General features: G+C 44.0%; 7 protein-coding genes and 1 long non-coding RNA gene across 8 annotated transcripts; 4 read left to right on the top strand and 4 right to left on the bottom strand.

Moving 5' to 3' along the window:
* Positions 1 to 13,447: 13,447 nt before the first annotated feature.
* Positions 13,448 to 16,390, bottom strand: LOC124128435 (ankyrin repeat domain-containing protein 49-like). The gene is made up of 2 exons (XM_046491853.2): positions 16,205 to 16,390; positions 13,448 to 14,278 (listed from the first exon to the last, which is right to left on the bottom strand). The coding sequence occupies exon 2, from the start codon at positions 14,274 to 14,276 to the stop codon at positions 13,866 to 13,868; it is 411 nt and encodes a 136-aa protein (XP_046347809.2). The 5' UTR covers positions 14,277 to 14,278; positions 16,205 to 16,390; the 3' UTR covers positions 13,448 to 13,865.
* A 6,129-nt stretch (positions 16,391 to 22,519) lies between these two features.
* LOC125383547 lies at positions 22,520 to 24,067 on the bottom strand. The gene is made up of 3 exons (XR_007222791.1): positions 24,000 to 24,067; positions 23,473 to 23,531; positions 22,520 to 22,700 (listed from the first exon to the last, which is right to left on the bottom strand). It is a non-coding gene; the product is annotated as an uncharacterized LOC125383547 (long non-coding RNA).
* An 8,516-nt stretch (positions 24,068 to 32,583) lies between these two features.
* Positions 32,584 to 33,192, top strand: LOC124128438 (extensin-like). The gene has a single exon (XM_046491857.2). The coding sequence runs from the start codon at positions 32,584 to 32,586 to the stop codon at positions 33,190 to 33,192; it is 609 nt and encodes a 202-aa protein (XP_046347813.2).
* A 469-nt stretch (positions 33,193 to 33,661) lies between these two features.
* LOC124128439 (extensin-like) lies at positions 33,662 to 34,510 on the top strand. The gene has a single exon (XM_048401876.1). The coding sequence runs from the start codon at positions 33,662 to 33,664 to the stop codon at positions 34,508 to 34,510; it is 849 nt and encodes a 282-aa protein (XP_048257833.1).
* A 469-nt stretch (positions 34,511 to 34,979) lies between these two features.
* Positions 34,980 to 35,828, top strand: LOC125383535 (extensin-like). The gene has a single exon (XM_048401875.1). It carries the CDS (start codon positions 34,980 to 34,982, stop codon positions 35,826 to 35,828), a length of 849 nt encoding a protein of 282 aa, XP_048257832.1.
* Positions 35,829 to 36,765: 937 nt separating this feature from the next.
* On the top strand, positions 36,766 to 40,891 carry LOC125383534 (proline-rich extensin-like protein EPR1). Its single transcript, XM_048401873.1, has 3 exons — positions 36,766 to 39,083; positions 39,534 to 39,993; positions 40,160 to 40,891. The coding sequence occupies exons 1-3, from the start codon at positions 36,766 to 36,768 to the stop codon at positions 40,889 to 40,891; spliced, it is 3,510 nt and encodes a 1,169-aa protein (XP_048257830.1).
* An 8,197-nt stretch (positions 40,892 to 49,088) lies between these two features.
* Positions 49,089 to 54,967, bottom strand: LOC124128437 (alpha-(1,3)-fucosyltransferase fut-1-like). Its single transcript, XM_046491855.2, has 2 exons — positions 54,745 to 54,967; positions 49,089 to 51,440 (listed from the first exon to the last, which is right to left on the bottom strand). Exon 2 carries the CDS (start codon positions 51,429 to 51,431, stop codon positions 50,151 to 50,153), a length of 1,281 nt encoding a protein of 426 aa, XP_046347811.2. The 5' UTR covers positions 51,432 to 51,440; positions 54,745 to 54,967; the 3' UTR covers positions 49,089 to 50,150.
* A 5,715-nt stretch (positions 54,968 to 60,682) lies between these two features.
* LOC124128147 (scoloptoxin SSD14-like) lies at positions 60,683 to 117,148 on the bottom strand. Its single transcript, XM_048402142.1, has 12 exons — positions 116,723 to 117,148; positions 105,596 to 105,772; positions 80,274 to 80,396; positions 76,365 to 76,462; positions 75,625 to 75,817; positions 74,636 to 74,799; positions 73,159 to 73,308; positions 71,263 to 71,399; positions 69,272 to 69,459; positions 65,185 to 65,425; positions 63,327 to 63,440; positions 60,683 to 62,024 (listed from the first exon to the last, which is right to left on the bottom strand). Exons 1-12 carry the CDS (start codon positions 117,073 to 117,075, stop codon positions 61,878 to 61,880), a joined length of 2,085 nt encoding a protein of 694 aa, XP_048258099.1. The 5' UTR covers positions 117,076 to 117,148; the 3' UTR covers positions 60,683 to 61,877.
* Positions 117,149 to 118,732: the final 1,584 nt, after the last annotated feature.

Below are 118,732 nucleotides of genomic sequence, written 5' to 3'. Positions count from 1 at the left end.
TGTGAGTAAGTAAGTACTTGAGTGAGTGAGTGAGTGAGTGAGTGAGTGAGTGAGTGAGTGGATGAGTGTTTTAAGAAGGTCTTTGTGTAGGTAAGTGATTGTGTGAGTAAGTAAGTACTTGAGTGAGTGAGTGAGTGAGTGAGTGAGTGGATGCGTGTTTTAAGAAGGTCTTTGTGTAGGTAAGTGATTGTGTGAGTAAGTAAGTACTTGAGTGAGTGAGTGAGTGAGTGAGTGAGTGGATGCGTGTTTTAAGAAGGTCTTTGTGTAGGTAAGTGTTTGAGTGAGTGAGTGAGTGAGTGGATGCGTGTTTTAAGAAGGTCTTTGTGTAGGTAAGTGATTGTGTGAGTAAGTAAGTACTTGAGTGAGTGAGTGAGTGAGTGAGTGAGTGGATGCGTGTTTTAAGAAGGTCTTTGTGTAGGTAAGTGATTGTGTGAGTAAGTAAGTACTTGAGTGAGTGAGTGAGTGAGTGAGTGAGTGGATGCGTGTTTTAAGAAGGTCTTTGTGTAGGTAAGTGATTGTGTGAGTAAGTAAGTACTTGAGTGAGTGTTTGAGTGAGTGAGTGAGTGAGTGAGTAAGTGGATGAGTGTTTTAAGAAGGTCTTTGTGTAGGTAAGTGATTGTGTGAGTAAGTAAGTACTTGAGTGAGTGTTTGAGTGAGTGAGTGAGTGAGTGAGTAAGTGGATGAGTGTTTTAAGAAGGTCTTTGTGTAGGTAAGTGATTGTGTGAGTAAGTAAGTACTTGAGTGAGTGTTTGAGTGAGTGAGTGAGTGAGTGAGTAAGTGGATGAGTGTTTTAAGAAGGTCTTTGTGTAGGTAAGTGATTGTGTGAGTAAGTAAGTACTTGAGTGAGTGAGCGAGTGAGTGAGTGGATGCGTGTTTTAAGAAGGTCTTTGTGTAGGTAAGTGATTGTGTGAGTAAGTAAGTGCTTGAGTGTGTGTGTTTAAGTAAGTGTTTGTGTGAGTACGTGCTTGAGTGAGTGTGTGTTTGAGTGAGTGAGTGAGTGAGTGAGTGAGTGGATGAGTGTTTTAAGAAGGTCTTTGTGTAGGTAAGTGATTGTGTGAGTAAGTAAGTGCTTGAGTGTGTGAGTGAGTGAGTGAGTGGATGCGTGTTTTAAGTAGGTCTTTGTGTAGGTAAGTGATTGTGTTAGTAAGTAATTGCTTGAGTGTGTGCTTAAGTAGGTGTTTGTGTGAGTAAGTAAGTGCTTGAGAGAGGTTTTTAAGTAAATGCTTGAGTAAGTGTTTGTGTGAATGACTGGATGAGTGTTGTAAGTAAGTGTTTGTGTTAGTAAGCAAGTGCTTGAGAGAGTGCTTTAAGTAGGTGTTTGTGTAAGTAAGTGTTTGTGTGAGTACGTGCTTGAGTGAGTGTTTGAGTGAGTGCGGGGATGAGTGTTTTAAGTAGGTGTTTGTGTGAGTATGTGCTTGAGTGAGTGTTTGAGTGAGTGCGTGAGTGCGTGGATGAGTGCTTTAAGTAAGTGTTTGTGTAAGTAAGTGTCTGTGTGAGTAAGCGCTTGAGTGAGTGAGTGTTTTAGTGAGTGTGTGGATGCGTGTTTTAAGTAAGTGTTTGTGTGAGTACGTGCTTGAGTGAGTGTGTGAGTGAGTGAGTGTGTGGATGAGTGCTTTAAGTGTTTGTGTAAGTAAGTGTTTGTGCTTGAGAGTGTGTGTTTAAGTAAGTGATTGTGTGAGTAAGAAAGTGCTTGAGAGAGGTTTTTAAGTAAATGCTTGAGTGAGTGTTTGTGTGAGTGACTGGATGAGTGTTTTAAGTAAGTGTTTGTGTTAGTAAGAGCTTAAGAGAGTGCTTTAAGTAAGTGTTTGTGTAGGTAAGTGATTGTGTGAGTAAGTAAGTACATGAGTGAGTGTTTGAGTAAGTTGATGAGTGTTTTAAGAGTAGTAAGTGCTTGAGAGTGTGTGTTCAAGTAAGTGTTTGTGTGAGTACGTGCTTGAGTGAGTGAGTGAGTGAGTACGTGGATGAGTATTTCAAGTAAGTGTTTGTGTGAGTAAGCGCTTGAGTGAGTGAGTGTGTGTTTGAGTGAGTGCATGGATAAGTGTTTTAAGTAAGTCTTTGTGTAGGCAAGTGTTTGTATGATTAAGTGCTTGAGTGAGTGAGTGAGTGCTTGAGTGAGTGGATGAGTGTTTCAAGTAATTGTTTGTGTGATTTAGTGCTTGAGTGAGTGAGTGCTTGAGTGCGTGGATGAGTATTTTAAGTAAGTGTTTGTGTAGGTAAGTGTTTGTGTTAGTAATTTAGTGCTTGAGAGTGTGTTTGAGTGAGTGAGTGTTTGAGTGAGTGAGTGTTTGAGTGGATGAGTGTTTTAAGTAAGTGTTTGTGTAAGTAAGTACTTTAGTGAGTGTTTGAGTAAGTGGATGAGTGTTTTAAGTAAGTGTAGGTAAGTGATAGTGTGAGTAAGTAAGTGCATGAGATTGTGTGTTTAAGTAAGTGTTGTTGTAAGTGTTTGTGTGAGTAAGTGCTTGAGAGAGGTTTTTAAGTAAACGCTTGAGTGAGTGTTTGAGTTAGTGACTGGATGAGTGTTTTAAGTAAGTGTTTGTGCGAGTAAGCGCTTGAGTGAGTGAGTGAGTGAGGGTTTGAGTGAGTGTGTGGAGGAGTGTTTCAAGTAAGTCTTTGTGTAGGCAAGTGTGTGTGTGACTAAGTGCTTGAATAAGTGCTTGAGTGAGTGGATGAGTGTTTTAAGTAAGTGTTTGTGTGATTAAGTGCTTGAGTGCTTGAGTGAATGAGTTCTTGAGTGAGTGGATTAGTGTTTTAAGTAAGTCTTTGTGTAGGTAAGTGATTGTGTGAGTAAGTAAGTACTTGAGGGAGTGTTTCACGTGAGTTACAATGTGGGTGGCAAAAATGATTCAGTGAGTGAGTGAGTGGATGAGTGAGCAACTCAAGGTAATTAATTTAATTCAGTGACAAGCTGCTTCTTGTAATTGCAGTAGGGCATGGAGTCATCCCACATTTTATGGCCGCAACATAATAGGCCGTACATCAGACTCCTTGAGGGCTGTTGTCTTTAGGGATACAGGGTGCCCATAACTCACTTGCCTTGTGTGCATTTTGACATATTATCAGTAAATAACTAAATAGTGAGTGAGTTAATTTTTAAAGTCACATCGGCAATATTTCAGCCATATCGCAACTTGAACAAGGTATAGCATATATAAAAACTCTCGTCAAAGAACAGTACAACAACTAGCAATATATCACAGATTATAATAAGTTTTAGATCAATAAAATGATTGGATTACGACAAACGACACATTATAAAAATAGGCTATTAATCACCAAACAACTAAAGTTAGGCCACCATACTAGGGACCACGGGGTACCTTTGCTACCTACATGGTTCCCCAGCAGGATTTACACCATTCCTTTAGTCATTGGCGAATGTTGACAAGATTAGCCGAAAATTAAGATATACAAATATTCTGCGTTTAAAAACAGTGATAGATAAATTACTTTGAATAAAGTGGTCTTACATATCCTCTCAGGGGGACAATAATTTTACACTACTTTAACCCCCTTCGAGGATATAGCCACTTACAATCTCAGTTAATTATTCATACTATCAATAGTAAAAATTATTTATTTTTTTACAATACACAGTCATCAAAATTTATCAATCAATTCAATTTCTTTTAAAAAGCAAGTATAAAATGAGGACTTATCTGATTAGAAAGATCCTTAATGGATGATACTTTGAAGTACTTATCCCTTGTGATGGAAAAATCAATACAATCAAAAATAACTAAATAAGATTCAAGTCATATATATGCGGCTATTTACGACGACAATAATGTCCCTTGTGCATTTTGAATAAGTAATAACACCTTTGAACAAGAAAATAGTCATTAGAATAACCAATTGCAAGGCTCTGAAGAATACCCATGTGGCAGCTGTATATTCATCCTGATTGAAACGCAGGACGACATTTTGATGATATTGAGAAAATGACTTTAATTATTGATTGGAACATCAGATAATGTCAACATTTGGCATAGAGGTCAACAGTTGCCTCCAGTAGATGCTGCTAAAATGACAGACAGGGCAGGAGATGTCAACCCATTTGGAAAACACCAGATGTGATCACTGAATTCCATTAAACTGAATGTGTCCAGTGAAATGTTCAAAGAGTCAATGACAAATGAAGGTTATCACGACCGACACACAGACCATAAAGACTACACACACACGCCAAGCAACGCAACACGCCACGCCACGCCACGCCACGCCACGCCACGCCACGCCACGCCACACGCCACGCCACGCCACGCCACGCCACGCTACGCCTCGCATCACACACCACACACACCACACTACAGGGCAACTACAGGCAAGATATATTTAGACATACAAACTAAGACGCACTAAGACACAGACTCACACATACACACACTCACATACATATTAGCATACATAGACACACACACACGCACACTTCTTGTGTATTTCGTTTCAAGCCACCATCACACATGGGTGTATAGTTTCATTTGGCCGGTAGTTTTTATCTGCTCATGACATATAAGCTATGTAGCCATGTAGCACTCAGACACATTTCTGTTCTGAATATATATTGTACATACACACACTCCGAGACACATACACAAACACACACACACACTCCGAGACACATACACAACACATACACACACGCACGCACGCACACACACACACACACACACACACACACAGAGAATAATAAATCGCTCTACACTTCAAATTCAATAACTGAACAGGGTTTATCGAACAAATCGATTATTCCACAGAGATAAACCATGTTTATTGCATTGCTGTATATGTATGTGATGAGGAAGATTTGTTTTAATCATTTATATATTTGTTGCATGAAACTACATTTAAATGCAGTCAAATCTGCATACCCAAAACACCCATCCATCAATCAATGTCAACGTATCCCATAATTGACCAACAAAATGGTTGAAACAGTTAAGATAATTTCACAAAATTGTAGAGGCATAAATGATAAGACTAAACGGAAAGAACTATTTACTTGTCTTAAGCGAAAACGAGCACAACTATATTGTTTACAAGATGTACATTTTACTGAAGATATGGAGCAAGGTATCCGCGAAGAATGGGGCTGTAACAATTGTTATTTTAGTTCTTCTAAAGGCAACGCAAGGGGCGTGGCCATTTTCGGGTCCAAAAATCTTGATTTTCAAATTGAGAATGAAATAAGAGACCACACTGGAAACAAACTGACAATAGAAATAAAGATTGAAGAATATCGGTTAGCAATAATCACTGTGTATGGACCTAATACTGATAGTCCAACATTTATGGAAGAAATCTCGTCCACCGTTAAAACACTAAAAAGTGATCATATTGTTATTTGCGGAGACTGGAATATAATACAAAACTATACCCTCGATGCTTATAATTATTAAAAAATCAATAACCCAAATGCAAGGCAAGAACTATTAAACTTAAAAGATGAATTAGATCTAGTTGATCCGTGGAGAGAACAAAACCCATTAATAAAGCGTTTTACCTGGAGACAGCCAACACCACTAAAACAATCAAGGCTACACTATTTCCTTGTTTCACATAACATAATTCCCTCCATAACTAAAACTGAAATCGCACCAAGCTATAAATCTGACAACTCTTTGATTTCTCTTACTTTCTCTAAATTATCTGAATTGAAGCGAGGAAAAGGTTTCTGGAAATTTAATAACTCTCTGTTAAAAGACCAGGAGTATGTACAGCTAATAAAAGCAACAATAAAGGAAACAATAAATCAATATGAATGTAAAGAATCAAACTAAACTGATACCTATACTAGAAATGATCAACTTCTATTTGAAATGATGATATTAGGTTTGAGAGGCAAAACAATTGAATACTCCTCGAAGGAAAAAAGAAAACTAAAAAAACATGAAAAAGAAGTTCAAAAAGGATTAGAAACGGCAAATAAAGACTTAGATACAACGGATATGGAAGATAGGAAAAGTAAAATTCTTACTGATATAGATAAACTTGAAAAAGAATTGGAAGAGATTGTTAAACCAAAGACTCAAGGAAGTATAGTAAGGTCAAAAGCAGATTGGTTAGAACATGGAGAGAAACCAACTAAATACTTCTTAAGTTTAGAATCAAGAAATTACTTGAATATAACAATAACTCGATTGGAAGATAATCAGGGTGATATTCTTTATGAACAGGATGAAATTATTGAAAAAGTAAATACTTTCTACAAAAAGTTATTTTCAAAGCATGACGTTTCTAACATAGATCTAAATACATTACTCGAAAACTTCAATGTTCCAAAATTATCAAAGGAGGAGTCTCAAAATCTAGAGGGGGAACTTACTTATGATGAACTATTAAACGCTGTTAAACATCTAAAAAATAGTAAAAGTCTTGGGTCTGACGGATTAACAGCTGAATTTGTTAAGTTCTTTTGGTTTGATGTCGGAAAATATTTGGTTGAATCTCTCAACTATGCATATAAAAACGGTCAACTTTCAATATCTCAAAGACGAGGCATCATAACATGTATTCCAAAAGAAAACAAACCAAAACAATTCATAAAACATTGGCGACCTATTTCTCTTCTGTCTAGGCTACCCGACAGCCCCCAATTTTTTTAAGGTTACACGGGGGTGTCGTCAGGGTGATCCACTATCCCCCTATCTATTTTTATTATGTGTAGAAATTTTGGCTATACTTATCCGAAATAACAATGACATAAAAGGTATTAAATAAGGTAACGTTGAATACCTTCTTTCCCAATATGCAGGTGATACCACTTGTACACTTGATGGATCTGAAAAATGCCTCTATGCAGTACTTCAAACTCTAAATTTCTATGCTCGCTTTTTTGGTTTAAAAGTGAACACAGATCAGACCAAACTCATATGGATAGGTTCAAAGAAAAGATCAAAAATGAAACTATGTCAAGAATGGCACTTAGACTGGAAACAGGAATCTTTTAAATTGCTTGGTATCAAATTTTCTCTGGATTTGGAAGAAATGATTGAAATGAATTATGAAAGTAAGCTTAGAAAACGCGAAACATTAATGGCAATATGGTCAGGACGTAGTTTAAGCCCAATTGGTAAAAATACAATTCTCAAATCACTGATACTACCGAAACTCAATCATCTATTCTCAGTACTTCCGAATCCGCCAGATACCGTTATTGATAGGTTCCAAAAAAAATGTTTTAGTTTCATATGGGGTAACAAACCAGACCAGAAAAAAAGATCTCAAATATATGTGATAAAGAAGATGGTGGCATAAAATGTCCTAAAAAAGAGATGATTTATTCTCAGAAACTAACCATGATAAGACGCGCCTTTGCCTCGAAGTCAAAATGGCGGGACCTTTTCTTTCTAAATAACCCACTTATCATCTTTACTCATTATTTCATATACGTTGTGTTTAGTGATAAGACACATATCCTTTCCTGTATAAACAACCCGTTCTATAGAGATCTTGTACAGTGTTGGTGGATGTTCGTAGAGGGACTGAACAAAAATGTTTCACTGAACAAAGACATTACGTCTCAATCAGTTTGGGTAAACGATACCATCCAGGTGGGGCACAATACTATTTTCATGAGAAAATTGAACGACAAGGGAATAAAATTTGTTAATGATTTCATCGATGACCAAGGGCAATTTTATACACACAGAGATTTTTGTAGGATATATTCTACTGATGTTAACTTAGATGTTAACTTAGATTATTTAAGCATCAGAGAATCAATTAAGAAACACTGTCGGGAACATAATATTGTGAATAGGAACAAAATTGCCCGTCCATTGATACCGTTTAAATTATCTCACCTGTTAAAAATTCAAAAAGGATCCCAACATCTCTATCAGAAATTGATAACAAACCATAAGGATGGAAATCAACATTTCGCGAAATGAGAACACATATTTGGTCATGACATAGGTGATGGACAACGTGCTAGCTATAACCTAGTGCCTTTCAAATGCACCAATGCCACCTAATTCCAATGGTTTCAGTATCAAGTCTTACATCACACTTTACCCACAAATTCACGTCTTTATAGTGAGTGAGTATGGTTTTACGCCGCTTTTAGCAATATTCCAGCAATATCCCGGGTCTTCGGCGTGACGAGCAAACGCTTTAACCACTAGGCTACCCGACCGCCCCACGTCTTTATAAGATGGGATACGTTAGATAGTGATTTGTGCAGTAACTGTTCTAAAGAGAAAGAGTCTGTGTTTCACTTATTTTGGGGATGCTCCTGTGTTCGCCCTCTTTGGAACGAATTGAAAGTCTGGCTTTCTTCGGACGCTCAGATAAATACAAATATATCTGAGGAAATAGTTTTCCTGGGTTACACCCAAAGAAACAATTTTTCTCTAAACATAATGATAATTATATTAAAATATTACATATTTAATATAAGAATACAACATAAAAAGCCAGATTTCAAAGACATCCAACAGGAGTTTTCCGACTATTACAACTTAACTAAATATGCAGCAACTTTGAATTCGAATGTTAACATGTTTAATAAGTTTTGGTCAAGCTGTCATTTACTATCTTAGAAAATGTAGTGGCAAGTCTAATATGTATGCGCAACTTAAGTAAAATGCAACAAAAATAATTAATTATAAAATAAAAAATATAAAAAATGAAAAAAATGTTGTAAACTGATAAACTAAAAATGCAATAAACATGTTATCCTCAACGTTGGAAACTCAACAAAAATTGCAATGTCCTTACAGTGCGAAGGATTCGCCACCAATGTAAGAACTGTTATCGGTGTCTTGTACTTGCTCGAAATAGTTTCAGGCTGTCACATTGGTTTCTTGATAATAAGTTTATGAAGTATAGATATAACCATGGGTCAGCAAAGTACAAAACAGAGCTGCCCATCGGACCGTTTATGAATGGGACGTATAGTCACTTATTTTCCTATTTTAACGCACAGTCCGTGTGATGTTGTTTGTTTGTTTGTTTGTTGTTTATAACGCCGCACTCAGCAATATTCCAGCTATATGACGGCGGTCTGTAATTAATCGAGTCTGGACCAGACAATCCAGTGATTGATACCATGAGCATCGATCCGTGCAATTGGGATCGATGACATGTATCAACCAACTCACCGAGCCTGACCACCCGATCCCGTTAGTCGCCTCTTACGACAAGCATAGTCACCTTTTCAATAACTATTCAATGGTGGATATGCTGTATGTACATGGGATACAGCCATAACAGGGAAGCAGCACGGGTGGCCCAGTCGTCTAAGGCGCCGCGATTCGCTGTGCAGAGTGGCGTCCCTTTGGCACGCCAGAAACCTATGATTGTAGGTTCGAATTGGTTCGCCCCAATTATGTTTCTAGGTTTGTCTGCACCATACCCGTGCTCGTGGGTTTCACCGAAGTGGTAAACGTCTGAGACCTGCATCACTTCGGGCTTTCCTCCCACATAAAGCTGACACGCCGTGATATAACTGGAATACTGTTAAAAGCGGCGTTAAACCCAACACACTCACTCACTCACGAGTACAGTGTCCCGCGGTGATCATGGGTTAGAAAAGCCTAGCAACCTATGGATCGGGTTCTCAGGATTGGTACCGTGCTTCATTGCTTGTCATCGTACCCCAACGGTATGGTTGCTCATAATAGCAATCACTAGACTCACTGGTCCAGACTCGATGACAGGCTGATGTCATGCAACTGTAGTATTGCTGCGTGTGGTGTTTAACAACATACACACAAGAATATTGCACTATATAACCAATATTAAAATAACGCGGAGTCGTTTTCATACTAAAGATACAGTTTCAAATGTACTTATAAATAAACGAGTCGTGGTCGCGCAGCCCCGAGTGGTTTAATTATTCGCCCTGCAGTGTTTTATTGTACGATAAACAAATGCCACGAGTCGTTTATTTCTGATTAAAAAGGTTAGGTTTGGTATTTCTCGCATATTCTCACAATCCTCACGTCGATTATCTGCACCTTTTCTCCTTATAACGATTGTCATATCTCTCCTACTTTTGAATGCGATCGCTCGGTCACTGCGTCTATCTGTATAGCCCTGGGCTCTACATCTGTGGGAAACAACTTACTAGACACTTAAATTCCCTCTCAAAATTTACAAATTGTACCTATGTTTGGGATTCGAACCCGGGTCTTCGGCGTAACGAGCGAACGCTTTAACCACTAGGCTACCCGACCGCCCCGAATCTTCATGAGAGCCTGCATACCAGGGCCTCCTTGCACAGAACAATCTTAGTTACAATCGATCTTAGGCGGCTACAATCAACTTTACTATTAACATACAATTGTCCTATTCCACTTGCACAAACTCATTTTTCAATGAAAATGTGATCTGAAGAATATACTTTTGCGAACTATCATTTATTTTCGCATTATCTGGTCACATTAGTTTGAAAGAGGCCACATTGTTTTGTTCAAACAGAATGGGAAAATAATAAATGCAGAAATCTATGCTTCCTTTTGGATTAAACTTTTTATGTGGCATGTGATGTGTGATTTAAAAGTCAGTTTTGTTTCAGGACTGAACCTACATCACAAATTACAGATATCAACCCAAATGTTTACAAAACAGTGAACATGTTAAAGGGGCACTCTTGGTGGGCTGGGACGGGTAACTCGGGTCGGGTCGGTACTGAGTAGGACCCGGGTAACCACAGGACTACCCGGACCCGTGGTTAGTCACGTGATTATATAGTTTAATGGCAAATATTATCTAGCCATTTATAGTGTAACCATAGTGTTCGGTTGTTCACATTTCTTTCTGACTATATGTAAGCAACGATTGGCCTACCTTTAGAATACAGTACCACAAACTTTCAAACACGTGACAATACCCGATGACGTAATTTGTAGTATTTTGTTGCCAGTCACACCGGCGAAACAATGCCCTGTGACGTCACGGGTCATCGAGTGTGCATAAGCTCCTCCCAGTGATCTATCATCTCTACCCGAAATGTCATTGAATACGCCAAGCGGTGTGGAGAGTTTTGAAAATTTGTTTACTAAATATAGCCTGCGGCGGCGCATTTTATAGCAAGTGCTAGTTTACGAAAGCACTTTTTTAAATAAATTTTTCATTTCGTTTTTCTCGTAATTCAAGTGGCTAAAATGGGAACTAAAATACATATATTACTTTTCTGTTCATTAAGTTTCGTTATTATGCACAAGAATACAGTTTTTTAGGGATATTTTATTGGTGCTGAAATATCACTAGTGTTAGGGTAGGTTACCCAGAACTCTATCCTTAGCCTTTGGATCCCCTTTACGATCAATCATCCCTTTACGATCATTAGGGTGAGGTACCCGTTTAGAGGCTATTATAGATTCTATAGTGGCTCCTAATATCCTTCACACAAAAACGTCGAGTAAAAAGGATGAAATGGTTTTGTGTCGAATACTTTGGCTACTGGAAACTGTCCTGGAATATTCACACAAGCCACTTTCACCGGCTACATTTTTTCAGTACTGATTCAAAAGCGAACTCAACGTTGTGTCGTCACTAGCCATGCACATGCCTCCCTCATTCCTTACTATTATCCACATCATCCTTACAGTGTTCCCTACCACACTTTTCTGTTACAAAAATCACCGGCCGAGTTATTAAATACCATGTCATTCATGCGTACCCGCGAGTTCGACGTCTGACGTCTGACGCCTGGAGCCGTTTTCAGTTCGCGGCATATCAGATCATTTCTCACCACTCGTATCTTGTAGACGGAATGGGACGAGTGTGCCAAATAGCATCGGGATCATTCGTAAGTGTCCGTAGACTAAAGTTTCAAGATCCCATTCCTACCCGTAACCTTCGAAAGTGTTCGTCACCTATTCGACCCTTTTCGTTCAGTTCCGTAAAGTCGTAGGCATGACTAGGTAAATTTGCACTTAGTTTCGCACAGTGGACGTAGCTCAGTCGGTTAGCTGTCGGGCTAACAATCCGAAGGTCGCGAGTTTGCGTCCGACTGATTCCTACAATCACTGGTTGCTTGTCTTTGAGACATGTGACCTACGGCAGAGACCGTCCTCACGAGAAGTTGTGGTACTGTATTCTAAAGGTACTCCGAAACATTATTAGGGACAACTGACGACATCGATTCAGGCTATGAATGATGCAGGCTTTGAGGCCAGACAGATAATGTATATGTCGGGTCACCGAAATGAAGCGTCAATTCGAAGCTATAACAGAGAATGCTCGATTTACCAATAAAATCAATGAGCTCCACACTGTCGTGTAATGCTTCGAAAAATCCAACCGCGCCGCCTCATGCGGTAATCCCCGTCATCAGCATCCGTGGTAGGACTCAAACACACACCAAAGGTTCACAGAACGTTAATATCAAACCATTTTCAGCATCAGCCGGCTCTGGATTTCTTTCCAATGCTAACTTTTGTCTGGGTGTCATTTCAAGTGAATTACAAACGGCAGAATATGGCAGCTAAGGCAATGTCAAAGCAAGGAATGTCACTCGAAATTGAATGCTTCGGACGGATGAGGTCACGACCTTAGTTTGATGTTTAATGGATAGTTTTGTTATGATTTATGTATCTGTCAATATAAGGATTGAAGTTGTATTTGTTGACGTTCATCAGCTGATGAAGATAATGCCTCACGGGAACAAATTTACATTATGGAATTTGCTCACCTTAGGCACTTATCATTTATGTATCTGTATCTGTCAATATAAGGATTGGAGTTGTATTTGTTGACGTTCATCAGCTGAAGAAGATAGTGCCTCACGGGAACAAATTTACCATTATGGAATTTGCTCACCTGAGGCACTGTCTTCATCAGCTGATGAACGTCAACAAATACAACTTCAATCCTAAAGCACATGTGTCGTATGGATATGTCGTGTGTGCCGCCCTGATATGGCAGAGAAAACAGCTGGTCACTTTGAAGCAAGGCCTTGGCGACAATGCTGTGGCGTCATCGACAGTGTAACGTCACTGTCATTGTACGTTTGCCGCCACGTCATCTGGACGAACCTCTGCTCGGTCTGAGGTCACAGAGTGCAGCGAGATGTAAAGAAACAGTTTGTTGTATGTTTCACGATTAATTACAAACTCCTCAGACACAATAAACACGGACTAGTTATATCACGAGATGCAGTGTTCACATTTTTATCACACATCATCTCTATTTACAAGTTATATTCCTATTCAAACACAAACATTCTCAACTAATTTTGAAATATATAACATGATGGCTTGAACGGCACATCACGTCACTGTCAGCGTCCTCCCCCACCGTCTACACAAACACGACACCGACGTCACTAAGTGCCGCGGGGGCGGTCGGGTAGCCTGGTGGTTAAAGCGTTCGCTCGTCACGCCAAAGACCCGGGTTCGATTCCCGACATGGGTACAATGTGTGAAGCCCATTTCTGGTGTCCCCCGCCGTGATATTGCTGGAATATTGCTAAAAGCGGCGTAAAACCATACTCACTCACTCACTCACTAAGTGCCGCGGGACATCAGCAGGTCCACCATTAGAGGATGTCTCCAGAATCTCGCCAGGTCCACCGCTCTCTGCCACCAACTGTCAATATAAGGATTAAAGTTGTATTTGTTGACGTTCATCAGCTGAAGAAGATAGTGCCTCACGGGAACAAATTTACCATTATGAAATTTGCTCACCTGAGGCACTGTCTTCATCAGCAAATACAACTTCAATCCTAAAGCAGATGTGTCGTATGGATATGTCGTGTGTGCCGCCCTGATATGGCAGAGAAAACAGCTGGTCACTTTGAAGCAAGGCCTTGGCGACATTGCTGTGGCGTCATCGACAGTGTACCGTCACTTGAACGGCACATCACGTCACTGTCAGCGTCCTCCCCCACCGTCTACACATACACGACACCGACGTCACTAAGCACCGCGGGATATCAGCAGGTCAACCACTAGCGGATATCTCCAGAATCTCGCCAGGTCCACCGCTCTCTGCCACAAACCGTTCCTGGCGTCGATGTCCACCACGTTCAGTGCCAGCACAAACTCCACCGTCTTCATGTCTCCTCCCAGACAGGCGTTGTGGAGTAGGTTGTTACCAACACTGTCCACCAGTGACACATTAGCTCCTTTACTCATAAGGAGCTCCACCACTTCTCTGTGTCCCCCGTATGCTGCCAATATCACCGGCGTCTTCCCGTTCCCGGCTCTACAGTTGACGTCAGCCAAACCTGCTGCCAGGATCCCCGCCACAGCCCGCAGCTTCCCCTCCCTGCTGGCTTTACTGAGGTCAGAGTCTTTCTTGGTGGCACTACATCTGGGAGTCAGCATCGCTGTAACACAAAGTGAACTCTGTACACATGTCAGACATCGTTTTATGACTTGCCCGTGAAGAGATCACCCGTTTAATAAACATACAGCTGTATTACACATTGTGTAATACCAAAACGCGTGCTTATGTACTCTCGGAACACGTTTCACGAACAAATATTGAAAGCTCTCAACATTCCTTGGCTCATTCAACGACATTGCGTGTGGAGTTGATAGATCACTGAGAGGAGCTTATGCACACTCGATGACCCCAGCAACCTTGCTGCTAGGCTGACGTCACATGGCATTGTTTCGCCGATGGATCTTGCAACAACATTCCACAAATTACGTCATCGGGTATTGTGACGTATTCTAAACTTTGAGGCGCAAGGCAGTCGTTGGTCTAAGTTAAAGTATGTGAGTTGAGATAACCTTAACGCTACGCTAATTTTGTGGAACGGACGCCTGAATTCTAAAGGTGGACCGTTGTATGGTAATAAATTCATACGTTTCACCTTTTGACGTGTTTGAAGTATTACTGTGTTAAACTCAATTTGATTATGTCGTGGATTGTGTAGGTGTCAGCCTATTCACACTCAACAATATAATTCTAAAAACGTTAAAAATGGCCAGTAATAAAAAAAATACTAAACTCGCTCCAGTGTAAAACCAATTTTATGAAACGAGTGAATAGTTCTGGTATCTGACGAGCGAAAGCCTCCATGGCATAGTCCAACTGATTTTTACAGAATAATACTTAGAACACGTCAAAAGTTGAAACGTATGAATTTAATACCATACAACGGTCCACCTTTAGAATTCACAAAATTATCGTAGGGCTAAGACTATCGCAACTCACATACTTTAACTTAGACTAACGACTGTCGTTGCGCTACAATACGATCGCCTTGTGGAACGGGCCTTGCATCTCCAAGTTTACAATAACGTCACAATACCCGATGACGTAATTTGTGGAATCTCGTTGCAAGATCCATCGGCCCTGAGAGACTAATGGCAACGGATTCCAGTCCACGTCATCAGAAGACTGACGTCATCGATGAGGCGGCGTATCACAGCATGCATTGAGGCAGCTGGAGGTAATACACGCTATTGAAGGCACTCGTCTCATAAAATTGGTATTACACGGGAGTTCGTTGAATTCTATATATCTTACAGCTACATTGTTTACATCTTACAGTGAGGATATAAACCTATTCATTGGGATCGCTATTAAGTAAGAGACTTCTTTCTGTAGGCATTAAAACCTATTGTGAGGTTTTACTTTCCAGTCGGGTTAAATCTCATAAACAGGGACGTTGTAATGTCCCTGGGATTTTATATAATATCCCAGGGATTTTATATAATGTCTTGGGTATTTTATTAATATAACTTCCGTTCAGATTGTAACATGTAATGAAATGTAAAATCAAATGACAAATGTTTTCTTTATATTCCTGAGCATCGAACTTGCAACTTTCATATCTGTAGCCCAGTGAGTGTACCACGAGGCAACAGAGGTGTTAATAAGCCTCACTGGTTTTTAGAATGTGCTTTTCAAGATCCGTACGCAAGCAACAGATATTTTACGCGCGTTTCCTAAGGTTCATGGAAAGTATGTTCGAAACATAAAAATGTTGATAAATGTTGTTTTAAGTTTCTTTTTTCGGTTTATAAGCATGGAAAAACACTTTCCGTCTGTTTTGGTAGACAGAGCTTCGCCCACTTGGTTTTTCCCTCTCCCCAGGGCATGCTCTGTCTACCAAAACCTCGTGAGCGTGTTTTCTCCAATACATATAAAACACTTGCAACATGACTGACAACGTAGAGGGAATGACTAGCGCAGGTGTGTGTTTTTACAGATTTGGTATTTACATCACGAGTTCTAGCACAGTTGTGTTTATGTTGAGTGGTTTTCCGACCACGCTACATGTGACATTGTCTCCACCCACCTCGTGTGTCAGGTCCTAGGGGGGTCCAAGACCTCCGTGTTTCTTCCTCTCCGCTCGTGGCTGTGTAGACAAACAGGACGGTTAGAACAGACTGAAGCTCTACATAGGTGTTGACACATTCTTGTACACCTATATACACCCACCTCGTGTGTCAGGTCCTAGGGGGGTCCCAGACCTCCGTGTTTCTTCCTCTCCGCTCGTGGCTGTGTAGACAAACAGGACGGTTAGAACAGACTGAAGCTCTACATAGGTGTGGACACATTCTTGTACACATATATACACCCACCTCGTGTGTCAGGTCCTAGGGAGGTCCCAGACCTCCGTGTTTCTTCCTCTCCGCTCGTGGCTGTGTAGACAAACAGGACGGTTAGAACAGACTGAAGCTCTACATAGGTGTGGACACATTCTTGTACACATATATACACACAACTTGTCTGTGGTACTATGTAAAGAAAATGTTTTTGACGATTGGATATTTTCATATTAGGACAGAGCTTTCTGACAATTCTGATGACCTGACAAAATATCCATGAAACATCATGGAAACAACTACATGCAGTGGTGAAAGCACCGCCACTGTAACTAGAAGCGTACCATACGTTGGAGTAATTAGTGTTATTATTGTCAGTCATATTTTTCGAGATTACATCTTTCTGTGTGCCTCAAGGTTGCTAAATTGCTGATGCTGCAGAATCTGTGATACCCATGGTTTCAGAAGGAAAAGTAATCAGGATGTCCAGTGTCATTTGTCTCTAACAAATTCACCCATCATTACGTCACATAAATATTTCTACTGCAGTATATGTATGTTTAGTTACAAGATACATGCATGTTGTAGGGTACGTCCTCCGAGCTGGTTTTCTCCCTGGGGGTGTCCCGGCTCCATATATACTCTCTTTCAGCATTTATTTGACTGGCATTTCTTTCTATCAAAAGCTTATACGGATGAAAACCTGTTTCTGTTCGTTCATGTGAAATAAGTTTGATACCTAAGTGTTTATAGAAGTCTTTCAAGTGTGTCCAACTACATCAATCTTGACACGTATCTTTTTAAATAATACGACAAGGCCAAGGACGAAACTACCATTGTAGCAGAAAAGCAAATGCGTGTAGGTTTAAAAAAAACAAAAATGTATTTTTACAGCTAAACATCTTTTTAGAAGAAAACATCAATCACCATTTATGCAGTACATTGTTGATTTAAACTCTACAGGTCGAACATGATATTTATTGTCTAACTTGAAAATCGGAATCTGGGCACTTCATGATTTTAGTGGTAGCCTAAATGGTTTGTGACGTAAGCAAACCGCGCTCGCACAAATATTTTCAGTATAATGATAGGTCGGCTCACTTTAAAATATAAAAAGATAAATAACCATCACATATTAAGAATGAACATGTAAAAACAACTTAAAGTAATATAATCGATTATATTTTGTTCATGTTTCATTTGTCATCATATATGTTTCTTGAATGAAAGTCTACCCTGTCTGGCGCTAGGCATTAAGAGGCTTAAGCAAGGACTGGTCGGCTCGGAGTCAGTATACTGTGTCTGAGTTGGGTATTCATGTTAAACTGCGGCATGGTATCTCAGTGGGCTAGCACTGTAAATAGGCATCAGTCCGGACTAGTACCAGCAGCCACACACACACGTGCATGCTCGTCGCAAAATAAGTGCAATAATCTTGGATGCGACGTTAAACAAAATTTCACCTCACCTAGAATGAAAGTCGAAAATGTGTTGTTAAAACACGTATATAAAGTGGGTGGCAAAAGGAAGTATAGGTCGAGTTCCATGATCGATAAAAAAAATAACAAGAAGAGGTTCTGTTGTGAATTATCATATAATCTAGGGAGGGGTAACAAATGATTCATCAACCACAGTTTGAATGACATTGTGCAATCACAGGTAATGTAAGCTCAAGGTAAACAATGGTGGAGTAAGAAATTTCATTTTCCAAGGTTGTCTGAAATGTCACCAAAAAATGGTCAGACACACTACAAGTTCATTGTCGACACAGTTGCCTTCAATAGCGTGTATGACGTCCAGCTGCCTCAATGCATGCTGTGATACGCCGCCTCATCGATGACGTCAGTCTTCTAATGACGTGGACTGGAATCCGTTGCCATTCGTCTCTCGGGGCCTGCTGCAATTCTTGTCTGTTGACGGGAGGCTGATGGCGTGCTTTTATCTGTCTGTGAAGATGGTCCCACAGATGTTCAATAGGATTCATATCGGGTGAGTTGGCAGGCCAGGGCAAAACGTCAACGCTGGTTTAGAAAGTTCCGAGTCAGTCTTGCAGTATGGGGCCTGGCATTGTCGTGTTGAAACAATGTCCCCTGCTGTTGGTTTTGTAAGAACGGAAGCACAACTGGCTGCAACACTTGGTCTCTGTACTGCACAACGTTCAGGTTTCCCTGTATACTCACCAAACCAGTCTTCTGATCTCCACAAATACTGCCCAACACCATGACACCTCCCCCGCCGAATGGATGGACCTCTCGAACGTTCCCCTCTGCGTCGATACACTCGTTCTCTGCCGTCATTTCGAAACAAGTTAAACCGGCTTTCATCAGTAAACAGCACTTGACGCCAATTTCTCACTTGCCAGCGTCGAACCTGCCTCGCCCATCGCAGTCTCAGGCGTCGATGTTGAACAGTCAGTACCATTCCTCGGAAAGGACAATACGCTCGGTTTCCAGCAGCACGAAGTCGTCGTAGTACTGTACGTTGGCTAATGGGATGTACCAACGCTGTTGCTGCCGTCACCGTCGCCGTTGAATGAACCGTATCTGACCGTCTTCCAGTGGTGTTGTCACTCGGGGTCGTCCAGTTCTAGGCCTGCCCTGTGTCCTCCCTGTCTGCCTGTACTGTTGAATCAGCCTGGCTACTGTCAATGGTGTACAACCAAACCTTCTGGCTATGCGGACCTGTGTTGCCCCCATTTCGGCCATACTGATGGCTCTCTCTCTGTTCCTGTGACAGTCGTGGCATTTCTTTTGTGCGTTTTCATCACGTAGGGACAAATGCATTTATACAGCTAACATGACGTGCAGTTTATGCCATAGGCGGGACCTGTTTCACCATTTATTTGTCCCCGCACGAGCGCCGTCAAAGTGTTTTTTGGTACCTGTTCCATGGCAGTCATATTCCCAATACCCACTTTCCACTAATTATTGCTGTTTGTAGAAAAATAACAAATTGCCAACTTATACTTTACGAGCTTGCGGGCCCTCGTACAATTGGGGTTGCTTACACTATAAGCCTATATCAGCCTAGTTGCACCCCAATTCAATAATTCAATTATCTTGTACAATCACAGCATGTACCATGTACATTAGACTTTACAGCGCATCGTATCCATAAGGGGATATCCCAAATGCAACAAGGTATTGCCGTCATCGTTTTAGAAGTTATGTTGATGTTTTCAATAGTTGTATTATGTTTGTATCGCTTGTACCATCGACAACAACGGGAACCGAGCTGCCACATGTCAAACCTACCTTGACACGATTTGTTTACAATATGGCGTCGACTCACGTTAGATGTCGTGGCCACACTTTTTAAATCTCCTTCTGCGACAAAATGCCAAACGGTTAGGACAACTCATTCTCGCTGTCAGGATGTTTGAGCAATAACACATGACTCTTAGTCATTTCATATGAAAAAGGCAGCAGTTATTTGTCGAAACGGGCGAGCATGAAAGACAACTGGTAGACAAGATATCGCGGCACAGCTATGATGCGAACGTGCCCTGTCGATTACTCTGGGCTTGGTCATTCAATTATTACGTTTTGGTCATGAACCTCCTGCCCATAAATATAGACTATACCACTTTTATATTAACGATCATGGCTATATTTCCAAATATCAGAATTAAATATTTTTTGTAAATCAGCATCATAAACAGAAAGACAATCTGCGCTGCTGTTTCGTCTCTAGCCCCGTGCTAAATCGCCATGACACACGGTCGATAAAAATATGTACTACCTGAACAAAACACTTCCGTTGCGGACTAAATGTTAGTGGTCTTACGCCAATAACTGCAGTGGGGAAAAGTAAATATTTCCGACCCGTCTGATCAATTTCTTTTTCAAATTGTCTGTCTGATATTATAATAGTTACGTGTATGTGGCATGGGTGCATAATACCAAAATCGCCGTCATTCGCATGAAATTCAACATGGCAGAAAAAGGTCGAGAAGAGCGGTAACCACTTTACTAATCTCACTAATTTACTAATTTCGCAATCCGTAGCATTGTATACAATATGAGTTACACGATGTTAAAGCTGAGATGATGAGGGTGATGATGGTTATAATTTTGATTTTGCGCACTCAGTGTTTGACATCTCAATTCACAGTTGAAAAGGGACATTTTCAGGGGACCATATAAGGTCCCGTGGCCTAGTGAGGGTGTGAAAAGTGAGGGACCATATATGGTCCCCTGGCACCACGAGGGTTGGTTAAGTTCAATTCTGACATTCTTCGTCTCCAAATGCAAATTTTATGTGAAGCATTTATACTTTCCAAGGGAGAATTTTCTCACGACGTCTTATAAAAGCAAAACTCATTTTTTTCCACGCGGTTGAAGACATATAAAAGGTAATGTCATCAAACACAAATATATCATACAATAATAATATATCATATATATTTCATTTGGTAATAAGGCCAATGATCATAACCCTGGTGCCAACGTGAGATAAAGAACACCACTTACACACACTCCCGTTTTAACAGTGTAAAAAGTATAACTATCTTTATATTACAACTTATTTTCAATAAGTGTGCAAATAACTTGATGTGTGTGCAGGTACGGAAATCGCAGATGTAATTGGCTCTCCTTCGACTTTACATCTTTTAGCACCAGCTTTAGAAGGAAATGTTGGTGATTTCACTACTCAGGAAGCGTTAATCGTAAATATCCTCCTAAAACATTTTTGGTGAAGACAATTATTCAATTTCATATATTGTTCTTTTCAGATGTTAATGGTATTTAATGAACAAACATCAGTTCTCGTATTATGATATCCTTAGATTTCATGTCAAGACTTCCAGTTTGTACTGAGAAAAAGAAAAATTCATTGACAATGTGCTCACTTTGGCCTTTGGTCCTAGTGAGATGAAAATAAGACTATTTGTAACGGTACATGTACTTGTTATATCCAAAATACTAACTTCATTGAAATTTGCCTCACCCTAGTTTTATGGTACTACAGTGAGCTCTTCCTCAGTTACTGTGAATTCTTTTATTAAAAGAGCTTGAGAGTTAATTTGACACTGGAGTTGTAACCACTGCTCATATATGTGTATTCAAATAATATAACAACTATGTGCTTAATACTTCACAAATATCTCCAGAAATAGGCATTTTAGTCATAATTGCAGAAATACTTTATGAATGACCCCTTCACTATTGCCTTGGTCTTACACTTCAACCCTTCATGAGTTATCACTTTTGAGTGTGAATTTGACCTACAATATCAGTGATAAATATTTCAAAAACATTTCAAAGAACTATCCAGCACATAAACCAAATATGCAGTCCTTTGGTAGAATTCAACATAACATTGTCAATAATATGAACATAATATAACCAGTGTATGTATAAGAGTTACTAAGACTTCTGCAGAAAAGGCATTTTAGGGGAAAATGTAGTATATATAGGTCACGCACGACCTTTTTCCAACTTCGACCCCTGCCCAAAGGAAGAGTTAGACCACAAACAAACTTTTTGTCTGGTTGTGACTTTGACCTTTGACATAACAGATCAATGTGTCATCAGACGTTCTCAAAGCTAAGGAAACACGTGTTATTTATTCCTGAGATGCCCAAGCAATGCATGGTTTCATAAGATAAGTGTGACTATTAAACTGAGGCAAAATCATGAAATATCCCCATTTACACAGCTGGCAAATGAAACATAAGCAACAATCAAATTATCACTTTCTTTTATTCATATGCCTATAGTACATGTATATCGCAAATTGAACAGTGTTCACATGATGGTTCCTGATGCAGTATGCAATTTCATCCTATTCATCAATACCCATAACAGAGTGCGATAACTGTTCGCTTGACAGTACCTATGGATTATGTTCACCAGTTCAGAGAACTAACTTTCCCTCAATCCTCCTTTTCTTTCTATATTGCCATGGATGAACAGGAACCAGGATGAAGGGATACCAGTTGGACTCTATCCCTGCTGCATTGTGTAAGTAGAATTGTGAACTTTCCATTTGGTGTTGGGGTCCACATTTAAAGACAATCAGTCCAATTTATCATTCCTTTCAAGTGTTTACCACAAGACAAGAATTTCTTGAATGTCCTGGAAGGATTCCACTCCAGCTTGGCATTGGTTGGTCTTGTCACATTAGCCAGACCAGCCTTTGTGTGTCCCAGTACCAATATTTATCACTCACTGTTGCTCTTCTATGGTCTTTCTTTGCATTCATGCTGCACAGATGACTGTCTCTTTTATTCATCCGGACATTCTACAAACATAAATAGCATTCACATCACAGAAATGTCCAAACTGTACATGTTGTACATTTGATTCAAATGAAAAGACCCCAGTTGTGATTCCGACTAAGAACTGCCCTAATTATAATAATTCATGTCAAACATTCAGAGATGACATTTATCCCCATATTTAACAAATGTCAAAACAATAGTCAGGGTCATTCAACACATACATTACATAGGGAATAACTTGTTCGACAATGCAGAAAGATCCTCACCGAGGTCAATATCATTCCATGAATTATTGCTAAATTTTCTTGAAATGCAGATTAATGCAATGCAGTATTTACTTTTATTTCTATGCTTTTTGTTTGGCTTTTCCATTACATTGTTTTGACAGAGATCTAACCTTGAAATGACACTTTGTTCAGAAATGATATGAATAAGATAATACTTTATGATTCCCAAGGAAATTTGGGTTACATTGTAAAAGCACAGAAACAAGTATAAGATTCATGAGTTAAGTTAAATACACTCGTACATACACACACAAACACAACGACAAAACAACATCCAAACACTAATCAACTAATGAGTTGGGTGGTCAGACTAGGTTGTCATCATACTCTGAGGGCATGGATCTTTGCTGATAATAACAATCACTAGATTGCCTGGTCCATGTTCAATTATTTACAGGCCGCCATCACAGAGTTGGACTATTGTGAGTGTGATGTTTCACAATGCATTGAAATATACCACGATGAATACATGTAGTTTGTAATTATCACACACAAAAATACTCACTCAATACTTCGTATCCTCCCTGAGGATGTCTGTGAACCTCCCCACAAACCCTGAACATGCTGAAACAGAAAACAACTAACTTGTCGTAATCCTTTCAAAGTTTCAGTGTGAATTTGTTAAAGATTGATAAGCTGCCATTATTCATTGTAATCCATATCTCACTTTCAGGTGGTTCAGGTGGCAACACATGATTTGAATTGAATGCCACGTTTTGTATGACATGCACTTTTCCAGATTTATACCCTTGGTAACTGTCCCTTATCATCAAATCCCAGCGTTATGTTGATAATAAGGACACGACCCTTAAAAGTCCTACACCTGTAGCTCTTATGCAAGCCCAAATCCCATGTCACAACAAACACTTGATCATAATAATATCAAAAAGGTTTCCGAAAACAACAAAACTAAAAGACCCTTGACGTTTACAGTAGTAACATAGAGATCAGGAAAATATCTAAATCAATCCATTCCATAAGATCTCTGTATAAAAATCATGGAACATTATGTCTCGAAGCCCTGCTACATACCTGGCATCCGCAAGCTGCTCTTCCTTCCTGCTGCTCGGGATCCTAAACGATTTTGTAATGTTGCCTTCTGATCAATAAAAAGAAGACCACTATTAGATCTACCATTGAAAAAGGTTCCGTCCAAAAAAAAGATTAAAACATACACTCATTGCGGGATAAATTACTTTGATAGGTTGGACAGTTGATGAATTTTGGTTTCCCTTGCGCACTCATATAGAATTGTGCTAAAATTGCCTGTGATAGATAAAAGTGTCAAATCGTTTGAGACTCAAATATTTTATTACACAATGTACATACATAATTGTATTCAAACTGATGTCCACAGCACTGGCTCGATCTACCTGATGGCACATGAACAGTTTGTTGCAGAAACCCTCACTTCAGAAACATCTGAAAATACATTGAAGTTGTGAAGAAATACATACAAATGTCAATTATATGAATGCAATTTAATAAGTGTTCTACTATTAAACACTTCAAACACTGTCTCTGTCTGATGGCACATGGACAGCTTGTTGCAGAAACCCTCACTTTAGAATCTTTTGTCAGAAAAATCTGTAAATACATTGAAGCTGTGAAGAAATACATACAGATGTCAATTGTATGAATGCAATTCTCCTATCATTTAACACTTAAAACATTGTGCCGTGTCACTTTGACTTTTTTTAAATATCTTTTATATAATTCATGAAAGATTTGTGAATGATTATGGTTTACACAAAATTCGTTTTATAGAAAAAGCCAAAAAATTGCATTCTTGACGGTTGCAATATACGTCACACACACACACACACACACACACACACACACACACACACACACACACATACTTACACACACACACACACACACACACACACACACACACACACACACACACAGATAGATATATATATATAAGTAAATAAAATAAAGGGCTTGTACACATTTAAAGGGCTGATTATGAGTCATTATGTCTGTCTTAGCCAAATCATGTTACGTCAATGGAAATCAGTCCACAACAACAGCATAAATGACATAAAGGTGATCTGTCAAAGTGGTCATTGTTATTTAGTGTAAAATCACAATATACCTACTTTTGCTACTGTTGATGAACCCATCGCTGTTACACTGGAATCCCTTGTTCAACTTGGAGCTCCCCGCGCTCTTAGATTGGATTTGAACAAAATTGTCGACCAAGCTGACCGAGACATGCGAGACGAGCGGTAAATCACTTCCGGGTGTTAGCTTTGCCACCATTCGGCAAAAGCCTCGTTTTGGAATTTGACCTTGGGGTCATGCATAAATATTAAGGGAGGTCTATAACGTTCCCCATCTCTAGCGTAAATCGCTGTGAGTAGATCACGGTTGTCTTTTCTTATTCCGATGGTGACCTTGCCCTTCGCTATGAGCTGTCACTGACATGCAAGCAGGCATCAGTGTGTTAATTTTCACGTCTTCCGTATGGGGTGTATACCTTTTGCCCCCAATGGAATCTGTTTATCTGATAATTGAGACGTATTGTGTTCTTGCGTTGACGTTTTACACTTCATAATCAGTACCTACTACATAGGTTTCTGTGTAGATAGAACGTGTTGGTCTGATAGAGTACTGTCACCTTAAACAATAATAGTGTATGCAATTGCAATCAACAGCTTACAACTTAACAAAATATGTAGATCGAGATAGATCCCGGACTTATTCACAATCCCTCTCGTGGTTATGTTATTAATTTATCTTAGAGGAAACAAAGCAGTAGACACAGCATGGCCATTCCAAAATATTTCTTTAGAAAAGTATTGTTCTACGAGATTAGCAAGAAAATGAGGCTTTTCTGGTAGTCTTTCAACAATAAATACATAGGGCAGTGAAATTATTTGTAGACATACGATTGATTTAGGATGAAATCAACTTTTAGACATAAGCATATTTTACAGTGTGTTTGAAAAATAAGAAATATAAATACAGATAAATGTGTATTGATAAAAAAAAATCTCGTAAGCAGTTAAAAACATTAGTTGAAAGCTCAATATTGCACATTTCTCTGGGCGCTCATCGTCTGCACAAACAGCTTTCCCAGATCTCGTCACCAAACATCGGGAATTCAGGCTGCAGGTCTTGGATGCACAAGGCCTTGTCTGGACCTTTAAACACAAAGGAAGGGGACCAAATGTATTTATTGCCTTTATTATGTGGAGGCGGTTTATATAACAGGATTGTGAGAAAAAATGATCTGAGCCCCGTTCCACAAAGCCATCTTAGCGCTAAGGTGATCGTAACTCCCAAACTTTAACACTGGCTTACGATAGTCGTTGCGCTCAGATCGCTTTGTTGAACGGTACCCTGATGTAATAACGTAAACTCTGAACCTGGACCGGATGAGTAATCATGGCGTTCTATGATAATTGAGAAGACACCATGAAACTTATGAATTTAGATTTGATTGAGCAGCCTGTATATTTTACTTACATAAGAGTGATCCTTAAACTGTACGATGTATCCTTCCCTCTTCATAATTTTATCTGCTTCATCACTTGATAGTCGACAGGTTAAAGTTTCATAATTGTATTCGAAACTCAAACATCCGCCCTTTTCATGACATCTGACTTGGCACAATTTGATGCCGATGTTCCTGATGATGACAGAACAAGGCGGAAAGTTGTCCACCTTCGGAAGTTCACATTGTTCTGTGCTGCATGTGGAAAATATTGACATGAAGTAAAATGCCAGGCATAAGTTTCCAGCATCGCTTGACCATGTCGGCGTCATCTTAAAGTGTTCACAGATGATCACAGGATTCACGACTACTCCCGGTTCTACAGGCTGTCACTAAGGAGATGACGATGACGCGACTATCCACACGAATGTTCCCAAAGTACCACCAGGTAGGTTGGGGCCTGCTTATAACCAGCGTGGGACGTCACGTGATGCTATATGTTGCTGGCTTGAGGAGATCAATACAACAAGGACTTACACAGCGTATGCTGGCACTGGATCTTGTAGCGTCAAGTGGCTTAAAACTGGGTAAAGAAGTTGTTGGTTTATTTCTCGTGGGGACAGTAGATATAACATCTGGAGGAGGGCTGGGGAGTGGATGGAGCATCTGGAGGAGGGGTGGGGACAGTAGATGGAGCCTCTGGAGGAGGGGTGGGGACAGTAGATGGAGCCTCTGGAGGAGGGGTGGGGACAGTAGATGGAGCCTCTGGAGGATTGGTGGGGACAGAAGATGGAGCCTCTGGAGGAGGGGTGGGGACAGTAGATGGAGCATCTGGAGGAGGGTGGGGACAGTAGATGGAGCCTCTGGAGGAGGGTGGGGACAGTAAATGTAACATCTGGAGGAGGGTGGATACAGTAGATGTAACATCTGGAGGAGGGTGGGGACAGCAGATTGAGCATCTGGAGGAGGGTTGGGACAGTAGATGGAGCATCTGGAGGAGGGTGGGGACAGTAGATGGAGCATCTGGAGGAGGCCGGGGACAGTAGATGGAGCATCTGGAGGAGGGTGGGGACAGTAGATGTAACATCTGGAGGAGGGTGGGGACAGTAGATGTAGCATCTGGAGGAGGGTGGGGACAGTGGATCGAACATCTGGAGGAGGGTGGGGGGTGGGGACAGTGGATCTAGCAACTGGAGGAGGGGTGGGGGGTGGGGACAGTGGATGTAGCAACTGGAGGGGTGGTGGGGGTGGGGACAGTGGATGTAGCAACTGGAGGAGGGGTGGGGGTGGGGACAGTGGATCTAGCAGCTGGAGGAGGGGTGGGGGGTGGGGACAGTGGATGTAGCAACTGGAGGGGTGGTGGGGGTGGGGACAGTGGATGTAGCAACTGGAGGAGGGGTGGGGGTGGGGACAGTGGATCTAGCAGCTGGAGGAGGGGTGGGGGGTGGGGACAGTGGATCTAGCAACTGGAGGAGGGGTGGGGGGTGGGGACAGTGGATCTAGCAACTGGAGGAGGGGTGGGGACCTGGCAAGAACAACTGGTCTAACCCGTCCTCATTAAAAAACATTTTCTGCTGGCATGCCAAGTGTGGTTTTCTAACTAGGCCTCGTTTCTTAATTTATTTATTGTAATTGTAACTAAAGGCACAATGAATTATCTGTTCTGCTATCTTTCGCCGTTTAGCTGTTCGTGTTAAAAAGTTGATGTTCCAAAAGGAAGGTGTGTGTGTTTAACGTCATCAGGCTTAACATCCATCAAAAAAATAACAGTTTATCAGAAATTGAAATATTAAAAAGGACATATACTTCGCAAATAAATGAACACAATTAATTCCAAGAAGATATTTATGAACCGTATTACACCAAGTCGTAATAAAGGTGTACTATATTATACATTTTCAGACACATGAAGATCGGGGTAGAAAAGGTCTTCAGCAAACTATGCTTGCCGTTAAAGGTGACTATGCTGACTTGGTTGGTGCATGTCATCGTATCCCAATCCCGTGTCCAATCACTTACAAACATATTTTAAAATTAATGTCAAATTTATTTTAAATAAATTAAAAATTCCTTCCAGACCAATAAATTACATTTTCATAACGTTTGTGTAATCTTGTCAATGATAGTAGTAAGAGGCGTTTGGCAAACTGTAGGACCCAGGAGGACAGTCCAACCCGGGAAGATGAAGGTTACAACAGGTCTTCAGCAACCCATGCTTGCCGTAAGAGGCGACTAAAGGGGGCGGGTGGTCAAGCTCGCTGACTTGGTTGATGCATGTCATCGATCTCAATTGCGGGTATCGATGCTCATGATATTAATCACTGGATTGTCTGGTCTATACTCGATTATTTACAAACCGCCGTGATATGACATGTAGCTGGAATATTGTTGAGTGTGGCGTAAAACAAACAAACAAACAAAGGAGAATAATCCCTATCTGCAATCCTATTCAACATTAACCTGCTTGCGCAGCTACTGCCAAGGAATGACACGTTTGTGACACGGCTGTTGGTGTATGTCTTAATTAGGTGTATTTGTTCTGAGAAGTACGCCCCACAAAAGCAGAGAAAAATGATTCCTGAAATACAAAGGGTATCGAGTGGTGGTAAAGGAAGGACTAGGTGTAGAATGGCAATGAACAGAACACTCGAGTGGCTGTAAAGGAAGGACTAGGTGCAGCATTGCAATGAACAGAACATTCGAGTGATTGTAAAGGAAGGACTAGGTGTAGCATGGCAATCAACAGAACATTCGAGTGGCTGTAAAGGAAGGACTAGGTGTAGCATGTCAATGAACAGAACATTCGTGTGGCTGTAAAGGAAGGACTAGGTGTAGCATAGCAATGAACAGAACATTCGAGTGGTTGTAAAGAAAGAACTAGGTGCAGCATGGCAATGAAAAGAACATTCGAGTGCTTGTTAAGGAAGGACAATGTGTAGCATTGCAATGAACAGAACATTCGAGTGATTGTAAAGGAAGGACTAGGTGTAGCATGGCAATCAACAGAACATTCGAGTGGCTGTAAAGGAAGGACTAGGTGTAGCATGTCAATGAACAGAACATTCGTGTGGCTGTAAAGAAAGGACTAGGTGTAGCATAGCAATGAACAGAACATTCGAGTGGTTGTAAAGAAAGAACTAGGTGCAGCATGGCAATGAAAAGAACATTCGAGTGCTTGTTAAGGAAGGACAATGTGTAGCATTGCAATGAACAGAACATTCGAGTGATTGTAAAGGAAGGACTAGGTGTAGCATGGCAATCAACAGAACATTCGAGTGGCTGTAAAAGAAGGACTAGGTGTAGCATGGCAATGAACATAACATTCGAGTGGTTTTAAAGGAAGGACTAGGTGTAGCATGGCTATGAACAGAACATTCGAGTGGTTGTAAAGGAAGGACAAGGTGTAGCATGGCAATGAACAGAACATTCGAGTGGTTTTAAAGGAAGGACTAGGTGTAGCAAGACAATCAACAGAAAACTCGAGTGGTTTTAAAAGAAGGACTAGGTGTAGCATGGCAATGAACAGAACATTCGAGTGGTTTTAAAAGAAGGATTAGGTGTAGCGAGAGAATGAACAGAACATTCGAGTTGTTGTAAAGGAAGGACAAGGTGTAGCATGGCAATGGACAGAACATTCGATTGGTTGTAAAGGAAGGACTAGGTGTAGCATGGCAACGAACAGAACATTCGAGTGGCTGTAAAGGAAGGACTAGGTGTAGCATGGCAATGAACAAAACATTCGAGTGGTTGTAAAGGAAGGACTAGGTGTAGCATGGCAATGAACAGAACATTCGAGTGGTTTTAAAGGAAGGACTAGGTGTAGAATGGCAATCAACAGAACATTCGAGTGGTTGTAAAGGAATGACTAGGTGTAGAATGGCAGTGAACAGAACATTCGAGTGGTTGTAAAGGAATGACTAGGTGTAGCAAGACAATCAACCGAAAACTCGAGTGGTTTTAAAGGAAGGACTAGGTGTAGCATGTCAATGAACAGAACATTCGAGTGGTTGTAAAGGAAGGACTAGGTGTAGCATGTCAATGAACAGAACATTCGAGTGGTTGTAAAGGAAGGACTATGTGCAGCATGGCAATGAACAGAACATTCGAGTGGTTTTAAAGGAAGGACTAGGTGTAGCATGGCAATGAAAAGAAAATTCGAGTGGTTTTAAAGTGAGGACTAGGTGTCGCATGGCAATGAACAGAACATTCGAGTGGTTGTAAAGGAATGACTAGGTGTAGCATGGAAATGAACAGAACATTCGAGTGGTTTTAAAGGAAGGACTAGGTGTAGCATGGCAACGAACAGAAAATTCGAGTGGCTTTTAAGGAAGCACTAGGTGCAGCATGGCAATGAACAGAACATTTGAGAGGTTGTAAAGGAAGGACTAGCTGTATCATGGCAATGAACAGAACATTCGAGTTGTTCTAAAGGAATGACTAAGTGTATCATAGCAACGAACAGAACATTCGAGTGGTTGTAAAGGAAGGACTAGGTGCAGCATGGCAATGAACAGAACATTCAAGTGGTTGTAAACGAAGGACTAGGTGTAGAATGGCAATGAACAGAACATTCGAGATGCTGTAAAGGAAGGACTAGGTGTAGCATGGCAATGAACAGAACATTCGAGTGGTTATAAAGGAAGGACTAGATGCAGCATGGCAATGAACAGAACATTTGAGTGGTTGTAAAGGAATGACTAGCTGTAGCATGGCAATGAACAGAACATTCGAGTGGTTGTAAAGGAAGGACTATGTGTAGCATGGCAATGAACAGAACATTCGAGTGGTTGTAAAGGAAGGACTATGTGTAGCATGGCAATGAACAGAACATTCGAGTGGTTGTAAAGGAATGACTACGTGTAGCATAGCAATGAACAGAACATTCGAGTGGTTGTAAAGGAATGACTAGGTGCAGCATGACAATGAACAGAACATTCGAGTGGTTGTAAAGGAAGGACTATGTGCAGCATGGCAATGAACAGAACATCTGAGTGGTTTTAAAGGAAGGACTAGGTGTAGCATGGCAATGAACAGAACATTCGAGTGGTTGTAAAGGAATGACTACGTGTAGCATTACAATGAACAGAACATTCGATTTGTTGTAAAGGAAGGACTAGGTGTAGCATGGTAATGAACAGAACATTCGAGTGGTTGTAAAGGAAGGACTATGTGCAGCATGGCAATGAACAGAACATTTGAGTGGTTGTAAAGGAAGGACTAGGTGTAGCATGGCAATGAACAGAAAATTCGAGTGGCTGTTAAGGAAGCACTAGGTGCAGCATGGCAATGAACAGAACATTTGAGAGGTTGTAAAGGAAGGACTAGGTGTAGCATGGCAATGAACAGAACATTCGAGTGGTTCTAAAGGAATGACTAGGTGTAGCATAGCAACGAACAGAACATTCGAGTGGTTGTAAAGGAAGGACTTGGTGTAGCATGGCAATGAACAGAACATTTGAGTGGATGTAAAGAAAGGACTATGTGTAGCATGGCAATGAACAGAACATTCGAGTGGTTGTAAAGGAAGGACTAGGTGCAGCATGGCAATGAACAGAACATTTGAGTGGTTGTAAAGGAAGGACTAGGTGTAGCATGGCGATGAACAGAACATACGAGTGGTTATAAAGGAAGGACTAGATGCAGCATGACAATGAACAGAACATTCGAGTGGCTGTAAAGGAAGGACAAGGTGCAGCATGGCAATGAACAGAACATTCGAGCGGCTGTAAAGGAAGGACTATGTGTAGCATGGCAATGAATGAACAGAACATTCGAGTGGTTGTAAAGGAAGGACCAGGTGTAGCATGGCAATGAACAAAACATTCGAGCGGTTGTAAGGGAATGTCTAGGTGTAGCATGGCAATTAACAGATCATTCGAGTGGTTGTAAAGAAAGGACTATGTGTAGCATGGCAATGAACAGAACATTCGAGTGGTTGTAAAGGAAGGACTTGGTGTAGCATGGCAATGAACAGAACATACTAGTGGCTTTAAAGGAAGGACTAGGTGCAGCATGACAATGAACAGAACATTCCAGTGGTTATAAAGGAAAGACTAGGTGTAGCATGGCAATGAACAGAACATTCGAGCGGTTGTAAAGGAAGGACTATGTGCAGCATGGCAATGAACAGAACATTCGAGTGGTTGTAAAGTAAGGACCATGTGTAGCATGGCAATGAACAGAACATTCAATCCTCTCACCCACAGTCCAGTGAAGACACCAACCACACTCCCACATCGCACAACCTTCGTTAGCCACGCCAGGACACCAATCCTCTCACCCACAGCCCAGCCACGTCATCAACCACGCTCTTACAGCGCACAGCCATCGCCAGCCACGCCAGGACATCAATCCTCTCACCTCCAGCCCAGCCACGTCATCAACCACGCTCTTACAGCGCACAGCCATCGCCAGCCACGCCAGGCCATCAACCCTCTCACCCACAGCCCAGCAACGTCATCAACCACGCTCTTACAGCGCACAGCCATCGCCAGCCACGCCAGGCCATCAATCCTCTCACCTCCAGCCCAGCCACGTCATCAACCACGCTCTTACCGCGCACAGCCATCGCCAGCCACGCCAGGCCATCAACCCTCTCACCCACAGCCCAGCCACGTCATCAACCACGCTCTTACAGCGCACAGCCATCGCCAGCCACGCCAGGCCATCAACCCTCTCACCAACAGCCCAGCCACGTCATCAACCACGCTCTTACAGCGCACAGCCATCGCCAGCCACGCCAGGCCATCAACCCTCTCACCCACCGCCCATGTGTAGCATAGCAATGAACAGAACATTCGAGTGGTTGTAAAGGAAGGACCAGGTGTAGCATGGCAATGAACAAAACATTCGAGCGGTTGTAAGGGAATGTCTAGGTGTAGCATGGCAATGAACAGATCATTCGAGTGGTTGTAAAGAAAGGACTATGTGTAGCATGGCAATGAACAGAACATTCGAGTGGTTGTAAAGAAAGGACTATGTGTAGCATGGCAATGAACAGAACATACTAGTGGCTTTAAAGGAAGGACTAGGTGCAGCATGACAATGAACAGAACATTCCAGTGGTTATAAAGGAAAGACCAGGTGTAGCATGGCAATGAACAGAACATTCGAGCGGTTGTAAAGGAAGGACTATGTGCAGCATGGCAATGAACAGAACATTCGAGCGGCTGTAAAGGAAGGACTATGTGTAGCATGGCAATGAACAGAACATTCGAGTGGTTGTAAAGTAAGGACCATGTGTAGCATGGCAATGAACAGAACATTCAATCCTCTCACCCACAGTCCAGTGAAGACATCAACCACACTCCCACATCGCACAACCTTCGTCAGCCACGCCAGGACACCAATCCTCTCACCCACAGCCCAGCCACGTCATCAACCACGCTCCCACATCGCACAGCCATCGCCAGCCACGCCAGGACATCAATCCTCTCACCTCCAGCCCAGCCACGTCATCAACCACGCTCTTACAGCGCACAGCCATCGCCAGCCACGCCAGGCCATCAACCCTCTCACCCACAGCCCAGCAACGTCATCAACCACGCTCTTACAGCGCACAGCCATCGCCAGCCACGCCAGGCCATCAATCCTCTCACCTCCAGCCCAGCCACGTCATCAACCACGCTCTTACAGCGCACAGCCATCGCCAGCCACGCCAGGCCATCAACCCTCTCACCCACAGCCCAGCCACGTCATCAACCACGCTCTTACAGCGCACAGCCATCGCCAGCCACGCCAGGCCATCAACCCTCTCACCCACAGCCCAGCAACGTCATCAACCACGCTCTTACAGCGCACAGCCATCGCCAGCCACGCCAGGCCATCAATCCTCTCACCTCCAGCCCAGCCACGTCATCAACCACGCTCTTACCGCGCACAGCCATCGCCAGCCACGCCAGGCCATCAACCCTCTCACCCACAGCCCAGCCACGTCATCAACCACGCTCTTACAGCGCACAGCCATCGCCAGCCACGCCAGGCCATCAACCCTCTCACCAACAGCCCAGCCACGTCATCAACCACGCTCTTACAGCGCACAGCCATCGCCAGCCACGCCAGGCCATCAACCCTCTCACCCACCGCCCATGTGTAGCATAGCAATGAACAGAACATTCGAGTGGTTGTAAAGGAAGGACCAGGTGTAGCATGGCAATGAACAAAACATTCGAGCGGTTGTAAGGGAATGTCTAGGTGTAGCATGGCAATGAACAGATCATTCGAGTGGTTGTAAAGAAAGGACTATGTGTAGCATGGCAATGAACAGAACATTCGAGTGGTTGTAAAGAAAGGACTATGTGTAGCATGGCAATGAACAGAACATACTAGTGGCTTTAAAGGAAGGACTAGGTGCAGCATGACAATGAACAGAACATTCCAGTGGTTATAAAGGAAAGACCAGGTGTAGCATGGCAATGAACAGAACATTCGAGCGGTTGTAAAGGAAGGACTATGTGCAGCATGGCAATGAACAGAACATTCGAGCGGCTGTAAAGGAAGGACTATGTGTAGCATGGCAATGAACAGAACATTCGAGTGGTTGTAAAGTAAGGACCATGTGTAGCATGGCAATGAACAGAACATTCAATCCTCTCACCCACAGTCCAGTGAAGACATCAACCACACTCCCACATCGCACAACCTTCGTCAGCCACGCCAGGACACCAATCCTCTCACCCACAGCCCAGCCACGTCATCAACCACGCTCCCACATCGCACAGCCATCGCCAGCCACGCCAGGACATCAATCCTCTCACCTCCAGCCCAGCCACGTCATCAACCACGCTCTTACAGCGCACAGCCATCGCCAGCCACGCCAGGCCATCAACCCTCTCACCCACAGCCCAGCAACGTCATCAACCACGCTCTTACAGCGCACAGCCATCGCCAGCCACGCCAGGCCATCAATCCTCTCACCTCCAGCCCAGCCACGTCATCAACCACGCTCTTACAGCGCACAGCCATCGCCAGCCACGCCAGGCCATCAACCCTCTCACCCACAGCCCAGCCACGTCATCAACCACGCTCTTACAGCGCACAGCCATCGCCAGCCACGCCAGGCCATCAACTCTGTCACCCACAGCCCAGCCACGTCATCAACCACGCTCTTACAGCGCACAGCCATCGCCAGCCACGCCAGGCCATCAACCCTCTCACCCACAGCCCAGCCACGTCATCAACCACGCTCTTACAGCGCACAGCCATCGCCAGCCACGCCAGGCCATCAACCCTCTCACCCACAGCCCAGCCACGTCATCAACCACGCTCTTACAGCGCACAGCCATCGCCAGCCACGCCAGGCCATCAACCCTCTCACCCACAGCCCAGCCACGTCATCAACCACGCTCTTACAGCGCACAGCCATCGCCAGCCACGCCAGGCCATCAACCCTCTCACCCACCGCCCATGTGTAGCATAGCAATGAACAGAACATTGTTGGCGGTGTACTGAGTGGGTAGAAACAACCAAGGAAGACGACAGAGTGAAATATTTGTGGCTGGGCAACTCATTCTAGTGATGTGTTGCTGCTGGAGTTGTCAGGCACGATGCATTACCGTAAGTGAGGACTCAATGTCTTATAGTCTGCTTTCCGGATGGTTTTTCGATAATCGAGGCGAACCCAAAATGTGACAATATACCATGTTTTATATTTCTCATCATGTTTTCAGATAAAAATAATCAAGGCTTAAAAGTGAAAAAAGGATAAGTTCCTTATTTTTATGACATAAAATACACACTGCCCACTCAGAGTCTTGTTCACAGATATATTGTACAAAATATGTGGAGGAAACACACTTCCTGTATTGTTTACATACCGTCAGCACACGAATAACATGACAATGTAAACACAGTCAAATACATGCAGTTTTTCTACGGTATATCTATCAGAATATCTGATGAAAGCTATGTTTTAACATTAAGTATTTTATTCTTATTTTATACTGTGCAAACCGTGTAAAATGCAACAGAAAAAAAATTAAAATAATAAAACATTAAATAATGGTTTAATGACACTTCGAAGACAAGTTATTGTTTGAAATGCCTATACTATACACATCCACATACCCAACCTGTGTTAAACATGCAGTACTTCTAACCCATGAACATATTCACAACGTAGTCAGTAATGAAACGGCCACCCCCAACTATGTATCAAATTTAAATAAATATTGGACGCACTTATTGAAACCTCTTTCACAATACGATCAGGGGTGGTAGGGTGGCCTAGTTGGTAAAGCTTTCGGGCGTCAATGCACAGAACCAACATTTCCATCACCTGCACCTACATCAACCCAATATTCCTATCACCTACACAACCATAATCTCAATATTCCAGTCTCCTATACCACCATGAACTCAACATTCCATCAGCAACATAACCATCACCCACATATTCCAATCACCTACACAACGGCCAGCCCAAAATTCCCATCAACTAAGCAACCACCGCTCCAACATTCCCATCAACTACACCACCGCCACCCCAACATTCCTATCACCTACACAACAGCCACTTCCACATTCCCATCACCAACACAACAGCCACCCCAACATTCCCATTACCTACACAACCGCCACCCCAACATTCCCATCACTTACACAACAGCCCCTCCAACATTCCCATCACTTACACAACAGCCACCCCAACATTCCCATCACCTACACAACCGCCACCCCAGTATTCCCATCAACTACACAACCGCCACCCCAACATTCCCATCACTTACACAACAGCCCCTCCAACATTCCCATCACTTACACAACCGCCACCCCAACATTCCCATCACTTACACAACCGCCACCCCAACATTCCCATCACTTACACAACCGCCACCCCAACATTCCCATCACTTACACAACCGCCACCCCAACATTCCCATCACTTACACAACAGCCCCTCCAACAGTCCCATCACCTACACAACAGCCACCCCAACATTCCCATCACTTACACAACCGCCACCCCAACATTCCCATCACCAACAAAACAGCCACCCCAACATTCCCATCACTTACACAACAGCCACCCCAACATTCCCATCACCTACACAACCGCCACCCCAACATTCCCATCACCTACACAACCGCCACTCCAACATTCCCATCACCTACACAACCGCGACCCCAACATTCCCATCAACTACACAACCCCACTCCAACATTCCCATCACCTACACAACCGCCACCCCAACATTCCCATCAACTACACAACCCCACTCCAACTCTCCCATCACCTACACAACCGCCACTCCAACATTCCCATCACCTACACAACCGCCAGCCCAACATTCCCATCACCTACACAACCGCCCCTCCAACATTCCCATCACTTACACAACCGCCCCTCCAACATTCCCATCACCTACACAACAGCCCCTCCAACATTCCCATCACTTACACAACAGCCCCTCCAACATTCCCATCACCTACACAACAGCCCCTCCAACATTCCCATCACTTCCACAACAGCCACCCCAACATTCCCATCACTTACACAACCGCCCCTCCAACATTCCCTTCACCTACACAACAGCCACCCCAACATTCCCATCACCTACACAACAGCCACCCCAACATTCCCATCACTTACAACCGCCACCCCAACATTCCCATCACCTACACAACCGCCACCCCAACATTCCCATCAACTACACAACGCCACTCCGCCACACCAACATCCCCATCAACTACACAACCGCCACTTCAACATTCCCATCACCTACATAACCGCCATCCCAGTATTCCCATCACCTACACAACCGCCACTCCAACATTCCCATCACCTACACAACGCCACTCCGCCACTCCAACTCTCCCATCACCTACACAACCGCCACTTCAACATTCCCATCACCTACATAACCGCCATCCCAACATTCCCTTCACCTACATAACCGCCATCCCAACATTCCCATCACCTTCACAACCGCCAGCCCAGTATTCCAATCACCGACACAACGCCACTCCGCCACCCCAACATTCCTTTCACCTACATAACCCCACTCCAACACTCCCATCACCTACACAACCGCCACTCCAACATTCCCATCACCTACACAACCCCACTCCAACACTCCCATCACCTACACAACCGCCACCCCAACATTCCCATCACCTACACAACCGCCACCCCAACATTCCCATCACCTACACAACCGCCACTTCCACATTCCCATCACCTACACAACCGCCACCCCAACATTCCCATCACCTACACAACCGCCACTTCCACATTCCCATCACCTACACAACCGCCACTCCAACATTCCCATCACCTACACAACCGCCAGCCCAATATTCCCATCACCTACACAACCGCCACCCCAACATTCCCATCACCTACACAACCGCCAGCCCAACATTCCCATCACCTACACAACCGCCACCCCAACATTCCCATCACCTACACAACCGCCAGCCCAATATTCCCATCACCTACACAACCGCGACCCCAACATTCCCATCACCTACACAACCGCCAGCCCAACATTCCCATCACCTACACAACCGCCACCCCAACATTCCCATCACCTACACAACCGCCAGCCCAACATTCCCATCACCTACACAACCGCGACCCCAACATTCCCATCACCTACATAACCGCCACTCCAACATTCCCATCACCTACACAACCGCCAGCCCAACATTCCCATCACCTACAAAACCGCCAGCCCAACATTCCCATCACCTACATAACCGCCACTCCAACATTCCCATCACCTACACAACCCCACTCCAACATTCCCATCACCTACACAACCCCACTCCAACATTCCTATCACCTACACAACCCCACTCCAACATTCCCATCACCTACACAACCCCACTCCAACATTCCAATCACCTACACAACCGCCACTCCAACATTCCCATCACCTACACAACCCCACTCCAACATTCCAATCACCTACACAACCGCCACTCCAACATTCCAATCACCTACACAACCGCCACTCCAACATTCCCATCACTTACACAACCCCACTCCAACAGTCCCATCACCTACACAACAGCCAGCCCAACATTCCCATCACCTACACAACCCCACTCCAACATTCCCATCACCTACACAACCCCACTCCAACATTCCCATCACCTACACAACCGCCACCCCAGTATTCCCATCACCTACACAACAGCCACCCCAACATTCCCATCATTTACACAACCGCCACCCCAACATTCCTATCACCTACACAACCGCCACCCCAACATTCCCTTCACCTACACAACGCCACTCCGCCACACCAACATCCCCATCAACTACACAACCGCCACTTCAACATTCCCATCACCTACACAAGGCCACTCCGCCACACCAACATCCCCATCAACTACACAACCGCCACACCAACATCCCCATCAACTACACAACCGCCACTCCAACATTCCCATCACCTACACAACGCCACTCCGCCACACCAACATCCCCATCAACTACACAACCGCCACTTCAACATTCCCTTCACCTACACAACGCCACTCCGCCACACCAACATCCCCATCAACTACACAACCGCCACTCCAACATTCCCATCACCTACACAACCGCCACTCCAACATTCCCATCACCTACGCAACGCCACTCCAACATTCCCATCACCTACACAACCGCCACTCAAACATTCCCATCACCTACACAACCGCCACTCCAACATTCCCATCACCTACACAACCGACACCCCAACATTCCCATCACCTACACAACCGCCACCCCAACATTCCCATCATTTACACAACAGCCAGCCCAACATTCCCATCACCTACACAACCGCCAGCCCAATATTCCCATCACCTACACAACCGCCACCCCAGTATTCCAATCACCGACACAACGCCACCCCAACATTCCCTTCACCTACACAACGCCACTCCGCCACACCAACATCCCCATCAACTACACAACCGCCACTTCAACATTCCAATCACCTACACAACGCCGCTCCGCCACCCCAACATTCCCATCACCTACACAACCGCCACCCCAACATTCCCATCACCTACACAACCGCCACCCCAACATTCCCATCATCTACACAACCGCCACCCAAACATTCCCATCATCTACACAACCGCCACCCCAACATTCCATTCACCTACACAACCGCCACCCCAACATTCCCATCACCTACACAACCGCCACCCCAACATTCCCATCATCTACACAACCGCCACCCAAACATTCCCATCATCTACACAACCGCCATCCCAACATTCCCATCACCTACACAACGCCACTCCAACATTCCAATCAACTACACAACAGCCACCCCAATATTCCAATCACTGACACAACGCCGCTCCGCCACCCCAACATTCCCTTCACCTACATAACCGCCACCCCAATATTCCCATCACCTACACAACCGCCACTTCCACATTCCCATCAGCTACACAACAGCAACCCCAACATTCCCATCACCTACACAACCGCCACCCCAACATTCCCATCACCTACACAACCGCCACCCTAACATCCCCGATCACCTACACAACCGTCAGACCAATATTCAAATCACCGACACAACGCCACTCCATCATTCCAATCAACTACACAACAGCCACCCCAGTATTCCCATCACCTACACAATCGACACCCCAACATTCCCATCACCTACACAACCGCCACCCCAACATTCCCACCACTTACACAACAGCCACCCCAACATTCCCATCACTTACACAACAGCCACCCCAACATTCCCGTCACCTACACAACCGCCACCCCAACATTCCCATCAACTACACAACCGCCACCCATACATTCCCTTCACCTACATAACAGCCACTTCCACATTCCCATCAACTACACAACCATCACCTAAACAACCGCCAATCCAACATTCCCTTCACCTACACAATCGCCACTCCAATATTCCCATCACAGCCCAGCCACGTCATCAACCACGATTCTCCAGCGCACAGCCATCGCCAGCCACCCCGGGCCATCAATCCTCTCACCTCCAGCCCAGCCACGTCATCAACCACGCTCTTACAGCGCACAGCCATCGCCAGCCACGCCAGGCCATCAACCCTCTCACCCACAGCCCAGCCACGTCATCAACCACGCTCCTAGAGCGCACAACTTTCGGCAGCCACGCCAGGACATCAATCCTCTCACCTACAGCTCAGCCACGTCATCAACCACACTCCCACATCGCACAGCCTTCGTCAGCCACGCCAGGACATCAATCCTCTCACCTACAGCCCAGCCACGTCATCGACCACGCTCCTGCGGGATTTCTGGACGGGTGGTATCGGTTCAGCAGGATCCGCTCACCTTTTCGAGAACACCTGATACCATCACTTTTTGATAGTGTTTCATAAACACATACTCATGATATAGCTGCATTCGTACAATCATCTCTGTTTTTAAGCACTTTTGAATATAGAAAGGATTTTGCCACTTTCATTTTCATGGTTAAAACAGTTATTTCCTGGTGTGTTTAAAAAACATGAACTTCTGTGCGATTTTAAACGGAATTCAGGTGAGATATATGCCAGTAAAATAACAATGTTATCTTTCACCTACGCCTCCAAAGACAAAAAAGCTTTCACGTTAAACAAAAAGACGTAAATTATTTCAATAATTCATTACATTTGTTGATAAGGCTCGTTATAATAGTTTTTCAGTAGTCAAACTACACTTACACAATCGGGTAAATCCGGGAACGACTACTTTGCATGTTGAAAAGGGCCATCCATTTCACTGATACTTCCTTGGTATGTAGTATGATTTCGTAATGTCACGTGACTTTACTTTACGTGATAATGACTAAACGCATACGGTATCGGGGTCGATATTTGTGTTACAATAGTTTGGCTCCTGTCCTGTACTGACCACTGTTTAGTTTTCACAGACAAGTCCTGTCCTGTACTGACCACTGTCTAGGTGTGAGAGACCAGTCCTGTCCTGTACTGACCACTGTCTAGGTGTGACATATCAGTCCTGTCCTGTACTGACCACTGTCTAGGTGTGACAGACCAGTCCTGTCCTGTACTTACCACTGTCTAGGTGTGACAGACCAGTCCTGTCCTGTACTGACCACTGTCTAGGTGTGACATATCAGTCCTGTCCTGTACTGAGCACTGTCTAGGTGTGACAGACCAGTCCTGCCCTGTACTGACCACTATCTAGGTGTGATTATCAGTCCTGCCCTGTACTTACCACTGTATAGGTGTGACATATCAGTCCTCTCCTGTACTGACCACTGTCTAGGTGTGACAGATCAGACCTACCCTCTACTGACCACTGTCTAGGTGTGACAGACCAGTCCTGTCCTGTACTGACCACTGTCTAGGTGTGACATATCAGTCTTGTCCTGTACTGACCACTGTCTAGGTGTGACAGACCAGTCTTGTCCTGTACTGACCACTGTCTAGGTGTGACATATCAGTCCTGTCCTGTACTTACCACTGTCTAGGTGTGACAGACCAGTCCTGTCCTGTACTGACCACTGTCTAGGTGTGACATATCAGTCCTGTCCTGTACTGAGCACTGTCTAGGTGTGACAGACCAGTCCTGCCCTGTACTGACCACTATCTAGGTGTGATTATCAGTCCTGCCCTGTACTTACCACTGTATAGGTGTGACATATCAGTCCTCTCCTGTACTGACCACTGTCTAGGTGTGACAGATCAGACCTACCCTCTACTGACCACTGTCTAGGTGTGACAGACCAGTCCTGTCCTGTACTGACCACTGTCTAGGTGTGACATATCAGTCCTGTCCTGTACTGACCACTGTCTAGGTGTGACAGACCAGTCTTGTCCTGTACTGACCACTGTCTAGGTGTGACAGACCAGTCCTGTCCTGTACTGACCACTGTCTAGGTGTGACATATCAGTCCTGTCCTGTACTGACCACTGTCTAGGTGTGACAGACCAGTCCTGTCCTGTACTGACCACTGTCTAGGTGTGACATATCAGTCCTGTCCTGTACTGACCACTGTCTAGGTGTGACATATCAGTCTTGTCCTGTACTGACCACTGTCTAGGTGTGACAGACCAGTCCTGTCCTGTACTGACCACTGTCTAGGTGTGACATATCAGTCCTGTCCTGTACTGAGCACTGTCTAGGTGTGACATATCAGTCCTGTCCTGTACTGACCACTGTCTAGGTGTGATATATCAGTCTTGTCCTGTACTGACCACTGTCTAGGTGTGAGAGACCAGTCCTGTCCTGTACTGACCACTGTCTAGGTGTGACATATCAGTCCTGTCCTGTACTGACCACTGTCTAGGTGTGACACACCAGTCCTGTCCTGTACTGACCACTGTCTAGGTGTGACAGATCAGACCTGTCCTGTACTGACCACTGTCTAGGTGTGACATATCAGTCTTGTCCTGTACTGACCACTGTCTAGTCGGACGGACCTGCCCTGTACTGACCACTGTCTAGGTGTGACAGACCAGTCCTGCCCTGTACTGACCACTGTCTAGGTGTGACAGACCAGTCCTGCCCTGTACTGACCACTCTCTAGTTGTGACAGACCAGTCCTGCCCTGTACTGACCACTCTCTAGTTGTGACAGACCAGTCCTGTCCTGTACTGACAACTCTCTAGTTGTGACAGATCAGACCTGCCCTGTCCTGACCACTGTCTTGATGTAACTGACCACTCCAGTCATATACTGACCACTGTCTAGGTGTGACAGACCAGTCCTCTACTGACCACTGTATGGGTATGACAGATCAGACCTGCCCTGTCCTGACCACTGTCTGGATGTAACTGACCACTCCAGTCATATACTGACCACTGTCTAGGTGTGACAGACCAGTCCTCTACTGACCACTGTATGGGTATGACAGATCAGACCTGCCCTGTACTGACCACTGTCTAGGTGTGACAGACCAGTCCTCTACTGACCACTGTATGGGTATGACAGATCAGACCTGCCCTGTACTGACCACTGTCTGGATGTAACTGACCACTCCAGTCCTGTACTGACCACTGTCTCGTTGTGACAGACCAGTCCTTTTTCTGTACTGCAGCGCCGGAATGCAGTGTAAAGAGTTTGGTCCCTTATTAAGCATTCCAGGCGTGCTTACTTTGTCGGAACCAAATGCGCGTGGACATAGCCACAGTTAGATTAAATATAAAAGAGGAACCACAATAAATGTACCAAGAAAATGGCTATCAATGGATAACCAGAAAGCATGATTTTTATTAAATAGTGTATATAGTGGTATGGTTTGTAAGCTCGTCAGTGACCTTTCTTTGAGCCCACACACCCATTGAGCCCGGGAAAGAATAGAATCCGTAGCTCTATCTAACGTTGCAAGAGGCAGCTCTATTAGATCGGTTGTAAGCTTCGGTTACTTGGTTGACTGTTTGTAATCGACCCCCCACTGGTTGTACAGGACATCGGGATACAGCTTGATTATTGACGACTGCGGCCTCAAACAGAACATGTTTGAGCGCTCACTCTGTTTCACTTACGTCCCACATATTCAACTGTGAGTGAGTGAGTGAGTGAGTTGGGTTTTACGCCGCTTTTAACAGTAGTCCAGTTATATCACGGCGTGTCAGCTTAATGTGGTGGGAAAGCTCGAAGTGATGCAGGTCTCAGACGTTTACCACTTCGGTGAAACCCACGAGCACGGGAAGGTGCTGACAAACATAGAAACATAATCGGGGCGAACCGGGATTCGAACCCACAATCATAGGTTTCTGGCGTGCCCAAGGGACGCAACTCTGCACAGCGAATCGCGGCGCCTTAGAAGACTGGGCCACCCGTGCTCCCTATTCAACTGTGCATACAAACTGTCTTGGTATTGAATAGGCAGAAATCCATGGCAGTTTAGCATGTATCTCGATTTCCTGTAAATATAATTTATTTTCTCAAAGAGTTCAGGTTATTGTGGAAATTATCAAAGCCTCTATATTAAAAATAATCTATCATTTATTTACATAATGTATGTTTCTTCTTGTTTTTATCTCAACCAGACGTGTGAAGTATGACAAGGCAGGGAAGATTAAGTGCAAGCAGAATGTTGTTTCAGAACTTGCAAATGGTAGGGTTCAACTCCATATATTATTACATGGTCAATGTGTGTGCCTATGTGTGCGTGCGTGCGTGCTTGCGGTCTCGTGTGTGTGTGTGCATGCGTGTGTAAGTGTGTGTGTGTGAGAGAGAGAGGGAGAGAGAGTTGTACCTGTGCGGTTCTTATTTTGAAGACTAGGTTACTGGGTTGTGGTAGAGAGAAGTTGCAGGTGTCACATTTTCTGGAAGTACAGTCTTCAAAATAAAAACCGCACAGGTAGATTTTTAGTTAATTTATTGTACATAATAAATGTAAATGCAATGTAATATCATAGATACAAATTTGAAATTTTGGAGCTCGATAGTTACATGTTGTCGTTGTACAAAAGCATTGAAAACTGTTCATTGTCATGTCACATAAACCACACTCGTCTCCAGTTGTAAGGTATGGCACCAACGCAAGCGACGCTGTCGATGGTTCTGTTGAAAAACAGGGACGATAACTGGTCTTCTGGGTCGGATTCCAGCCTCGCGAAGATGGTTCCTGACAGTCTGGTCTGATATCCTGCTCAAACCAGGGATGCGTCGTGCAATCTCCGTAGCTGTGGCATTGCGATGACGTAGGTGGAACATTCGAATGTAGCGATCCTGTGCGGGGGTGGTAACTCTTGGTCGGCCGGTTCTCGGACGGTCGAAAGTAGAATTGAACTGTGTGTCCCAAAGGTGGCAAATGGTGCTGTGGTGGACGTTGAAGTGGCGTGCAACAGAAGACTATTCCCCTCTTTGGATACGACAATGCTTGCCGATCTGACGGTCCAGATATTCACTTTACTGTGAAGATGTCATGCCTGTATCTGACGGTCCAGATATTCACTTTACTGTGAAGATGTCATGCCTGGATCTGACGGTCCAGATATTCACTTTAATGTGAAGATGTCATGCCTGGATCTGATGGTCCAGATATTGACTTTACTATGAAGATTGAATCCCACAATGTAATTTCTTTGCATATCATTTCGGAATAAATGTTGGATTCCCTTAAATATTGTCGCCTGTTACGGCAAGCATGGGTTGCTGAAGACCTATTCTACCCGGATCTTCATCAGATAATATTAAACACTAATTGATGCATGTACACATATATTGCAGCAGAGAATTGCAGATATGTAAAAAAATATCCAAGAGAGATTCAAATTATGATTCAAGAAGGAAACAGTAAACTAAACCAGGAAATAAATGTGTTTTGTACTAATTCACCCGCACATCAAAGAAAATAACAAATATGCACAACGATGTTGATGTTAACTTATACTAATATGACATCACTACCGGTAACTTCCCTTCAGAACAAAGCTGATATACGCGGAATATTCAGAGTATGTTTTTCCGTGACACAGGGATCACATGTGCATACATGCACTGTAACCTATTTAAATAAAATCTATCGGAAATCAGCTTGTTCTTTCTGGTTTTATGTTTCCATTCTACCCTTGATAGTTGGTACAACGTGGAAAGGCAGACCAACAATATTCTTTTGGATAGAGCTCATCTGAACCAGATCGTAGATCTAGTAGATCACAATTGGGAAGATTTCCACGGCGACCGACGAGTAAATGAGACCGTATGTAGGCTGACTCATACCTTTAGAATTTGGCGCAGCTTTCGAATTTTGGTATGTTGACATATGCTATTCACATCAGTTTCAAGACACCTGAAAGACATACAGGTGAGTAAGGGTTGGTTGGTTTGTTGTTTAACGCCGCATCCAGCAATATTTCAACTATGAGGGGCGTTCAATAAGTTTTGCAACTTGGGCATTTGTGTTTACACAAACAATGTCAACTTGTGCAGGTGTTACACTAGTCATCACATCAGGTTGACACGTGTCATTACATGTTCCAGACACAACAATAAGTTATGTGATGGCTTCATTCACCTAAGGGTGTCACAATCATGGATTCTCTCAATCATTAACAATGCGCTGTAATCAATTTTCATACCAAGGAGGGATGCAAAGCGAAAGAAATCCATGATCGCATGTGGAAAGTGATGGGTAAGGATGCTCCTGACCATTCCACAGTTTGCCGTTGGTCTCCGCAGTTTAAAAGGGGTAGGGAGTCCATAGAGGATGACCTAAGGTCAGACAAGCCTTCAGATGCCACCCAACTGGAAACCATTGCTGCTATAGAAAGAATAATTTTGTCTGACCGACGAGTGAAACAAGAGCATTATGCTATTAGGTTGAGTCAAAATAAACCAATCATATGAATTAAACACAACTGGCAGATAGAAACACCATCCTCGTAGCTGGACCTCAGTGAACATGGAGACTCTCAATCAAATCAAGAATCATTGATTGTATTGTACACTCACTCAGGTGGATACGTGATGTAGGTGTATCTTAACTGTTTCCACCTTCATTGTAAACTCTGTGCACTGGACCATAGGGCCTGGTCACTACAGGGTTCGCCCTAGCCTCTTAAACCTGGGGGTCATCATGACGCCTTAGCTGATTGGGTGGTTGGGCTGGCATGTCATCGTATCCCAATTGGATGGTTTGGTGATCACGATGTCAATCACTGGATTGTGTGGTCCAGATTTGATTATTTACAGGCAGCTATCAAAACTGGAATACTGCTTAGTAATTTTTTAGTAATCTTATATTCTAGAAGGCTTTCTCTTTGTTGCTCAGCACCAGTCACTTCCCACTCGAAACCGTCAATGGGTGATTTTGCATCAAAATGTAAATATGAAATGAAGATTGTACAATGAAATTAATAAGACTGTCCAACACATTGTCAGTGGATTCTCAGCTTTTTGCGGCATGATGGTGTGGCTTGATCATTTTAGTGCTTTCTTCGCCATGCTTGTGATTTTGTCACAGAGGTCCATCCATGGTACGACCCGGAATATGTAGAGGGCGTCATTGAAAATGATAGATACGAACGTCTTTGGAATAGGCCCATTTACAGCCTTTACAGGCCAACAAACCTGATCCTGCCCTTTTTGATAAATCCAATGAAATAATTTATATCATTGAATTTTCTGTCCCCTTTGACAGTAATGTGATTGACAAGATTGAGGAAAGACATGGCAAATATGCGGACCTCACTTTCGAAATGTCACGCTTGCATCCCAAGTACCAAGTTGTCCGACTCCCCATTGTTCTCGGTGCCTAAGGTTTGGTACCTCCCAATCAGTTGACAGGCATTTGAAGAGTACCCGGGTTTGCTACCAGGAATACAGCCCTTCTGACAATCTGGGTAAGGCAGAAGGCTGCGGTGTTGGGGAGTCTTCTATTTCACCAAAAAGTTCTCGACTAGGCAGCGTGTCCTGGGAGAAGTCCCATTCGCTGTCTGGGCTGCGTGTAGAGGGGCAAGGGCCCTGAGCTGACGATATGCCTCACCAGCCAGACTGTGCCAGGATCATCCAAACTCTTTTTTTCTATTTTGATCTGTACATAATAATAATAATAATAATAATAACAATAATAAAGCGACAAAACCCTTTCCATATTCAATAGAAATCTCTGCATAAAGCAGAGTCGATTGTAAAATTCCGACTAAACCATTAGCATGTGTCTATGAATCACTATCAAATAGTAATGATACCAGGTGTTCGCTAAAAGGTGAGTGCATCCTGCCCCACCGGTGGCACCCATCACAAACACATGCAAAGCCAAGAAATTTGTTTAGTGACCTCAGTTAGACAGAGGTAGACAATATTTTATTATATTCTAACTTCAACAGGAAACATACACACGTGATAAATATAATATTAAATGACATACAGTCTCGATTCAACCTCACACAAAGAAACATCAAATATACCAAATTGTGAACAGATTTAAATGTATTATTTGTTCATATGTTAACTGCCGGGCAAAGGAAGGATACACTTGAAACAACCTTCGTTTGCCCGTCATTGTGGATAAGTAACTAAAGTTTCAGAAACATAAACGTCAGAGTGAGTGAGGTAGTTGAGTTTAACGCTGCTGTAAATGAATTCAGTTATATCACGGCTTGTCAGATTTTTGTTGGAGGAAAGCCGGAAGTTGTGCATGCCAAAACAGGAGCAGTGCCTGTTTAAAGTAGAAGATGGCAGGGTTTGGGCAGCCAATAGTGGACAAATCAGCAGTGGATAAATCATAATGCATAAACCAGAATGCATAATGCATGTCATTTATATTAATACAATTGTCATCTTCCCGAGGCAATGGAGTAAACTGAATGTAAAAGTCCAGTTTCCAACCTTGGTTGGAATTTCTGGGCTCGATCGTAGCGCCACCAGTAACAATCAGAGTTATGTCCCCTCTTCGTCCCTCCTATTGACCAATCACATTCACCTCTCATATCAAATGGCGGTGCCAAGTCAAGACGATATGATTGATATTCAAAATCTACATAGTAATAAGATGGGTCTTTCTTCGAGAAGCGCAGCAAATCATGTGAGTATCTTGATTAAAAACATGAAAGGATTTTGAAAATATCTGTTGACACTTCGTTGGCGTTACACATGCATGCAAATCTTGCAATCGACCAAAATCTGCACAGCAGTTTACGAATTTTTATTGGACTATTATCAAACTCGTTAGTCCAGCCAAAATATAACTCCTTAATTCCAGCCCAGTTCCACAAGGCTGGAAACTGGACTTTTATAGTCAGTGAAGTCCCTTGCCTGGAGAAGGCGTACAATTGTCAGGAATATCAACTCCTCTTTCAAATATGATAAACTCTAAACAAATCTAATTAAACGTCGTTGGGATTGTGACATGTGCCTTCGTTGAGCCAGCGGACATTATCATAATAGTATTGGTAATATTTATCCAGATTATGAAGCTTCACACAAATATCACAGAATGCAGATTCATCTGCTTCGTGGTTGTCATTTCTATATCTGGATTTCTCTTCCAGGATCTCACCATAAGCTGTAGCATTTGTTTCCAGATAATTAAGATATTTACCCAGCTCTTTTGGACTGGAAAAGTCTGCTGCGTTAATGTACGTTCCTTTTGGTATCAGGGAATTATAGTCAGCTCCTCCACGAACGACAGGAACAATGTTGTGAGAATAGGTTTTATACAACTTTTCAGAGATGTAGTCGATGCACAAAGAATTTTCAAACGCTAAATAGAATCTATATTCATTGAAAGATGAATGCTGGCAATCGCTGTCACGAGTACACTGCGAGGGACCACATTTCCCATATATGTCCACTGGTATATGCTTGCGTAATTCGGTGACGTAGTCTTCACGCCTAGAGGGCGTCTTGCAGTTACTTACAAACCAAAGAATTGACTTAGTTTTTTTCAAAGCGATTTTAGTGAAATTAGCTGATTTTTGTGGTGCCTTGCGAAAAAGAACACTGTAAGGCAAGGCAATATCCGAGTCCAGCCGATAAGTCATAGTCCAGTTGAACATGCGGCGCCATCGACTGGATTCGTAGTATTGACTTTGAAAATATTTTGGACACTCTAGGCCAAACATGATCCACACATGCTTAGCTTGTTTGGCAGGTGGAATGTTGTCTAGTTCAACGACATCGATGATCACAGCATCTGCTTTTGCAATCTGCGCGGGATCGTATGAACATTCGCAGCCTTTCTGTGGACACTTTTGTAAACCTCGTGGACAAAAATCCCTGAAATTAAACCATTTCGGCGCGTTATAAAACAGTATCATCTTTGATTGGTTTTCATGTGCTGTCTGGTGTGCATTTTCGAAATTCACGTTGAAGGAAACCTTCTGTCTGTACTTTTCGGTGGAGTGAAATGAAATTGGCTTGTAGAAATATGGAAATTTCGTAGAAGCATTGACAACCAATTTGTAGTATGGGCCATCATTGATGTCATTGTCTGCCCTGAGCGATGCTAGGTCTGTATCCGACAGACTGTCGATTGTGTAGTTCACAGGGGAAGCTTGAAGCGGCATCAGCCACACTGGATCCTGCCCTGCCACGCTGCAGTACAGCACAACCATTCCACACAACAATATACCACTCACAGCGACTATGCGCGGTAATCGTTGCATCGTCTGAACCTAAAACAGAGAACGAATATGTTTCTGATACGTCACACAAAAATGAGTACCTCTTTAGAATCAGTTCCTGAAATGATCAAATAGCAGGATAAATGAACACGCCGTTGTGGACGGCGACGTCAGCAGCCAAACAACAGTCACGCTACCTCAGACGTTAACACATACAGTAACGGTAGCTTTGTAGAACGCGACCCTCAGACCATAGGCCCTTGTAGCGTTGCTTAAATATTTCTAGATCAATTAATATTTACGAGTGTTAGAAATTCACTCTCCTATTATATCTTTACACATAGTGCATTTCTGACAATAGACATAATTAAGAAACGACACAAGATGTGTGTTTGTTTGTTGTTTAACGCCGCACTCAACACCATTCCAGCTCTTTGACGGCGGTCTGTACATATTCGAGTCTGTACCAGACGATCCAGAGATTGACATCATGAGCATCGATCTACGTAATTGGGATACGATGGCATGCATCAACCAAGCCTGACCACCCGATCCCGTTCGTCGCCTCTTACGACACACATAGTCGCCTTTTTCGGCAAGCATGGGTTGCTGAAAACCTATTCTACCCCAGATCTTCACGGGTACATGAGAAGATATGGAGAGATATAATACTTTGCATCCAAATTGCGTGGATCATGATGTCAGTCACTAGATTGTCTGGTCCAGACTAACTTTTTTACAGTACGCCGTCTTATAGCTGGAACAATGTTGAGTGCGGCGTTAAACAACAAACAAACAAACAAAGAATACAGCACGCTATCTGGGGACACGTCTGTCTTCTGATAACATATACATCAACACTTGTGAATCGGGTACCTTGTGTTCATGAATATCTTGTGTCGCCCCTTGTAAGATTGTGAATCGTGTATCTAGTGTTCTTGAATATCTTGTGTTTCACCTTGTGAGATTGTGAATCGAGTATCTAGTGATCATGAATATCATGTGTCCCCCTTTGTAAGATTGTGAATCGGGTACCTAGTGTTCATGAATATTTTGTGTAGCCCCTTGTAAAATTGTGAATCGGGTACCTAGTGTTCATGAATATTTTTTGTATCACCTTGTAAAATTGTGAATCGGGTACCTTGTGTTTATAAATAGCTTGTGTAGCCCCTTCTATGATTGTGAATCGGGTATCTGGTGTTCATGTATATATATTGTGTATCACCTTGTAAGATTGTGAATCGGGTATCTAGTGTTCATGAATATCTTGTGTATTACCTTGTAAGATTGTGAATCGGGTATCTAGTGTTCATGAATATCTTGTGTATCACCTTGTAAGATTGTGAATCGGGTATCTAGTGTTCATGAATATCTGGTGTATCACCTTGTGAGATGGCGAATCGGGTATCTGGTGTTCATTAATATCTGGTGTATCGCCTTGTAAGATTGTAATTCGGCTATCTAGTGTTCATGAATATCTTGTGTAGCCCCTTGTAAGATTGTGAATCGGGTATCTAGTGTTCATGAATATCTTGTGTAGCCCCTTCTATAATTGTGAATCGGGTATCTGGTGTTCATGTATATATATTGTGTATCACCTTGTAAGATTGTGAATCGGGTATCTAGTGTTCATGAATATCTTATGTATTACCTTGTAAGATTGTGAATCGGGTATCTAGTGTTCATGAATATCTTGTGTATCAGCTTGTAAGATTGTGAATCGGGTATCTAGTGTTCATGAATATCTGGTGTATCACCTTGTGAGATGGCGAATCGGGTATCTGGTGTTCATTAATATCTGGTGTATCGCCTTGTAAGATTGTAATTTGGCTATCTAGTGTTCATGAATATCTTGTGTAGCCCCTTGTAAGATTGTGAATCGGGTATCTAGTGTTCATGAATATCTTGTGTAGCACCTTGTAAGATTGTGAATCGGGTATCTAGTGTTCATGAATATCTTGTGTAGCCCCTTGAAAGATTGTGAATCGGGTATCTTGTGTTCATGAATATCTTGTCAAACCCGTTTCACCTTATCCCACCTCACCTAAAGGTGAGTCACGTTGTGGGAGTGGGTGAGTAACTTTAGTCAGTATGCAGTTCTTCCAGCTATATCACGACAGACTTTTCCTAATCGAATGTGTCTCCAAAGCGGTCTTCCACTGTGTTGGGAAACACTGGCAGCAATCAATCGGGTCACACTGTGTTAGCACCCGACAAGTAATGTGTACTGGAAGCTGTATTCCCCGGGTTTAAAAGCTATATTGAATTGATCGATATATTCCTCGCATGTGCAATACAGGTCCGAGCAGAACACGTGATGCGGGTGGAAAGATTCACTGATGTGGCCGTATCCTCCTGCTTTGAGAGGAGTGACCTCTATATACTCACTGATCCAAATATATTTTACAAATACAACAGTTATAACGAACATAAAGGGACCAATATATTTTGTTCGTTATAACCGGAGTTCGTTATAAGCGTTTAAACTAAAGCATGCCGCAAATGGCCGGGACCAAAACAACAGTCCGTTATATGCGTCACCTCGTCATAAGCGTGTTCGTTATAAACGTAGTTTACAGTATATTTCATTATGTACAAGTCGCGAAATCGATTCAGAGCCTACAGAAAATATAAAGATCATGACAAAATGGAACCTTATCTCTACCAGTGCACATCGGACATAATCAACTAAGTTAAGGTTGAGTGACTACACACCGAAAGACCCCGCCACCACCCTATAGAAACCTGATTGTGGCAATTGCTGTGTCCACGACGACGAGGGTCGCCATGTATTGTCATGTTTTCGTACACCTCAGGTCAGGTGAGGTGAAATAGGGTTTAACGTCGCGTCCAAGATTATTGCACTTATATAGCGACGTGCATGCACGTGTGTGGGGGGTTGCTGAAAACCTACCCCGGGTCTTCACTCGTGATGTCAACTGACACTATCCCTTCACACAACGTGATCATCAATACAGCTGGTTAGGACCAGAGGAGGCAAATAACCTTTCCAATCATCAGCCTAGAATGAATGTTGAACGATGTAAACACAGCTTTTCTCTTCATCCTACGCTTGAACACGTTGTCCAGAGCATCAACAGACATTGATCAATAATCGCACTGCATAATGAATTTGGCCTGGTCCATAGGCGATCAGATATGGACTTAGGGTTAATAGACGAGGCACTTTTCGCAAGATATATTCTTAAATCTGAATAGACGCTGCATGATCGATTTGTACAAAAGCACCCAGCTTGATAACAATGTAAGAATCTAAATCAAAATGTTGCTAGATGTCATAGATCTAAGCCTGGCGTTGTCATCCATACAGTTGTTTGTTCTCTTAGGTACTCACCGAATCCTATAAAACAGTTCGTTCAATAAACAAAATGCTCTCCTTGAACAACATCCCGCTTGAGCTCCTTTGTTCAAAATTGTGTTCCCTCCGACATGTTACGGTGTGTACACCCGCATACGCGGATCCAGTCCCGATCGATAAGCCCCGCCCACAAGCTTCCTTCCTCGTGGTAGGCGTGAAGGGGGACAACCACAGGCTATTTGCTATGGCGTCACACCCGGCGAAACTTGATTGCACGGGCGATGAATTCGGTTCAGAATATGTGGGTACCAGTCGAGTGTCAAAAAATATCTAAAGAGGAGGGTTATATATAATCTGTTTGGGGTTATATTTTAGTTGTCAAATTGCATATGGGGAGTGAGAATGAATCATAAGTCCGATGTAATGTAGTCTGTCTTACAGACCCTGATACAAATATATATCAAATACAGCCCATGCAAGTCTATCATGTTTGGCAAGTCTAGATCACTGCAGTATCAGGAGAGAGTCACTGGGCTCCTTTTTATTATATTTTTATTAAGATAACTGAACAACTGTTTTTTTTATGTACGATATGTTTATTTCAGAGACTAGATTTTAGTCTAGATGTTTGGGGTTATATTTTAGTTGTCTAATTGCATGTGGGGATTGAGAATGAGTCATAAGTCCGATGTAATGGTGTATCGGTCAATGAGGAAGTCACCATGCCTGAAAGTGAGAAGCGTGCACTACTTCGAAGTGCTCATGTCAGGCAGAATATATTATATTGTCAATATACAGCATGTCAATAATATATCATTCTTCGGGGCGGGGTAACTAAATTTTGTTTTTACTTCCCATAGTAATTGTATCAAAAGTATTGGAAACCGTAAACACAAGCACGCACAAGTTGCAAATCAATAGATTGTCAACAGTTACATTGCCCACGTTTTTTATCTGGTGCTCTAAGTAAAACCAATATAACCTGAAAGGCATAGAGTTAGTGGATCTTTTCAATGAATAAACATGAAAGAGTGAGTGAGTATGGTTTTACGCCGGTTTTAGCAATATTCCAGCAATATCACGACACCAGAAATGGGCTTCACACATTGTACCCATGTCGGGAATCGAACCCGTGTCTTCGGCGAGACGAGCGAACGCTTTGACCACTAGGCTACCCCACCGCCCAGTAGTCTCCACCCTTGAATATTAAATGGTCAGTCGTCCCTAATAAAGTCTATATACTAGTATTATATCTTCACCTTTCAGTCCTGCGACGTCGCCATTTAACAAAGAATTTCCCCTCACTACTATTGATTTTAATTATATTAAAAATGAATCCATAACAAATTTTATTTCGGCATCTGGGACATGGAGTTGGGCATGTCACCAGGGATAAATCTAGACTTGCTCAGAGGCTGATATCCAGCCCCAAATCTGCAGCAGTAAACTTTCCCTCTTCAATAGTGATAACATATCTACGCCATCCTAAAGTAACATTAGAGTGAGTGAGTGAGTGAGTTGGGTTTAACGCCGCTTTTAACAGTATTCCAGTTATAACACGGCGTGTCAGCTTAATGTCGAAGGAAAGCCCGAAGTGATGCAGGTCTCAGACGTTTACCACTTCGGTGAAACCCACGAACACGGGTGTGGTGCTGACAAACCTAGAAACATAATCGGGGCGAACCGGGAATCGAACCCACAATCATAGGTTTCTGGCGTGCCCAAGGGACGCAACTCTGCACGGCGAATCGAGGTGCCTCAGACGACTGGGCCACCCGTGCCCCCGCAACATGAGAGAATATGGAGAGATGTAATACTTTCCTCATAAAGTGGATGTACAGGCCTTGTTACACGCATTCAATGATGTAATATAATACATTGCCACAAACTGTGTGTTGAGTTCCGACTGAGGATCGACAGTCACGTGACTGCGAGCAGCTATATTTAGCAGCGGGTGCAGTGAACGAACACCGTGTGCGAAATACGCTCTCAGTCGGAAAGCGCACGTAAAATCTCCAATGTAAGTAAATAAGTGAACGAGTGAATGAGTGAGTTTGGTTTAACGCCGCTTTTAACAGTATTCCAGTAATATGGCAGAAATACCAAAAGACGTTAAACGATGGTACTTGTTGTTACCCTGTCTGGCGCTCGGCATAAAGGGGATACAACAAGGACTGGTCGGCTCGGAGTCAGTATACTGTGTCTGAATGGGGTAGTCTCACTGCGGCATGGTATCTCAGTGAGCTAGCACTATAAATCGGCATACGTCCAGACTAGTACAAGCAGCCACACACACACACACACACACACACACACACACGTGCATGCACGTCTCAAAATAAGTGCAATAATCTTGGAAGCGACCTTAAACCCCATTTCACCTCAGCCACCTCCCATCAGGACATCAGTTTAACTTCACTTCACTTCACTTCACCCGGGTGCCAGTTCTTTAGACATTTGAGTGAGTGAGTGAGTGAGTGAGTTGGGTTTAACGCCGCTTTTAACAGTATTCCAGTTATATCGCTGCGTGTCAGCTTAATGTAAGAGGTTCGCCCGAAGTGATGCAGGTCTCAGACGTTTACCACTTCGGTGAAACCCACGAACACGGGTGTGGTGCTGACAAACCTAGAAACATAATCGGGGCGAACCGGGATTCGAACCAACAACCATAGGTTTCTGGCGTGCCCAAGGGACGCAACTCTGCACAGCGAGTCGCGGCGCCTTAGACGACTGGGCCACCCGTGCCCCCACATTTGAGTGAGAGTGTAGGAGACCTGGGTTCCAAATATACACAAAGAAAAAAGTTAAGCACACCCCTATTTCTGAACCATGACAAATGGCTCAATTCATGGCATGGGATGACTGACCACAGGAGCTGGGCGATACCAATGTCATCAGATAGAACAAACATTTCACAACAAATAAAGAAGATAATTGGTGAGTTGTGATTGAAATTTACTGACAAAGACATCATGGTAACACAGGTACTGTTTTTGACCTTAGTCAATCCCTAAAAAAAGTATGGAGCTGCTGGATTAAGTAAAGGCGAGGTTAGGTGAAATTGGGTTTAACGTCGCGTCCAAGATTATTGCACTTATATAGCGACGTGCATGCACGTGTGTGTGTGTGTGTGGCTGCTTGTACTAGTCCGGACTGATGCCGATTTATAGTGCTAGCTCACTGAGATACCATGACGCAGTTTAACATGAATACCCCACTCAGACACAGTATAGTGACTCCGAGCCGACCAGTCCTTGTTTTAGCCCCTTAATGTCGAACGCCAGACAGGGTAACAACAAGTACCATCGTTTAACGTCTTTTGGTATGACGCGGCCGGGGATCAAACCCCGGACCTTCCGCTCTCCGGGCGGACGCTCTACCACTAGACCACGGAGGCGGCAAAGTAAAGGAGTTACTTAAAGGAGTTACGTTTGAGGTTTCATGACCACCAGATCCCGTTAGTCGCCTCTTACGACAAGCATAGTCGTAAAACACTGTGCTTGATGTAAGAGGCGACTATGCTTGTCGTAAGAGGTGACTATGCTTGTCGTAAGAGGCGACTATGCTTGTCGTAAGAGGCGACTATGCTTGTCGTAAGAGGTGACTATGCTTGTCGTAAGAGGCGACTAACGGGATCGGGTTGTCATGCTCGCTGACATGGTTGATGCATGTCATCATTTCCCAATTGCGTGGATTGATGGTCATGATGTCAATCGCTGGATTGTCTGGTCCAGACTTAATTATTTACAATCCGCCGTCATATAGCTGGAATATTGTTGAGTGCGGCTTGACACAAAACACGAACAAACTCTGTCTGCATGAACTACACAACAACTACAAATCATAAGCATTTATTTTCATCATCTTTTCCAGATCTGCATGTGATTCAGTTTAACATTGAATATGAAGGAAAGTCCCTTATAGCAATAGTTAGGTGTCAGACCTAGCACGTGTACGCCGAGTAATTACATCGCCCCGAGGCAAGGGACTTAACTGACTGTATTGCCGATCTAGGCTGCAATTTCTGGGTTCGATCTTAGCGCCACCAGTCGATATAATGAGTTATGCCCCTCCAATTGACCAATCAGATTTCACTCTCATACCACTTGCATTGGCCTCAAACAAAATGTTGTCGCCCAGTGAAACGATCTGGTCGGAAATCAAGATCTACATCGTAATAAAAGGGTCTTACTTCGCAAAGTGCATCAGCTAAGCTGAGGTAAAATTGGGTTTAACGTCGCGTCCAAGATTATTGCACTTATATAGCGACATGCATGCATGTATGTGTGTGGCTGCTTGTACTAGTCCGGACTAGTGCCTATTTACAGTGCTAGCTCACTGAGATACCATGCCGCAAAATAACATGAATACCACACTCAGACACAGTATACTGACTCCGAGCCGACCAGTCCTTGTTTTAGCCCCTTTATGCCGAGACAGGGTAACAACAAGTACCATCTTTGAACGTCGCTCGGGCGGACGCTCTACCACTAGACCACGGAGGCGGTCTGCGTCAAATAAAGTGAGCACCATGGATAAAAATATGAGAAGATTTTAAAATCTCGCATTCGACGAAATCTGCACAGCAGTTTACAAACCAGATGCTGATTTCTTTACGCGATTTTGACTATACATTAACTCGTTAGTCCACCCAAAATATAACTCCATAATTTCAGCCTAATTCAACGAGGGTGGAAACTGGACTTTTATACTCAGCTAACTCCCTTGCCTCAGGAAGAAGAGTAATTATTAACCTCATTACTTCATTGGACAAGACTCACAAAGAGTACGATAACACAAGTGGTCAACTGTAACATAGGTTATTTGGGGAATTGGGCTTTCGTGGTTTCATATACCGTATTCGACTTAATAAGCGCCCAGGGCGCTCTAAAAATTAGAAAATAGGGGGCTCTTATTAGAATATTATTTTGGTGAAAAAAACAGAGTTAAAAGATAAATTTCGTGGTTTATGCTGACAGCCTGAAATGTTTATGTACGACAGATATATTTTTTCAGAATATAATTGCCCATGATTAAGGGTGCATATAACAAACGAGTGCGTATTATACGCGAAAAAATAAGTCTTGTGTACATTGATCAATCAGAAGGGGTGCCAACTGGGATTGTTCACTAGCCAATATATTAGCAAATATCGCTGTGGGCGCTTATTAGAGCGGGGCGCTTATTACGTCGAATACGGTAAATTCTAGCAGTGTTAGAGTCTGAGTCCCATCCGGGATTCAAACCCACACTTCTCAGAGTAAGTTACCTTATCAAGCAGGGCAGCAGAGATGCCTCTTTCATTGTGGGTTCGAAACTGTTCACAGCAGCGGTACAAACACTCACTCGTTCACTCACTCCCTCACTCACCCACTAAGGTCCACCATATATAACAGAAACAGAAACACGAAAGGATAAACAAGAGTAAATATCATTCAACTACATATACACATTAGATCCGGGGTAAACTCGGTCTCCAGCAACCCATGCTTGCCATAAAAGGGGGCTATGCTTGTCATAAGAGGCGACTAATGGATGGGTGGTCAGGCTCGCTGACTTGGTTGATGGATGTCATCGTGTCCCAAATGCGTGGATCGATGCTCATGATGTCAATCACTGGATTATCTGGTCAGGACTCGATTATTTAGAGACCGCGTCATATAGCTGGAATATTGCTGAGTGTGGCGTTAAACAACAAACAAAACAAAACATAAAGACATTGTTAGCATGCAGCAGTTGTCCCTCCTTCCCAAGCGAGATAGTTCTGTGGTAGGCAGACACTGATCTGTTGGTCAGACCAACACACAGACACACACACAGAGACACACACACACACACACACACACACACACACACACACACACACACACACACACACACACACTTCCATGCATAAGTAGGAGCCCTCAGATGGGTCTATGGCTGGCATAAATCAGATCTCATGCTCTGTTAACTCCAATAACTGACACACATAACCAAATTAAAAAATATATATATCTATACATATATATATACAATGTATTGTGCATAAATAGATACTCTGTATACATTAAATGCTGGACAATGTTTCAGGTAGTGGAATGTTGGTTTGAGTAGTTGTCTCCCCTTCACCACACAAGTATCTGCCACCAGGTGGATCTACCATTGTAGCAGTTTTCTTTATATGAGTAAGCATATTTTCTCCGCCAAGGGAGTGACACCTTCGTTACACACTCGGTAACATCGTTGCCACTTGTGTGGTCGCGGCCATTACAAGAATCTTTAAATTTGCCCTCTAACCCCAAATGTAGTCATGTTTATACTTTTTTTATGTCTTTGGGAATGTCATCACAGTTAATTTTGAAAAGGTTTACGACTGATCAAATTTCCCAGATGAATTTACCTTTTTTGTCTGTTTGATCAGATTGGTTCAAGATCACAGACGAATCCACCAACTTCTCCCTTACATTTTTACTACACCAATTACCTGATAGTTGTAAAGAAACAAAAATTCAAATTGACAAAGTAAATAATTGGAATAAGAGTATTCGGAGTCCCTGCAGTCATCTCTTGTTTGTAAACATAATGGTCAGTCAGTTGTGAGTTCAACTCCAAGCATGGTTCAATGTTATGTGTACGACAAACCAATCAGAATGCGAGTATGATTTCAAGTTCTTCGTCAAAGAATCCCTCAGAAATAATTTTTGATTTTACATGTCTTGCATCTAAAAATATACCCAAGGCACAGTTAAATGTGTTCAATCATACTGTGTAATTCCGCATGTCCCAATGTGCTTTAAATTGCATCTGAAATATATATAATATATGGGGAAATGTATGTGAACCATTACGCAACGAGTTGACCATTCTTTTAGGTATGCCTGTTTGTGCTCAGACGGAACCCGGTCGCAAAAATGGCCATGAGAGAGGCACGAGTCGCTATTCGGCTTGTCCCGGAATAACAGGAGTTGGTCACGAATGGTATCTTCCTCCAGCTGTATCTGACAATGAATGTGTTGCTCACACATCATTTGGACAGCTTTCATCCGGCATACTGGTTTGAAGAAGATTTTTTACCCTCACAAACTTGATAAAAATAATAAAAATGAAAATCTTTCTTCCATAAAAATAATTAAAAAAATAATTTGATATTTCAAACATCTCTTTCTCCTGATTGTGATGGGAACAGATCACAGGCCTGCCGGATAGCCTCCTTTGCGGAAGTCGCAGTTGGCGTACAGCCAGTGTTTGGATCGGGTGACGCCCTGGACGATGGATTCTCCCAACTTGGTGTACGAGACATTATGACCTAGAGCTTCCAGTCCAGCAATAACTCCCTGAAACAGACAAATATGTGATTCTGTGAGTGAATGAGATGTACCACACCCTCTACTGAGTCAAACTGTGGTTCAAGATGTACCACACCCTCTACTTACTGAGTCAAAGCTTAGTTCAAGATGTACCACACCCTCTACTTACTGAGTCAAAGCGTGGTTCAAGATGTACCACACCCTCTACTTACTGAGTCAAAGCGTGGTTCAAGATGTACCACACCCTCTACTTACTGAGTCAAAGCGTGGTTCAAGATGTACCACACCCTCTACTTACTGAGTCAAAGCGTGGTTCAAGATGTACCACACCCTCTACTTACTGAGTCAAACTGTGGTTCAAGATGTACCACACCCTCTACTTACTGAGTCAAAGCTTAGTTCAAGATGTACCACACCCTCTACTTACTGAGTCAAAGCTTGGTTCAAGATGTACCACACCCTCTACTGAGTCAAAGCGTGGTTCAAGATGTACCACACCCTCTCCTGAGTCAAAGCTTGGTTCAAGATGTGCCACACCCTCTTCTCACTGAGTCAAAGCTTGGTTTTAGATGTACCACACCCTCTACTCACTGAGTCAAAGCGTGGTTCAAGATGTACCACGCCCTCTACTCACTGAGTCAAAGCTTGGTTTAAGATGTACCACGCCCTCTACTCACTGAGTCAAAGCTTGGTTTAAGATGTACCACACCCTCTACTTACTGAGTCAAACTGTGGTTCAAGATGTACCACACACTCTACTCACTGAGTCAAACTGTGGTTCAAGATGTACCACACCCTCTACTCACTGACTCAAACTGTGGTTCAAGATGTACCACGCCCTCTACTTACTGAGTCAAAGCGTGGTTCAAGATGTGCCACACCCTCTACTCACTGAGTCAAAGCTTGGTTCAAGATGTACCACACCCTCTACTCACTGAGTCAAAGTGTGGTTCAACATAGCGTGGTTCAAGATGTACCACACCCTCTACTCACTGAGTGAAAACTTGGTTCAAGATGTACCACACCCTCTACTGAGTCAAAGCGTGGTTCAAGATGTACCACACCCTCTACTCACTGAGTCAAAGCTTGGTTCAAGATGTACCACACCCTCTACTGAGTCAAACTGTGGTTCAAGATGTGCCACACCCTCTACTCACTGAGTCAAACTGTGGTTCAAGATGTACCACGCCCTCTACTTACTGAGTCAAAGCTTGGTTCAAGATGTACCACGCCCTCTACTCACTGAGTCAAAGCCTGGTTCAAGATGTACCACACCCTCTACTTACTGAGTCAAACTGTGGTTCAAGATGTGCCACACCCTCTACTTACTGAGTCAAACTCTGGTTCAAAAGAGATGAATGGTGGCAGCAGCTGGTGATGGAGGCGACGGGCGTCGATGGCCTGCTTGATGTCGTCCCCTAGCCATAGGACCCGAGCAGCAACCTGCAACAAACACATCACACGTCACACGTCACACATTACACATTACATGTCACACATCACACGTTACACATTACACGTCACACGTCACAAGTCACACATTAAACGTTACACGTTACACATTACACGTCACACATCACACATTACACGTTACACATCACACATTACACGTCACACATTACATGTTACATATCACACATTACACGTCACACATCACACATTACACGTTGCACATCACACATTACACGTTACACATCACACATTACACGTCACACATTACATGTTACATATCACACATTACACGTCACACATCACACATTACACGTTGCACGACACACATCACACATTACACGTTACACGTTACACATCACACATTACACATCACACATTACGTTACATATCACACATTACACGTCACACATTACGCGTTGCACATCACACATTACACGTTACACATCACACATTACACGTCACACATTACACGTCACACATCACACATTACACGTTACACATCACACATTACAAGTCACACATCACACATTACACGTTGCATGTCACAAGTCACACATTACAGGCCTCAAATCACACATCACACTTTACACGTCAGACATCGCATGTTACGTCACACATCACATGTTGTAATCATACATCACACATCGTATGTCACACGTCACACATCTCAAGTGGCACGTCATAGATCAAACATCACACAACACACGCTGCACAAAACAAAATGCACAACATATTGTTGTATTTTAATTCCTCTATGTTGTGTTTGACTGAAGCTAATACTGCTGTTTGACTGAAGCTAATGCTGCTGTTAGACTGAAGCTAATGCTGCTGTTTGACCAAAGCTAATTATGCTGTTTAACTGAAGCTAATGCTGCTCTGTTAGACTGAAGCTAATGCTGCTGTTTGACCGACGGTAATGCAGCTGTTTGACCAAAGCTAATGCTGCTGTTTGACCAATGCTAATGCTGCTGTTTGATCGAGGCTAATGCTGCTGTTTAACCTAAGCTAATGCTGCTGTTTGACCAAAGCTAATGCTGCTGTTTGATCGAGGCTAATGCTGCTGTTTGACCAAAGCTAATGCTCCTGTTTGACTGAAGCTAATGCTGCTGTTTGACCAAAGCTAATTCTCCTGTTTGACTGAAGCTAATGCTGCTGTTTGATCGAGGCTATTGCTGCTGTTTGACCAAAGCTAATGCTCCTGTTTGACTGAAGCTAATGCTGCTGTTTGATAGAGGCTAATGCTGCTGTTTGACCAAAGCTAATTCTCCTGTTTGACTGAAGCTAATGCTGCTGTTTGATCGATGCTAATGCTCCTGTTTGACTGAAGCTAATGCTGCTGTTTGATAGAGGCTAATGCTGCTGTTTGACTGAAGCTAATGCTGCTGTTTGATCGAGGCTAATGCTCCTGTTTGACTGAAGCAAATGCAGCTGTTTGATTGAGGCTAATGCTGCTGTTAGACCAAAGCTAATGCTGCTGTTTGACTGAAGCTATCCTGCTCTGTAAGACTGAAGCTTGTTAGCAGATTAACACAAACAAAACTAAGATTTTTACCACATTTTTCACCTCTTCAAAAGAATTGTGAAAAATCCCTCACTAAAACCTCACTCAAAACGCATCACACAAGATGAATCACTCACCACACAGCTCACATCGTCCTGCCAAACACGTGTCATTTGTAAAACAGGCACTCATCCAAAGACACACTGTACACCAACACAAACAATTTGAACTCACATATGCTGTTGCTGTGGTGATGCGAGACCCGCCTGCAGCACCCACAACTAGTTTAACGTCACCATTCTTGTCCACAAATATCGCTGGGCACATGGAGGACAGTGGGCGTTTCCCAGGTTTGATGAAGTTGGCGGGTGATGGGGGGATGCCGAATGCGTTGGTGATGTTGGGGGAGGAGAAGTCGTCCATCTCATCGTTGAAGATGATGCCGGTGCGAGTTCCACGGATACCTGACCCAAACCTGAATACGGACAATTCCTGGATTCAGTGAGTGAGTTGGGTTTAACGCTGCTTTTAACAGAATTACGGCGGTTCAGCTTAATGTGGGAGGAAAGCCCGAAGTGATGCAGGTCTTAGACGTTCACTCTTCGGTGAAACCCACGAGCACGGGTATGGTGCTGACAAACCTAGAAACATAATCGGGTTGAACCGGGATTCGAACCTACAATCATAGGTTTCTGGCGTGTCCAGGGGGCGCAACTCTGCACAGCGAATAGGGGCACAATGATTGTATGGGAAGGAATGAAGGGACAGTTGGACAGACACAATATATACATGTGGATCTCTGGATTTGATTCTGAGGAGTTCTGTCCCATTCTGTTCCATTTTAGGCCGTCGTGTTCGACAAAGAAACCCACCTGTCCATACACTCAATGAATTGACTGCTGCTTCACATGAGAAATGGGACAGAATTCCTCAGAATAAAATCAAGAGATTGATCCAAAGAATGAGGAGTGAGTGAGTGAGTGAGTTTGGTTTTACGCCGCTTTTAACAGTATTCCAGTTATATCACGGCGTGTCAGCTTAATGTGGGAGGAAAGCCCGAAGTGATGCAGGTCTCAGACGTTTACCACTTCGGTGAAACCCACGAGCACGGGTATGGTGCTGACAAACCTACAAACATAATCGGGGCGAACCGGGATTCAAACCCACAATCATAGGTTTCTGGCGTGCCCAAGGGACGCAACTCTGCACAGCGAATCGCGGCGCCTTAGACGACTGGGCCACCCGTGCCCCCCAAAGAATGCGGAGGCGTCTTGAAGCAGTTGTTCGGGTTCTAGAGCTGCAACGATACAGGATGGTCACGATATGATACGCATCTCGATATCCTGTCACGATACGATACGTATCTCACTACGCAATGATAAAAAATAAGACTTAAAGCATGTCAAGATTGAACCTTTCATGATTTTGGAACAGTCAAAATTATTTTATAATTACAGGACTAGTTGTTAAGCTTCAAAGTGGAACTTTCTCTAATTTTCCTTCAAAACAATTCAAAGTTCAAACACCAGAAAATAATTGATGTACTTCACCAGTGATACAACTTCAAAGAATTTTGATGCAATGGTCGACGAAATTGTGTCTGAAATTATTGTTTTATCAGGAATAATATATTCAAATATCGTGTTACTTTAGTTGCAGCTTTTACTATATATATATTTAAAATTATAAGAACCACAAGTGCAGCATTTTGGTACTGGTGATTGTTGTTGCAGGATATTTTTACGTAAGGAACAATTTGACCAGTCACCGTAGGGACTTCCCGCGCTACATGTATTTCAATTGCGAAAACGTTATGTTAACATATATTAGCCAAATTGCCACAAATATGACTTTTAACAAGTCAAAGTATGGCATTTTTTATATATGTATCCATTCTCTAGCAACTAAAGTTTCAATGCATCAGAAGTGGTAATCTGACATCGTTGCTGTATCTCTTCACACACGATTTCACCTAACTTAATGAAAACAATATTTAATGAAATTTTGAGTAAAATCAATAAAATATATTACAAACACATGTCCAGATATTCAATGAACATGTTTTAATAACAAGATATACTAGCCACATAAAGAAACTGTGCACGGAGAAAATATATTCTGGATTGAAATACAACACAGCAAGAACAAAATGATGCAGACGCTGTAGCAGCTGAATGATCGGACCATAAGAAAATGTCAACGGCACCTGAACAACATCTGTTACGATGACGTCAGAAGATCAAAATGGAGTAGGGGGTCATTCGACAAAGTCACAATTCAATAACGGGTATGACCACCCTGTGCGTGAATCACAGCAGTGCATCGGCGACACATGGAGTCCACCAAATGGGCATGGAAGGCCTGGAGAATGGCCTGCCATATCCTCCTCAAATCCTGTGCCATGTCACGGACGTTATCTGGATGATGTTGAAGATGGCACAGACAGCGCTCTATTTCATCCCACACATGCTCTATTGGGGAGAGATCTGGAGAAATTGCAGGCCATGGCAGTAACATGACATTGGTATGGTGAAGGAAATCCATTGCGACTCTAGCCGTGTGAGGACGAGCGGTGTCCTGTTCAAATGTCAATCCCGGGCCATGACGTTGCAGGAAAGGAATGACCACAGGCCTCAGAATCTGATCTCTGTAGCCAACACCGGTGAGATTGCCCTGAACAACCACCAAAGGGGTTCAGTGCTGTGCTGTTATCCCACCCCAAATCATCACAGAGCCATCTCCAAAACGATTCCTCTCCACAATACAGTTGCGTGCATAACGTTCTCCCAAATGCCGGTAGACACGTTGGCGCCCGTCACTGTGGGAAATGTTGAACCTCGATTCATCTGTAAAGACAACATTTCTCCACCATATTCGAGGTTGGCGAACATGATTTTGACACCATCTTAGACGGTTGACTTGATGACAGTGTGTCAGGATGGGACGTATGGCAGGGCGTCGTGGTCGAATCCCGTACTGACGTAAACGATTCCTGGCAGTGTTGGGATGGATACGGCGCAGTCCAGGAATTGTCTGGGACGTTGTTACTGCCGTTTGGAACCTGTGTCGGAGATGTGTAACTCGAATCCATCTGTCCTGTCTTGGCGTCGTTACTCGTGGACGTCCTGAACGTGGGTGGTCGGCAACGTCATTTGTGTTCTGATAACGCCTCACCAATGCCGATATCGTGTTACGATGGCATTGGAAATTTGTTGCCACCTGTTGTTGCCTCATTCCCAATCGGATCATTCCAATGGCTTCATGACGCTGTGCAGCTGTCAATCTTGGCATGATTTGCTTGTGATATGCTTGTGTCTGCGCCTGAGAAGTTTTGAATTTTTGAATGACCACAGATTATGCTTTCCAAAGTGACAGCGAATTTTGAGTTGCACATGCTGTGTACAGCTGCACAGGATGCACGTGCAGTAACACATTGCACGTCCATAGGCCCCCATCAATGACGTCATATCGCATGGCACGTGCATGAGCGTTTGAATGTCTCCAATAATTGCTGTGTTCAAACCTATATTTCATATATGGACGGTGTGCCCTTATATCTATATTTTCTCCGTGCACAGTTTCTTAATGTGGCTAGTATAGTATAATAATGGTATTGAAATTGCGTACTTCAGTTCGGATTTGCTGACAGGTATTTCCAGTGTTACGTGCTTGCAGTGATCAGCTGATAATGTTTTTTGAGATTGGGAAAAACATCTGTCAGTGTAAAACCTGAGCTTATTAAAAATGTAAGTACGTTTTTGGGAGCCATGCGTTACCGCGCGCTATAACCAAGTTAGCGGTTTATTGAAAGGCACAATAGCGAGGTATCGCTGTACTTGAGATTTGCGTTCCGTATCGTGGCGTATCAATAAATGGGCCCACGTTTATCGTATATCGTATCGTGGGTCAAGTATCGCGATGCATCGGAATATCGGTGTATCATTTCACCCTTATCGGGTTCAGGGAGTTTAAACAAGATACGGATGGAATGTCAATATTTGGACTTGCAGGACATTGTTATTCAATTCTGTGAACCAGAAGTGTGCATGGTACTGACGGTTTAGTCTGTGCAACAAAAGTGACATTCGTAATTTTTTCGGATGAAATTAAGTTATTTTCCAAATATGTAACATCTAAAAAACAAACATTATTTCATGGTTATCTTGGCTATGTTCCTCCTCAACTCTTCCTTTTCACTAAATTAATTATATGGTATGAAAATCTTTTACACATTTTATGCACTAGTTCATTAAAGTTGCCCAATCTGAGAATATACGGGTGTTGCTTAACTAAATACTATGTGTATACATCGGTTGTGTACCTGAGATTAACAGTGGTTGTCACAGCAACAGCATTGCCCTCGTTGTCTACGATGGAGAGGTGGGACGTGCTGGTCTTCAGCTGGTCGTAGAACGTGGGGCCATAGTACATCAAGTCATGGGTTTGGTTGTCCCAGATCAGAGATCGGATTCCGTCAGCGTAGTCTCGGGACGTCAGGTTAGCCACCAGCTGCAGCAAGAGTTACATCAATCACAGACTTACAATTGCATCAACAAACTCTCACATTTATCACAGACTTACGATCTCTTATCAACAAACTCTCACATTTATCACAGACTTACGATCTCTTATCAACAAACTCTCACAATTATCACAGACTTACGATCTCATCAACAAACTTTTACACTTATCACAGACTTACGATCTCTTATCAACAAACTCTTACACTTATCACAGACTTAAGATTTCTATCAACAAACTCTTACATTTATCAGAATTACCATCTCTTATCAACAAACTTTTACACTTATCACAGACTTTTGATCTCTATCAACAAACTTTTACACTTATCACAGACTTACGATCTCTTATCAACAAACGCTCACACTTATCACAGACTTTTGATCTCTATCAACAAACTTTTACACTTATCACAGACTTACGATCTCTTATCAACAAACTCTCACACTTATCACAGAGTTACGATCTCTTATCAACAAACGCTCACACTTATCACAGACTTTTGATCTCTATCAACAAACTTTTACACTTATCACAGACTTACAATCTCATCAACAAACGCTCACACTTATCACAGACTTACGATCTCTATGAACAAACTCTCACACTTATCACAGACTTACAATCTCTTATCAACAAACGCTCACACTTATCACAGACTTACGATTTCTATAAACAAACTCTTACATTTATCAGAATTACCATCTCTTATCAACAAACGCTCACACTTATCACAGACTTATGATTTCTATGAACAAACTCTTACATTTATCAGACTTACGATCTCTTATCAAACAAACACTCACACTTATCACAGACTTACGATCTCTTATTAACAAAGACTTGCATTTATCCCAGACTTACAATCTCTATCAACAAACTCTCACACTTATCAGAATTACCATCTCTTATCAACAAACGCTCACACTTATCACAGACTTATGATTTCTATGAACAAACTCTTACATTTATCAGACTTACGATCTCTTATCAACAAACGCCCACTCTTATCACAGACTTACGATCTCTTATTAACAAAGACTTGCATTTATCCCAGACTTACGATCTCTATCAACAAACTCTCACACTTATCACAGACCTACAATCTCTATGAACAAACTCTTACACTTATCAGACTTACGATCTCATGAACAAACTCTCACACTTATCACAGACTTTCGATCTCTATCAACAACATCTCACATTTATCACAGACTTACGATCTCTATCAACAAACTCTCACATTTATCACAGACTTACGATCTCTATCAACAAACTCTCACACTTATCACAGACTTACGATCTCTATGAACAAACTCTTACATTTATCAGACTTACGATCTCTTATCAACAAACGCTCACACTTATCACAGACTTACGATCTCTATGAACAAACTCTTACATTTATCAGACTTACGATCTCTTATCAACAAACGCTCACACTTATCACAGACTTACAATCTCTATGAACAAACTCTTACATTTATCAGACTTACGATCTCATGAACAAACTCTCACACTTATCACAGACTTACGATCTCTTATTAACAAAGACTTGCATTTATCCCAGACTTTGGATCTCATCAACAAACTCTCACATTTATCACAGACTTAAGATCTCTCTCCACAAATGCTCACACTTATCACAGACTTAAGATCTCTCTCCACAAATGCTCACACTTATCACAGACTTACGATCTCTATCAACAAACTCTCACACTTATCACATATTTCACCCGTCACACATTTGTGCTGCATCTCAACAAACCTTCTCTCTAACCACAGACTTACGCTAGAGACGTTGAGAAAGTCTTCATCCCCAAGATCTGTTCGTTTTGCATAGGCAAACTTGAATGCTTCTACAATCCTGTGATGGGTCAGCACGGAGTCACTGAGCTTGCTGATACTCCCAGGGCTGAATTTGTAGCCTGCAGCAGAGGTAAACATTTCACTTCTACCCCGGACTCCCCACACAACACAGGAACATGTTACAGTGGACACTTCTACCCAGGGACAGGAACATCTTACAGTGGACACTTCTACCCCAGACTCCCCACACAACACAGGAACATGTTACAGTGGACACTTCTACGCCGGACTCCCCACACAACACAGGAACATGTTACAGTGGACACTTCTACCCCGGACTCTCCACACAACACAGGAACATGTTACAGTGGACACTTCTACCCCGGACTCCCCAAACAACACAGGAACATGTTACAATGGACACTTCTACCCCAGACTCCCCACACAACAAAGGAACATGTTACAGTGGACACTTCTACCCCGGACTCTCCACAGGAACATGTTACAGTGGACACTTCTACCCCAGACTCCCAACACAACACAGGAACATGTTGCAGTGGACACTTCTACCCCGGACTCCCCACACAACACAGGAACATGTTACAGTGGACACTTCTACCCCGGACTCCCCACACAACACAGGAACATGTTACAGTGGACACTTCTACCCCGGACTCCCCAAACAACACAGGAACATGTTACAGTGGACACTTCTACCCCGGGACTGGAACATGTTACAGTGGACACTTCTCCCCCGGACTCCCCACAGGAACATGTTACAGTGGACACTTCTACCCCCGACTCCCCACACAACACAGGAACATGTTACAGTGGACACTTCTACCCCGGGACTGGAACATGTTACAGTGGACACTTCTCCCCCGGACTCCCCACAGGAACATGTTACAGTGGACACTTCTACCCCCGACTCCCCACACAACACAGGAACATGTTACAGTGGACACTTCTGCCCTGGACTCCCCACACAACACAGGAACATGTTACAGTGGACACTTCTACCCCGGACTCTCTACACAACACAGGAACATGTTACAGTGGACACTTCTACCCCGGACTCCCCACACAACATAGGAACATGTTACAGTGGACACTTCTACCCCGGGACTGGAACATGTTACAGTGGACACTTCTACCCCGGGACTGGAACATGTTACAGTGGACACTTCTACCCCGGACTCCCCACACAACACAGGAACATGTTACTGTGGACACTTCTACCCCGGACTCCCCACACAACACAGGAACATGTTACAGTGGACACTTCTACCCCGGACTCCCCACACAACACAGGAACATGTTACAGTGGACACTTCTACCCCGGACTCCCCACATAACACAGGAACATGTTACAGTGGACACTTCTGCCCTGGACTCCCCACACAACACAGGAACATGTTACAGTGGACATTTCTACCTCGACTGACCCGGTGGAATAGGTTTTTAGGAATACATGCTTGTCCGAAAGGCGACTTTGCTCGTCGTAAGATGCGACTAACAGGATCAACTCGCAGACTTGGTCGTATTCCAATTGGAGGATCGATGCTCAGGCTCAGGCTCAGGCTCAGGCTCCCATCATATAGCTGGAGGGGCAGTCGGGTAGCCTAGTGGTTAAAGCGTTTGCTTGTCATGCTGAAGAACCGGGTTCGATTCCTGACATGGGTACAATGTGTGAAGCTCATTTCTGGTGTGCCCCACCATGATATTGCTGGAATATTGCTAAAAGCAGCATAAAACCATACTCAATCACTCACTCATAAAGCTGGAATATTGCTGAGGGTGGCGTTAAACAACAACCAACCGCTACATTGACCCCCCTTGTGTTTCTACAGATACAAAAACTGTCCAATTGATGCTCACCGTCAAGGATGTTCATGATGAAGGTGAGGACGGCACCGCTGGCGGGAGGTGGCGGGGAGTACAGCGTGTTCCCATCACTCAGTTTGGCCACCAGGGGGAGCTTCTTAAGGGCAGTGTACCCTGCCAGGTCATCCTTTGTGATGATGGAGCCTGCAGTAAAATGTAAAATACACTAGACAACACATGGTTGTGAGGGCAACTCTAACGGCCTACAGTAGACTACACATGGCTGTGTGGGCGAGTCTAACAGCCTACAAGAGACTACACATGGCTTTGTGGGCAGATTTAACTGCCTACAGTAGACTACACATGGCTGTGTGGGCAGATTTAACTGCCTACAGTAGACTACAAACAGCTGCGTGGGCAGATCTAACTTCCTGCAGTAGACTACATATGACTGTGTGGGCAGACCTAACTGCCTACAGTAGACTACAAACAGCTGTGTGGGCAGATCTAACTGCCTACAGTAGACAACACATGGCTGTGTGGGCAGACCTAACTGCCTGCAGTAGACTACATATGACTGTGTGGGCAGACCTAACTGCCTGCAGTAGACTACATATGACTGTGTGGGCAGATCTAACTGCCTACAGTAGACAACACATGGCTGTGTTGGCAGACCTAACTGCCTGCAGTAGACTACATATGACTGTGTGGGCAGACCTAACTGCCCGCAGTAGACTACAAACAGCTGTGTGGGCAGATTTAACTGCCTACAGTAGACTACACATGGCTGTGTGGGCAGATCTAACTGCCTACAGTAGACTACACATGGCTGTGTGGGCAGATTTAACTGCCTACAGTAGACTACACATGGCTGCATGGGCAGATCTAACTGCCTACAGTAGACTACACATGGCTGCATGGGCAGATCTAACTTCCTGCAGTAGACAACACATGGCTGTGTTGGCAGACCTAACTGCCTGCAGTAGACTACATATGACTGTGTGGGCAGACCTAACTGCCCGCAGTAGACTACAAACAGCTGTGTGGGCAGATCTAACTGCCTACAGTAGACTACGCATGGCTGCGTGGGCAGATCTAACTTCCTGCAGTAGACAACACATGGCTGTGTTGGCAGACCTAACTGCCTGCAGTAGACTACATATGACTGTGTGGGCAGATCTAACTGCCCCAATAGACTACAAATAGCTGTGTGGGCAGATCTAACTGCCTACAGTAGATAAAACATGGCTGTGTGGGCAGCTCTAACTGCCTACAGTAGATAAAACATGGCTGTGGGAGCAGCTCTAACTGTCTACAGTAGATAAAACATGGCTGTGTGGGCAGATCTAATTGCCTACAGTAGACTACACAGGACTGTGTGGGCAGCTCTAACTGCCTACAGTAGATAAAACATGGCTGTGTGGGCAGCTCTAACTGCCTACAGTAGTCTACACAAGACTGTGTGGGCAAGTCTAACTGCCTACAGTAGACTACACATGACTGTGTGGGCAAGTCTAATGGCCTACAGTACCTGCCTCCTTGAGATCTGCGAGGATGTCGTCAGCTAGACTGCCATTGTAGAAGGTCGTGTCCTTCCCTACAGCAATGGACTGGAATGTCTTTAACATCTTTGGGTCCTTTAGTATCTCGCCCTCCGTGTACAGCTCCCCTGTCTCCGGGTTGACATACACATCTCTGACACACACAAGTCACAATGTATACACTATCTGGGGAAGGCGAGAGGGTGAGTGAGTATGGTTTTACGCCGCTTTTAGCAATATTCCAGCAACATCACAGCAGGGGACACCAGAAATGGGCTTCACACATTGTAACCATGTTGGGAATCGAACCCGGGTCTTCGGTGTGACGAGCGAACTCTTTAACCACTTGGCTACCCAACTGCCCCTGTGGGAGTTGAGAGAGAGTTAAGATTTATAGTCCCATCGGCAGTGATGATCGTCTGGGTCGTGGGGACTATCTGACACAACATGGATGTGCCCTGTCAATCTGACACAACATGGATGTGCCCTGTCAATCTGACACAACATGGATGTGCCCTGTCAACCTGACACAACATGGATGTGCCCTGTCTATCTGACACAACATGGATGTGCCCTGTCTATCTGACACAACATGGATGTGCCCTGTCAATCTGACACAACATGGATGTGCCCTGTCAATCTGACACAACATGGATGTGCCCTGTCAATCTGACACAACATGGATGTGCCCTGTCAATCTGACACAACATGGATGTGCCCTGTCAATCTGACACAACATGGATGTGCCCTGTCAACCTGACACAACATGGATGTGCCCTGTCAATCTGACACAACATGGATGTGCCCACAAAAATCTAACAGGACACAAATGGCACTTCAGGAATGAAGTTTTTGCATCTGGTGCAAAAATGAAACATAAAAATAAGAACATGTGAGCTTTTGAGAAAATTTTAGGGGAGGGAAATAAACACATATGTACAATACCTGGTGTTCTTAACAAGGCTCGACATGCACTCACCGGAGATTTTTGTTCTTCAGAATGCTATTCCTGTCATCTTGCAGTGCTTTGGCCAGTGAGGTTGGGACGGGGAACCCATCTCTGGTCATCTTAATGACTGGCTGGAACAGCGTCTCCCACGGAAGGCTACCAAACTCCTGGTGGGCCAGCCAGTACCCGCTGATCTCCCCTGGGATCCCCACGGACAGACCACCTGGTGGCAACAGAAAACAGTTGTAAACAATGTGGGCCACACAGTACCCGCTGATCTCCCCTGATATCCCCACGGACAGACCACCTGGTGGCAACAGAAAACAGTTGTAAACAATGTGGGCCACACAGTACCCGCTGATTTCCCCTGGGATCCCCACAGACAGACCCCCTGGTGGCAACAGAAAACAGTTGTAAACAATGTGGGCCACACAGTACCCGCTGATCTCCCCTGGGATCCCCACAGACAGACCCCCTGGTGGCAACAGAAAACAGTTGTAAACAATGTGGGCCACACAGTACCCGCTGATTTCCCCTGGGATCCCCACGGACAGACCACCTGGTGGCAACAGAAAACAGTTGTAAACATCCTCGTGGATTTCCATTTCCATTTTCAAAACTCAGAGAATCGTTTTATCCTGTACATCTCCCCTGGGATACCCACGGACAGACCACCTGGTGTCAACAGAAAACAGTTGTAAACAATGTATACCACGGTCACAGATGAATCCCTTGTGTGATATGTTTATGATAACAATAGCAACAGGTACCTTTCTCTGACAGACTGGCTTTCTTCACAAACATGTCCTGAGTGGCTGCTGCCGGGGCTGTCTCCCTGGCATCGATGATGGTCGATGTCTGCGTGGATCTGAAACACATGTAGCGGCCATATAATTTCCGAGTCCCGTGATGGGATTCGAACCAAGGACCTTCTGATCCGAGGTCGGACGCCTTGTCCATATGACCAAAGAGGTTAACCCCGTCAGCAAGCTGACAGGGTAAGGATGTCATCTGTGGGTTGACTCCACGCCCTGCTACATACTCCCCCGTCAACAGAAGGCACGGCCCGGGCTGCATAGTAGGGTACTGAGGTTTATTTTCCTCAAATTTAATATGAACCTGCTCAGCCCCACGTTGGGCGCCAATGTAGTGGCCATAAAATTTCCGAGTCCGGTATTGGGATTCGAACACGGACCTTCTGATCCGAGGTTTGACGCCTTGTCCACATGACCAAAGAGGTTAACCCCGTCAGCAAGCTGACAAGGTAAGGATCACACATACAGGCTACAAGAAGCCAAGAGTGTTTGGTCAATGTTGCAGCTGTTGGTCCGTGGTCTTGATAAAATACTGTGCATCCCTCCTTGGAGGGGAATAAATTTCTCAGCAGGGAAATAAATCTCTTTAACCCCACCACGAGTAAGTCAGGCTGCACATGGATTTTTGAGAGGCAGAATAAATCCCTTATACCCCGCTTCAAAGCCAAAAGCCGCACCCTTTTTTGGAGTCAGTGAAAGTCTCGTTACATAGTGCAAGCTAACATCAGCAGCTGTTTTCTATCAATTTTGAATTTGTTTGAATTTTTTTACCATGTCATACTAAAACATGTCGGTAATCTAAACAAGAATGAAGTGAGCAAAGCTCACACACACCCGTTATCCCCGCTGGTCAACAACAAATAGTAAATACTTTGTTAATTAATGAAATATACCTGTTGCTTTAAGTCAGAGGAACTGCCCTTTCCTTTGTAACCCCATGAGCTATACAAAACCAGTCATCCAAATTTCCAAATTCCATTATGTTTCCATTTAAACAGCAAAAGAAAAACTTTCAGAATCTTATAAAAGATAAAAAACAATCAAAGTGGTTAATGTAGCAAGTTTTCTGAGGCTAGGATACATAATATTGTAAACATGGATCGTACAAAAACTCGACCCCAAATTTATGCTTCACCATGATTCCATGGAAACGGCAAAAATAAAAAAATTCAGATTCTTCAAACTAGCAAAAGGCACAAGTACTCATTGTGGTAAATGGGTGTAGCACGTTTGGTGAAGCTAGGGTGCATGGTTAAAAAGATATGGGCCGTACAAAAGGTCGGACGGAAGGACGGAACGCTATATACCCCCAGTTTACTTCGTAAACTGGGGTATAATAACATCAAACTCTGGATCTTGCCACAAATCACTCCTAATCCCCAACCCTGCCGCACATTCAGATTGGTCTGTGCCATTTTGATTCATGGCGACAATAGTGATGGTTATATTGTAGGCTACATAATGACACTACTGCTATTGTCAAGGGAGATAACACAACCATCAGGCGAGACAACCAGCACTACGGTTGTAAGGGGAGATAACTAACACTACTGCTGTAAGGGGAGATAACTAACACTTACCTGTTGTATACAGTCAGGGGAGATAAGTACCTGATGTGTACAGTCAGGAGAGATAATTACCTGTTGTATATAGTCAGGGGAGATAATTACCTGTTGTACAGTCAGGGAAGATAATTACCTGTTGTATACAGTCAGGGGAGATATAGAGAATCTCACCCGAGTGTCTTTTGATATCAAATATATCAACACGAGTTGATAAAAGTGGAAAAATCCGAGGCTTGCCGAGGATTTTTGCCACTTTTATCAACGAGTGTTGATATATTTGATATCAAAAGACACGAGGGTGAGATTTTATTTATCATCCAACATCATTCTTTCAACTTTTTCAATTTGTAGACAGTAATTAGCAGTGTCTTCAGTGTAAAAAGTACTGCAAACAGCTTCAGTAGCAGAGCCATTAGTGATGTCATTTGATTGTGACGTCATGGTAACCAGTGATGTCACAATGGTCTGCAAAGCATTGTGATGTAATTTCATTGCAGCGATATCTACAGTGTAGATATCGCTTGATCTCATCCAAGCGATATCTCCTGTGGGAGCCAGTTTTGGATGATAAATTACATGTTGTACACAGTCAGGAGAGATATTACCTGTTGTACACAGTCAGGAGAGATATTACATGTTGTACACAGTCAGGGGAGATATTACATGTTGTACACAGTCAGGAGAGATATATCATGTTGTACACAGTCAGGGGAGGTAATTACCTGTTGTACACAGTCAGGGGAGGTAATTACCTGTTGTACACAGTCAGGAGAGATATTACATGTTGTACACAGTCAGGAGAGATAATTACCTGTTGTACAGTCAGGGGAGATAATTATCTGTTGAACACAGTCAGGCGAGATAATTACCTGTTCTTTACAGTCAGGGAAGATAATTACATGTTGTACACAGTCAGGGGAGATAATTACCTGTTGTACACAGTCAGGGGAGATAATTACCGGTTGTACAGTCAGGGGAGATAGTTACCTGTTGTACACAGTCAGGCAACATAATTACCTGTTGTACACAGTCAGGGGAGATAATTACATGTTGTACAGTCATGGGAGGTAATTACCTGTTGTACAGTCAGGGGACATAATTACCTGTTGTACAGTCAGGGGAGATAATTACCTGTTATACACAGTCAGGGGAGATAATTACATATTGTACACAGTCAGGGGAGATAATTACCTGTTTTACACAGTCAGGGGAGGTAATTACCTGTTGTACAAACAGGGGACATAATTACCTGTTGTACACAGTCAGCGGACATAATTACCTGTTGTACAGTCAGGGGACATAATTACCTGTTGTACACAGTCAGGGGAAATAATTACATATTGTACACAGTCAGGGGAAATAATTACCTGTTGTACAGTCAGGGGAGATAATTACCTGTTGTTCAAAGTCAGGGGAGATAATTACCAGTTGTACACAGTCAGGGGAGATAATTACCTGTTGTACACAGTCAGGGGAGATAATTACCTGTTGTATACAGTCAGGGGAAATAATTACCTGTTGTACAGTCGGGGAGATAATTACCGGTTGTACAGTCAGGGGAGATAGTTACCTGTTGTACACAGTCAGGCAACATAATTACCTGTTGTACACAGTCAGGGGAGATAATTACATGTTGTACAGTCATGGGAGGTAATTACCTGTTGTACAGTCAGGGGACATAATTACCTGTTGTACAGTCAGGGGAGATAATTACCTGTTATACACAGTCAGGGGAGATAATTACATATTGTACACAGTCAGGGGAGATAATTACCTGTTTTACACAGTCAGGGGAGGTAATTACCTGTTGTACAAACAGGGGACATAATTACCTGTTGTACACAGTCAGGGGACATAATTACCTGTTGTACAGTCAGGGGACATAATTACCTGTTGTACACAGTCAGGGGAAATAATTACATATTGTACACAGTCAGGGGAAATAATTACCTGTTGTACAGTCAGGGGAGATAATTACCTGTTGTTCAAAGTCAGGGGAGATAATTACCAGTTGTACACAGTCAGGGGAGATAATTACCTGTTGTACACAGTCAGGGGAGATAATTACCTGTTGTATACAGTCAGGGGAAATAATTACCTGTTGTACAGTCGGGGAGATAATTACCTGTTGTACACAGTCAGGGGAGATAATTACCCGTTGTACACAGTCAGGAGAGATAATTACCTGTTGTACACAGTCAGGGGACATAATTACCTGTTGTACAGTCAGGAGAGATAATTACCTGTTGTACAGTCAGGGGACATAATTACCTGTTGTACAGTCAGGGGACATAATTACCTGTTGTACACAGTCATGAAGAAACCACCTCCAATGCCCATGCTCTGTGGGTCAGCCACAGACATGCACAGCAACGTCGCTATCGCAGCATCTATTGCATTCCCATTGTCTTTAATAATGTCTCTGAAACAGAAGACAGACATACCTGCAGTGTCTGAAACTCAGCAGAGTAAACTGAGAGCCTGAAGGGCCCACACATTTCAAAAACTGTAGGCCCAGTGGAAAAACTGTAGGCCCAGTGGAAAAACTGTAGGCCCAGTGAAAAAACTGTAGGCACGGGGGGAAAACTGTAGTCCCAGGGGAAAAACTGTAGGCACAGGGGAAAAACTGTAGGCCCAATGGAAAAACTGTAGGCACAGGGGGAAAACTGTAGGCACAGGGGAAAAACTGTAGGCCCAAACATTTTAGCTGAAGCAGAGAGACATTCTTGTGGAGATTTTTGGCAATTTTAGGATTTCATAATCGAGCTAAACACCAACATTTGTTTTTTTATTTAAAGTAATCAGAAAATGATAATAACAGAATTCTAAGTACAATCTATCATCACATACGGTCCGTTTGACTCCAAATGAGAACGATGAATTGCAAAATAACTCGAAATCCAGAAAAAGGTATGAAACATTAATACGGTACTTGACCATGAATACCCTGTACCCAACAAAATCTGAATTTTGTTTAATTTAAGAGCCATGACGGATGAAGTTCTTTAAGAAACTATCATGTAATTTTGTATAGAAATGTGTACATGACACGTAGGGGGACAAACCGTGGAAGGAACAGCGCAAGCACGGTCTGCACGTGCTACACAGTGACCGTGTTCATTCAATGACAAGATGCGCTACTCAGCAGATGTTAAGCACTTGATGTTGAATGTGTATGATTTCTTTAGAAGTGAAGCAGAAAGAGCAAAGCCTTTTTATGCAATTAATAAATTCTTGAAACAAGCTTCAAAAGCTCTTGGTATGTCCCCTCAGAAACTTAAAAATGTTGTTAGTCGACGAGATACAAATAGTCAGGCCAAGGAGGTAGGGAACATGTCAAAACCACGCAAGGTTGATAAATTAGACCGTTTTCAGAGGGATCAAGTCAGACGTGCAATTGTTAAACTGCACTCAGAAAATAAGTACCTGTCCCTAAGAATTTTGAAGAAACACCTTGAAACTGACCATGATTTACGTGTTACAAAGTACAAACTATGGCAGCTGTTGCATACATTTGGTTACAAATACAAAAAGATAACTGGAGGAAAATAGGGCTGTGTTGTGTGAACGGTCTGACATTTTTCGTCTCCGAAATCATTACCTTCGTACCATCAAGCAGAAACGTGAAGAAGGATATGAGCCCGTCTTCTTAGATGAGACATGGGTAAATGCGTCACACACAGCCAGCAGTCAGATTGCGACTGAAATTATCATGAGACGGCCCTTCTAACGCTCTGTCATTTCCCCTACCACAGAACGTGCAGTGCATGCGTGCTTGCGCTGTGCCTTCCACGGTTTGTCCCCCCCAAGTGTCATGTACACATTTCTATACAAAATTACATGATAGTTTCTTAAAGAACTTCATCCGTCATGGGTCTTAAAATAAACAAAATTCAGATTTTGTTGGGTACAGGGTATTTATGGTCAAGTACCGTATTGATGTTTCATACACTTTTCTGGATTTCAAGTTATTTTCAATTCATCATTCTCATTTGGAGTCAAACGGACTGTAATTCCCGATAATAGTATTTTTTCCGCTCAAAGGCCGCCTCTGTGGCCCAAGTGTCCGCCCGGAGAGCGGAAGGTCCGGGATTCAATTCCCGGCGCGTCATACCAAAAAGACGTTAAAATATGGTACTTGTTGTTACCCTGTCTGGCGCTAGCCATTAAGGGGCTAAAACAAGGACTGGTCGGCTCGGAGTCAGAATACTGTATCTGAGTAGGTTATTCATGTTAAACTATGGCATGTTATCTCAGTGGCCTAGCACTCAAAATCGGCATCAGTCCCGACTAGTACAAGCGCGCACGCATGCAGGCACACACACATGCACGTCACTATATAAGTGCAATAATCTTGGTCGAAATGTTAAACCCCATTTCACATCACCTATTTCAACTCAGTGACATGAGAAAATACTGGGAATCAAAATACAGCAAAGGATACCATCCTTGTGCGTGATATATTTCAGATTTAGACGAAAGTCTTTGGTGAAATTGTGTTGTTTTGAACATTTTAAGCAGGAAATCATGACCTATGTTTAGAATATTGAAGTTCATGGTCACATCGTGCTAGAATACGACCTGTGACAAAGATTTCTCATGCATATCGTCGTGTCCAAGCCTAAAAATTTAGGCAAAAAATGATGCTATGCCCTCCGACTAACACTAAAAGATCACACGAAAAGAGGGAAAGAGTAACTTAGATGTAATGCTGTATGCTGGACACCTAAGGTGAGTGAGTGAGTGAGTTGGGTTTAACGCCGCTTTTAACAGTATTCCAGTTATATCACGGCGTGTCAGCTTAATGTGGCAGGAAAGCCTGAAGTGATGCAGGTCACAGACGTTTACCACTTCGGTGAAACCCACGGGCACGGGTATGGTGCTGACAAACCTAGAAACATAATCGGGGCGAACCGGGATTCGAACCCACAATCATAGATTTCTGGCGTGCCCAAGGGATGCAACTCTGCACAGCGAATCGCGGCGCCTTAGACGACTGGGCCACCCGTGCCCCCTGGTCACTCTACATATACCTCTCCAAGGATAAAAATATATATTCACATGTTTTTCACAAGGATCGTTTTGGGGAACCTTAGATCAAATTCCAAGGTTAGTATTTTATTATTGAATTGAGGATTTTATTCATTAAATTGTATTTGCAATATTGTAGATATTGTTTGTATTTGGATATATGTGTGTTTTGACAAGAATACACGGAATGTGGATTCGTAATTATTATTGAGTTTAACAACCAAAAAAGTATCCTACATTCATTAAAACATGTATAAGCATTAAACTAAAAAAGCAAGATTAGTAGTTTTAGAAATGATAGAGTTTATTTGTGACATAAGAGTTAAGGCTAAGCAAGCATGCATGGGATGATTGAATGTAGGTAAGCTTGAAAGAATGATTGAAAGTAAGCATAAATGAATGATTAAAAGTAAGCGTAAATAAATGATTGAAAGTAAGTATAAATGAATGATTGCATGAAGAGTATTACTCTTTCATGTTCAGCTACATGTATACTCACACGCAAAAGAAACGCAAGTGGTTTTAAGCAAAAAAGTAACAAACACGGAACCATAAATTGATACGAGTTTTAGCATGTGTTATCAATATTTTTGGTTGCATTTTGGAAGCCCCGAGTAAAAACGCAACATAAAAGACGAATCGCCAAAATGCACAATTTCAATGAATGTGTGGGTATCATACACCCATTTCTCGCAAAATCGAAAATGCACAAACGGTAGTTGGTATAAAACTGTGGCCGATTCTTGGACCTACCACTCCTTGGTCAACAATGCCACGCCTGACTCAAATTCAGAGAAACCAGGCTATCGGACGTTTGGAAGCTGGAAAGTCTGTCCAAGATGTTGCCCGTCATTTCAACGTTAACATAACCACAATTTACCATCTCCTGCATCGATACAATGCTACACAGACCACAGATGACCTTCCTCGGAGCGGTCGTCCTAGGGTCACCACACCTCGACAAGACCGCCAGATTACCTGTCAACACCAGCGACATCCGTTTCTAACTGCAAGTGAAAGTGCTCGACAGACCATAGGAACACATAATCGACACATTAGCTGGGACACTGTGATCCAACGTCTCCGTTCCAACAACCTCAGATGTCGCCAACCAGCACGTTGTCCTGTTCTCCAACCACAACATCGACAAGCACGACTTCAGTGGGCACAGGGTCATCACAATTGGCGTCATCGTGAGTGGAGGCGTGTTATCTTCTCTGATGAAAGTCGCTTTTGTGTCTCTCATGCAGACGGAGGAGTCAGAATTTGGCGGTGTCAAGGTGATTGTTTCGCTGACAGAAACGTTGTGGAAAGGGATCCATGGGATGGACCTAGCGTCATGATATGGGCAGGGATTGGACTTAATGCGAGACTTGGACCCATGTGCTTTCTGAATGTTGGTCAAGGTCGGGGACACGACAGGATGAGTTTCAAAGGCGTCTGCACAATGTGCGCCCAGTCCCTACAACTGCCGATGAACTACGCACAGCTGCTCTGGATGTGTGCAGGAGGATCCCTAGGGCCTTCACAAATCGTCTGTTCCACTCAATGTACAGGAGATGTGTGGCAGTGATCAATGCTAATGGTGGTCACACCAGGTATTGACTGACATTTTTGGTATTGACCCGAAACTGTGTAAGCCCTTAACATTTAAAAAAAACTATAATGTCATCTGCCTTTTAATCCATTAAACTGTCTTCAGTCAAATTTTTGTCAATCTTGCCCTATTAGTATTTCTTGTCTTTACTGTTGAAAATAAATAACATGTATACTGCATACTCGACTTGCGTTTCTTTTGCGTGTGAGTATATATATATATGGTAGAAAGTATTCATTCATTCTTATTGGCATGTCTGCATGTACTGTATATATATGTATTGTTATTTCCTCTGCAGACGAGTTTTGCACTGTTGTGCAGAAACTTAGCACGGTATCATCCCCAGGTGTGATATCAAGCCAGGCCCACACACCTGGTAGGTTACATGTCGTTTATATGTCGTCATCTAGTGTATGCATTTGATCATATATCAAGACAAAATACTTTTCTAATTAACATGTACATAAATTTATATATTCTACCCAGTGCATTTACAACAATACTATGTACTGTATATCATCATACTAGTATGCATATGAATTGTATGTATATATCTGTGTTTATGATATGTGTATATTGTTTTATATGTGCTATATGGTATACCTGATTGTTTCAGGGTGGTTTTCTTTGAAATCACATTCATAATTTCAGCAAATACATTTTGGCCATTGACGAATACCGTAGTGTTTGTAGTCTGTGGGCGTCGGACCCTGTCCTGCTACAGTAACACAGGCTGCATCACACGACATCACACACAGCCATGTACACACCACATCACACACAGACATGTACACACTGCATCACACACAGCCATGTACACACTACATCACACACAGCCATGTATACACCACATCACACACAGCCATGTACACCCAACATCACACACAGCCATGTACACACCACATCACACACAGCCATGTATACACCACATCACACACAGCCATGTACACACCACATCACACACAGCCATGTACACACCGCATCACACACAGCCATGTACACCCAACATCACACACAGCCATGTACACACCACATCACACACAGCCATGTACACACCACATCACACACAGCCATGTACACCCAACATCACACACAGCCATGTACACACCACATCACACACAGCCATGTATACACTACATCACATACAGCCATGTACACACCACATCACACACAGCCATGTACACACCACATCACACACAGCCATGTACACACCACATCACACACAGCCATGTACACACCGCATCACACACAGCCATGTATACACTGCATCACACACAGTCATGTACACACTACATCACACACAGTCATGTACACACCACATCACACACAGTCATGTATACACTACATCACACACAGCCATGTACACACTGCATCACACACAGCCATGTATACACTGCATCACATACAGCCATGTACACACTACATCACACACAGTCATGTACACACGGCATCACACACAGCCATGTACACACTACATCACACACAGTCATGTACACACTGCATCACACACAGTCATGTACACACTGCATCACACACAGCCATGTATACACTGCATCACACACAGTCATGTACACACTGCATCACACACAGTCATGTACACACGGCATCACACACAGTCATGTACACACGGCATCACACACAGTCATGTACACACTACATCACACACAGTCATGTACACACTGCATCACACACAGTCATGTACACACTGCATCACACACAGCCATGTATACACTGCATCACACACAGCCATGTATACACTACATCACACACAGTCATGTACACACCACATCACATACAGCCATGTACACACCACATCACACACAGTCATGTACACACGGCATCACACACAGTCATGTACACACTACATCACACACAGTCATGTACACACTGCATCACACACAGTCATGTACACACTGCATCACACACAGCCATGTATACACTGCATCACACACAGCCATGTACACACTACATCACACACAGTCATGTATACACTGCATCACACACAGTCATGTACACACTACATCACACACAGTCATGTACACACGGCATCACACACAGTCATGTACACACTACATCACACACAGTCATGTACACACTGCATCACACACAGTCATGTACACACTGCATCACACACAGTCATGTACACACTGCATCACACACAGCCATGTATACACTGCATCACACACAGTCATGTACACACTGCATCACACACAGCCATGTACACACTACATCACACACAGTCATGTACACACCGCATCACACACAGCCATGTATACACTGCATCACACACAGTCATGTACACACTACATCACACACAGCCATGTACACACTACATCACACACAGCCATGTACACACTGCATCACACACAGCCATGTACACACTACATCACACACAGTCATGTACACACGGCATCACACACAGTCATGTACACACTACATCACACACAGTCATGTACACACTGCATCACACACAGTCATGTACACACTGCATCACACACAGTCATGTACACACGGCATCACACACAGTCATGTACACACTACATCACACACAGTCATGTACACACTGCATCACACACAGTCATGTACACACTGCATCACACACAGTCATGTACACACTGCATCACACACAGCCATGTATACACTGCATCACACACAGTCATGTACACACTGCATCACACACAGCCATGTACACACTACATCACACACAGTCATGTACACACCGCATCACACACAGCCATGTATACACTGCATCACACACAGTCATGTACACACTACATCACACACAGCCATGTACACACTACATCACACACAGCCATGTACACACTGCATCACACACAGCCATGTACACACTACATCACACACAGTCATGTACACACCACATCACACACAGCCATGTACACACTACATCACACACAGCCATGTACACACTACATCACACACAGCCATGTACACACTACATCACACACAGCCATGTACACACTGCATCACACACAGCCATGTACACACTACATCACACACAGCCATGTACACACCGCATCACACACAGCCATGTATACACTGCATCACATACAGCCATGTACACACTACATCACACACAGCCATGTATACACTGCATCACACACAGCCATGTACACACTACATCACACACAGCCATGTACACACTACATCACACACAGCCATGTACACACTACATCACACACAGCCATGTACACACTGCATCACACACAGTCATGTACACACCACATCACACACAGCCATGTACACACTACATCACACACAGTCATGTACACACTACATCACACACAGCCATGTACACACCACATCACACACAGCCATGTACACACCGCATCACACACAGCCATGTATACACTGCATCACACACAGTCATGTACACACTACATCACACACAGTCATGTACACACCACATCACACACAGTCATGTATACACTACATCACACACAGCCATGTACACACTGCATCACACACAGCCATGTATACACTGCATCACATACAGCCATGTATACACCACATCACACACAGCCATGTACACACCACATCACACACAGCCATGTACACCCAACATCACACACAGCCATGTACACACCACATCACACACAGCCATGTATACACTACATCACATACAGCCATGTACACACCACATCACACACAGCCATGTACACCCAACATCACACACAGCCATGTACACACTACATCACACACAGCCATGTACACCCAACATCACACACAGCCATGTACACACCACATCACACACAGCCATGTATACACTACATCACATACAGCCATGTACACACCACATCACACACAGCCATGTACACCCAACATCACACACAGCCATGTACACACCACATCACACACAGTCATGTACACACCACATCACATACAGCCATGTACACACTACATCACACACAGCCATGTACACACTACATCACACACAGCCATGTACACACTACATCACACACAGCCATGTACACACCACATCACACACAGCCATGTATACACTACATCACACACAGCCATGTATACACTACATCACACACAGCCATGTACACACATCACACACAGTCATGTATACACCGCATCACACACAGCCATGTATACACTGCATCACACACAGCCATGTACACACCACATCACACACAGCCATGTACACACCACATCACACACAGCCATGTACACACCGCATCACACACAGCCATGTACACACCGCATCACACACAGCCATGTACACACAGACATGTACACACCGCATCACATACAGCCATGTACACACAACATCACACACAGCCATGTACACACCACATCACACACACCCATGTACACACAGACATGTACACACCGCATCACATACAGCCATGTACACACAACATCACACACAGCCATGTATACACCACATCACACACAGCCATGTATACACTACATCACACACAGCCATGTACACACCACATCACACACAGCCATGTACACACCACATCACACACAGCCATGTACACACCGCATCACATACAGCCATGTATACACTACATCACACACAGCCATGTATACACTACATCACACACAGCCATGTACACACAGCCATGTACACACCACATCACACACAGCCATGTACACACAGCCATGTATACACCACATCACATACAGCCATGTACACACCACATCACATACAGCCATGTACACACTACATCACACACAGCCATGTACACACAGCCATGTACACACCACATCACACACAGCCATGTACACACTACATCACACACAGCCATGTACACACAGCCATGTACACACCACATCACACACAGCCATGTACACACCACATCACACACAGCCATGTACACACATCACACACAGCCATGTATACACTACATCACACACAGCCATGTACACACTACATCACACACAGCCATGTACACACTACATCACACACAGCCATGTACACACTACATCACACACAGCCATGTACACACTACATCACACACAGCCATGTACACACTACATCACACACAGCCATGTACACACTGCATCACACACAGCCATGTACACACTGCATCACACACAGCCATGTACACACCACATCACACACAGCCATGTACACACTACATCACACACAGCCATGTACACACTACATCACACACAGTCATGTATACACTGCATCACACACAGTCATGTACACACTACATCACACACAGTCATGTATACACTACATCACACACAGTCATGTACACACTACATCACACACAGCCAAGTACACACCGCATCACACACAGCCATGTACACACTGCATCACACACAGCCATGTATACACTACATCACACACAGCCATGTATACACTACATCACACACAGCCATGTACACACTGCATCACACACAGCCATGTACACACTACATCACACACAGCCATGTACACACTGCATCACACACAGCCATGTACACACCGCATCACACACAGCCATGTATACACTACATCACACACAGCCATGTACACACTACATCACACACAGCCATGTATACACTGCATCACACACAGTCATGTACACACCACATCACACACAGCCATGTACACACTACATCACACACAGCCATGTACACACTACATCACACACAGCCATGTATACACTGCATCACACACAGCCATGTACACACCACATCACACACAGCCATGTACACACTACATCACACACAGCCATGTACACACCACATCACACACAGCCATGTACACACTACATCACACACAGCCATGTATACACTGCATCACACACAGCCATGTACACACTACATCACACACAGCCATGTACACACTGCATCACACACAGCCATGTACACACCACATCACACACAGCCATGTATACACTGCATCACACACAGTCATGTACACACTGCATCACACACAGTCATGTACACACCACATCACACACAGTCATGTACACACTGCATCACACACAGCCATGTACACACCACATCACACACAGCCATGTACACACCACATCACACACAGCCATGTACACACCGCATCACACACAGTCATGTATACACTGCATCACACACAGTCATGTATACACTGCATCACACACAGCCATGTATACACTACATCACACACAGCCATGTACACACCACATCACACACAGCCATGTACACACTGCATCACACACAGCCATGTACACACCACATCACACACAGTCATGTATACACTGCATCACACACAGTCATGTATACACTGCATCACACACAGTCATGTATACACTGCATCACACACAGTCATGTATACACTGCATCACACACAGCCATGTATACACCACATCACACACAGCCATGTATACACCACATCACACACAGCCATGTACACAACACATCACACACAGCCATGTACACAACACATCACACACAGCCATGTATACACTACATCACACACAGCCATGTATACACTGCATCACACACAGTCATGTATACACTGCATCACACACAGCCATGTACACACCACATCACACACAGCCATGTAAGCACCACATCACACACAGCCATGTACACACCACATCACACACAGCCATGTACACACTGCATCACACACAGTCATGTATACACTGCATCACACACAGTCATGTACACACTGCATCACACACAGTCATGTACACACTGCATCACACACAGTCATGTATACACTGCATCACACACAGTCATGTACACACTGCATCACACACAGTCATGTACACACTGCATCACACACAGTCATGTATACACTGCATCACAAACAGCCATGTACACACATCACACACAGCCATGTACACACTGCATCACACACATCCATGTACACACTACATCACACACAGCCATGTACATACCACATCACACACAGCCATGTACACACCACATCACACACAGCCATGTACACACCACATCACACACAGCCATGTACACACCACATCACACACAGTCATGTACACACTGCATCACACACAGTCATGTATACACTGCATCACACACAGCCATGTACACACTGCATCACACACAGCCATGTACACACTGCATCACACACAGTCATGTATACACTGCATCACACACAGTCATGTACACACTGCATCACACACAGTCATGTACACACTGCATCACACACAGCCATGTACACACTGCATCACACACAGCCAAGTACACACCGCATCACACACAGCCATGTACACACCACATCACACACAGCCATGTACACACCACATCACACACAGCCATGTACACACTGCATCACACACAGCCAAGTACACACCGCATCACACACAGCCATGTACACACTGCATCACACACAGCCATGTACACACTGCATCACACACAGCCATGTACACACTACATCACACACAGCCATGTATACACTGCATCACACACAGCCATGTACACACTGCATCACACACAGTCATGTACACACTGCATCACACACAGCCAAGTACACACCGCATCACACACAGCCATGTACACACCACATCACACACAGCCATGTACACACCACATCACACACAGCCATGTACACACTGCATCACACACAGCCAAGTACACACCGCATCACACACAGCCATGTACACACTGCATCACACACAGCCATGTACACACTGCATCACACACAGCCATGTACACACTACATCACACACAGCCATGTATACACTGCATCACACACAGCCATGTACACACTACATCACACACAGTCATGTACACACCACATCACACACAGCCATGTACACACCACATCACACACAGCCATGTACACACTACATCACACACAGTCATGTACACACTACATCACACACAGCCATGTACACACTACATCACACACAGTCATGTACACACTGCATCACACACAGTCATGTACACACTGCATCACACACAGCCAAGTACACACCGCATCACACACAGCCATGTACACACTGCATCACACACAGCCATGTACACACTGCATCACACACAGCCATGTACACACTACATCACACACAGCCATGTATACACTGCATCACACACAGCCATGTACACACTGCATCACACACAGTCATGTACACACCACATCACACACAGCCATGTATACACTGCATCACACACAGTCATGTACACACCACATCACACACAGCCATGTACACACTGCATCACACACAGCCATGTACACACCACATCACACACAGCCATGTACACACTACATCACACACAGTCATGTATACACTGCATCACACACAGTCATGTACACACTACATCACACACAGTCATGTATACACTACATCACACACAGTCATGTACACACTACATCACACACAGCCAAGTACACACCGCATCACACACAGCCATGTACACACTACATCACACAGTCATGTATACACTGCATCACACACAGCCATGTATACACTGCATCACACACAGTCATGTACACACCACATCACACACAGCCATGTACACACTGCATCACACACAGCCATGTACACACCACATCACACACAGCCATGTACACACTACATCACACACAGCCATGTACACACTACATCACACACAGTCATGTATACACTGCATCACACACAGTCATGTACACACTACATCACACACAGTCATGTATACACTACATCACACACAGTCATGTACACACTACATCACACACAGCCAAGTACACACCGCATCACACACAGCCATGTACACACTACATCACACAGTCATGTATACACCGCATCACACACAGCCATGTACACACATCACACACAGTCATGTATACACTGCATCACACACAGCCATGTATACACTACATCACACACAGCCATGTATACACTACATCACACACAGCCATGTACACACTGCATCACACACAGCCATGTACACACTACATCACACACAGCCATGTACACACTGCATCACACACAGCCATGTACACACCGCATCACACACAGCCATGTATACACTACATCACACACAGCCATGTACACACTACATCACACACAGCCATGTATACACTGCATCACACACAGTCATGTACACACCACATCACACACAGCCATGTACACACTACATCACACACAGCCATGTACACACTACATCACACACAGCCATGTATACACTGCATCACACACAGCCATGTACACACCACATCACACACAGCCATGTACACACTACATCACACACAGCCATGTACACACCACATCACACACAGCCATGTACACACTACATCACACACAGCCATGTATACACTGCATCACACACAGCCATGTACACACTACATCACACACAGCCATGTACACACTGCATCACACACAGCCATGTACACACCACATCACACACAGCCATGTATACACTGCATCACACACAGTCATGTACACACTGCATCACACACAGTCATGTACACACCACATCACACACAGTCATGTACACACTGCATCACACACAGCCATGTACACACCACATCACACACAGCCATGTACACACCACATCACACACAGCCATGTACACACCGCATCACACACAGTCATGTATACACTGCATCACACACAGTCATGTATACACTGCATCACACACAGCCATGTATACACTACATCACACACAGCCATGTACACACCACATCACACACAGCCATGTACACACTGCATCACACACAGCCATGTACACACCACATCACACACAGTCATGTATACACTGCATCACACACAGTCATGTATACACTGCATCACACACAGTCATGTATACACTGCATCACACACAGTCATGTATACACTGCATCACACACAGCCATGTATACACCACATCACACACAGCCATGTATACACCACATCACACACAGCCATGTACACAACACATCACACACAGCCATGTACACAACACATCACACACAGCCATGTATACACTACATCACACACAGCCATGTATACACTGCATCACACACAGTCATGTATACACTGCATCACACACAGCCATGTACACACCACATCACACACAGCCATGTAAGCACCACATCACACACAGCCATGTACACACCACATCACACACAGCCATGTACACACTGCATCACACACAGTCATGTATACACTGCATCACACACAGTCATGTACACACTGCATCACACACAGTCATGTACACACTGCATCACACACAGTCATGTATACACTGCATCACACACAGTCATGTACACACTGCATCACACACAGTCATGTACACACTGCATCACACACAGTCATGTATACACTGCATCACAAACAGCCATGTACACACATCACACACAGCCATGTACACACTGCATCACACACATCCATGTACACACTACATCACACACAGCCATGTACATACCACATCACACACAGCCATGTACACACCACATCACACACAGCCATGTACACACCACATCACACACAGCCATGTACACACCACATCACACACAGTCATGTACACACTGCATCACACACAGTCATGTATACACTGCATCACACACAGCCATGTACACACTGCATCACACACAGCCATGTACACACTGCATCACACACAGTCATGTATACACTGCATCACACACAGTCATGTACACACTGCATCACACACAGTCATGTACACACTGCATCACACACAGCCATGTACACACTGCATCACACACAGCCAAGTACACACCGCATCACACACAGCCATGTACACACCACATCACACACAGCCATGTACACACCACATCACACACAGCCATGTACACACTGCATCACACACAGCCAAGTACACACCGCATCACACACAGCCATGTACACACTGCATCACACACAGCCATGTACACACTGCATCACACACAGTCATGTACACACTACATCACACACAGCCATGTATACACTGCATCACACACAGCCATGTACACACTGCATCACACACAGTCATGTACACACTGCATCACACACAGCCAAGTACACACCGCATCACACACAGCCATGTACACACCACATCACACACAGCCATGTACACACCACATCACACACAGCCATGTACACACTGCATCACACACAGCCAAGTACACACCGCATCACACACAGCCATGTACACACTGCATCACACACAGCCATGTACACACTGCATCACACACAGCCATGTACACACTACATCACACACAGCCATGTATACACTGCATCACACACAGCCATGTACACACTACATCACACACAGTCATGTACACACCACATCACACACAGCCATGTACACACCACATCACACACAGCCATGTACACACTACATCACACACAGTCATGTACACACTACATCACACACAGCCATGTACACACTACATCACACACAGTCATGTACACACTGCATCACACACAGTCATGTACACACTGCATCACACACAGCCAAGTACACACCGCATCACACACAGCCATGTACACACTGCATCACACACAGCCATGTACACACTGCATCACACACAGCCATGTACACACTACATCACACACAGCCATGTATACACTGCATCACACACAGCCATGTACACACTGCATCACACACAGTCATGTACACACCACATCACACACAGCCATGTATACACTGCATCACACACAGTCATGTACACACCACATCACACACAGCCATGTACACACTGCATCACACACAGCCATGTACACACTGCATCACACACAGCCATGTACACACTACATCACACACAGCCATGTATACACTGCATCACACACAGTCATGTACACACCACATCACACACAGTCATGTACACACTACATCACACACAGTCATGTACACACTACATCACACACAGCCATGTACACACCACATCACACACAGTCATGTACACACTACATCACACACAGCCATGTACACACCACATCACACACAGCCATGTACACACCACATCACACACAGCCATGTACACACTGCATCACACACAGCCAAGTACACACCGCATCACACACAGCCATGTACACACCACATCACACTACATCACACACAGCCATGTACACACCACATCACACACAGCCATGTACACACTACATCACACACAGCCATGTACACACCACATCACACACAGCCATGTACACACCGCATCACACACAGCCATGTACACACTACATCACACACAGCCATGTACACACTGCATCACAGACAGCCATGTACACACTACATCACACACAGTCATGTACACACTACATCACACACAGCCATGTATACACTGCATCACACACAGTCATGTACACACTGCATCACATACAGTCATGTACACACTACATCACACACAGTCATGTACACACTACATCACACACAGCCATGTATACACTGCATCACACACAGTCATGTACACACTGCATCACACACAGCCATGTACACACTACATCACACACAGCCATGTACACACTACATCACACACAGTCATGTACACACTACATCACACACAGCCATGTATACACCACATCACACACAGTCATGTACACACCACATCACACACAGCCATGTACACACCACATCACACACAGCCATGTACACACTACATCACACACAGCCATGTACACACTGCATCACACACAGTCATGTATACACTGCATCACACACAGCCATGTACACACTACATCACACACAGCCATGTATACACTGCATCACACACAGTCATGTACACACTGCATCACACACAGTCATGTACACACCACATCACACACAGCCATGTATACACTGCATCACACACAGTCATGTACACACTGCATCACATACAGTCATGTACACACTACATCACACACAGCCATGTACACACCACATCACACACAGTCATGTACACACTGCATCACACACAGTCATGTACACACCACATCACACACAGCCATGTATACACTACATCACACACAGTCATGTATACACTGCATCACACACAGTCATGTACACACGGCATCACACACAGTCATGTACACACTGCATCACACACAGCCATGTACACACCACATCACACACAGCCATGTATACACTGCATCACACACAGCCATGTATACACTGCATCACACACAGTCATGTACACACCACATCACACACAGCCATGTACACACCACATCACACACAGCCATGTATACACTGCATCACACACAGTCATGTACACACGGCATCACACACAGCCATGTACACACCACATCACACACAGCCATGTATACACTGCATCACACACAGCCATGTATACACTGCATCACACACAGTCATGTACACACCACATCACACACAGCCATGTACACACCACATCACACACAGTCATGTACACACTGCATCACACACAGTCATGTATACACTGCATCACACACAGCCATGTACACACCACATCACACACAGCCATGTATACACTGCATCACACACAGTCATGTACACACGGCATCACACACAGCCATGTACACACCACATCACACACAGCCATGTATACACTGCATCACACACAGCCATGTATACACTGCATCACACACAGTCATGTACACACCACATCACACACAGCCATGTACATACCACATCACACACAGCCATGTACACACCACATCACACACAGCCATGTACACACTACATCACACACAGCCATGTACACCCAACATCACACACAGCCATGTACACACTGCATCACACACAGCCATGTACACACTACATCACACACAGCCATGTACACACATCACACACAGCCATGTACACACTACATCACACACAGCCATATACACACTACATCACACACAGCCATGTACACACTACATCACACACAGCCATGTACACACCACATCACACACAGCCATGTACACACTACATCACACACAGCCATGTATACACTACATCACACACAGCCATGTACACACCACATCACACACAGCCATGTACACACTACATCACACACAGCCATGTATACACTACATCACACACAGCCATGTACACACTGCATCACACACAGCCATGTACACACTACATCACACACAGCCATGTACACACCGCATCACACACAGCCATGTATACACTACATCACACACAGCCATGTACACACCACATCACACACAGCCATGTACACACCACATCACACACAGCCATGTACACACCGCATCACACACAGCCATGTACACACCGCATCACACACAGCCATGTACACACAGACATGTACACACCGCATCACATACAGCCATGTACACACAACATCACACACAGCCATGTACACACCACATCACACACACCCATGTACACACAGACATGTACACACCGCATCACATACAGCCATGTACACACAACATCACACACAGCCATGTATACACCACATCACACACAGCCATGTATACACTACATCACACACAGCCATGTACACACCACATCACACACAGCCATGTACACACTGCATCACATACAGCCATGTATACACTACATCACACACAGCCATGTATACACTACATCACACACAGCCATGTACACACAGCCATGTACACACCACATCACACACAGCCATGTACACACAGCCATGTATACACCACATCACATACAGCCATGTACACACCACATCACATACAGCCATGTACACACTACATCACACACAGCCATGTACACACAGCCATGTACACACCACATCACACACAGCCATGTACACACTACATCACACACAGCCATGTACACACAGCCATGTACACACCACATCACACACAGCCATGTACACACCACATCACACACAGCCATGTACACACATCACACACAGCCATGTATACACTACATCACACACAGCCATGTACACACTACATCACACACAGCCATGTACACACTACATCACACACAGCCATGTACACACTACATCACACACAGCCATGTACACACTACATCACACACAGCCATGTACACACTACATCACACACAGCCATGTACACACTGCATCACACACAGCCATGTACACACTGCATCACACACAGCCATGTACACACCACATCACACACAGCCATGTACACACTACATCACACACAGCCATGTACACACTACATCACACACAGTCATGTATACACTGCATCACACACAGTCATGTACACACATCACACACAGCCATGTACACACTGCATCACACACAGTCATGTACACACTACATCACACACAGCCATGTACACACTGCATCACACACAGTCATGTACACACTGCATCACACACAGCCATGTATACACTACATCACACACAGTCATGTATACACTACATCACACACAGTCATGTACACACTACATCACACACAGCCAAGTACACACCGCATCACACACAGCCATGTACACACTGCATCACACACAGCCATGTATACACTACATCACACACAGCCATGTATACACTACATCACACACAGCCATGTACACACTGCATAACACACAGCCATGTACACACTACATCACACACAGCCATGTACACACTACATCACACACAGCCATGTACACACTGCATCACACACAGTCATGTACACACTACATCACACACAGCCATGTACACACTGCATCACACACAGTCATGTACACACTGCATCACACACAGCCATGTACACACTACATCACACACAGCCATGTATACACTGCATCACACACAGTCATGTACACACCACATCACACACAGCCATGTACACACTACATCACACACAGCCATGTACACACTACATCACACACAGCCATGTATACACTGCATCACACACAGCCATGTACACACCACATCACACACAGCCATGTACACACTACATCACACACAGCCATGTACACACCACATCACACACAGCCATGTACACACTACATCACACACAGCCATGTATACACTGCATCACACACAGCCATGTACACACTACATCACACACAGCCATGTACACACTGCATCACACACAGCCATGTACACACCACATCACACACAGCCATGTATACACTGCATCACACACAGTCATGTACACACCACATCACACACAGTCATGTACACACCACATCACACACAGTCATGTACACACTACATCACACACAGTCATGTACACACCACATCACACACAGTCATGTACACACTGCATCACACACAGCCATGTACACACCACATCACACACAGCCATGTACACACCACATCACACACAGTCATGTATACACTGCATCACACACAGTCATGTATACACTGCATCACACACAGTCATGTACACACGGCATCACACACAGCCATGTACACACTGCATCACACACAGTCATGTATACACTGCATCACACACAGCCATGTATACACCACATCACACACAGCCATGTATACACTACATCACACACAGCCATGTACACACCACATCACACACAGCCATGTACACAACACATCACACACAGCCATGTACACAACACATCACACACAGCCATGTATACACTACATCACACACAGCCATGTATACACTGCATCACACACAGTCATGTATACACTGCATCACACACAGCCATGTATACACTACATCACACACAGCCATGTATACACTACATCACACACAGCCATGTATACACCACATCACACACAGCCATGTATACACTACATCACACACAGCCATGTACACACCACATCACACACAGCCATGTACACAACACATCACACACAGCCATGTACACAACACATCACACACAGTCATGTACACACAACATCACACACAGCCATGTACACACCACATTACATACAGCCATGTACACACCGCATCACACACAGCCATGTACACACCACATCACACACAGTCATGTACCCACTACATCACACACAGCCATGTACACACCACATCACACACAGTCATGTACACACTACATCACACACAGCCATGTACACACTACATCACACACAGTCATGTATACACTACATCACACACAGCCATGTACACACCACATCACATACAGCCATGTACACACCGCATCACACACAGCCATGTACACACCACATCACACACAGTCATGTACACACTACATCACACACAGCCATGTACACACCACATCACACACAGCCATGTACACACTACATCACACACAGTCATGTACACACTACATCACACACAGCCATGTACACACTACATCACACACAGTCATGTACACACTACATCACACACAGCCATGTACACACTGCATCACACACAGCCATGTACACACTACATCACACACAGCCATGTACACACATCACACACAGTCATGTACACACTACATCACACACAGCCATGTATACACTACATCACACACAGCCATGTACACACATCACATACAGCCATGTATACACTACATCACATACAGCCATGTACACACCACATCACACACAGCCATGTACACACTACATCACACACAGCCATGTACACACATCACACACAGCCATGTACACACAACATCACACACAGCCATGTATACACCACATCACACACAGCCATGTACACACTACATCACACACAGCCATGTACACACATCACACACAGCCATGTATACACTACATCACATACAGCCATGTACACACCACATCACACACAGCCATGTACACACAACATCACACACAGCCATGTATACACTACATCACACACAGCCATGTATACACTACATCACACACAGCCATGTACACACATCACACACAGTCATGTACACACCGCATCACACACAGCCATGTACACACCACATCACACTACATCACACACAGTCATGTACACACCACATCACACTACATCACACACAGCCATGTACACACCACATCACACTACATCACACACAGCCATGTACACACCACATCACACTACATCACACACAGCCATGTACACACCACATCACACTACATCACACACAGTCATGTACACACAACATCACACACAGCCATGTATACACTACATCACACACAGCCATGTACACACCACATCACACACAGCCATGTACACACCACATCACACACAGCCATGTACACACTACATCACACACAGCCATGTACACACTACATCACACACAGCCATGTACACACTACATCACACACAGCCATGTACACACCACATCACACACAGCCATGTACACACCACATCACACACAGCCATGTACACACCACATCACACACAGCCATGTACACACCACATCACACACAGCCATGTACACACTACATCACACACAGCCATGTACACACCACATCACACACAGCCATGTACACACCACATCACACACAGCCATGTATACACTACATCACATACAGCCATGTACACACCACATCACACACAGCCATGTACACACCACATCACACACAGTCATGTACACACTACATCACACACAGCCATGTACACACTACATCACACACAGCCATGTATACACTACATCACACACAGCCATGTACACACAACATCACACACAGCCATGTACACACTACATCACACACAGTCATGTATACACTACATCACACACAGCCATGTACACACCACATCACACACAGCCATGTACACACCACATCACACACAGTCATGTACACACTACATCACACACAGCCATGTACACACTACATCACACACAGTCATGTACACACTACATCACACACAGCCATGTACACACCACATCACACACAGCCATGTACACACCACATCACACACAGCCATGTACACACTACATCACACACAGTCATGTACACACTACATCACACACAGCCATGTATACACTACATCACACACAGCCATGTACACACTACATCACACACAGTCATGTACACACTACATCACACACAGCCATGTACACACCACATCACACACAGCCATGTATACACAACATCACACACAACCATGTACACACCACATCACACACAGTCATGTACACACCACATCACACACAGCCATGTATACACTACATCACACACAGCCATGTACACACCACATCACACACAGCCATGTACACACCACATCACACACAGCCATGTACACACTACATCACACACAACCATGTACACACCACATCACACACAGCCATGTACACACCACATCACACACAGCCATGTACACCCAACATCACACACAGCCATGTACACACCACATCACACACAGCCATGTACACACCACATCACACACAGCCATGTACACACCACATCACACACAGCCATGTACACACCACATCACACACAGCCATGTATACACTACATCACACACAGCCATGTACACACATCACACACAGTCATGTACACACCGCATCACACACAGCCATGTACACACCACATCACACACAGCCATGTACACACCACATCACACACAGTCTTGTACACACATCACACACAGCCATGTACACACTACATCACACACAGCCATGTACACACCGCATCACACACAGTCATGTACACACTACATCACACACAGTCTTGTACACACATCACACACAGTCATGTACACACATCACACACAGCCATGTACACACTACATCACACACAGCCATGTACACACTACATCACACACAGCCATGTACACACTACATCACACACAGCCATGTACACCCCACATCACATACAGCCATGTACACACTACATCACACACAGCCATGTACACACAGCCATGTACACACTACATCACACACAGCCATGTACACACCACATCACATACAGCCATGTACACACTACATCACACACAGCCATGTACACACTACATCACACACAGCCATGTACACACTACATCACACACAGCCATGTACACACCACATCACACACAGCCATGTACACACTACATCACACACAGCCATGTACACACTACATCACACACAGCCATGTACACACCACATCACACACAGCCATGTACACACCACATCACACACAGCCATGTACACACTACATCACACACAGCCATGTACACACTACATCACACACAGCCATGTACACACCACATCACACACAGCCATGTACACACTACATCACACACAGCCATGTACACACTACATCACACACAGCCATGTACACACTACATCACACACACCCATGTACACACTACATCACACACAGCCATGTATACACAGCCATGTACACACCACATCACATACAGCCATGTACACATCGCATCACACACAGCCATGTACACACTACCTCACACACAGCCATGTACACACCACATCACACACAGCCATGTACACACCACATCACACACAGCCATGTACACACATCACACACAGTCATGTACACACTACATCACACACAGCCATGTACACACTACCTCACACACAGCCATGTACAAACCACATCACACACAGCCATGTACACACCACATCACACACAGTCATGTACACACCACATCACACACAGTCATGTACACACCACATCACACACAGCCATGTACACACCACATCACACACAGTCATGTACACACCACATCACACACAGTCATGTACACACCACATCACACACAGCCATGTACACACCACATCACACACAGCCATGTACACACTACATCACACACAGCCATGTACACACTGCATCACATACAGCCATGTACACACAGCCATGTACACACTACCTCACACACAGCCATGTACACACCACATCACACACAGCCTTGTACACACCACATCACACACACCCATGTACACACTGCATCACACACAGCCTTGTACACACCACATCACACACACCCATGTACACACTGCATCACACACAGCCATGTACACACCGCATCACACACAGACATGTACACACCACATCACACACAGCCATGTACACACCACATCACACACAGCCAAGTACACACCGCATCACACACAGCCATGTACACACCACATGACACTACATCACACACAGCCATGTACACACCACATCACACACAGCCATGTACACACCACATCACACACAGCCATGTACACACCACATCACACACAGCCATGTATACACATCACACACAGCCATGTACACACCGCATCACACACAGCCATGTACACACCACATCACACTACATCACACACAGCCATGTACACACCACATCACACACAGCCATGTACACACCACATCACACTACATCACACACAGCCATGTACACACCACATCACACACAGCCATGTACACACTTGGTTCCTATGGATAGACACCTGGTTGCTATGGCTACACACCTGCCTATATCGGAACAGATCCCCACATCGGAGGCGACGGCTGCGTGGGGGTACTTGCCGAGCTTGGAGCCGCTACCCCGAGTGTCGCGGGAGGGAAGCGTCGTGATGAAGTACAGACCCACGATGAGGACAGCGAGGACAAAGATGCCAATGACGAGGGCAAAGCAAAACCTTGCTCTGAAACAGGAAGTTTCCATGGTTACACACTCCAGATAACCATCATAATGTTACAGTTTCATGGACTTCACCATTCCACTAAGGCAACTTAGAACCTCAAATCTTGTATAGAAAGTTTCAATCGTAACTATGTGTTCCGACAACAACCAACTACAATGGTAACGTTGGGTGTTCCGACAACAACTAGCTACAACAGTAACGTTGGGTGTTCCAACAACCAGCTACAATGGTAACGTTGGGTGTTCTGACAACAACCAGCTACAATGGTAACGTTGGGTGTTCCGACAACAACCAGCTACAATGGTAACGTTGGGTGTTCTGACAACAACCAGCTACAATGGTAACGTTGGGTGTTCTGACAACAACCAGCTACAATGGTAACGTTGGTAGTTCCAACAACCAGCTACAATGGTAACGTTGGGTGTTCCGACAACAACCAGCTACAACGGTAACGTTGGGTGTTCCGACAACAACCAACTACAATGGTAACGTTGGGTGTTCTGACAACCAGCTACAACGGTAACGTTGGGTGTTCCGACAACAACCAGCTACAATAGTAACATTGGGTGTTCCGACAACAACCAGCTACAATGGTAACGTTGGGTGTTCTGACAACAACCAGCTACAATGGTAACGTTGGGTGTTCTGACAACAACCAGCTACAATGGTAACGTTGGGTGTTCCGACAACAACCAACTACAATGGTAACGTTGGGTGTTCTGACAACAACCAGCTACAATGGTAACATTGGGTGTTCCGACAACAACCTGCTACAACGGTAACGTTGGGTGTTCCGACAACAACCAGCTACAACAGTAACGTTGGGTGTTCCGACAACCAGCTACAACGGTAACGTTAGGTGTTCCGACAACAACCAGCTACAATGGTAACGTTGGGTGTTCTGACAACAACCAGCTACAACGGTAACGTTGGGTGTTCCGACAACAACCAACTACAATGGTAACGTTGGGTGTTCTGACAACAACGAGCTACAATGGTAACGTTGGGTGTTCCGACAACAACCAGTTACAATGGTAACGTTGGGTGTTCCGACAACAACCAGCTACAATGGTAACGTTGGATGTTCTGTTAACAACCAGCTACAATGGTAACGTTGGGTGTTCTGACAACAACCAGCTACAATGGTAACATTGGGTGTTCCGACAACAACCAGCTACAATGGTAACGTTGGGTGTTCCGACAACAACCAGCTACAATGGTAACGTTGGATGTTCTGTTAACAACCAGCTACAATGGTAACGTTGGATGTCCTGACAACAACCAGCTACAATGGTAACATTGGGTGTTCCGACAACAACTAGCTACAATGGTAACGTTGGATGTCCTGACAACAACGAGCTACAATGGTAACGTTGGGTGTTCCGACAACAACCAACTACAATGGTAACGTTGGGTGTTCCGACAACAACCAGCTACAATGGTAACGTTGGATGTTCTGTTAACAACCAGCTACAATGGTAACGTTGGGTGTTCCGACAACAACCAGCTACAATGGTAACATTGGGTGTTCTGTTAACAACCAGCTACAATGGTAACGTTGGGTGTTCCGACAACAACCAGCTACAATGGTAACGTTGGGTGTTCCGACAACAACCAGCTACAATGGTAACGTTGGGTGTTCCGACAACAACCAGCTACAATGGTAACGTTGGATGTTCTGTTAACAACCAGCTACAATGGTAACGTTGGATGTCCTGACAACAACCAGCTACAATGGTAACATTGGGTGTTCCGACAACAACTAGCTACAATGGTAACGTTGGATGTCCTGACAACAACGAGCTACAATGGTAACGTTGGGTGTTCCGACAACAACCAACTACAATGGTAACGTTGGGTGTTCCGACAACAACCAACTACAATGGTAATGTTGGGTATTCTGACAACAACCAGCTACAATGGTAATGTTGGGTGTTCCGACAACAACCAGCTACAATGGTAACGTTGGGTGTTCCGACAACAACCAGCTACAATGGAGACGGGGGGGGGAACATATCTCAGAAACACAGGAGATAAGGGATGACATATCTCAGAAACACAGGAGACAGGGGGACATACCTCCAAGACACAGGTGATGGGGGGTACATACCTCCAAGACACAGGTGATGGGGGGTACATACCTCCAAGACACAGGTGATGGGGGGTACATACCTCCAAGACACAGGTGATGGGGGGTACATACCTCCAAGACACATGTGATGGGGGGTACATACCTCCAAGACACAGGTGTTGGGGGGTACATACCTCCAAGACACAGGTGTTGGGGGGTACATACCTCCAAGACACAGGTGTTGGGGGGTACATACCTCCAAGACACATGTGATGGGGGGTACATACCTCCAAGACACATGTGATGGGGGGTACATACCTCCAAGACACAGGTGATGGGGGGGGGACATACCTCCAAGACACAGGAAATGGGGGGACATACCTCCAAGACACAGGAGATGGGGGGACATACCTCCAAGACACAGGAGATGGGGGGGAGGGGGAAATACCTCCATGACACAGGTGATGGGGGGTACATACCTCCAAGACACATGTGATGGGGGGTACATACCTCCAAGACACAGGTGATGGGGGGTACATACCTCCAAGACACAGATGATGGGGGGTACATACCTCCAAGACACAGGAGATGGGGGGGAGGGGGAAATACCTCCATGACACAGGTGATGGGGGGTACATACCTCCAAGACACATGTGATGGGGGGTACATACCTCCAAGACACAGGTGATGGGGGGTACATACCTCCAAGACACAGATGATGGGGGGTACATACCTCCAAGACACAGGTGTTGGGGGTACATACCTCCAAGACACAGGTGTTGGGTGGTACATACCTCCAAGGCACAGGAAATGGGGGGACATACCTCCAAGACACAGGAAACTGGGGGTACATACCTCCAAGACACAGGTGTTGGGGGGTACATACCTCCAAGACACAGGAAATGGGGGGACATACCTCCAAGACACAGGAAACTGGGGGTACATACCTCCAAGACACAGGTGACGGGGCTGGAGATATCAGAGGATCTGTCGAGTTCAGTCTCCTTGCCCAAACCATGTCTGTTCTCGTAGACTATACTAATGGATGTCTTGTGTCCAATTCTATCCCAGTCTCCGCAGATGAGATGTCCTCAGTCCGTCCCTATCCCAGTCTCCACAGATGAGATGTCTTCCGTCCGTCCCTATCCCAGTCTTCACAGATGAGACGTCCTCAGTCCGCCCCTATCCCAGTCTCCACAGATGAGATGTCCTCAGTCCGTCCCTATCCCAGTCTCCACAGATGAGATGTCTTCCGTCCAACCCTATCCCAGTCTCCACAGATGAGATGTCTTCCGTCCGTCCCTATCCCAGTCTCCACAGATGAGATGTCCTCAGTCCGACCCTATCCCAGTCTCCACAGATGAGATGTCTTCCGTCCGTCCCTATCCCAGTCTCCACAGATGAGATGTCTTCCGTCCGACCCTATCCCAGTCTCCACAGATGAGATGTCTTCCGTTCGTCCCTATCCCAGTCTCCACAGATGAGATGTCTTCCGTCCGTCCCTATCCCAGTCTCCACAGATGAGATGTCTTCCGTCCGTCCCTATCCCAGTCTCCACAGATGAGATGTCTTCCGTTCGTCCCTATCCCAGTCTCCACAGATGAGATGTCTTCCGTCCGTCCCTATCCCAGTCTCCACAGATGAGATGTCTTCCGTTCGTCCCTATCCCAGTCTCCACAGATGAGATGTCCTCACTCCGTCCCTATCCCAGTCTCCACAGATGAGATGTCTTCCGTCCGACCCTATCCCAGTCTCCACGGATGAGATGTCTTCCGTCCGTCCCTATCCCAGTCTCCACAGATGAGATGTCCTCAGTCCGTCCCTATCCCAGTCTCCACAGATGAGATGTCCTCAGTCCGACCCTATCCCAGTCTCCACAGATGAGATGTCCTCAGTCCGTCCCTATCCCAGTCTCCACAGTTCACTGATGGTTGTGGCGTGTGTTTCATTCACACAGCCAGCCTTTTTATCCACATGAGCCTCAGAAATGAATATGCTTCGATTATCCCGTCTGTTTGAGGTTACAATACATTATGTATGACAGGATCACACAGCTATATGATTACTGTTAGCCAGTCTACCATGCATGGCCATCTGTGTCAAGTATTGAGGTGAGGTAGCCAGCGTCCTGTGAACTGGGGAAGCAGCATGGTCTCTGTGGGACAGCATGCTGTCTGTGTGTAGCATGTTCTGTGTGTGGCACATGGCGACTGTCACACCAGGGATTGATTTAGGATTCCCAACTATGTGCCCTTGGCAAACAAACTGGGATGAAATTGAGATATTGTTCAAACATCGATTATTTTAACATTCTTACTTTCGTAAATTCTGAGGAATTGGGAAATTTTCAATATAAATTGGGAATTCATTCGCAGCAGACGCGGGGCTGACTATTGTCTAAGCAGGTAATATGAGACAGGTCAGTAATGTGAGATGGGTGAGACAGGTGAGTAGTGTGAGACAGGTGAGTTGAGACAGCAGAGTGAGGTGAGACAGAAGAGTGAGGACAGGTGAGTAGTGTGAGACAGGTGAGTAGTGAGACAGGTGAGTTGAGACAGAAGAGTGAGGTGAGACAGAAGAGTGAGTTGAGACAGGTGAGGTGAGACAGAAGAGTGAGGTGAGACAGAAGAGTGACTTGAGACAGGTGAGGTGAGACAGAAGAGTGAGTTGAGACAGGTGAGGTGAGACAGTAGAGTGAGGTGAGACAGAAGAGTGAGGTGAGACAGAAGAGTGAGTTGAGATAGGTGAGGTGAGACAGAAGAGTGAGTTGAGACAGGTGAGGTGAGACAGTAGAGTGAGGTGAGACAGAAGAGTGAGGTGAGACAGAAGAGTGAGTTGAGATAGGTGAGGTGAGACAGAAGAGTGAGTTGAGACAGGTGAGGTGAGACAGTAGAGTGAGGTGAGACAGAAGAGTGAGGTGAGATAGGTGAGGTGAGACAGTAGAGTGAGTTGAGACAGAAGAGTGAGGTGAGACAGGTGAGGTGAGACAGTAGAGTGAGTTGAGACAGGTGAGGTGAGACAGAAGAGTGAGTTGAGACAGGTGAGGTGAGACAGAAGAGTGAGTTGAGACAGGTGAGGTGAGACAGTAGAGTGAGGTGAGACAGAAGAGTGAGGTGAGACAGAAGAGTGAGGTGAGATAGGTGAGGTGAGACAGTAGAGTGAATTGAGACAGAAGAGTGAGGTGAGATAGGTGAGGTGAGACAGAAGAGTGAGTTGAGACAGGTGAGGTGAGACAGAAGAGTGAGGTGAGACAGAAGAGTGAGTTGAGACAGGTGAGGTGAGACAGTAGAGTGAGGTGAGACAGAAGAGTGAGGTGAGATAGGTGAGGTGAGACAGTAGAGTGAGTTGAGACAGGTGAGGTGAGACAGAAGAGTGAGGTGAGACAGAAGAGTGAGGTGAGATAGGTGAGGTGAGACAGAAGAGTGAGTTGAGACAGGTGAGGTGAGACAGAAGAGTGAGGTGAGACAGAAGAGTGAGTTGAGACAGGTGAGGTGAGAGAGAAGAGTGAGTTGAGACAGAAGAGTGAGGTGAGACAGTAGAGTGAGGTGAGACAGAAGAGTGAGGTGAGACAGAAGAGTGAGTTGAGACAGGTGAGGTGAGACAGAAGAGTGAGTTGAGATAGGTGAGGTGAGACAGAAGAGTGAGTTGAGACAGGTGAGGTGAGACAGTAGAGTGAGGTGAGACAGAAGAGTGAGGTGAGATAGGTGAGGTGAGACAGTAGAGTGAGTTGAGACAGAAGATTGAGGTGAGATAGGTGAGGTGAGACAGTAGAGTGAGTTGAGACAGAAGAGTGAGGTGAGATAGGTGAGGTGAGACAGTAGAGTGAGGTGAGACAGAAGAGTGAGGTGAGATAGGTGAGGTGAGACAGTAGAGTGAGTTGAGACAGAAGAGTGAGGTGAGATAGGTGAGGTGAGACAGTTGAGTGAGTTGAGACAGGTGAGGTGAGACAGTAGAGTGAGGTGAGACAGAAGAGTGAGGTGAGATAGGTGAGGTGAGACAGTAGAGTGAGTTGAGACAGAAGAGTGAGGTGAGATAGGTGAGGTGAGACAGTAGAGTGAGTTGAGACAGGTGAGTAGTGTGAGACAGGTGAGTTGAGAGAGAAGAGTGAGGTGAGACAGAAGAGAGGTGAGTGGTGGGAGACAGATGAGTGAGGTGAGGCAGGTTAGACAACTGACGCAAGACAGACAAGGTGATTGAGGTGAGACAGGTGAGTAAGGTTTGACAGATGAGACAGGTGAGTAAGGTGAGACAGGTGAGTGTGGTGAGAAATGTGAGTGAGGTTAGACGGGTGAGTGATGCGAGACAGGTGAGACAGGTGAGTAATGTGAGACAGGTGAGTAATGTGAGACAGGTGAGTGAGGTGAGACAGGTGAGTAATGTGGGGCAGGTGAGACAGGGGAGTAATGTGAGACAGGGGAGTAATGTGAGACAGGGGAGTAATGTGAGACAGGTGAGACAGGTGAGTAATGTCGGGCAGGTGAGACAGATGAGTAATGTGAGACAGGTGAGTGAGGTGAGACAGGTGAGTGATGTGAGACGGGAGTAATGTGAGGCAGGTGAGTTTTGTGGGGCAGGTGAGTAATTTGGGGCAGGTGAGTAATGTGAGACAGGTGAGTGAGGTAAGACAGGTGAGTGAGGTGAGACAGGTGAGTGATGTGAGACAGGGGAGTAATGTGAGGCAGGTGAGTAATGTGAGGCAGGTGAGTAATGTGAGACAGGTGAGACAGGTGAGTAATGTGAGGCAGGTGAGTAATGTGAGGCAGGTGAGTAATGTGAGACAGGTGAGTAATGTGAGGCAGGTGAGTAATGTGAGACAGGTGAGTGAGGTGAGACAGGTGAGTGATGTGAGACAGGGGAGTAATGTGAGGCAGGTGAGTAATGTGAGGCAGGTGAGACAGGTGAGTAATGTGAGGCAGGTGAGTAATGTGAGGCAGGTGAGACAGGGGAGTAATGTGAGGCAGGTGAGTAATGTGAGACAGGTGAGACAGGGGAGTAATGTGAGGCAGGGGAGACACGAGTAATGTGAGGCAGGTGAGACAGGCGAGTTATGTGATAAACTGTAAGCCAGCATTTGAAAATACGTATGAGATCTACCTGTGAGCCCAGGTGTAAAGTGACCATTATAATCTAAAACCTGTGATACGGAGACAGCTGGTGCCATTAACACAGACATCAACACAGCTGCTGGTATGGAGTTAGATGACAAAGCCACATCCTGATGGAGACTAAAAGTAGATGATACGGAGACAGCTGGTGCCATGGAATAACACCATCAGGCTATGCACTGATGCAGCAGTTGTAACACAATGGTATGACATCATAATTGATATTCACCAGAGACAAAGATAACATTTTGAGCCATTGAGTTTTTAGTCCAGGGTTTCTATTTTAATTTGGTTATTACATTGGGTAACCAATATTTTTCACTCATCTATTCATCACCCTATTGGGTACCGTATTCGACGTAATAAGCGCCCCGCTCTAATAAGCGCCCACATATTTGCTAATATATTGGCCAATGAACAATCCTAATTAGCACCCATTCCGATTGATCGATGTACACAAGACTTATTTATTCACGTATAATACGCACTCGTGTGTTATATGCACACTTAATTATGGGCAATTAAATTCAGGAAAAATATATCTGTCGTATATAAACATTTCAGGCTGTCAGCACAAACAACGAAATTTATCTTTTAACTCTTTCCACTAAAATAATATTCTTATAAGAGCCCCCTATTTCTAATTTTGAGAGCGCCCTGGGCGCTTATTAAGTCAAATACGGTATTTCCCAAAAAGAGTAAACATTTTAAGATTTAGAAAAATGAAATTATGTTTCAGATGTACATAACCATGATAACTGTTCTAAATATAGAGGCTTGACTTGGAAAGGAAATTAGCTCGCAATTGTGTTTCGGAAATTAGTTCCTTTGTACGCATGTTGAAAAGCTTCATTGGGTATTTACCCGTGCTGTTTGTATAATGTGAGGTTTTCATTTAATGCATACATTTCTGTACGCAAGTTAATTGAAAGTAGTTGAGTTTTAAAATGTTTTGGGGGGGTATTTTACACAAATACAGCCTATCTGTAGCTCTGTATACAGAGTCTGCAGCCAACAAAATCAACATATCATTATTGTGTTGCTGGATGTTTTTAAGGCGTGAATCAGTCATGTCACACATCTCGTGTGTCTCTTTCTCAGTTGTATTGTAGCAAGGTGTTCTGTTTTTCAAAATTTCTTCATGGGAGTCAGTTTTGTTCATCCTTTTTGGATAAACATTTCTCTCTTCTAATGAAAGCGAGGAAAAGCAAAATAAGATAAAGGGAGTTGGCGATGATTGGTCCTCAGAGATAACTCCTCGCTAGCCAGTACCTTCTATTTATCAAACATTTTTTTCTAGAAATTCACCAACTATTTGGATTGAAAATGTATTTCTCAAAAGTTGTGAGCCTGTAATTGGTTGGTTTTCTGAAAATTCATTGTTGATAGGTTAGCAAACAAATATAATAAAACAGATAGAAGCCTATTTCAGATAAATAAAAAAAATATACTTTGATCTTTCGAATAATTTGACATATGTGGAGATATGTTATGCTTTGCAGTCGAAAGATGTTATGATCGCTGGCATCGAGAGTTACGTCCCCTGAACGAACATTTTTCACATACATCCCTAACTACATACGTTATGATCGCAGAGCCGTGAAATGACATTAATGAAAAGTAATAACGACAGTCGACTGTTTGATATGTGATATGTTCTGCTTTGCAGTCGTATTAACTTTAAAATGAAGGATAGTTTCAAAGATGTTATTTTTTCCACTTTCCATTTTTTCTGGTCACAACCCATGTTCTTTAAGTTTGGCCTCAAGCAGGGCTGGCTATCGATTAAGATTATAGACAGATAACAGGTAACTAAATATCAATAAATTATCAATAAATATCGGAGAAGGACGTTTAAGCAAATAGGCATGAAAGTCTTGAAACAAATCAACAGATTTCATACCAATGGTGAGCAGTGCCACACTTAAGAATAGACTACTATGTGGACATTAGAAATATGAAAAAAACGGTTGCTTTCATTCTTCGACACTTGACAGTACTTACAATTACAAGTCCGTATCGGTAAGACTAAACTTATATTTCATCACAATAGTTTATGTAAGTTAATAGGCCTATTATCGATGATGTGACAGGATCAGATAGTTGTATATATTTTTGAGAGTTTTATTAGTTTAGATTTTTACTGAATTAAATATTCAGTCAAATATGTTTTAAACATTATATACTTCACACTTCAGCTCTCCTAATTCTCTGTTTCAGCTTACTGCATGAGTACTTTGCCACAGCTTCAATCACCTAGTGCACTATCACACAATAGCCTGCCCAAGCGCGCCCCTCACAGCCCCTTTGTGTTTAACTTTCTAGCTTACTGTCTCCAGTTTGAAGGGTTTAGTTTTACTACAGTTTAGATCACATTTGATGTTACTGTCAAACACATGTATAGCATTGGACATTTTGGAATCCACAATTTGGACTAATTGTGGTGTTTGATTTATTGACTTTGGAATTCACATCTAAAGGTTGGTCTTTTGATGATATTTAATTGTTTGTGCGTATTCCTAGGATTTGTAGGTATATTGTGTTTATGCTGTTGATAATTTGGCTGTTTTTGTCATGTTGTAAATATTAGCCAGATCATAGTAATTAGTTGTATTTCTGTATGCATTACAAGTGTTATTATTTACGTAAGGTAAATAATTCAGTAAGTGCTAAGTTTAGGCCTAAAATACTATTTAACTAAATCTTCAATCACTGTGAAGCTGATGTATGAAAGTATGAAGTATGAAAGTAAGAATGTGAAACATATGTGTTGCTAGGTAACATATTGGTATATATGAATGTGTAATGTATGAATGTATGATGTATGAATGGATCAGGGTTTTACTATTATATTTTAGAAATGTTTTAAGTTACTCTGCAATAACACTATGTATCGGTTTGTAGTAATATTGCTGCTATCATATTGGTCTGCACAGTGTGCATATATATTCATTTATTTGTCGTGCAGATGTAGCTGTATTACTCGAGCAGAGGTCTGTGTCTGGACTGATGAACCCAGGTCCACACACTTTGTGGGTTTACTAGGTTTTATATATATTCTCATATATTGTATATTGTATGTACACATAGTAAATGTATCATGTCATGTCTATCTTACTCTATTTATATGATACACATATATAAGTATATATGCGGGTTAAGTAGGTTTATAATATAAGATTAATTAAGTTTTGATGAGATGTAAGTTTATCAATTAGAATATATAGCATTTTGTATGTATCATCAAATGTAATGAAATATTTGATGTCAGCATATGTTTATATTTTGTGTAATGAATGTTTTACAATTGTTTCAGGGTTTAAAAACATTTATCAGTAATAAACTTGGCTATAACTTCGAACAACACCTGCATCTGTCCTTCATGTCAAGAAGCAGTCCCGGTTTCAATGACAATATTTCATATCGATAATTGTTAATATTTCTTTCCATAATTCCGATTATCGATCTTCTTAGGGGTGCTGGCTAAAACGGCACCTCAGCAAAACGTCACCGATTTCTCTGGAGAAAACGGCACCGCATTTGGCGAAAACAGGTACTATGTGTCGGGCGAAAACGGCACCTCTATTTTTAATAACGATAACAACTATTTTTGTAGAAATATATATGGTTTATTTACTTGAGCCTTAATCTCAAGTCTCAGTCGATCTGACACGGAAACTATCGAAACTGAAAAAACCAACACAGTTATGCGAGACCCCACAAAGTGGCCACACAGCGAGCACCTGCATGCCACACTCGGTTGGTCTTGCTTACCTCAGTTTCCGCCTGTGACGGTCGCGGTCCCATGTCGACAGTACATTGTCATCGTCAATCAGTGGTTCCTCTTCTGCTGCCGAAGTGCGTGACATCGTGTAGGTCAGATATACTGGACTGGCTGTCGTCGGACTTATCGCAAAAGGATAAAAGTGATTCGTCACTCTCGTGCAAATGTTGTTGTCATATGATCGAAGGCATCGAGAGTTACGTCCCCTGATTGAACTTTTTTCACATGTATCCCTAACAACATACGTTATGATCACAGAACCGGGAAATGACATTAATGACAAATAAATAACGACGGTCGACTGTTCTATCAACGTATACACCAACATATTTAGAATCAACATATCATTATTTTTCTTCCAAGCAAGAGACACATGAAAAAATGTTTATCTATATACAACAGCTGTTGCGTGATAATGACATGCACTGAATAAACTCCGTGACGGCGGCAAGAAATTAGACTGGTTCCCGTTCGTTCCTGCGACAGACTGGGACGGAAAGCGGAACAAGTGCAGCGACACCAGGCGGAGGATCCGGGAACCAGTCTAGCAAGAAATATACTGTTGTTCGGAATATGGTTGAAGTCGCGCGTTAAAGCCCTATTCACATGGACAAAATTTACTCATGTAAGCAAATTTACTCATGGAGTATATTTACTCATGTAAGCAAAAGTATATTTACATTGCGTTCACATGAAGTTTATGAAAGGCAGAAGTAAACATCATTTCATAAATAAATTGTGGACTTTCATCATTTGAGGCCATGTCGCTGTCGAAGATAGTCAACCAGAGGCGAAAGAGACACTTTCAATACTTTCTTAGTATGGGATTAGTCTTAGGATTATGCCAGGAAAGAGAACTGTGAAGAGAGAACGTTCTCAACACTGGTGGATCAATGTCGTCAAACGATCATTTGATGATAAACTCAGAATGATGACTTTCGCATGACACGCGAAACATTTTATGTTCTTTGCAACGAACTACAGCCGTATTTTCCTGCACATTCGGAATTCTTTACTGATTATCAGTATCTTGGATTTAATATGCTTACGTAAGCAAATAGAGAATCTGTTCACATGACCAGAAATACTCCAGGAGCATTTATACTTATGAGTAAATATACTTTTACTAGACCTCATCAGGTGTAGCAAATATACTTTTACTCATGTCTCTTTACTCCTGCCCCCCTTGCACAAAGCGATCTTAGCGCTAAGACAATCGTAAGCCTATGTTAAAGTATGGGAGTTACGATCATCTTAGCGCTAAGATCGCTTTGTGCAAGTGGGCCCAGGAGTATATCTACTCACGTAAGCAAATGCGTTCACATGCCACCATAAGTAAATTTACTTATGTAAGTATATATACTCACGTAAGTAAAAGTGTCCATGTGAATGGGGCTTTAGTCGAGTTAATTATTGTCGCCATATAACTACATTCACGAATTTAATTAAAACACACCACACGTAGAATATGACAACCATATGTATACACTACGGTAAACTACCGATATCACGAACTCAAAGGGGCCACTAAATGTAGTTCGTTATAACCGTAGTTCATTATAAGCATATATACAGCATATACACTCTTCAAAAAAGAAACGCACAGGTAGATATTTAGTAAATTTATTGTACCTGATAATGTCGATATATTTAATCTAATATCGTAGATACAAATATGAAATTTTGGAGCTCGATTGTCACATGTTGTTGTACAAAGGCACTGAAAACTGTTCATTGTCATGAAACATAAGGCCACAAGGTTGCGCTGAACTCAGTATCTCGTGTGGCCGCCCCGGGCAGAAATCACGGCTCTGCATCTCCTCGATTGGCACTGACTGGATGAGTGTACGAATTCTGTCCTGCGGAATTCTGCGCCATTCTGCTCGTAACGGGTTGGCCAGTTGCGGGAGTGTCTTCGACGTGTTCTGACGTTGACATGCACGTCGATCAAGTTCATCCCAGAGGTGTCCCATTGGGTTGAGATCTGGAGATCTCGGCGG

This window comes from Haliotis rufescens, unplaced genomic scaffold (genome assembly GCF_023055435.1).
Source record: "Haliotis rufescens isolate VD_foot unplaced genomic scaffold, xgHalRufe1.0.p SCAF_24, whole genome shotgun sequence".
In the NCBI taxonomy this organism is placed as follows: Eukaryota; Metazoa; Mollusca; class Gastropoda; order Lepetellida; family Haliotidae; genus Haliotis; species Haliotis rufescens.
This window is presented reverse-complemented; position numbering and strand designations above follow the sequence as displayed.

Excerpts from the sequence above, each read along its gene's own strand:
- LOC125383535 (XM_048401875.1), top strand. The coding sequence starts at position 34,980 with ATGGCAATGAACAGAACATTCAATCCTCTCACCCACAGTCCAGTGAAG.
- LOC124128438 (XM_046491857.2), top strand. The coding sequence starts at position 32,584 with ATGGCAATGAACAGAACATTCAATCCTCTCACCCACAGTCCAGTGAAG.
- LOC125383534 (XM_048401873.1), top strand. The coding sequence starts at position 36,766 with ATGAACTCAACATTCCATCAGCAACATAACCATCACCCACATATTCCA. Across the intron at positions 39,084-39,533 it reads TTCCCATCACCTACAAAACC|TATTCCCATCACCTACACAA; the intron begins GCCAGCCCAACA and ends CCGCCACCCCAG. Across the intron at positions 39,994-40,159 it reads CCAACATTCCCATCACCTAC|CCAGCCCAACATTCCCATCA; the intron begins GCAACGCCACTC and ends TTTACACAACAG.
- LOC124128435 (XM_046491853.2), bottom strand. The coding sequence starts at position 14,276 with ATGCTGACTCCCAGATGTAGTGCCACCAAGAAAGACTCTGACCTCAGT.
- LOC124128439 (XM_048401876.1), top strand. The coding sequence starts at position 33,662 with ATGGCAATGAACAGAACATTCAATCCTCTCACCCACAGTCCAGTGAAG.
- LOC124128147 (XM_048402142.1), bottom strand. The coding sequence starts at position 117,075 with ATGTTGATTCTAAATATGTTGGTGTATACGTTGATAGAACAGTCGACC. Across the intron at positions 105,773-116,722 it reads CGTCACAGGCGGAAACTGAG|AGCAAGGTTTTGCTTTGCCC; the intron begins GTAAGCAAGACC and ends TTCCTGTTTCAG. Across the intron at positions 71,400-73,158 it reads CATCATGAACATCCTTGACG|GCTACAAATTCAGCCCTGGG; the intron begins GTGAGCATCAAT and ends CCTCTGCTGCAG.
- LOC124128437 (XM_046491855.2), bottom strand. The coding sequence starts at position 51,431 with ATGCAACGATTACCGCGCATAGTCGCTGTGAGTGGTATATTGTTGTGT.